Source organism: Toxorhynchites rutilus, chromosome 2, assembly GCF_029784135.1.
Source record: "Toxorhynchites rutilus septentrionalis strain SRP chromosome 2, ASM2978413v1, whole genome shotgun sequence".
In the NCBI taxonomy this organism is placed as follows: Eukaryota; Metazoa; Arthropoda; class Insecta; order Diptera; family Culicidae; genus Toxorhynchites; species Toxorhynchites rutilus.
The window spans coordinates 181,959,857-182,104,035 of NC_073745.1; the positions used below are offsets into that span (position 1 = coordinate 181,959,857).

At 40.0% G+C, this 144,179-nt stretch overlaps 9 protein-coding genes and 2 long non-coding RNA genes across 18 annotated transcripts; 5 read left to right on the forward strand and 6 right to left on the reverse strand.

Annotated features, from left to right (window-relative positions):
- Window positions 1-1,178: 1,178 nt before the first annotated feature.
- On the reverse strand, window positions 1,179-71,831 carry LOC129764290 (uncharacterized). 4 transcript variants are annotated; one of them, XM_055763225.1, is made up of 5 exons: window positions 71,695-71,831; window positions 10,115-10,407; window positions 2,432-2,782; window positions 2,106-2,376; window positions 1,179-1,898 (listed from the first exon to the last, which is right to left on the reverse strand). In XM_055763225.1, the coding sequence occupies exons 2-5, from the start codon at window positions 10,331-10,333 to the stop codon at window positions 1,570-1,572; spliced, it is 1,170 nt and encodes a 389-aa protein (XP_055619200.1). In that variant the 5' UTR covers window positions 10,334-10,407; window positions 71,695-71,831; the 3' UTR covers window positions 1,179-1,569. The 4 variants fall into 4 exon arrangements, with proteins under 4 accessions (XP_055619200.1, XP_055619199.1, XP_055619202.1 ...); XM_055763224.1 differs by lacking the exon at window positions 71,695-71,831 and adding an exon at window positions 25,270-25,785; XM_055763227.1 differs by lacking the exon at window positions 71,695-71,831 and adding an exon at window positions 25,120-25,226.
- Window positions 10,414-17,888, reverse strand: LOC129764294 (uncharacterized). Its single transcript, XR_008741102.1, has 3 exons — window positions 16,236-17,888; window positions 16,060-16,172; window positions 10,414-15,992 (listed from the first exon to the last, which is right to left on the reverse strand). It is a non-coding gene; the product is annotated as an uncharacterized LOC129764294 (long non-coding RNA).
- LOC129764291 (solute carrier family 25 member 35-like) lies at window positions 70,552-88,596 on the forward strand. Of its 4 annotated transcripts, none has more exons than XM_055763228.1 (4): window positions 70,552-70,570; window positions 87,319-87,397; window positions 87,451-87,626; window positions 87,682-88,596. In XM_055763228.1, the coding sequence occupies exons 2-4, from the start codon at window positions 87,326-87,328 to the stop codon at window positions 88,361-88,363; spliced, it is 930 nt and encodes a 309-aa protein (XP_055619203.1). In that variant the 5' UTR covers window positions 70,552-70,570; window positions 87,319-87,325; the 3' UTR covers window positions 88,364-88,596. The 4 variants fall into 4 exon arrangements, with proteins under 4 accessions (XP_055619203.1, XP_055619204.1, XP_055619205.1 ...); XM_055763229.1 differs by lacking the exon at window positions 70,552-70,570 and adding an exon at window positions 86,601-87,040; XM_055763230.1 differs by lacking the exon at window positions 70,552-70,570 and adding an exon at window positions 87,051-87,244.
- Window positions 70,715-72,345, reverse strand: LOC129764292 (uncharacterized). The gene is made up of 2 exons (XM_055763233.1): window positions 72,134-72,345; window positions 70,715-72,053 (listed from the first exon to the last, which is right to left on the reverse strand). The coding sequence occupies exons 1-2, from the start codon at window positions 72,213-72,215 to the stop codon at window positions 71,167-71,169; spliced, it is 969 nt and encodes a 322-aa protein (XP_055619208.1). The 5' UTR covers window positions 72,216-72,345; the 3' UTR covers window positions 70,715-71,166.
- Window positions 81,682-83,264, forward strand: LOC129766472 (jerky protein homolog-like). The gene is made up of 2 exons (XM_055767004.1): window positions 81,682-82,778; window positions 82,928-83,264. Exons 1-2 carry the CDS (start codon window positions 81,682-81,684, stop codon window positions 83,262-83,264), a joined length of 1,434 nt encoding a protein of 477 aa, XP_055622979.1.
- Window positions 88,597-88,784: 188 nt separating the features above from the next.
- Window positions 88,785-91,869, forward strand: LOC129766473 (uncharacterized). The gene is made up of 3 exons (XM_055767006.1): window positions 88,785-89,044; window positions 89,127-89,196; window positions 89,254-91,869. Exon 3 carries the CDS (start codon window positions 89,377-89,379, stop codon window positions 91,867-91,869), a length of 2,493 nt encoding a protein of 830 aa, XP_055622981.1. The 5' UTR covers window positions 88,785-89,044; window positions 89,127-89,196; window positions 89,254-89,376.
- Window positions 91,870-93,326: 1,457 nt separating this feature from the next.
- On the forward strand, window positions 93,327-94,319 carry LOC129766474 (uncharacterized). Its single transcript, XM_055767007.1, has one exon. The coding sequence runs from the start codon at window positions 93,327-93,329 to the stop codon at window positions 94,317-94,319; it is 993 nt and encodes a 330-aa protein (XP_055622982.1).
- An 87-nt stretch (window positions 94,320-94,406) lies between these two features.
- On the forward strand, window positions 94,407-96,669 carry LOC129764293 (uncharacterized). Its single transcript, XM_055763234.1, has 2 exons — window positions 94,407-95,282; window positions 95,356-96,669. Exon 2 carries the CDS (start codon window positions 95,412-95,414, stop codon window positions 95,973-95,975), a length of 564 nt encoding a protein of 187 aa, XP_055619209.1. The 5' UTR covers window positions 94,407-95,282; window positions 95,356-95,411; the 3' UTR covers window positions 95,976-96,669.
- Window positions 96,670-109,164: 12,495 nt separating this feature from the next.
- Window positions 109,165-122,081, reverse strand: LOC129770771 (solute carrier family 2, facilitated glucose transporter member 3-like). Of its 2 annotated transcripts, XM_055773829.1 has the most exons (7): window positions 122,067-122,081; window positions 111,382-111,404; window positions 111,055-111,320; window positions 110,388-110,994; window positions 110,119-110,331; window positions 109,955-110,057; window positions 109,165-109,899 (listed from the first exon to the last, which is right to left on the reverse strand). In XM_055773829.1, the coding sequence occupies exons 2-7, from the start codon at window positions 111,397-111,399 to the stop codon at window positions 109,646-109,648; spliced, it is 1,461 nt and encodes a 486-aa protein (XP_055629804.1). In that variant the 5' UTR covers window positions 111,400-111,404; window positions 122,067-122,081; the 3' UTR covers window positions 109,165-109,645. The 2 variants fall into 2 exon arrangements, with proteins under 2 accessions (XP_055629804.1, XP_055629803.1); XM_055773828.1 differs by lacking the exon at window positions 122,067-122,081 and having other exon boundaries at window positions 111,382-112,062.
- On the reverse strand, window positions 117,905-120,844 carry LOC129766475 (uncharacterized). The gene is made up of 3 exons (XM_055767008.1): window positions 120,671-120,844; window positions 118,189-118,716; window positions 117,905-118,081 (listed from the first exon to the last, which is right to left on the reverse strand). Exons 1-3 carry the CDS (start codon window positions 120,842-120,844, stop codon window positions 117,905-117,907), a joined length of 879 nt encoding a protein of 292 aa, XP_055622983.1.
- A 1,003-nt stretch (window positions 122,082-123,084) lies between the features above and the next one.
- On the reverse strand, window positions 123,085-124,038 carry LOC129770775 (uncharacterized). The gene is made up of 3 exons (XR_008742192.1): window positions 123,694-124,038; window positions 123,367-123,628; window positions 123,085-123,302 (listed from the first exon to the last, which is right to left on the reverse strand). It is a non-coding gene; the product is annotated as an uncharacterized LOC129770775 (long non-coding RNA).
- Between the last annotated feature and the right edge of the window lie 20,141 nt (window positions 124,039-144,179).

Here is a 144,179-nt window from a genome sequence, read left to right on the forward strand (position 1 = left end):
ACAAATGAAACACAAATTTCTGTATAACTCGGGAATTAATCAAACAAATGGAACGAAATTTGACATTTGAAAGTTTTAGGGTGTAATAAATGTTTCTATGTCATTATGTCATTAGACTCGCCACCCCCCTCTCTAAGGGGGGGCTGCCATACAAACGAAACACAAACTTCTGCATAACTCGAGAACTATTCAAGCACAATTTGAGATGTGAGGGTTTTTGGGTATGAGAAATGTTTCTATAATGGTATGACACCCCTCCCTCCTCTGGAATGGAGAGGGAGTCCCATAAAAATAACTGTGAAGGAGAAAGCGAAAATTCGGAAAATTAAATTCCCATATGTTCTACAATAACATAGTGACATGTGCTATTAGTCCATTTGATGTTTGCGCCAGCGAAATTGATCTTTGTTCGAAACTGGAAAAAGATTTTAATGTGATGAAACGCACTCCTATATCTTCTTTTATCTATACCAATAAAAGAGTATCGCCGAATGTGTTGATAAGAGCAGAACTCGAGCAAGGAATTGTCCGATTAAGGGCTGTCTTAATTCTATCATATTTTCTGTATAAAAAAAGTATTCCATGTAACGGATAACCATGTTATTTGCAAGTGGTCTTGAACGAGAATTGTGTCTGAAAATAATCTGATTATAATGATGAGTTTTGTTAGAAATACTAGGAATTTTATAGTAAAAGGTAAATTCAACGGGGTCGAATAGAAGTTCAATCAATGAACAGTTCTGAGATTGAACCCATGAACTTGCTTATAGTAAGAAAACGTGAATGTTTGAAGGTATTGATAACAAAAAACAAATTTTGGGCGGGACGAATTTTGCCGGGTCAGCTAGTAAATAAATAAATACATACAATAAATAAGACATGCTTTTAGTGAGTCAAAACGTTGTCACTTCACGCTGGAATGGGCCATTATTATCTTCATGTATATGATTCTCTCAGACTACGATAACCATGGAATTCGCAAAAAAAAATCGATGAAGTTTAAGTCTAAACGGGGCGAACGAACGTGATGAATTATAGAGGTTTTAAACTTTTCAGTTCATTCGCCTCTAACAAACGGGGCGAAAAGTTAGCAACTCAGCATCTCAACAAACGGGGATATCACGCATTAAACTCACTATACAAGTTTCTTTTTCTTTGATTTATAGAAAACAATGAAGTAATGTCTTAAGAAAAGTTTATTGACTATGACTATGTTTCTCATCTGTCGGAAGTTAAAAATAATTAATATCACATGACAGTTAGTTCTATAGAAAATGCTTAGGTCTGGAATCTCGACACTATTCTCCAATTGCGTTAGCTCTTCAAACCAGCGGTCATTCACACTTCAAACAAATAAACAATCAATACCTTTCCATGTTAGTTCCAGGAATGTTTGTTCTTCCCAGAATGAGTATTATTAGACTTCACGAAACGTTTATTTTGTGAATTTTCATACTTTCATTCTCAACAATTCATAAAACTACTTCCCTACAATTATGCATTAACTACTCAATAAATAGTAAAATCAGCCTTATTTAGTGTCTCAAAACTATAGATATTTAAAGTGCGTTATTGTGCATTTTGTGTTTGTGTGTGAACATGAGAACCACTTTCGTTAGTCTCACTACTGCTGGTTTGAACATGATCTATACTCCCAAAACTGAACGATGATCTCTCAGAATCTTGCGATAATGTAGTCTGGACCTCAGCCGGCTTTTGATTTGGAAAAAGAACAGAATACGCTGGTGGGGGATCCAGATCTTCATACGTGGGCAACGTTTGAGTACCATTTGTCGTGTTTGCGTTGGAACCGTTCACGCCGGATTCCACGGACGCGGCCGAATGTTCCTGTTCGTCTAAATCCGATGATTCTTGTTTCTGTGACCGACAGCAGCATTCTGGAAAAAAATTACAAGAATGTAATTGATTGGCTCTAAACATTCAACTTCTTAATTGACTACAATAAACTCAAACAATAATAATAATAATTCGGCAAAAATAATAAAATTAATCCGGCAATAATGTTTTGAAACAATAAATTGAACACTATTCATGAGCAGTATAGTTTTGCAAATAAAACGCCAATTTAACTTGAAAGCACTCACCCCACAGTCCACAAACTAACAGCGCTCCACCACACAAGAGCATTCCCAAGAACAAGTAGCCCCAAGGACCATACTTAGACAGCCCTGTAAGTGTGCTTTTATGAGGCTTAGATGATACTTTAGACAGTGCTTCATTCACATCTAATTGTTTCACTTCAGCTGGCAAGGTTGATGTATCTTTGATAGGCGGCACTTCGGTGGCGTCGTTGTTGAAAAATGATTTAAACGTAGTTTGTATGTACTTTCTGAACACCATTTGAACGGGATTCTCCTAAAAGTAGGTGTGAAGATAATAATGAAAACGAAATGAAAAACGGAATACTCACTGCAAACTGCTGCTCTCTCAGCTTAGCACACATCTCGCTGTCTTCATCACTGAATGCATTGACTGGGGATGGACAATGACGAATGCCGTCACAAACAAGTTCCTTGGAAATGCAAAGAAGCGGAACATCATCTACCTCAAGACACGAGTGTTTGCCTTTCTCCAGACAAGGAAATCCATTTCCAATCACCGTCATCACGAGCCGGTAGCCGGGCTGATTTCCGAAATGATTCCACACAATGTTCAGTCGCCCTTGGAGAAGACGCATTGGTTCTTCTTTGGAACTGATGACCTCCAATTCGCAAGGATCGAGCCGCCAAGGCGGAAGCACTTCGCCGTGTAATGAGTGAGACTAGAACGAAAGTATGGTCAGAATCGTTTTGGATCGCAAGTGAAAAGACGTTGAATAGATGTAGTTGAACAAACAAGCGCCAAATACTAGTTTGGGGAAAAAGAAATCCATTATTTTCACGTAAACTTCAAGACTTTATTTAGCATAGTTAAATTAATTCGATTTTGGTAAATTGGTCATCGTTCGCGCCGGCTCAACGCTTTTTGACAACGAGTGTTCTCGCTTGACGATGTGGTTTTTATTACCCACTCTCCATCACCAGCCAACATCCATTTCATGAATAGGTCAATTATGTTGCCATCCAGCAGCGTTTCACAAATCAAAAATTGTGCCAGAGCTTTCGGCAATTATCTAAAACAATTGCGTTTCATTAGGATTGTTTTAGATAGCTGCCCAGGTTATATACGAGAAGAACGGAAATGTCACAGTTGTAGTTTGTACTAGCGTAGCACAAAACATTCTCATGTCGTTTACGTTATTCATCAACTCAAATATTGATTTCATGATCAAAAAAACCTTTCCATTGCTATTGCCTTTTTACGTGTTTTAAGTAAACTCCAAAAATTTAAAAAAATAACGTGCGAAACTGAACCAAATTCAATCTAATTGAGGCTATGTTTTCTGGTCTGAAGAATGTAGATTCCATATTTCTTATTCATAATTTATTGATCTTTTTTTTTGCAGACTTATCTTATTTCTTAACTTGGCTGACCTAGCCAGAATATTCATCTACCCCCGAGTTTCTGTATGCCAAAGGGGGACTAGGCTATGCGGAATGCACGTATCTGCACGTTCGTGCTGTTTAGTCCTGACCGAGGAATTGTCAGACAATCGCGCAAGTGCTAAGGATGACCGACTTTTGGTCAATTTGGTGTTTTCGGAACAATTGCCTTGAGATCGTCCATATAAAAGGTATGGGTCACTTCTTCGTGGTTTCGTGGCGTCCTACTAAGGAGGTTCAGTGCCAGACAAACCCAAAGCGGAATTAAATAGTCACCTTGGAATATCCCCCTCTTTATCAGCAGCGTTCTAGACTGCAACACATTTTACCCATCACTGAGGTGCAGAGACGCGCTCCACTGCCTCATCGCATGCTGCAAGAACCTAACAACGGTCGGATGAATTTCATAGATCTTCAATACCCGGACGAGAAACGAGCCATAAGCCTTCCGGTTGCCGATGTAGGTCATACTGAGGTTCCGCTGATTATATACCGCTTGCTCGACTATGGCTGCAATCTTTGGATGTACGACGGTCAGCTTCTTGTGCCAGAACACCATCGGAGCCCGGTGCTACCCAGTTCCTCAGATAACGCGAGGCTTCACGAACAACGTTTTCTCCGACGATGAAAGCTAACATCTCTCCAATTTCACCACAATTCTCCTCCCATCTTAACCACATCTGTCCTTCGCGATGTTGTACTGGGGTCTCCAAAAACCAGTCCAGAAGTTTGTCACAACGCTAATATCTGGCAAAACTTCGCTGTAGTCGGACTTCTCGTCGCTAATGTGGTACCAGTACGCCTTTTCGCTATCCCAAACTTGTAGCGGTCACCACAGCAGCACTGTGAACTGACAGTTACAACTCCTCCACGTTCGCAGCATCAACCAAGTGCAGTGGAAGAAAGTACTCCTTCATGAGCTGCACCTGTCAGCTTGCGAGAATACTGCAACTTCGGGATCCTGGGGCGCAACAAAGGGTCTGTGTCGCGAAACTGTGAGATAGCCTCGTCGTTATGGAAGACTAGATCGCGTAGTAGTTGTTGATCTAGCAGTGGGTCTACCAGCTCAGGGAATTGTTGTACTGTGGCCTCCACTGGTGCTAATGATTCGCGTGCCCCACTCGCGTATGAATTGCTCAATCGTACTGAACTTCGTCTCGACACATCGCTTGCTCTGTTTGATCTGGAGCTTAGTTCCCTCTGCACCAGCTGCTTGATCTCTTCGATTTGCGTTTGGGAGAGCATATTGTATCGTACAATCGCTTTACGTCTCACGTTCATCGCGTTTTAGTCAAACCTCCCGAAGAGCTCTGGATACGCTTCCTCGAGCATTGTTAGTATTCAAGGGTGACCGCTCATGGATGTCTCCAAAGCAGTGCAGATGTAATTGGCGCGGATCACGAATTTGTTCATTTCATGTGTCCACATGATCCGTCACCTAGTGGTACCCACAAGCGTGGACAACTGTCGTCGTTTCTTGGGTGATGTCGATGGCTTCTGCTGTTTCCATGTGGCAGTTACTCTTCGGTTTGAACCCAGCCGCTGGTCGCTCGTTCTTACACCCGTTCCAGGACCAGCTCCAGTTCGGGAACCCTCCTCGGGCGAACGCATTCTAGTTATTTGTCTTGACCTTAGCTCAATTTTAACGGGTGTCTCTCCTTTGCCTGTGAGACAGCGGGGTGGCAAGGTATATTAGAGTTCCACCTAGCCAGAGGGGCGCCGCCCCTAACATGGAGAACAGACGCACCCCTAAGCTACCAGTGACCCGGGAGGCCTTCTCCGGGAGATATATAGAGCTCTGACTCGCTCGCACCCCCTCACTTAGCCACTTCCTACACCCGTTCTCAGAGCCAGGACCAGGTGTGTTACTATTTCACGCCCGATTGAAAAATTCCTTTGTGGAGGCGTGAGATAGGAACATTTGAGACTAACTGCCAGGCTCCTACCCTGATGTTGATTCCCATTTGAGAAGTTGATGATTTTATTTAATTTTTTTCCGCATCACAGAATACTCCAGGGACATACAATGTATCATATCACTTTGTTGTGCTTTGGTTCGTCCAATCCTTGATTATGCTTGGGTGCATAAGTTGTTTGTTTCGCTCTACATAATTTATCTTGGAACGATCCTTCAAGTCATTCAAAATATTCAAGCTTCTCCGACTACAAACTCATCGGTCTCAGCATGGACAGAACAACCCATTAGATATATGTTGCAGTTTATTCAACGAAGTTGATGACCAATTTTACTTTAACATGTCCAAAAATGTGTTTAGATTAAGAATTAGTTCATAAGTGTCTGTGCGGTGTTTTTAATCGAAGACTAAATAAATAAATAAATGAAGAACGTTGTAGTTTGATTTGCCTCGATTTGCTGCGTTTACCAAGTGACGTCGCTAAGAATATAGACTGTTCAGATCTTCTTGGATCCATCAATTTCATTATAAGGTCACGAAATTTGCACACTCGTATATTTATCTGTATATTTACCATCCTCACGTACTAATTACGGGTATAATGAGCCCTATAACGCACCGTGGATCATCCGCTCGTGAATAATCGGAGTTCTACTATATGAACTTTTTATTTCCTGTTCAAAATCAATACAACACTCATCTAGAATTGGAAGATAAATTGAAAACAAGGCTTTTGATTTTTCAAAGATCGATTCTCTGGTACAAATTTAATCAGAGAATCGATCCCTTCGCCGTTTAGAAAATCTATTCGTCATGATCGATTTTAATAGGAAGATCGCCCAATCCTAATCGATGCTTTTGTCAGAACAAAGCTTGAGATGTGTTTCGATCACATGATCGAAATGGGTCTATCCTATCCAGATCGCATACAAGCAACTCTTTAACCCTCTACAGCCCAAACCCGCCTTTAGACGGGCTTCGCGGATTCCCTTTTCAAATTATTCAGACATTATTTTCAATGTTCACCCCCACTAGAACGTCTTTAGAATATTTTCATCTATCACACATACACATTGTTTTCATGCTGGCAGCTTTCTACTAGGAGTATTTTATGTTGAAACTCGGAAATTCGAGATAAAAGTGGAGCAGGCTTTTTAGATAAATAAAAGACTTGGGCTGTAGAGGGTTAATTGTGCGGCTTCGATTTGATCTGATGATTTAATTCCCCCTTTCGATATATCTTGTAACGAAAGGTAGGTGATTTTCTGTTTCTCTGGGTTCCGAACGGTACTGTTATAGTTGTAACTCACGATATTGTTGTTGAAGGTCAACACATACCCTCTAGTTTTAGGGTGAATCAGTACCTTCGTGTTGGTTAAGTGAACCGTTAGAAGTCATCAATTTGAAACAAGGTAATGAAGGTTCATGATCAATTTTTGATTCCTATTGACACTTGTGTAGTTACAATCACTGTACGTGATAGTTCTCTTTGAGTCTTTGAGTCTCCTTCTTTGTGCGTCGCATATGTTCCTGACCTGTCTGATCAGCGAGCCCAAATGAAACCTTATTCTTATCAGACCTTTTCGGTTTGAGATTGTTCGGTTTGTACTCTATGCTGACAATGGACAAACGCATCCACGCATCATGGGTCGGCCGCTCTCTCCTCTTCCTCATTTGAACGTTTATTTTCGAAACATCAGCAATACTTTCTATCATATGTTTGGCAGGATTTTTCGACTTGACGTGCGATTTATTCGCTTCAAGTACCGCAACTAAATCACCATTCCACTTCGCAACTGTGGCTGAACTCGATATGTTGCTACAATTTCCTCAATTCGTCTTCGAACTCTTCTCAATTTATCTTCCTCCAAAGAAGCCCGCTCCAACAAATCGTAATTCGCCTTCATAAACTCATTCTCCATTTAGATTTCCATTTGACCAACAAGTCACCCATACATCAGAAGAAAGGTACTTCTTAGGAAAAAGTTTTTCTAGCAACAATTTTTTCCATATTTCCTTCGAAAAATTACTACTATATTTTTACTCGTAACATTTTTGTATCTAAATTGACATGTTCTTGATATGTTATTCGATATCTTTACAAATCAACCCAAAATTCAGTTCAATAATTATTCTTTTGTCGTAAAATGCAGAAAAAAAAATCCCACTTATCCGTCATGCCTGATTTCTGATGACCTGATCTCACTTACTTATGTCTGTCTCAGATCCCTGCATCATCAACCCCGGATTTACAGAGTTCATGTTACAAACTGAATGAGGAGAATCGGTTAGAAACAAATGTGAGATCGCACTATGTGTTTTTAGTTGAAGATTATTTTAACGGAGGAGAAAAGAACTACGAATTCTGTTTCATCGAATTTGACTTTCGTTTTCACAGACAAAATTGGTATAATTTGATGTTTTTTTTATCCAAAATGGCTAATATAATAATAAGGCTCATATGGCGTCAGCCTAATGGGGCCGGGAGTTCAATATTTTGACAATGTTTGCTTACAACTATGTTAGTAATATGTAACCGATTACTCGCGGTTGACTCGAGGTTAGTATTACAAGTGTTCTCATAATTGGTATGTCGCAGTCTTCGATGCTCTGTACGTGTGCCCGACACGGGATACTTCCTATTGGGATGCAGCTGACCATTAATCAGCAACGCCCCCCTAGTCTGTACCCCATATCTAGCGTGGTGCGTCTTTCTCGACTCGAGGAATCCAGGATAGAATGGTCACTAGCCGGCGCAATCATCAGCTCGTGTAGAGTTGTCATGAGCGGTACAACCTTTGGCTCTTGTTGAATGATCAGTGGACTGCACAACCTTCGGCCTGCATCTGTAAAGAGTGTGTGTATGTATTGCCGCGACTAAGTAAAAGTTTATCGATCGGATAGGAGGGATATGAAACGGGGACACAACGAAGGAAACATCATTAAACGTTGCATCGGCGTTTCTGAGGAACAGGTATAGATGAAGCAGAAGATCAGGATCCCGGCTACCTAAGATATCCCGGACGGGGATATCCGATTGTCTGCCTTGTGCTCTCAGTGCTCTAGAGAGCTGAGAGCGAGCAGTATGGAACCGGATACACAACCAGACAACATGCTCGATGTCGTGGTAGCCATCGCCACAATCACAAAGATTGTTTGCTGCGAGCCCAATGCGATAGAGATGCGCGTTTAGGTTGTAGTGATTGGACATAAGCCGAGATATCACGCGAATGAAATCACGACCTACATTCAATCCCTTGAACCATGCACTCGTCGAGACCTTAGGGATAATCGTGTGTAACCAACGACCGAACTCATCACCACTCCACATGCGTTGCCAACTTACGAGCGTATACTGACGAGGAATGTGGAAAAATTCATTATAAGCAATTTGCCTTTCAAAAAGTGTGCCTTCTAAAGCGCCCACCTTAGCTAGCGAGTCCGCTTTCTCATTCCCCGGAATCGAGCAATGAGAGGGAACCCATGCTAAGGTAATCTTGAATAATTTTTCGACCAAAACACTCAATAGTTGTCTTATTCTTGTTAGGAAATAAGATGAGCGTTTATCAACTTTCATTGAGCGGATTGCCTCTATTGAGCTGAGACTGTCTGAAAAAATAAAATAGTGGTCGATGGGCAATGTTTCAATGATCCCTAATGCGTAATATATCGCACCCAGTTCAGCGACATACACGGAACAAGGATCTTTGAGTTTGAAAGAGGCACTGGAATTTTCATTGAAGATGCCGAAGCCAGTGGACCCGTTTATGAATGAACCGTCAGTAAAGAACATTTTATCAGATCTAACTTTCCCATATTCTGCCGAAAATATCGGCGGAATAGAATCGGAGCGTAGGTGATCTGGGATTCCATGGATTTTTTGTCGCATGGACAGATCAAAAATGACAGAGGAATTGCAGAAGTATGGGAAGCAAACTTGGTTGGAGATGCCTGGTGAAAGGTGCACGTCGTGGGTAAGGTACTCATGGTATAAAGACATAAAACTTGACTGAGGAGTCAGTTGGAGTAGATTTTCGAAGTTATCAATCACCAATGGATTCATGATCTTGCAACGGATGAGAAATCTGTAGGATAATTCTGTGAACCGAAGAGTAAGCGGGGGTACTCCTGCCAAAACTTCGAGACTCATCGTATGTGTCGAATGCAAACACCCCATGGCTATACGCAAGCAACGATATTGTATTCTCTCCAGCTTGAGAATATGAATCCTGGCAGCTGATCGGAAGCAAAAACTGCCATATTCTAACACTGATAATATCGTTGTTTTGTACAACTGAATGAGGTCTCCTGGATGGGCACCCCACCATGTTCCGGTAATTGTTTGGAGAAAATTGATTCTTTGCTGGCATTTCTGTTTCAAATACGCAATGTGTCTTCCCCAGGTACACTTAGAAATTAATTTGATGTTAGTAACGATATCTTTCTTCCTTCCTTATAGAACTTTTTTTCAGGGACCTGATACGGTGATTTTCATTCTAATCACGAATATGAAATTGTGTGTTAAGTGGTTTCTGCCCGATATCTCTTCTATCTTCGGATAAGCTTCACTCATACTCAACGCTGTCTCTCTGTTTAAATGTCTCGTTAGCAGAATAATCAAACGAAACGTCACTGCAAAGATCTAATTATCATGCGACTCGACTCGAAGAGTGAATTAATATATTGACTACTTACTATGCTCAGCGAACAAGAATCGGTGATGTTATTAGCTTTTTTGTTTCCATACTTCTTAGCGTGACCATTCTGCTGCAAATTTTTAAGGCCGGCATTTGATGTGGGAGGAATTCTCTGCAGTCGAACGTAAAAACTGTGAGACTCTGGCGCGTAGAACTGACGCTTGCAAAACGGTTTATTTTTATCTGGGACTAGATTCAATATCAGACTGGACTCCATCCCCCTTTCATGAATGTACTGCACACCATCGTCATCACAGATTGATCTGTATTCGATCGAATTCACATCGGAGTCTGAAATGAAATTTAAATGATTGTTTATTCCAATGTTCTGTGATGCGTGATTGATTTGTATTATCCTCAGACAGACGAATTGTTAATAACACTCCTTTGAATTTATTGCCGAGCCCAGCCGAGAGACTTGTTTATTATTATTTGCAGCATTTTCTCGTAAAATTCACTATTTGATTATTTTATAAGCATTTATTCACAAGATGGTAAAGTGATCTCAAGTGAGGAACAGTTTAAAACACCAACGTTGGTTTCATCGTAACAAGCCTCGCCAAATATTTGTATACATATCATCGTGCATGAGCTCTAAATGAAAGGCCATACAAATTAACCTAAGTCAACTCGGTAATGTTCTCATCTAATGGTGTGTATAGATTGCTCCACCTATAACTGAATAATAGTGAGATGTAGAAAATTTCTCCGGTATGGTGTTGATGTTTGATCATTCCTCCCCCTTGGAGAGGAAATAGGTGTATTCATTGAAATATCCCCAGAATGATCGCGTTAATCATCGCTTACACAATAGCTTGACCGATCTAATCCGTTAACGTGATTTCATTCATTTGACAATGATGTTTCATAGGTCGATATTGGGAATTTCCCGGCATTGATCTTAGATGCATATTTTGTTTCTTTCACACTACGACTTCAACACTATTTCTATTATACGAGTAAATCGACTGTCTTTTTTCGCCGGCTCAGTTACTCTCGAGGAACCAAACCCAATTTTCTTTAAATTTTTGTTTTAATAAGATGGCTAAGTGCTAAAATGCCAAAATCTCGAGGCTCATTGTATGCGTTGAGAGCATACATCGCAAAGTAATGCGGAGACAAAAATATCGAGTTCAATGATAATTGAACAATGAGGTGTATTTAAAAAAACAAACATTTATTTTTACAGACTCAGTTACGTAAGTTTCACGGAGTCTCTAAACTCTATATTTATAAAACGATTAAACATTATCATTATCTCTTATTACTATGGTGAATATAATGTGAAACCGATTCCTCATGGTCGACTCGAGTTAAGTGGGATGACATATTTTCTTCAGAAAGTTTATTTCTTATTCCATAATGTTATATGATAAGACAAAAAAGATATGAAAATGGTGCTACTGAAATCATGCCGGGTAATGTTGGCCACCACTAGGGGTGAGAAGACCACATGAAACAACTCGTGATTTTAGCCGTATAGAGGATAGTTGTTTCCGGCTAAATTGTACTACAGATCAAGGCTGTTGTACTCTAGATCAAGGGTGAAAAGAGTGGGAGGTGTTATTTTCCCTGATTTACCTATAACGTGCTTAATGCACAACCCTAATCATACTAAAAAATATTATATGGTGCCATGTTTATTGATTCATTGGTGATAGAAATCGTGATTGGCAAGTGATCACTACCGTTGGGGTCCTGGATTACATTCCACTTGCAATCTGACGGTAGTGAATTCGAGCAAAGCGATATGTCAAGAGCACTTGGTTTAGCAGGATCATATTGTTCAAAACGATCATATTGAAGCTGTTACAAAGGTCATATATCAAGGATGAACGGTTGTTGTCGTATTGTTCCCCGCAGGTGGTTCCGTGAGAGTTGAAGTCTCCCAAGATCAACCGAGGTCGAGAAAGGAGATAGCACATGTCAGAAAGCTGCTTGCGACCAACCACCACTCCCGGAGGCCAATACAAGCTGTCATCTCTCTATTTAAATTAGAAAAACGAGAGAGATAATCATTGTGAATATTACGGTGACAGTGGTTATGATGGAGTCTAAAACATTAAAGAACGTAAAGATTTTCTCCACACTGTCAGAAAACTTTATAAATCATGACTGGGAAGTTGAAAATGACGGCAATCTAGGGACAGCTGGGATTTTTGATGTCACCTAAACTAAAGTGACCAGATGGTCAAAGGTCTAACGCGGGACACAAAAAAAAACGTTATGTATATACGTTATGTGAAAATAAACCATAGTTTAGCGAGTCTCATTTATTCGTGAAACACTTAACATGTGTTCTTGCAATCAAACCTGATCTGTATTATTTCTTTCTAAGTATCGTTTTTCAGTTGTGTTTTTTCGGTGGTTTAGATTTTGTTTACGCCTGAAAATCACTCGCTCAGTTAGAGCATTAAAACGTGGCAAGCACGATTCAAATTCAACAATTTTCTTCAAATTACCGAATGGAATGCTCGAAAATTTCAATCAATTTTTCATTCAATTTAGTGTTTACGTATGCATCAAAAATTGAATATTTTCGGATGACGATGAAAAAAAACTACAAAAAATAATTTAATGGAACAATTTTTTCTTAAATATTACGTTTATTAAGCCTACAACAAAAATTATTCAAGGCTGTTGATAAGCAGCAGCACTGTCAAGCAACTTCATGATTTTTTCATACTATCAGCTTCACTCCACAGCAAAGGAGTTGGACATCCTGAGACACATTGTGTCCGCCAGACATAGCCGATCTGGTATTTACAACATCCTTTCCCTGTCGCTCCTTAAGCCGGGAGATCGAAACAACCGTCCAAACGGTGAAGGAGAATCTGGCCAAAATGGACATCATTGAAAAAAAAAAAAGAGAATTCAACGAATGGCCGGGGACCGGGTACTTTACGTTCCCCAGGTAAGCGATGACGTCGAATATATATATCATTTTCCCTGATTTCGCTTTTCCACTGTACTCGGTTTTGTAGGAAAGTTAACAGGAGGTATCACCGAAGAGACTTGCCCTCGAACTATGGGATTGGTTACATGTTTGCGCCGGGAATTTGTAACCAAACGTTGGGTTACAATGATAAATTTGGTAGAAAGGCACACCATCGGTTTGGACCTTACCAAAATTGTAAAATTGTCATTTGAGAAATTTACAGTCCATATCTACATCTTGTGTTTGACTTGATTTCTGTCATTTCTAATATAACAATAAAAAAACGTAGTATTGGGAGTCTGTGATTAACTGTCGTAGAAAAGATGATGTATGAGTCCAATTTTTGTAAAGAACCAACTGAACAGTTAATCGCAGACCCCCAGGTTGGTGTTTCAGAAAGAGTTATTTTTTTCGTAGTTTAGTTTTGTTGTTTTTATTTATTTAGTAGTAGAAAAGAACTATATTTATTTACATATTTATTTATTTATTTATTTATTTATTTATTCATTCACTTATTCATTTATTTATTTATTTATTTATACATTCAAAGTTTATTTACACTTGCTTGTTTTGTTTATCGTTCATTTATCTATTTATGCGGAAAAAAGTGTTAAGTTTATTTTCCAAGGTAGCATGTTATACCTTACATGTTTTGTTATTAGTCCTGGCACCAACCGAAACAAGAGGGATGGCTGTGGCGAATTGGAAATGACCCTTAATGCAAAAATACCAGGGAACCTGAACAGGATCGAGAAATTCAATTGTTGGACGGAATTTGAAAAGGATGAAAAGGCGTTGAGAGGAGAAAACTAAGGATAATCGAGGAGTCTTTGCGAAGGTTTGATCACGGACGGACGCCGTTGCGATTACTGTGATTATTTTTGTAATATATCCCGAAAGAAAAAAAAGGTTTTGTCCTCCGAATGTGAACTAGCCACGTAAAAAGGCTAGTTCACAGGAAAATTCAAGAGTTTTCGGTTACCGGCTTCACGGTATTCACCGTGTGTGTGCACAAGTTTGTGAGTGTACAAAACGCTATCTCGACCCTCTGGTCTATCAGAGACGCCGGCCGTCGTGACATCCGGCCGTGCCATGTGAAAAGTTTGGTTCCTCGTCGTGTAATAGTCCCTGTGTCCTGCCGAAGCCGTCCCATGCCCGTCATCGCCTGTTCCAGCCATCGAAGGGGTACCAGAAGTGCACCAACGCAGCGAACGGCTGCAACCTAAACCGGTGAGCTCGAGCCAGTTTGAAAATCATAAATAAAAATTTATATATGTACAGAAAAGATTTATTTATTAAGCGTAAATTGAGTGGCCATCCAAACCGCGATATTTTTTTGTTCTTAGTTTTGTTAGATTTTTCTGTAGTATAAAACTTGTTTCCCGCCAACGATAAAAAGTGTTTTAATTGTGCCTTCCCACCATTTCGTGTCCACCATTTTGTTTTGTGTTCCGCATCGTGAGAGTGTGTTTAAAATTTTCCCCGAGATCCCTCAGCGACCCAAGCTGCGTCGAAAGAACCAGCTAAACAAATAATCACTATCAAATTCACTTTGAAAACAAACGGTATAACCACGCTAACTGAGCCCGCGACCATTCCGTCAACTTGCAGCGAAGCGAAGGCATTGTTTATGCTCGATGGATGTTGTTGAATTAGTGACGAAGCACATTCCAAAATTTCCACAAAAGTGCCTTTAGAGCACTCCCTTAAAGAGCGCTCCTGTTTATTCCAACGCCTTTTGTATGTTTCACATGCCAAGAGCTCGTGTGTAGTTCCCCCAAATTATGGCCATTTTTTCCAGTCGGATTGCAGGGTTTGCCCATATTGCCCATATTGCACATATTGCTTATAGCGAATTCGTTTTTGTTCAGTTTCAACCCCAGTGCCGCACTAAGGGCGATTACACATTATCCGGTTTCTGCCGGACCGGTTTCAAAAAGCGCCGCTGGGTTTGGACGGAAAACCGGACAACAATGTGAAAGAGACCTCGCGCTACACAAAACCGTACATCTCTCACAAACACATATATGCATTTATTTATATGTGGATTTGACAGGTAAACATTGCTTCAAATATTCCGGTTACATGCAGCTGAGTGCAGACGGAAAACCTTAAACCCACAGCTGCTGCGGCAACCACGAGCGTTCTCATATGTATGTTCCTTGGAAATCACATAAGGCCGAATGTTGGAGTGTAGCACACCATGAGCATGATCAAAGTTAGAAAAGGCCTCACGGACATTACACACATCCTGCATCATAACGGCGTTCTTACCGTACCTATCGTGAATACTTCCGCCCCACTTCAGAATACGTTTAAAAAACTAACTTTAGTCCAGCTGCGGTTTATTCATTCATACGCATAATTATTTCGTTTCCAAGCATACACGAATAGTATGATTTATTTCACACGCTCTGTTGCCACATAATTTTTCAACAGTCTCATGAACCAATAATAGTAACATTCCGTTACAAGCCAGAGGCACTATTTATTTATATGTATAATGTGTTCACTTTCTGTGATTATTTTGGAATTTACCTACAAGAGAATGTATACACATCCATTCATTCTAGAGTTTTTTTTTTTATTTCATTAATACAGTAAACAAATTACGAATAAAATAACATAATTCGTTCAAACACTATTCCATTGCTACTTCCGCTGATCCTCGTCGAAGAACGAGCTCAACATATGACGCAATTCCTCGAGCACGTAATCCTGGGGCATGGGCAGCTTCTCGAGCCCAATTCGCATCACAGCTATCAATACGCGGATCCGGGGCAAAGAATGACCGAATCAGATAAGCTGGAATTTCGTTCTGACAGACCCGATGCTTTGGCGTCGGGCATTGGAACATTTAGACCACAGAGCACATATCTGACAGTTTTGGCTGGAGTGCCTTGGTCTCTTCGTCGATCGCGTCGCCGGTCAGGTCAAACTGGAATACCCAAAGAATATCAGACGAGAGAATTATTTTTAGTGTGTTCAAATTAACAAAAACTAACCTTCTCATTCAGCTCGATAAAGCCGCTCGAAATCCGCCCCTCCATGAACCGATTGAAGATTTGTTTGACATCCCCGAACTCGTTCAATAATTATTTCAGATAAGGGATGTTGCCTGTGAACAAAAAATAGAAGTCAATTAAATAACTCGATCTGCTTGTCAAAAGACACCACTCACCGTTAATAACACAGTCCGTGGCAATATGCTAAATGATGACATCGTGCACCTGTGACCATTGCTTCTCTTTGAGAAGAAACTTGCATCACAGAATTAGTTCCACAACACTGGTAGTTGTTGAAGAAGTGAAATAAAAATTTCAGCATCCATATCACTTGCAAATTATCAACTGGTTTCAAAATCAACAAACAAACGTCAATAGTGCACACATACTATTACATTAGACGAAAAATTGCCTGAATTGTACTAATACTAACAGACATGACAAACAACTGTCAATTCGCTTTCATGGCATGGAGCTTCGTGCTCCGCTTTTGGGAAATGATAGTGATAATGGATTTTCAGGTGCATTAAACACATATCTTAAAATAAAAACTATGAATGAAAATTAACTTCTTCTCATGAAATGTGTTCTGTAATAAAGTAATACGTTCTTTTGCAAGTTGGGAAACCTCCTGAACAATAATTGTGTCTGATAATGATTGTATATTACAATGATGAGTTTTAGTTAAAATATCAAGAAAACTATACAAAAATGGTTAAGGAAGAATCAATACCACAGGTTCTGAGCAATCAAATAATATGAAGTAAAAGTTTTCATTAAAAATTTAAACAACTTAAAACTGTCTTGAGGTGTGATAATCTTATAGAGAATGATTTGCTTTCCCAAACCGATGTCTCCACCAGACGTCGACACTATTCTACGGTCATCGCGTATAATGCTTGTCCGGTCACCGGACATTGCAGTCGCTGTAGACGGCTGCATCACGGCGCCGTAAAAAGGTTGGTCCGATCGAAATTTGCCATTTGGGTTTCAAACCGGTCCGGCAGAAACCGGATAATGTGTAATCGGCCTAACTGCTGTCAAAACGGTTTTTTATTCACTCAGTTTCGCACTCAGTGTCGCACTAGTTCGCCCCGAAAACTGTTAGTTTCGCACTGAGATGTTTCACGGGTTGGCACTCGGGTTCACCAATACAACTATACTGAACTGTCAAGTTCCGAATATTATTTTGGAAAATCTAAAAATAAAGACTATGAAAATGGAAAACCTGCTGCTTTTGCTTTTGTATTATTGGAAGCGTAATCCAATTCGGATTCTGATTTTGAAGAGTATATTCGAGTAGACGGCATTAAGCTACGTGTGCTTTCATTGGGAGGTGAAAATAATGATGGATATTCAGTTGGAATAAATTTCAAAATCAAAATTATGAATGAAAATTTACTTTAACGTATTGAATATTTATTTTATGTGATTAAATAAGAGGTTTTTTCCAATATCGCAGAAACATATTGAACGAAAACTGTGTCTAATGATTTTATATTATAATAGTAATTATTTGTGGAACAAACAGGAAATGCATCGACAAATGGTTAAGTGAGTGTCAGAACTACATGTGTTAGGTAATCGAACAATATGAAGTACAAATTTTCATTCAAACTTTTATATGTTTACACTGCACTTGGCCCTTCTGATCTGATGGATAACAATTTACCTCCCAAGCACTAATATCACCACCAGACGTCGACACTGTACATTTGCCGTCGTAAATATAAACAAATCAGACTATATAACGTACACCAACAAACCAACGCATTCGTGAAACTGAAAACGTTTTTTTATTACAGAGTCAGTTTGGCACTGACTCAGTTTTTAAAACGAATTCGCTATTAAAAATTTACCTTCAGGTCAGCTCGATCGAAGATTGTCGCTTCCTTCAACGAGAGATGGATGCTTTTGCCGATTGGTGTATTTTTAATCGCATGGAAGTAAACCCCGCTAAATGTTCCGTCATCTCGTTTTCGCGCACGAGACAGACCGTATTACACAACTATGTCCTGTTCGGCACGGAAATTGAGCGTGTCAGCGAAGTCAAGGACCTGGGTGTCATTTTAGACATGCAACTCTCTTTCAAACGCACATCACATTCATGGTCAATAAAGCATCCAGAACTCTGGGGTTCATCTTCAGGATTGCTAAAAATTTTACCGACATCTACTGTCTTAAGTCTCTCTACTGCTCCCTCACTCGCTCCATCTTAGAGTATGGTGCAGCTGTTTGGACTCCACATTACAACAACGGTGTCGAAAGGATCGAATCAGTTCAACGAAGGTTTATAAGATATGCTCTGCGCAGGTTGCCGTGGACTGACTCCCTCCGATTACCGAGTTACCAGAGTCGTTGTCAGTTTATCAGGTTGGAACATTCGTCGGTTCGTAGAGACACAGCCAGAGCTTTGATGATAGCCGATACCTTACAAGGACGCATCGATTGTCCCGTTCTCCTGGAAAAAATAAATTTCAACGTCCGACCTCGCGCTCTACGAAATAGCTGGATGTTACGATTGCCCGCACAACGTACAAACTACGGCATGTTCGGTGGATTAAGTGGTCTGCAAAGACTTTTCAACAGGGTAGCCAGGCTGTTCGATTACCATCTACCCCGAACGCTTCTTCGTCGGAGATTTAGCTCTTTCTTCACAGAACAAACTGCCACGTGATTATTATTTTTATGTGTACTTTCAATATGTGATGACTGTAATTTGATGTAATTAATTGTAATTGTAAATAAATTGTAATTGATGTTCAGATTTAAACTTAGATTTAGATTTTTATATACTTTTAAGTACATCATTGGGGCCCTTAAAGCCCGTTGATGAATTGACAAATAAACAATTAAATAAACAACGGAAATATCCACTTCTGATTGATCGAAATTGACGACACATGCGGCGGGTCCCTAACAGAGACTACAAAACTAAGCTGCCTGGGGGAAATCGACATTGCAAATACATAAAAGTAGGGGGAGCTTTTTTCCCACCGAAATGTATTTTTTAAACAGAGATTTTAAATCAAGGTGCCTGGGGAAATCGACATTTAGGGCATTTTTATATTACACGTAAGGTGAGTGATACGATAAATTCTAGCAAATAAAATTTTAATTTTTAACTTGAATGTTGGTTGCTTCGTAAAATTTCATATCAATGATCGATCGTTCATTGTGAAAAATTTAGCACAAGTGTGAGTATAAAATTGTATATGTTAGCAGTTGTGTTGAAAATAACTTGATATATAAAACGATCTATTTCAATTTCCATAAATAAAAACCAAGATTTGTTCCCGCTCGAGAACGGGTCGTTATGTTTAAGCTTGTTGTGTTCATTTTCACCCAAGGAAAGTTAATATGGCAGAAAAATTGGAAAAGTGAAGAAATATTAGAAAAAGATTTCTCATATGCTCTACATATAGTAGTAGGTGTTGTTGGCCAATTGAAATTCGCGTTGGGTTCAATAAACACTAAGAAAGTAAAAAATATAAAATAAAATTACCTTTTCCATTTCAAATAAGTTTTCTCTATATTAAAGAAAAATTTATAATTGTGTTCGGTATTGGTAATTATCTTATATTACATTGGCGAGTTTTTTTTTATTTATTTCATCCAGTCATAACACATGAGCCATCTCGTCTAGGATCACAGAGGGCAGTTCTCATCATACCTCGTTTCACTTCGGTATCTTTTATCTGATACGCACCATCCAACGACTGTTTACCATCCTTCTGTCATCACCACTCGGTAAGCACTGGCGGAGTTAACAACCAATACCCAACAACCAAAAAAAAAGTCCCTTTTCAGGGCCACCAAATCATTATCGAAGAGTTTTACGATGTAATTCAAGCATACCCAAAATCAACAGATAGCGTAACGGAATCCTACGTCAACTATACGGTCGTGTCACAGACATGACTCTCCTGTGACTTTTTAACTACCCAGTTCCTTCAGTCATGATATGACACGTCAAACCCGCTTCGGATATCACCCTCGCAATTTTTACGTCATGGGAAGGTACTTAGACACGATACTCTAACGTAAAGTGCTTGTTGTCAACAATCTGGTTTGCGTACTTCCAGTCAGACACGCCAACTCGCAGTTTGTTTGGTGTTACTTTCGATATATTAAATTCGAAAATATATCTGTTCAAACCTTCCATAATCTGAGTCACATTAAACTTAATGATTAAGGCCTTTTCCATTTGATTTTGACTGGGAAAAACAAGCCACGGCTTAGTCTCAGGTGCATTTCCTGGAGAAACCATGACACAGGGAGCGGACCACACAGAGGTGGAAGGCGAGGACGAGCGTCGGTTTGAAACAGGAGATCGAATGCTAAACCAATAATCGTATTGGATTAACGGTAACTGAAACACGAACTATACGTCAGGCGGCTTCGATCTAAGGAAGAAGAATGAGGTGTGTTTAAATAAATGAATTTAAACAAACCACACATTACTGTTGGTAACAGTAATGTGTGGTTTTCGCTCACTCTCTGTATCTGTGTTAATCACAATTAGTCAAGCTTGACAATACCTCTAAAGGGTGTGTCACATCAAATTGCATCACGGAAAAAACGCTGTAGAAATTCGCCCAGTAGACCGATCCTTTTGAAAATTTTAGACAGTAAAATAAAAACTATTAAACAACTTTTGGCATTTTCTTTTTATTCATACTTCGAGCCCAAGCCCGTATGCTCGCACCTTCCTTTTTACCCCGTCCATAAGGTTCTGTACAACGTCAGGTTGTAGTTTTTTTTTTGAACAGAAATCCATTTTCTCTTGAAGTCCGCCTCCGATTTGACAACTTTTGGGTTCTTCCGGAGGGTCTGCTTCATAATCGCCCAATATTTCTCTATTGGGCGAAGCTCCGGCGCGTTGGGTGGGTTCATTTCTTTTGGCACGAAGGTGACCCCGTTGGCTTCGTACCACTCCAACACGTCCTTTGAATAGTGGCACGAAGCGAGATCCGGCCAGAAGATGGTCGGGCCCTCGTGCTGCTTCAATAGTGGTAGTAAGCGCTTCTGTAGGCACTCCTTAAGGTAAACCTGCCCGTTTACCGTGCCAGTCATCACGAAGGGGGCGCTCCGCTTTCCGCCAGAGCAGATCGCTTGGAACACCATGTACTTTTTGGCAAACTTGGATAGTTTCTGCTTACGAATCTCCTCCGGAACGCTGAATTTATCCTCTGCGGAGAAGAACAACAGGCCCGGCAGCTGACGAAAGTCCGCTTTGACGTAGGTTTCGTCGTCCATTACCAGGCAATGCGGCTTCGTCATCATTTCAGTGTACAGCTCTCGGGCTCGCGTCTTTCCCACCATGTTTTGCCTTTCGTCGCGGTTAGGAGCCTTCTGAACCTTGTATGTACGCAGGCCCTCCCGCTGCTTGGTCCGCTGGACGAATGAACTTGACAAATTCAGCTTATTGGCGACATCCCGGACCGAACTTCTCGGATCACGTCTAAGCTGCTTAACTACGCGCTTGTGATCTTTTTCACTGACGGAGCATCCATTTTTGCCGTTCTTCACCTTCCGGTCGATGGTTAGGTTCTCGAAGTATCGTTTTAGAACTCTGCTGACCGTGGATTGGACGATTCCCAGCATCTTACCGATGTCCCGATGTGACAACTCCGGATTCTCGAAATGAGTGCACAGGATTAATTCACGACGCTCTTTTTCGTTCGACGACATTTTTCCAAATTTACGAAAAATTGACAGTAAAGCATGGCCAACGTGATCTATACACTCTTATCTGATTATAAGCGAAAGCTGAAGATATAATTCCTAAAAATTGAATTTCTACAGCATTTTTTCCGTGATGCAATTTGATGTGACACACCCTTTATTCAACACGAACATTGTGGGCTCATGAGCTGATTTAACGAATGGGCATATTCCATTCATACAGATCTCTCCCCTCTGTATCCTTCTAATTTTAAACTATCAATTCAAGAAGTGACCAAGACTCAATTGACACCCGATGATTTGTCGAGATATTTTGACTTTTTTTTCAAAGAGAAACAGTTAAAACAGCAGGTATAAAAGTTTTTAACATTATACAGTATTTCCTAGTAAGATTTTTAAAACGGTGTATTTAAAATGTTCAATAATTTCCCAACAACTTTGCCGTACATCATATTTTAATCGGACGTCTGCCTTTTCCTTTACGATTTTCTCGATACAATCATCTCATAATTGAAATTGGTCATATAACAGTGAAAATTACGATTTTGGGGTAGTTGCCACCGTATGTAGAAGGTTTCAAAAATCGGAGAGAGTCGCGCCAAAATCTGCATGGATCTACTCCGTACATAAAAACACATAAGTATTCTAGGAAGTTTTGATCAGATTTGCCAAGCTGCAACTATATTAAAAACGCACTTTACTGGTACCGTGACGAAAGGATCACAACGACTTCGTCGAAGATCAAAATTACGAAATCATACCAACTGAATCGGAATTTGTTTTTGACATTTTGTTCTGAAACTGCTATAAAAATATTATACAATAAGAGATATCGTTCAACAGACCTAAGAACGAAAGAGATATCGTTGCCAAGTAATATGTACAGGAGAGGACCCAGATGAGTGCCTTGGGGGATCGATTTTACTCCATCCATCCATTATATCCTTTCTCGCTCCAACCAATCCTCACTCTACCCCAGGAGCAATTCTGCCAACACAATCACGTATGCCTTTGCTAATTGAATGAAACCCAACCTCTGATCAAGTCCATGGTCTTTTGTTGACTTTTCGCAAGACCTGACAAGACTGATCCAACAACAAACTGAATTTGCTTTCCTTTTAAACTCCCAGAGCCACATTTGAAATACACGATTCGGATTTGTTTTTTCTCTTTTCGGAAGCAACTTGAAAGGTGCAGTTTCCAATTGCAACCCCGTATTGACAGCTGCACTTAGGCGTGATGAAGACGATCTGTTTGTATTTCCAGGTAAAACTATATCGATTCTACAGATGATGCCGATACGGTTTTCATAAGCATCTGCATCGGGACATATGATTGCTTTGGATTCAGTGGCATAGCGTTCAATTGAAATCGCAATGGAAAATGTATATCAGCTTAGAAAAGCATGTGTGTGGTGGAACTGTGGCAAAAACGCACAGTGTGAATAAGTTGGACATGTGATTGACTTGAATAGTTAGCTATTCAAATTTATTTTAATGTTGTCAAGTACCCTTCGGACATGTTAATCAATGGTATTTGAACTACCGAATAATATTGAAAACTTTTGAACAATGTGGACAGATACATTTAATTCCAACATTTGTTTCACTAGCCATTATATTTCCGTGAAGATGTAACCACCAATAAAACCGAATCTAGGTAAATAATGTACCAAATAGGTAAATGTTTTTGTAAGTGAAAAAAACATAGGTACAAATCGCACTCTCTTTCTCTCTCTCTGGAAATAGATTGAATTGCCTTTGATTGGACATCTAACTTATTGGACAGACGTGTAATACGACACGGATAATTTGCTATTTGTTCCTCTAATTGGACATGTTTGTAAACATCCTTTGTGCAAGTTTTTTTTAATGTTCCTACAACACGATATGGAGATTTAGCAGTGTTTTCAGCCGGTTTCCAACCATATTACTGGATTATACATATATTGTACATTTTTCTCATGGTTATTTGTTAGATTTTCAATGGTTCTCCTGTTTTAACTTGTTTTTCACATTGTGTTGTGTTTGCTAATATGTCCAATTACAGGTCACTATCGCCTCTAATGAGACACTGAATTCTGCCTCGGTATGTCCAATTAGAAGCAAATCACTGTAGTATTATTCCTCTCGCGAGCAATGAACTTCTGCGCTTCGCATAATACATTACCAGTCCGTCTTACCCCACGTCCGCTTCACCTGCACCACAAAAAATGTTCAGTTTTTATTTTCATCTTTTTGATGTTATGGAAAACATAAGCTTACAAAGACGCGATCAGAATTCTTCTTAACTTATCTTACCCCCAATTCCACTTTATTTTAATTATTGCATCAATATTGTAGCCATACTTTTTCGAGGATTTTGGTTTTTGCTGATGCACCAAAGTCAAAATGAGTTGTAACAATTGAAGCACTGAAGTGTACGGAATGCTTTCGGTTTTTCCGTCGACTTCGATGTTCGTGTGAATTTATAAACTGATCATTCAGCATAGAGTCATTGAAAGTTGCACACTAATTAATTTTGTCCGGTCGTTTCCAACCGCTGTTGAAAAGATTGATAACCCAAAAGAGATTGCGAAGCAATAAAAATGAATATGTCACTAAATTTAACATTAAGGGTATTGTGATCGTGGTGAAAAGTGTCCGACACGAGTGGGATAATGGTTTTCCTTCACATGATCTTTCGTTTCAAATATATATAGAGTAAAGCAGCTGTCAATATCTGTTCTTCTCTACATTATTCTTGAGCATAACTTATTCATGAACACCGTATGGCAGATCTAATATACTCTGTGCGTTTTGAAACTTTATCCAATTTTCTTTTCGCACTCATCTTGTGAAATTTGAAATTAATTTCAATGTAGCCATACAATACCCAACAACACGTCATAGATATGTGTTCACTATTCGTGCCGATCCCACAGGAGAATTGAATGTGAACTCAATTTTTACAATTCCATGTTTCCGATAACCAGATTTTCAGCCATCAAAACTCTCGCAGTGACGAACACTTTGCTTGATTCATGCAAATGATGTCTTATTCACCATATGTTCCTGCAATACATGTCTGCATTGCACAAATTTGAGAATGAATGGAAATAACAAAAAAAAAACTTGAATCACTCAAGAAACACGATCCTTATTTCGTTTCACTTTTCGGTTTTTTCTCATTGGCATGGTCACGGTAATCGAAATGTTCTTGGAAAAGAGTAAACCTAATGTAACAGTTTCATTTCGCGTTTTATTATGAAAAACTCTACTAGAAATTCTACGACTAGTTTTCGACACCAAATACCGTTAGTATCATATAACCACATGTAGGGCATCATTTACACTACAATATTCACTCGTGATATTTTCTCAGCTAAATCACCTGTCAATTCACATCAGTTTTCAAAAACGTTTGCTTGTCCCACTTTTCATAAGACACTCCAAAATGTAGCGAACAACAGTTGTGGGGCAATAAATTTTTTGGGATATGTCCTCCGAGAGATACACAAAATAAGTCATCGATGTAACTTACTCGCAAGCCCAGATGCACACAATATAAACTCGGTGAAAAGCGTAAAAATAGACCAATTCACAATCACTAATTTGTAGAGCACCATTTTACTTTCTTCCTATTAACTTTTATTCCAACAAATTGGAATAAATAAACTATCAATGCACCGGTTTTGAACAATCATCCGTTATTGTTTACACAACTGCAGGTCACATTACACTCAATTTTATACACACGTGAACTACTTATCAATCAACTGCTTGAGTTTTCTTCGAAATAAAAACACATGAACGCAATGTGAGCACACCTCGCCGCGAACTAACAGCAGACAGATTTCGTTTGAAACTGTAACCCCGTTCAAAAGAATAGATGTGATGTGCAATGATTCAACCAACAACAGCCAAATATCCAGTTATCCATATAGACACTACACTACTCACGAAGACGAACAAGCGATACGCGAAAACAAATACCACTGAACCTGGACCCGTATACCAACACAACATTTCCAAGTGATTTGAACTACACGTGAGAAGCGGAACACGCAAGATCAAAGGACAACACGAAGGGAAGCTGGACAGATGCTGCATAAAAAAAACTGCATTTTGCCATTGATGTTCTTTGCCACATGTGTTTTGATAAAGCGATCAAATTCTGATATAAAATATATTTGGTTTATAATTAGTTCATGGGTAGTTTATTCTATAATCAAAACATGCACATGAAATATGCATGTTATTTCAGACAACATTCGAATTGTTATAAAATCAAACTGCAAATGCTAAATCATGGCAAACAAAATAAAACCGTAGTTTACGTATTGCTCAATTGAAATTTGTGAACTGGCGATAATGGTTCATTTCAACGTAGACGCAGCGATAGCCGTTATAACCGGTAACTCGCCCCATATCTGTATCACGGCCTTTACTACTATACGGGATGACCGTGATTATTATAAGCAGCTGTCTCAACGTTGATATGAAATAAATCCCGTTACAATATTTCCCAAGGTGATCACAGTGATTTTTTACTTTTTCGAACACGGACGTTGAGCTACATATCGGTAATACACGCCCCAATGTGGTTCTAATGTCAGTTCAGACTCGATCCTCTTGCTTGAGTACTCAACTGTTGAACACAGATGGGATTATTTAAGAAAAATTGCAGATATTCCCTTTCGTTTACGAATAATTGGCTTCGATGAGAGTAATTCCAAATGAAATCGACAAATGACAAAACATGAGTATTTTTGATTCGAATGATGTATTCCGTTTGGGTTAGAGGAAATATGAGTGCTCCACAGCAATTTTTTTTTCTACATGACTTCTATTTTATATGAAAAAAATATAAAAAATATATATTTTTTGATATCACAAATTAAAATTTTATTTTGTAAATAAAAAAAAGGTACTAATTTTTCTTCTCAGTGTATATTTTTTTCAAATTAAGCCAACAATACTCTATAACTCTTTCTAACACACTATTTCGGCACGACTCATATTTTTTGAGATATAAATTATCAAAGATTTCTCTTACTCAAATCGATACGCCCTTTTCAAAAGTTACGCTTGAGTCAAAAAATGAACCATGTTGATGTATTTGGAAGAGTTGTTGGAAATTATAAGCAAATTCATAAAATTTCATGAACATGACGGTATAACACGACAAACATATTAAAAGGGATTATTTACTATGAAAAAGACAATAAATTAGAAATATTTTTTTAAATATTTCGAGAATTTTAGAAGGAGATTGGTAATTACTTTTTTTTGTTTTAAATCACATCAGGATTCATAATTTGTGGCTAAAAATGATTGTTAGCATACAAAAATTCGAAGTTTCGAAAATTCCTAAAAATTCGATGTTCCACAGAGTTCGTCAAAAATAGTTTTACCATCATGCGCCCATTTTATAAATTTTCTGCATGACTTCTATTTTGCATGAAAAAATTTGAAAAAAATTAAAAAATATGTATTTTGGATATTGCAAATTGAATTTTTATTTTGTAAATAAAAAAAGAGTATTATTTTTTTTCTCAGTGTACATTTTTTTCATATTCAACCATCAATACTCTATAACTCTTCCTAAGACACTATTTCGGTACGACTCATAGTTTTTGAGATATAAATTATCAAAGATTTCTCTTACTAAAATCGATACACCCTTTTCAAAAGTTACGCTTGAGTCAAAAAATTCCCAATTGCTGTGGAAAACTCATATTTCCTCCAACCCAAACGGAATACACACTTTCATTGGAATCAAAAATACAAGTTTTTAAAATCTGCATTTTAAGGACGATTTCATTTGGAATTGCTGATGGATGTTTGCTCAACGCCAGACGCTCCTTCATCTTTATCTATACATTTAGTTGAAGTTTTAGCTTAGTTTGATGATCAATTCTTTAAAACGGTTCACTAATCGAGATAATAGTCCAACTTTTTTAAGTGAAAATCTGTTGTAGTACCACAAGGTTTCAGACTCTACAATTTCCACTCCGTGCACACCAATTGTCTTCTTCTGGTTCTTTGGATCATTAGTTGATCACTTTTTTGGCAAATCGTACAAAAATTTTATATCTGCTAGTTCTCTTCCAACCTAGCTACGTAACTCAATGGATCCACAGCGTAAATCCTGCAAAATTATCCAAGCACTGAATGAAGGGAGAGCTAATAATAATGTAAAGAAGAAACGTTTTTAACAATATTATAGAGTTCAGTCGCGATTAACATATTGAAAACTATCGTGGAACACCGATTCTCCGCGGCATCCGCAAAATCTTCGAAAAATTAATCCATAATATCGAAGTATCAGCATAGATTATTCCAGCACTTACCTGAAGCTCTAATTCCATAGAACCCAGAGTCACTGTTGATTTAAGAATAAGGCACCTAGTGTTCGGTTCTGTTCTTTTGTGAGGAATATCGACTCGATGGAAATGAGAAACGAATTAAGATCTATATACTACATGGGCTGAAAAATCCCGCTTAATGAAAACAATCGTTTTTTTAGCAAAGCTGGGCAAAGCGAGTTTCCAACATTTCGATTCCCTTTCTATAGTGCGAAACGTCTAAGTCTTCGAAATATGCCTCAGTTTCTGCATATCCTATTCTCATTCATATCCTCATTCGATATGAATTTCTTTCCCTGAAGCCACCGCTTGAGGTTTTGGAACATATGGTCGGGGTTCTGCCAAAACAAACCGAGCGCCATTTTTTGTTTCAAAATTGAATTACTTGCACCATTAGATGCGGAAAATAATAATCTATCGACTGTAAAATGACCATGTCATTCGGACAATTGACAACAGCTCCAAAAGAAAAATTCGGTGTAGCAGACTTTAAAACAAAGGAAATTGCGTTCAATCAATGCGAACCATAAACCCGCAATAAGGCATCGGACGATCGTTTTCTCCAAGAAGGCAGATCCGAGTCTTTAACAGATTTTTCTGTTTCGAACAGCTCCTGGAATCAGATGTCTTCCGGAACTGGTAGGTAAGAAAGTCTAAGGGCTGCCATGAAGTGCAGAGGCGCTGATCTGCATTTTTCAAAATCGTTTTCAACCACACCGAACCAAGCGAAATGCATTCCTCAATCAATTTATTTTCATTTATCAAGATATCATTCTGTCAAAAACAACAAAAGTGAGTCAATATATACACCATTCATGAAATTAGTCAAGAGCCGTTACAAAATACTAATGTGTTGTTTAATGATATTATGTTAATAACTAGCATGTACTTAGTTCACTCTGGCTGCAAAGAGAACGAAGTTTTGCGTGTCAAGCAACAACATAATTTTGTTTTTCTCATATTTCTAAAGGTTCTGAATCAGAAATTGACGACGATGTGTGCTTCCAGCATGAAAGAGAGTATTATGTTTGACATCCTGTTTGTAACACGTGAACGGTAAAATGATAGATTTGATCCGACACAGTCAAACACAGAGCCCAAATTTCAAATGGATATATCTCAAAATAATGTTTTTGGCGCTTGGTTTGTTTTGGCAAAACCCCGACCATGTAGTATTCGCTGGGGACTAAGTCTGGAGAATATGGTGGATGAGCAATCAATTGGTATCATAATTGGTCCAATTTGCCCTCCGCTTATAATGATGTATGCGACGGTGCGTTTTCGTGATGGTACAGAACTTTTTTATTCGCCATATGGGACCGTTTTTGACGTAGAACTACGTCTTTCAGAAAGGGTGCCTAATCAGGAGAAAGGTCACGTTTTATGAAATAAAATTAACGTAATAACTAGTTTCACTACGAACGAACTCTGATGATTTGCATATCAATCCAATCGGAAATTCTCTAAGATTTGTTTGATATGCTATACATTACAATTTTCTAATCCCTCAACGGTGTAAATCAATTCCGTAGTTCTACGTCGAAAATGCGGTCATGTTCTGGGCACAACAATTTTTCTTTATTTCGTCGTTCAGTGGTCCAACAACGCTGCATAATACTCTCTGGTAATTGTTTTTCCCTTCTGCTCGTAATCGATGAAGATTATGCCATGCGCATTCCAAAAAACGGAGACTAAAATCTTCCTGGCCGACCGTTGGCATTTTGGCCGGCTTTCGTGGCTAGTCAGCCACTCTGCAGACTGCCTATTGGACTCAGGAGTATAGTAATGGATCCACGTTTCACCCATTGTCAAAAAACGTCGATAAAAATTCACTCGATAGCGCTTCAATAACGCCAAACTGGCTGTTGAATCATCAACGCGCCGCTGTTTTTGGTCGACGGCACGCAAACGTGATACCAATCGCGCCGATAGCTTTTTCATGTCCAAAATGTCGTGCAAAATATATACCACTCGTTCTTTTGAAATGCCTACGGCCTCAGCTAACAAGCGTAATTTCACTTTACGATCGTTCAAAACGATTCGATGCACTTGTTTTACAATTTCAGGATTCGTAGCCTCTTTTGGCCTTCCAGAGCGAGGTGCATCTGCGGTGCTTTGTACGGCTCATTTTAAATTCATTAAACCACCAATAAACTGTTGTTCTCGAAGTATCAGAAGCGGAATAGCATTTCGTCTACCACTGCATTGATTGTTCAGGAGTTTAGGAAGGAAACCGTCGCTGAAATGGTCCAAATACAAATACGTCGTATTTGAAAATACGATCGGCAAGATATTGAGAACAATCGGTCCAAATCCAGGGCTTCCGAATATTGATGTCGCCAAAAACTACAATTTCAACCAAACCACATCCGTTAGTAAGTAGATTATCGTTCCTTTCTTATTCGTAAACAATCAAATCGGGTATGAAGAAGATTCTGGTGGACAAAACACGTGCTGTTAAGTTGTAAAACTGTTGGAACAGTTTAGAGGTTGAATCTCACTAACGTTCTTCGCTGCCCGGAAGAAGGACGTGGTATGGTGTACTGTACAACACCGACCGGCTAGCAACAGCCGGAAGATGTTGTACTTGAAGTCAAGGACGACATATCGGTGTTTATGCAGGTGATAACGATGAAGTCCGGACCATGTCACTTGCGTTCGAAGTTAGAGCTATTCAAGCGCGAGTCATTATTAAATCTGCACGCACTGTGTTTGTCACTGCAGTGCTCCTAGTGGTCGGATTTAGAATGTTTTGACAGCTTGTTAAAATATATTTCCCGCGTAACTTTTGAAAAGGTCCTAAGTAACAAATGTAAACAAATCGAGTTAATGGATGCATACTATTAGTGCTCAATCATTGAATGCAATGCGAAAACAACCGTTCAAGTATCTATCCTTTTCACCTTTTTATTACCGATACAAAAAATGTCCAATGTACAGATTCGAATTTTAAGCACTCGACTATTATTTCGGACGCCTCTTTCCTCTGACGCTCGATACGTCCGAAGTAACAAAGCAATCAAAACAACACGAAGTCGCACTTCGGACATTTTGAGTTTTTGTTATTTTCGGGTGTTGATATCGTTTTTAGTGCAATTCAACGAGTTATAACAATAATTATCTGCTTTTAGCACGAAATGCAAGTATTTGAAGCGTTGTTCAGTAGTTATTTGCAAATTGCCATCGTACAACGTAATTTGTCCAATATACGAAGCGGTCAGTCAAAACGTCCAATGTAACATTTTTCGCTCGGAGGTTTCAATATCAAACTAAAATCACATAACAACAGATACGATTGGTTTCGCGGAGTTATTATTGACTGCTAGTGGTAAAAGTAGTGATAAAGATCGATTCCTTTTGAAACAATTCGCGGAACAATGTTCCGATCTTCAGCTTCGTTTTTCTCGAGTTGATGTGAATGTTACATAGGACCTTTTCAAAAAGACGGGTGGGTAATTTCGGGGACATAACCGGAGTGACGTAGGACTATACAAAGGGGACAGCTTTTGCTAAATATATATTTTAAATATATTGTTTTATTTTCCTCTCCTACGTGAATACCTACCTATCTACCTGCAAAAATGGATTACTTTACTGTTTACTCTTTATGAACACATTGGGGGTTCTGAAAAGAACCTTTGGTGTTGTGTTTTTGCGTTTTTTTTACAAAATTGATTCATGATTTTTTTCTGAAGGCTTTGTACTTATTAAATGTTCAACGCCGAGCATCTTTCGGGGTATGCACATATCGTACAATCAAAATGATGGCTGTGATAGGGAATGCATAGGTGGTCATCAGCTCATTCACTATCATATATTTCACTATTGAGCACATTACCGTACCTTAAACTGTGGTTTCGGAGACGAATGAATTGTAAGATTTATAGTCTCCGCAAACAATGTAAATAAAAATGAAAAAGAACTGAGGTTTTGGAGACGAACTCTACGATCTGTCGAGAAATAAACGAGCTATAAGCGTTCTGAAAAACCAACAGTAAATACAGGGACGGATGACCTTCGGACTAAAGTCCTTTAAAATAAGAACAGAGCAGCAGGAAATACATAGCTCATCATGTTGCTCCTTAGTTATTTTTTTATACAATGCAGATGTAACGTCAGTCAATTTTCAACATCAGTTATCAACCAAAGAAAGCAGTTCTTGCTACCGGGAAAATTCGTTAATGCCATCCTGCATACAATGTGAAGCCACTTTTAATTCGGAAACCATGCATGGGTTTGTGAACACTGAATGATCAATTTAAAAGACCCCAACCACCAATAAGTTCAAGAACAAGCATAACCAAAATAAATCAGTTTATATTATATGTCATATTATGTCACTTTAGAATGCATTGGTATTGTGAAAAACTTTTAATAACTCTTCTTTGAAAGGTTTAATGGCCCTGAAAAGCGCCGTGTTTTACGGTGGCTGGTTTTGCCAATTTTTTTCTGTATAAACAAACTTTTTCCTTCTTCTACCTGCTGCCGTTTTGCGATTGCGTTTGCCACTCGCTGAAACTAGTTGTTGCCACCGAACCGAATGTGCTCTGTTCTGTAGGCGGGTTTTCTTATTGTCGTGAGCAGCTTCGCAAGCCACCTCGAGTACTCCGGCGGCCGAAATTCTATAACCGCTATTAGGTATACTGGTGCTCCGGCATCAATCCGTTGATGCGATGTGATGTGAAACGATGCCATACAACCACACTGATTTACGGCTTGAAAGAAAATGAGATATTTTTTTGGGGTCCGCGCGTTTTGTACTCTAGCGGTACACACTCACAGGATAAAGACCAATCGGCAGACTCAGCCAAAGGGGCGAGTCCAACGAGACGAACGAAAGAGCGTTAAAAGGCAGCGATGGCAAAAAAATACATTCATTACGATTTGTTCGCTCGTTGGATTCACATGCAGGCTAAAAAGGGTCCTTTTCAGGATCACAAAATTATCTTCAATGTAAAGAGTTTATTGTTTTGTTATCACTCGATATCCCCATCTTGTTCGGCTAAACCTTCCTGTTTACCGATTGCGTTTGCCATTCGCCATAGCTTTCACAGTTGGAAAATTTCTTCACATCCAGCTTGTGGCATATTGTACAGTAAATTACATTCAATGGCACGTCGCATTACCACCACTCAGTGTCGGATTGGAGGTAATTTTAACCTGTAATTGAACATTTGCGATGACAGTGGTACAGTGTCGACTTTCAATGTGGGGTCATAATTTGGACCCTGCACTCTATGTTTACAAAAATGTCCAACTAAATATGTCGCATTGCATGTCCGTCCAATTAGCTAAATGTCGAACCAAATGTAAATTACTGTACTTTCAATCTGGAAGCAATTTAAGAATTGGTGAAAATTGAATAATCGGGAAAATCCCCAACCATCAATAAGCTCAGAACAACTGCCAAATTCACATACTCTTCAGATCCTGGCAAACAAATTCTGAAAAAATCAATTTGTGTTTTATTATTATTTGGGATATTGTTTTAGAAAGCAAACTGTATTTCGTAAACTCTTTTTGGGAAGGTTTAATGGCCCTGAAAAGCGCCTTGTTTTATGGAATGGTTACAATTAAGAAAACTTAGTACTCGTGGTTTTGAAAAAAAACCATTTCGAACGCCCTCGATGCTGCCTTGTTCTGGAATTGCCACCAAAGCAGATTGTATAAAGAACAAACTTTTTTCTTCTGCTACCAGCTGCCGTTTTGCGATTGCGTTTGCCACTCGCCACTCGCTGCAACTGCCTGTTGTCTTGATGTCCACCGAACCGAATGTGTTCTGTTCAGTATGCGGGTTTTCTTATCGTCGCGAGCAACTTTGTCAGCTAACTCGATCACTTCGCCGGCCGAAACTATATAACGCCGGCTAGGTGGATTGGTGCACTGGTACTAACGCGCTCGGCCTAGCTACCCTTGCGGGGAACTCCAGATCAACACGGTTCGAGCGGGATTTTGCCTTTCCCTTCACTTTTCCTCCTTTACCATGTCCAGACATGGCTACTTGGGTTGGTTTGTTGATGTGTTGTGATGCGAACCGCTGTGGTGTACGGTTTGAATGAGAATGATCGTTACGGCAGCGGAGCGGGGAGCTGACTGGCTGGCTCGAGAATTACGGATGTGTGAGACTGCGACCAATGTTTCGTTCATTTTTTTTCCTTTCCAATCGTGCTTCATTGTATTTCGCTGCTGCTTTGGTTGCCCGTTTTGGTCGGTACGATTTGAGGAGCACAAAATGGACCAATCAAAAATGGACACAAAGTGCATTTGGACAATGCGTGATATTTCACAATTATTCAATTATTTATCTCAAGAAAAATGAAATGTTATTCGTTATGATAGATGCGTAGATATATTTCCTATCTATTGATGCAAAAACCTTTGCGATCTATTGAGAAATGCTCGAGTTATAGGCGTTCCAAATCTTGCATTTTTCCTACTTGTTCAGTGCCTAGATTTTAATTTCACCCCCTATATCTTCCGGTTAGACGTAGTCCTACGTCAAAATTACGCGAGATTTCCTCTTTTCGCGTACAAACACGAGTGGTATACTATCGACCGGCGGGATCATAGCAAGCGTCGTAATGAAACTAAGGATGTGTTGAAAACGAATAGGACAAACCCAAGGCTGTCGGATTATGACATCGCCAAGAAATTCAATGCCAGCCAAAGTACGGTTAGAAGAATTTGTCTACGAGAAGGGTTTCGATCTTTTCGGGGCAGTAGTAGCTAAAAGACGTATCCGGAAGTTATACAATGATGTTCTTAAGAAGTTCACATGATGCATCCTCATGGACGACGAAACGTTCGTGAAGATGGGCAGCTTTCTTGACAAAAGTTTTATGAAGTCACTGATCGAAGTCCCTAGCGTGTTCAAATTCGTTTTTACCAATTAATTCGCAAGAAAGCTTATGATCTGCCAAAGTTTTCGCAGCTGCGGACAAAACCCCAGGTTCCAAAATATATATATATATATTTATCATGGCTCGTCGTTAGCCTGACGCGGCCGGGAGTTCAATATTTTGACAATTTTTCTTATCATCTATGTCAGTAATATGTAACCGATTAGTCGCGGTTGGCTCGAGGTTAGTATTACACAATATTTTCATAATTGGGATGTTGAAGTCTCCAATACTCTGTACGTGTGCCCGACACGGGATACTATCGGAATGCACAAAACCCAGATTATCGCGATAAATTGGACTATGGACTCCAAAATGTACAAGCTGGAGTGACTGAAAAAGGTATTCTTCTATACATTGAAACTGACAATGAACCAGTGAAGTTTTTCCCTGATTTAGCAAGCAGTCTTTACAGCGGGAAAGAACTACACTGTTATTGAGACAACGGTGTGAATTTCTTCGGAATGGACATAAATCCACCCTACTGCCCTCAATTCCAGAGATATTGGGAAATTGTCAAACAGAAGTTGAAGAAGAGTAAAAAGGTGTCTTGTGATGCGACAGAGATTAAGAGATAGTGGAACAAAATGGCCGCTAAGGTTAGGCCAAGGTGGGTATATATGAATTAAAGTTGTAACCGTGTCGTCAATAAGTGCGCAAGGGGAAACGGTATAAATATACAGAGGACTGTGGAAAGGGATTTGTCTGCAAAACACGGGAAATTATTTCCATCACCAACCGACACCGAGAATCGATTTGTTCTCTTGAGCTGAAACATAAAATAAGATAGAGTATATTACAAACCTAGCTTTAACCGTAAAAGACTTACCTTTCAACTTTTCAATGCTCTTATTGCCACCAAAACAATTCCACACACAAAAAGCAAAAAAAATATATTGCACAATATTGCTGATTATTTACACACACTGTGGCTGATGGCTAAAAGGCCTTTCTCATAAGTCGCGGTACCGTATTGTATTTATCGTGAGTTAGCCAACATTGTCCAAAATATAATATATAGTATTCGAAGAAAAGTTTGAGATTTCATCAAAAAATCGGAATATTTTTTTCACTATTTTCTCTTCGAAGTGCAATAAGTGAACTTCATTCATTTTGAGCATCTAAAATTGTTATTACATAGATATTAAATGACCCTAGTTTTATTTGGTATGTTATTTTTCTTCTAGAGAGTTCATTACCTTCCCAACAAGTGTGGCGAATACCAATTACGATTTTTTTTGCAAAATATGTTAATGATTGTAGATATGCCCTTATAAGTTAGTCATATGATAATGGAAGTTGTAAATAATAAAAAGTATGCTCTATCCTTGTAATATTTTTTTTATTAACTTTATTTGTCCTATTACCTATGGCCATGTTTTTTTCGTACACAAAGTAAGACAAAAATTTTAGCTTTCGATTAATAACAGTTATATCCGTGAATGATCGCAAATGAGACGCATGAAGGCATATCACTATTTTATTTTTATTTCTTACATTTGTTCAATTCTGATATGCTGAAACCTGATAATCAGTATTGAATTCACCACTGTACTTCAAATTTTTCGCATGTGCTTTATATGAATACGATCGTATAATAAATACGACATACACAGATTGTTGCATATACCTATACAACTATTCGATATGATGAAATGAATGGTGAATTGAAAGACTGTTCCGGAACATATGTAACCAGCATAAGTAAGTGATCATCAACGACCTCCTACAATCAACTGCACGTACTAAAGAAAAGTTGCCTGTTGACCTAATGTAATTTGTAATAGTATTTTTAGTCAGTTTCATTCTGTACATCACAGTTTCGAATTAATGCTGCTTTCTCACATAGATGAGAATATCATCGATCGATGATTTCTAAGAGCATGAGGGTCAATGTTGCCTCAGGGGCACTAATATGCCCAACTGTGCACGTATTGCGTGCAGCTGATCACGTAGCTCGCTCATCTGTTAAATAAAGCGTAATGTGATCTACAAGATAAAAGTTGTTACTTTCATGTAGGTTATCTCGTTGCGTGTTGTTCTTCATTCTGCATTTTTGAAATTCAGCTGACATTTTGATATTAACGTTATTTTGAAATTACCCGTTGTGTTATTACGGTACGATATGAATGTATGGAGATAAGTTTAACATTTTATCAACAAAACAAATTTCCACAAAGAATGCAATGTAAGGCTTAAGCAAAGTAAACATAAAATGAATGAATGTCTTCTCATATGAAGAAAATCTTTTTCCCTCCTCTAGGAGACACCATGGATAACCCAAAAACTCCTACCAGAAATACCAGCATTTTAGATAAGAGCGTATTGACGTGGGACTACGTCTAACCGGAGTATATGGGGGGTAAAATGAAAACCTGAACACAGAACATGCAGGAAAAATGAAAGATTCCGAATGCTTATAACTCTAACATTTCTTACTGGATCGGAAAGATCTTTGCATCAATTGTTAGGGAATATTTCTACGCTTCTATCGCAATTAATAAAATGTTATTTTTCATTAGATAAACAATTGAATAACTGTAAAATGTTAAGCGTTATCTAAACACCCTAACTGTCTCGTTTTTTGATTGGCCCGATTTACGGTTTCCCCAACACAGCCATCAAAACCAAGCAGCCTTGGGGAAATCGGCATTGCAAATACATGCAAGTCGTGGGCATTTTTGTTCCGACTGAAATGTGTTTGGCTAACACAGACTTCAAAACCAAGATGTCTGGAGAAATCGGCTTTGCAAATAAATGCAAACTGCGAGTACTTTTTACTCGCTTGTCTTTGTGAACTTTCAAGTTTCAATCCTCTATAGTATAAAAAGTAGAAGTTCAAGTTGTTGATTCATGCAAGCCGAGGGTACTTCTGCACCCGCATGTTTTTGACATAGAACTACGTCTTTCAGGAAGGGTGCCAAATCAGAAAACAGGTCACGTTTTTATGAAATAAAGTTAACTTAAATAACTATTTTCACTGAGAACGAATTCTCATGATTTGCATACCAATCGAATCGGCAAATTCTCTGCGATTTGTTTGATATGCTATACATTACAATTCGCTTATTTTCCAAACCGTTTAATTTCATGAAAACTGGAAGAACTTCCTTTTTCTCCATACATTTGTACTGCCGATTTGTGTGCTAACCCTACCCGTATTTCGAATGCTTATAACTCGAACATTTCTTAACAGATCGGAAAGATGTTTGCATCAATTGATAGGAAATATTTCTACGCGTCTATCACAAATCATAAAATGTTATTTTTTTATGAGATGAACTGTAAAATGTCAAGCGTTATTTAAACACCCTAATTGCCAAGTATTGATTGGCCCGATTTACGGTTTCCCCAACACAGACCTTATAAATAGATGTACCGCTTTGCAAATATACATGCAAGTTGGGGGTATTTTTTTCCCACTGAGCTGAGTTTCCCTAACACGGACTTCAAAATTAATGTACCTGGGGGAATCCGCTTTGCAAATACATGCAAGTCGGCGTATTTTTTGGTGTTGAGTACTTTTGTTCTCGCTTGTCGTTGTGCAGACAGGAATATGTTTCCGTAAAACGTACTTTTAAACTGAGAAGCCTAGCGAAGATACTAGAGGTGAATGAATTCGCGATTCGAGAACAATGTCAACATAAGATAACTTCAGAGGAACATGTAAAATATAATGATCGTTCGACAATTCTTCCGTTCACATATTTTGGTAGTCCTAGGCATCATATCAAACGTAAAAGGGCGTCAAATTTATTTTAAACGTAGAACATAATCTATTACAAAAATTTCGATGCATTCTAAAGTAATATTCGAAGTGGTAAACAAGTGGATTCTATAATATAATTGCGTAGTTCTACGTCGAAAATATGCGGTTGTGTCGTAGATACAACCCCTTACAATTTTTTTCTCCACTCCGAAATGTGTTTTCTTAACACAGATTACAAAAGCGGGTACGAACACAACGCTTTGGCTCGGTTATTCAAAATTCCATTGAAGGATATGCCTTTATATTTTCTGCTCACTGAATTTTTACGCATACCATTTGATGATTAGGTAAAATGTTGATAACCATTTGCGTACATGTAAAAATCGAAACTGTCTGCCTGAAGTTCATAAAATCAAGCAAATTCGCGGTTCGAGAAGTACGTACACTTGAAAGATGCAAACTTCAGATGGAAATGCAAAATAAAATAATCGTTTGATAATTCTTCCGTTCACATATTTTGCCCTAGGCATCATACCAAACGTAAAAGAACAGTCATTAAATTTACTTGTAACGAAGAACATAATATATCACAATGCATGAAATGACCTTATATGGCATTTCTTCAATCTTTTTACTCTCAATGCAAATATATTGTATTCAATTGAATTTGGAAATTGTTTCATTCAATCAAAAATTTAATTAATACAAACAAATGATTGCTAAGCTAAGGTACCACGTCAACTTTGCGGTTATATCATAGATATAACCACCCTTTTTGATCTTGGGTGCTGACAGAATAGGAGATTTGTACAAATCGCTACTATGATATTGTGAGCAAATTACACAGCCCAGAAATACAGATTTAAGACTTCTTCCATCCCTAACGTAACGCAAGCTAAAACATTACAAATAACACAACCTAGAACCGTGACTTTATTTTTTGAACATCATCATATCTTTATTCATTTAACATCGTCATATCTTGTTCAAGATGTTCAAAATTAAATTACAACAAATATCGTAACGTAATCCTACGTCAACTATGCGGTCACAATTCGGACAGAATCCTTCAACTTTCTCGCTTATAAAAAAACATTAAATAGAAAATAGAAAAAACTTCAAATGAGATTCAAACGCAATTCAATTATTTTCTTGATTTTTTTAAAAATAGAAATGTCCACGGTTGTCCACGAAGAGGGAGGGGGTGTCTGAAATCATGCTTTTTCTGTGGTATGTGGGCAGCACCCCAGGCGAGAGATAAAAGCTTCATTCAGATGTTAAAGATGATGATGGTCCCACCCCCTTTGCCTACAGAGGTTTGAGCAAGACGTGTTATCTAAAAGATTTTTTTTGTTTTCTCAGCATTGAAATCAGTTTGGCAAATAAAAGAACTGATTTTATTTACAGATATAAGTTCAAAAAATTGCAATGTCAAAAGACAAGACAACACTCAGTCTTGTCTGCCACAGAGCCGATACGGTCCCGACAAGGACCTTGCAGCCAAATGGTTCACCAAGACACAAGTCCAACGGCCAGCCTTGTTTTGGATTGACTTTGAATATCCCCATCCAGAGAAATCGAGAAATTTTTCTTTACGAACAATTTCTAGACCGGCTCTTACAAAACTTTTGAATTCTTATCCTTTATATATGTACAACGAGCGCGACGCTCAAACTTTTGTAGACTACTTTTATTTATTTTTTCAACTACTACAATATAAAAACAACAAAATAAAAATAAATAATCCATCATCACCAAGATCATGACAGACATAATAGAGACGAATACGAATTGAAAAACAAAAAATATAACATAGAAGAAAAAAATTTCAAAATTGTCTAAACATCCGTTAAAAAAACTTCGTCAGGTCATACATTGAGAATAATAAAAACAAAAAAAAAATCAAAAAAAACTGTTGACATTAAGATATCCGTTCGTATAAAACTTCGTCAGTCAAAATCGTCAGTAAAAAAAAATGTTTTGGCTGTTAGGAAAATACAGCTTTAACATGTGAAATACAGTTTCTCTTATATTCTACTAGTGTTGTGGCACGTTTAATATGTATTGGCATCGAGTTGAAAACATTTACTCCTTTAAAATATAGCGAATTTTGTGAAGCACATGGTAAGAAATGTGGTGTTCTTATTTCATCCGCGTTTCTAGTATTATATCTATGAAAGTCACTTCTCCTTTCAACTCACACAAATCACAAATCACACAAATATCGAGACAGCAAACCATTAACTACCTTAAAAATGAACACCATAGTTAACCCCTTGCCGTACGAATTAATTTCCAAAAACAGGGCCCAAACACGAGCACAGTGAGTCGTTTCGATACTCTGCTGAGTGTGTGTATCTTACTTATAGCGGATTCGTTTTTAAAACTGAGTCAGCCAAACTGACTCTGTAATAAAAAAACGTTTTCAGTTTCACAAATGCGGTGGTTTGCTGGTGTGCGTTATATAGTCTGATTTGTTTATATTTGCGACGACAAATGTACAGTGTCGACGTCTGGTGGCAAGATTAGTGATTGGGAGTTAAATTCTCGCGTAACTTTTGAAAAGGTCCTATGTAACAAATGTAAACAAATCGAGTTAATGGATGCACGCTATTAGTTTTCAATCATTGAATGTATTACAAAAACAATCGTTCACGTATCTATCTTCTTCATCTTATCGCCGATACAAAAAATATCCAATGTACAGATTCGGATTTTAAGCGCCCGGTTGTTACTTCGGACGCTTCTTTCCTCCGACGCCCGAAACACCCGAAGTAACAAATCAGTCAAAACAATACGAAGTCGTACTTCGGTCGTTTCGAGTTTTTGTTTCTTACAGGTGTTGTTACGGGTTTCAGTGCAATTCGACGAGTGATAACAATAATAATCTGCCTTTAGAATGAAATGCTGTTATTTGGATTGTTGTTTAGTAGTTAGTTTCAAATTCTTATCGTGCAACGTAATATGTCCAATGTGCAAATGCGGGTAGTCAAAACGTCCAATGTAACATTTTTCGCTCCTAGTCTTCAACTTTAATCTCAAATCACGGATCAACAGTTACGATTGGTTTTTCAAAGTTATTCTTGACTGCTAGTGGTGAAAGTAGCGATAAAGATCGAAAGCTTTTAAGACAATTCGCGGAATAATGTTTGGCTCTTCAACTTCGTTTTTCTCGAGTTGACGAAAATGTTACATTGGACCTTTTCAAAAGTTACGCGAGAGTTATTCTCTATCAGATCAGAAGGGCCAAGTGCAGTGTAGAAATATAAAAGTTTGAATGAAAATTTTTACTTCATATTGTATAATTACCTAACACATGTAGTTCTGACACTCACTTAATAATTTGTCGATGCATTTGCTGCTTGTTCTACAAATAATTAGTATTATAATATAAAATCATCATTAGATACAGTTTTCGTTCAATATGTTTCTGCGATATCGGAAAAAAACTTTTATTTCATTTAAAGTAAATTTTCATTCATAATTTTGATTTTGAAAGCATGTTTATTCCACCTGCATATCCATCATTATTTTCGCCTCCCAATGAAAGCAAACGTTGCTTAATGCCGTCTACTCGAATATACTCTTCAATATCTGAATTCGAATTTGATTACGATTCCAATAATACAAAAGAAAAAGCAGCAGGTTTTCCATTTTCATAGTCTTTATTTTTAGATTTTCCAAAACAATACTCGGAACTTGACAGTTCAGTAGAGTAGTATTGGTGAACCCGAGTGCCAACCCGTGAAACATCTCAGTGCGAAACTAACAGCTTTCGGGGGGAACTAGTACGACACTGGGTGCGAAACTGAACAAAAACGAATTCGCTATTACGATCGTAGCAGTCCCGCATCATCACAGGCCTGAAGCATGTATCCATTTCACATCGATAGACGACAAGTGAGGTTCGATGTTGTACGTTCTGGCACAGTCTAATACCAGGGACAGACATACAGCTGTACTAGCGTTGTACGTGTACAGCGTTGTACAGGTACCATCGTAGCATGACAGACATACTTTGGTTGTACATTGCACCGCATGTCAAACTGACAATAAAAAAATCGACCAATTTTCACCTCATGTTCCAATGAAAAAGTTTTTTATTTAGCGTCTGAACTATCAAACACAACAAACAAGTTTCCAATCTGAGTTATTAACTGAAGAGAAAGACAATGAAAAGAATATTTACCAAGTGTTTTGATTCAGTTTGTCCATGCTACCCACCACTAACCGTTTGTGGCGCTGCGCACAGTACAACTGTAGCCAAGTACAGCGGTAAAATAGGTGGGTACAGGTACAACGATTGTACCGAGTTGCTTGCATGGTTCTAGCTAGAGGTGTGCAAATCAGCTCATCATGATGAACAGCTCTGATCATATCAGCTCATCAAAATGAGCTGTTCTTTATGAACAGCTCTTCAGCTCAGTTGTCAGTGCCGACTTTCAATTTGGGTCCCAAACTCGATAGCCACCAAGCCAGTTTGAAAATGTTAAAATTCAAATGAAATTTTTCACACCATATTATTAATTACTTGAAACACGTATTCCAGACTATTATTTACAACAGACTCGGCGAGTACAACATTTCCGACATTTTTTACATTACAATAGAAATTACAATACAATACATTACAATAGAAAGTTTTCTTCAAAAAAAAAAAATCTTATGAGATTTTTGCACCGCCTGCAAACAAAGTGTTTTTCATTGAAATAGAATACTCATTTGATACACAGAAGTTAATTTTCATTAATAATTTGAATTTTAAAAACGTGTTCATTCTGCCTGAGAGCCAATTATTATTTTTGGCGCCCCCTAAACTGGTAAACAAAGCTCAATGCCGTCAACGCGAATATAACAGTTGAAAAGACGAGGGACAAATGAAACTAAACTGATGTCTTAACACGAAGAGCGAGAGACGGTCAGTTCATTTCAATCTTACAGCTCACACACTCTCTTCAATTCTACAGCTCTTTTCTCTCCTTCATCATCATCAAAGTGAGCTGAAGAGCTGTTTGATTTTTTTTGCGAGCTGTTCCGCGTCAACTCACTTCAAAGAGTCGATTCTTCGGAACAGCTCATGAGCGGATGGCACATCTCTAGTTCTAGCGCTGTACATGGTGACAGCCATACAAGCCATGATCTCATCATCAATCATAATAGAAACGTTTTCATTTATTCGATTTCGCGAGATTACCATATATTTAGTCTTATCAATGTTCAATTCCAATTGCTTATACTTCAACGATCTACTTAAAGAAAGCAAATCTCCATTCAAGTGTAAAACGACCTCATATACATTCTTAGCTGCAATGAATAACACAGTATCATCAGCAAAAAGATTAATATCGCATTATCGTAAAACTCGTCGCATGTCATTGATGTACATAATAAATAAAATGGGCCCTAATACACTTCCCTGAGGTACTCCAAAATTATTCCCTACGGGACTGGAAATGAAATCGTTGAAAGCAGTCCGTTGAGTTCTATCATACAAATAGCTTTCAAACCATTTATATGCAGTACTCGTAATTCCGAAGCGCTTAATCGTGTTCAACAATAAGAGCCTAGAAATTGTCTTCGAAAGCGCTTTTTAGATCCATGAAAACAGCAACAATCGTGTTTTGCATTCCATTTTGCTAACACCAAGTTCAATGCGGTTTCACAGGAATGACCTTCCCGATATCCCGATTGTTCTGGTATTAGTAAAGAGTTACGATTCATATAGTCTAACAGCTGGCCTTTAACAACAAGTTCCAAATTTTTTTCTAACGTGTGCAACGGGACGAAACTTGGCCTTTAACAACAAGTTCCAACATTTTTTCTATCGTGTGCAACGGGACGAAACTCTTCGGCTCAGCAATATTTTGAATAGTAACAACTAAAGATTCTTTTCACACTCGAGGCAAATGCCCAGTCAACAATGAATTATTAATAACGTCCAGCAAGATGTGGCAAATCACATGAAAGCAATCTCGAACAACTCTAGCATTAACATTATTTACACAAGCCGTTTTTTCTAATGAGAAGCAAATATTTCTATGTTAATTTAATATGATTGGCATAATAATCGCTGAATTTGGATGCTATTACTTCCTTAGATTGTTCTAATGTGCCCTTATGGACCGCGGTTTGCAACTATTGGGTCTTAACAATGATTTTAAAATTCTCCATAACTCTTTGCTGTTGTGTTGATGCTGATCAATCTTCCTCTGAAGATATTCACAACGAGTTTTCTATATCGTTTGTGAATATATATTGCGCGCAATCGTGTACATGTTCCAATGATGATTCCTATTTGTTCTACTGAACCTTTTGTACCATTTGTCCCTTTTTCGTTTTAGACGTAAAAGATCCAAATTGTACCTGCTGTTTGAGTTTTTTATAGATACATACTTTTGATCAACTAGTTGATTTGTACACATTTTCAGAACATTAGTCAGAACAGCTGTAGATTCATCTAAGTTACCCGAATGGAACGGAAAATCCAAATTTCTCACGACAAAGCTCGAACCAGTATGTTTCGAATACTTCCTCCAGCACTTCAATTTTACAAAAGCTTCGTTGTTGTTTAAATTATCCAAAACGGTAATAATGATAACCTCATGATCGGTTATTTTTAAATTAATATCAGTTGATGAACAAATACTATCGAAATTAGAATACACATGGTAAATTAAATAAATTGTGCTCCCGTGGCCGAGTGGTTAGCGTCATAACTAACATGCCGGGTGTTCGGGTTCGATTCCCGTTCTGGTCGGGGGAATTTTTCGTCAAAGAAATTTCCTCCGACTTGCACTGTGATCACGCGTATTCTAGAGCTTGCCACTAAGAATGCATTCAAGACGTGTTATTTGGCATAGAAATCTCAACTAAGTACTAATAAAAATGACGCAAGTAATACTACGTTGAGACGGCGAAGTTCCTCTATGAACGTTAGTGCCATTGAAAAAGAAGAAGATGGTCAATTAAAGTTTTACTGTGCCGGGAAATGCGCGTAAATTCATTCACCGTTTGTTTTTAATTGAAGAAATCAGTCAAATGCTTCAAATCATTCGAATTATAGCTGCCACACCAATTTTTATTAAAATCACCAGTCAGTATATTTAATTTGCTATGATCAATGAACATTTCTAGCCTATTCTCTAAATTTTCAACAAAACGCTGGACACTGAAGCTGGGAGAGTGATATAAAACACCATAATTATCCATCTTCATGCCATGTTCAACTGTAATGCTTAAGAACCAGTTGCCATCAATTACTCCGTTTAGACGAACATTGAATTGAACTGATCCTCTGACATAAATAGCAACACCACCAGTATGTCTAGAATGTGATAAACAAGCAGCAACATTATATCCTGGAATACTATATTGATCAAATGATTCAATTTCAACAATGTATGTCACAGCTAATAAAACTAAAAGTGAACGCTTTTTCTCAACAATCCGACGTAATGCTATGTAGTTTGTTAATAATCCCGTAATATTTAGATACATAATACGAAATTTATTTACAATTCTTCTGGAACATGGTTGTAAACTGAGCATTCAGAACTAAATGCGGCATGGTTGACGTCCAAATTCATTTTCCGTTCTTTATTCATTTTCAAACAATTAACACATTTCAATACAGTTGAATTGCAATCAGATGTTTTGTGTTTCTGACTACACTTAGAGCACGTTTCACAATTATTGCAAACTTTGCTCTTATGTCCAAATTCTCTACATTTGAAGCATCTTAAAACGTTAATCGCGGGAACCACTGAGCACCGATCGAACCCCACATTTACAATGAAGACATCGGAAGAATACTCATCGCTCATGCCCACTACGTTCAATCTCGGCACCGACGTGGGAACAACAGCACTATAGGGCCTGATTCTCAAATACACTTCGAATACACTTCACGGTGGAAACGGAATGAAACGTATCTGCGATAACAACGATACGGTGTCGACATCTGGATACGAGATTAGTTTCCTACTAAACTCATCATTATAATATCAAATCATCTTCAGATGAAATTTTTATATGAAATTATGATATCACATGAAGAAAACAAAGTTTTCCACTCACATTGAATACCAGTTTGATACGAAGAAGTTATTTTTCATTAATGATTTTTCATTTGAAAAGTGCTCATTTTTCCTGAAAACTCATTACTATCTTCGACACTTCACTAACTCGTAAAACGTAGTTCAATGGCGTACCGTTCATTTCGATTCCACCGTGAAGTGTATTCGAGAATCAGGCCCATATTCTTCACCCAGATTGCTTTCGATGTTATTTCTCATATCATTCACATTGGCTCCAGTTGCACACTCAACAATAATGGAGCCATCTCAACCATTTCTAAAATTACTGATTTTGTGTGTTCTTGGATCCAATTTTGTTTTTAAAATTTTACCAGTATCCTCGCAAGCTTGTTTGGACTCTTTAGGTTTTATTACAATAATCGAAAGAGCCTTACGATTACTTTGCTTGATACTTTTACCCGATACGATACTATCATCAACTATATTCGAACCTTTAACTACATCCGCGAAACTTATTTTATCTTGAAATACACCATCATTTCCACTATTTACAAATTTACGTTTCTCTCGTTTATTTTGGTGCGATTCTGTAGGAATCGTGCCAGCTTCATTCAGCGAATTATACATTGCAGCTAGAATTTTTTGCGCATTAAAAGAAAAAAGATACCGAATCCATTTTCTCATCATTTAATTTTTCAAGAGACCCACTTACATTTTGTCTCAATTCTTCCATCCCAATCTTTAACGCGTTGTCTATCTGTGCTGCCATGTGATCTCGCATGTCTGTGATCGAGTCAGAGAGTGAAGATAACTTCTGCACCTCTTGCTCTATCTTTTTCACATCCAAGATAACATCGTTCTGCTCACCACAACCCTGGTCTGATAAACAATCATTATACTTGAATAAAATATTCACATTCGCCGTGCATCGCAGAGTTGCAAGAATAGGAGATTGCAGCGGGACAATCGGTATCAGTGGTTCGTATGGTTTGACGAGATTGGACATCGATAGAGTATCTTTACGGCCCTGAGGTACTCCAAAATTATTCCCTACGGGACTGGAAATGAAATCGTTGAAAGCAGTCCATTGAGTTCTATCATACAAATAGCTTTCAAACCATTTATATGCAGTACTCGTAATTCCGAAGCGCTTAATCGTGTTCAACAATAAGAGCCTAGAAATTGTCTTCGAAAGCGCTTTTTAGATCCATGAAAACAGCAACAATCGTGTTTTGCATTCCAATTACGGCGAACCAGAATCAGAAGGGTCAGGACGATAGTGGATCTGAAATCGTCAGCTTGTGTATGAACAACAATTTCTTCCGCAGGCTTGCTGTACCATAGACGCTTTCGACAAAATTTGTTCGGTTTCAGCGCTGCCCATCATGTTCAGATTACTAACACCCATGGCGTTTATATCAATGTATAACAGGTGAAGCAACATCATCACTTCAATAAGAAGGGGATTACGGTTTGTAGAGCGAGGGTTGTTTGTTTTGTTGTTGCTAGGATACGCCAGTTTTGCATTTCCACATGTGAGAGTAGTGGAAATGAGAATGAAATTCTACAAAATCATCCCGTCTTTCTCACATAAATTCTCAAAATCCGAACATAGTAGGCATCGTTCGAATAAGAATCGTAGCAGTTTGTAGAGAGCCGCCGGCAGCGTTCGGATGCTGTTTGTAAACAATACCGACAGCAATTCCAATATGGCTGAAAGTACATTTCATATGATTGTTTCACCTGGTATATATAGAAGCGCCTTGCTAACACCTAAGACAAGACGTGACAACTGGCTTCTTAGGGTAAGGTGACATTGGCTCGGAGTACGCACGAAAATTTGATTGTACGAATAGAAACAAACAATTTTGTTCGATAGAAGCTGACGAATTCGAACGAAGCAAGGGGGAACTAATGTAACCACACCAATACAACTCAATGTGGTTGTTTACTTTCACTATTGCATACAATTCGTACGACCACTTTTCGGCATCCAGTGTCACCGCCGCCTTAGGGTGGGTTTAGACTAGGGATATATTCATGTGAAGAAATATGATGAGATTTATTGAAATCGCATCAACCGTTTACACTAGCGTGAACTTCTATAATGAATATATTCATATCTTCGGTGAAGTTATTCACCAGAAGTAGAACTGCATCCAACTTTAGTGATTTCTCACCAGTGAGAAATTCACAAGCGTTTACATATGCTCAATTTATTCAAGTTATATATACCTCGAATAAGTGTATCATATTTATTCTCACCCGTTTACACCTATTTTCACGTGAATAAATCCATCTATAGCTATAGATCTCCCTAATGTAAACCCGCCATTACTCTTCTTTCTGCATTTTCGTCAACCAAGTGCTAGATAACAGGGAGCCGAGCCACGCGAGATGTGAAGGTTGCCAAATGTTATATAATTTCGGAAGATTATTTTCCCATAAGAGAAACATGTGTTCTTCGTATCATGTATTATTTGAGCTGTACAATTTTTCATCTTTATTATAAAATCGGGTGTCATATTTTAAACAGTTAGTATTTTCCTGTTATTTTGGTATCCAAAACAAATTTAAATGCAGAGAAAGCAAAAAGAAATAGAAAACGTAGATTTGATAACAGGAGTATGATATGTTGAAATACATGAATTGAATGAAAATTAACTTCTCCGTATCGAATTAATGTTCAATGTGAATGGAAAACTTTGTTTTCTTCATATGGTAAAATAATCTCTTACAAAAATGGTATCTGAAGATAATTTTATATTATAATAAATTTTAATGAGAATATCGGAAAGTGTATAGAAAATGGGTTAAGTTATGGTAAGAAAGACGTGCTTCAAGTAAATAAACAACGCCAAGTAAAAATTTTCATTCAGATTTTGACAAATTTAAAACTGCCTTCGGGCCGGCTAATCTGATGTGGTGAGAGTAGTAAGCCTTGTTAAAAACTAATTTTGTTTCCAGGTGTCAACATTGTATAGTTGTCATCGCGGATACACTTCATTTCGTTTTCACCGTAAAGTGTATACGGAAATAAGGCCTTATAATTCAACTCTGACATCGTTCAAAAACTAACAGTACTATACAATGTTTCCCTCTCTTCGGGAACTGAACACAGGACGTAACAGAAACGAAAATATACAAAGAATCCATAATAGACATTTTCGCTAAATCGAAATATGAATGCAACTATTAGTCAATTTTGAATATATTTGGCAACACTGTGAAAAAGTTGGAAATCCCTTTTCAGTATATTTATCTTTGTCAACTGTTTTCCTCTAGGGGGTCTTCGTAGCCACTTGGTTACGCGTTCGCTTATCAAGCGATCGATCGTGAGTTCAAACTCAGGGCCCTCAATTGACCATCTTTGTGTTGTTATAGAATAACTACGTCCACGCAACCAGCATCAGCGATGGAAATCGATCCACGGTGGAACAAAGATCGATTCATCCATACAACTGCTCTGCTCTGCAAGAAACATCGGGCTGCTGTTCTATAAATAACACAACAATGATCAATACCAACTGTCTCCGCTGTCCGGTCTGCTGAACAATGGAAGAACAGATAGAATACCCTTACGCCTAAATGGCTACTACTGTGTGATTTACCATAATTTTTTTTTTTTTATAATTCGTTTATTTGTACAGGCTCAGTTACATAGATTTAAAGAAGCCAAACTCTCAACTATACTTTTACTATTAACATGTTTTCTTAATTCTACGGTTAATGAAATAGGAAACCGATTACTCGCGGTCGACTCGAGTTTAGAAGGGTGACACATTTTCTTTAGGAAAAGGATGGGATGTAAGGAGATTGTAACCATGTTCACACTCACACTCACACTCACTTTCACATTCATACTCACATAGCCGTGGAGCTGCCGGCCTAGAATAGCACTTGGTCCCTGTCCCTGTCGTAAAAGGCGACTAATCGGGTGACATCGTAAAGCCTATGGAGACAGCACGGGGGAAATACCGTGTACAGGAGCAACGAAGGAAGTGCCCGGCACATCAGGATCGACGCCAGTGCGATCCTGATTACGACATACTGGTACGACACGGAAAACGGACATGATCAGGAAATGATTTACATTCGACGCAAAATGCTGACAGTCGTACTATCCTGTTCCCTGAGTAAGGAAGGGTGACACTTTCCTGAAACGGCGTTTGGGCTAATAGTGCGATTGCCCCCGTCCCGGTAATAACTTGGCAAGTCTTCGGGTACGTTCGATGCTCGTCTAGGCTCAGGCACTAGGTACTAGGCATCAGATGTCACATTCCTGATTTGCGCTGATCTGGCTCTGAACACGGTCCCCATGAAGGATCGTGTCAACCCCTGCATAGCCTCACTGCTTGCATAGACAACCATGGGATCACTGATAGCGACTATGTACAACGAGCGGAGATAGCGGCCCGAAGTTGGGACCCAATAAAAATATGAATTTTCAAAAAAATCCCACAGAAATCGAGAGCAAAATTGAAGAGGTGAGCATCTTTGGAAGAAGGGGTCAAGTAATGAGATCCCCTCCGGTGTTGAACCAATCTCCAGCACCAAACCCGAGTAGCCACAAACCCAATGATAAGCAGCCACAATATGGAAAATCAAAACTGAGTGAAGCCAAGAGAGCATGCGATGAACTTTACGAGTACATCAAGCCCCGCAGTAACGTTCATGCTGTGATAAGAAGTCTCACGATAAAAATCAAATCTGCAATTGCAGCTGCTGATCGTGAACAGCAAACCTGGAGAGCAAGAGCAGAAAAGGCGGAGAACACGCTGAAAGAGGCTGTACAGAGTAGACCAAAGGAAGTAGTTTCCACCCCCTTGGGAGATTCCAATCCATTAACCGGAAAAAGGAGAAGACAAACTCCTGAAGAAAAAAGACTAGCAAAGAAACAGAAAGATGCCAACGAAGGTACTAGAGGTGAAAGTAGCGAAAACAACAAAGATCCTAACGGGTGGCAAAAAGTTGAGAAAAAAACAAAAGGGGATAAAACGAAAGAGAGACCGAAAGTCCGGATATGAGACAGAAACCAGACGCACTAATTGTCACAACAGCGGGCACCACAACGTATGCCGATATCCTGCGAAAAGTGAAAGACGACCCGACTTTGAAAAATCTCGGAGAGAACGTGGCCAGGGTGAGGCGCACTCAGAACGGTGGAATGCTCTTCGAGTTAAAAAGAGACCCGACGGTTAAGAGCTCAGCATATAAAGAGCTGATAGAGAAATCATTAGGGGAAACGGCTAAGGTGATAGCACTATCACAAGAAATCGTAGTCGAATGCAAGAATCTGGACGAGATCACGACGGAAGACGAGCTGAGAGAAGCCCTGAAGGATCAGTTCGAGCTGGAAGATAAATCCTATACAAGATGCTTGAGGAAAGCCCTTAGAGGTACACAAATAGCTACGATAAAACTGCCGAGAAACAAAGCAAACAAGGTGTTAGAGGTTGGTAAGATTAAAGTAGGTTGGACAATATGCCCCTTTAGAGTTACTCAACAAATCGTAAGATGCTTTAAGTGCATGTGTTTCGGGCACTATGCGGCAAAATGCAAAGGCCCCGACAGATCGAAGCTCTGCCTAAGATGCGGTGAAAAGGAACACGTCGCTAAAGACTGTACCAAACCACCCAGATGTCTGCTCTGCAAAACTGAAGAAGGGAATGAGCACAGTACGGGAGGCCCAAGATGTCCGGTCTTCAAAGAGGCACTGATTGCAAAAACAAAATGAAAATAATCCAAATCAATCTGAATCACTGTGACACGGCACAACAATTGCTCTGGCAAGCCGTAGTAGAAACGAAGTGCGACCTAGCAATCATTGCCGAGCCGTATAGAGTGCCCCCCAATAACAGAAATTGGTTGACTGATAAGGCGGGACTGTCCGCGATAATGACGGCGGGAAAATATCCCATCCAGGAAACGGTGTCCAGTGCACACGAGGGGTTCGTGATTGCCAAAATAAACGGGGTATTTGTATGCAGCTGCTATGCACCGCCGAGGTGGACAATAGAACAGTTCGACCTGATGCTCGATAAGTTAACCGAAGAGCTCATTGGTCGGAAGCCCCTCGTCATCGGCGGAGACTTAAACGCCTGGGCAGTAGAGTGGGGAAGTAGACTCACTAATGCGAGAGGATTCAATCTAATCGATGCTCTTGCAAAACTAGAAGTGAAACTAGCCAATGAAGGTACCACCAGCACATTCCGCAGAAACGGTCGAGAATCTATTGTCGACGTCACCTTCTGTAGCCCGACGCTTGCAGTGAACATGAACTGGAGGGTGTGCGACGACTACACCCACAGTGATCATCAAGCTATTCGATACACCCTTGGCAACAAAATGCCATCATCAATTCGAGGGCCAAGCCCAAATGAACGGAGATGGAAAATTAAGACATTCGACAAAGATCTTTTCATCGAAGCACTCCGAACACGAACTCCACCGGAAATGAATGCAAGTGAACTGACAGACGTTGTAACGAGAGCATGTGATACTGCGATGTTACGGAAAATACAACCAAAAAACGTACGCCGATCAGTTTATTGGTGGAGCGAAGAGATAAACTTTCTACGCGCCAGCTGTCTTCGGGCTAGACCGTGTATGCAGAGGGCTAGGACTGCCATTGTTAGGGAAGAACGCATGGAATTGTTTAGAGCAGCTAAGCAATCACTGAAACGCGCAATCAGGCTCAGCAAAAGACGATGCTTTAGAGAGCTCTGTCGAGACGTTGATGCGAACCCATGGGGAAGCGCGTATAGAGTGGTGATGGCAAAAATCAGAGGCCCATGGACCCCCCCACAACAGTGCCCGGAAAGGCTGAAATACATTATAGAGGGGCTCTTCCCGCGGCACGAACCGACGATCTGGCCAAGTGCACCATACGGTCAAGAGAGAGAGGAAGTCGAGAGAGTAACCACTGAAGAATTATTAGCTGCAGCAAGGAGACTGAAGGGAAATAAAACACCAGGACCTGACGGTATCCCTAACGTTGCATTAAAAGCTTCTATACAAGAGAACCCGAATATGTTCAGAGAAACTCTACAAAAGTATTTGGATGAAGGACATTTTCCTGATATATGGAAGAGACAAAAGCTCATTCTTCTGCCAAAGCCAGGAAAAGCAACAGGAGAACCGTCATCATACAGACCAATTTGTCTGCTGGACACACTTGGTAAACTTCTGGAGAGAATAATACTCAACAGACTGATAAAGTGTACAGAGAGTGAATATGGACTCTCAAAGCTGCAGTTTGGGTTCCGGAAGGGGAGATCCACAGTGGATGCTATCCTAGTAAACTTCCACCTGACGCAATTTCTGTCAGGACACGGTTGCTTTCGAGAATACCTGCACAGATTTGGACATGCTAGCTCTCCCCATTGCCCAGAGTGCACTAACATAGTGGAAACACCTGACCATGTAGTGTTCGAATGCCCTCGATTCTACGAAGAACGCTGTGAAATGCTCGCATCCGGTGTAGATATCAACGAGAGAAATGTAATACAAAAAATTTGCAACGACGAGAGCACTTGGAACGGTGTAGCAAGGGCGGTAACAATAATATTGTCAAAGCTTCAACGTAAGTGGAGAGATGACCAGAGAATGGCCCAGTGAATAAGTGCATGAGCACAGCCTCCCCCTGAAGTAATACCGAACGGTGGTCCCGGGGGGGAAAAAGGCACGACGCAAAGGAGGTGGTTTTTGGTAAGTAGGAATCTCACACTACCCAGTCAACAGGGCGATAGGGTGTCTATGCAAGATTTCCACCTTCTTCAACAAAAAAAAAAAAAAAATTGACTTGTAGCGTTCTACGACCACATTAGCGACGAGAAGCCCGACTACCGCGAAGGTTTGCCAGATATTAGCGATGTGACGAACTTCTGGGCTGGTATTTGGGAAACCCCAGTACAACATCGCGAAGGGCAAATGTGGTTAAGACGGGAGGAGGAGAGTTGTGGTGAAATTGGAGAGATGCCAGCTATCATCGTCGGAGAGAACGATGTCCGCGAAGCCTCGCGGTACCTGAGGAACTGGGCAGCACCGGGCCCCGATGGTGTCCAGAACTTTTGGCACAAGAAGCTGACCGTCGCACATCCAAAGATAGCTGAGTGCTTCAACAAGGTGCTACGTGACCCACACAACCTTCCTGAATTCGCCACCCGTGGCGTCACCTTCCTCCTCCCGAAAGACAGCAACACATTGAACCCATCAAAGTACAGACCGATAACGTGCCTATCGAGTCTGTACAAAATACTGAGCAGCATAATTACCGCCAAAGTTTCTGCTCACTGCGAACAGCATCACATCATCGCAGAAGAGCAGAAAGGATGCAGGAAAAATACGCATGGCTGCAAAGACCAGGCCATCATCGACGCAGCCATAGTCGGCCAGGCGGTATATAACCAGCGGAACCTAAGTATGGCCTACATCGATTACAGGAAGGCTTATGACTCCATACCACACTCGTTTCTCGTCCGGGTATTGGAGCTCTACAAAATTGATCCCGTCGTCGTTAGGTTCCTGCAGCATGCGATGAGGCAGTGGAGTACGTCTCTGCACCTCAGGGATGGGGAAAATGTGTTGCAGTCTAGAACGCTGCAGATAAAGAGGGGGATATTCCAAGACGACTCTTTCAGCCCGCTTTGGTTTTGTCTGGCACTGAACCCCCTCAGTAGGACGCTCAATAGAAACGGTCATGGCTATAAAATAAGGTATGGCGACGGCGCCCACGAAGAAGTGACCCATACCTTCTACATGGATGATCTCAAGGTCTACGCTGATTCACGTCAGCGTCTAGGTGTAGCTATCCGGGTTGTCGAAGACATAAGCAGGGACATCTGCATGGAGTTCGGCCTCGACAAGTGCCGCTGTGTCCATCTGCTGAAAGGGCAGCTTACCGAATCCGGAGGTTACGAGGTCTATGACGGCGAGTTCATAAGAGACATGGTTCGTGGTGAATCCTATAAATATCTTGGATTCCGACAGCTCACCGGGATTCGCCACTCCGACATCAAGACGGAGCTGCGAGACAAGTTCTTGAGTCGAGTGAACTGTGTCCTGAGGACTTTCCTCAACGCGGGGAACAAGGTACGCGCGATCAACACATTCGCGGTTCCCCTGCTGACCTTCAGTTTTGGTGTAGTCAAATGGAGCAAAACTGACCTAGAGGACCTTGAGAGGAGGATGAGGAAAGCATTCAAAGAAGCCGGAATGCACCATCCTCAATCGGCACTGGAGAGAGTTTCACTGCCACGCAAAGAAGGGGGACTTGGAATAGTCGACATATCTGCACTGTGTGTTGCCCAGGTACGACAACTGCGCGAGTACTTCGCAGAACGCGCAAACCAAAACGCGCTATACCGGGCTGTCTGCGCCGCCGACAGAGGATACAGCGCTCTGCACTTGGCGCAAGCGGAGTACCAACTCAACTGCAATCTGCAGACAGTGGAGGAGAAGATTGCAGCTTGGAAGCAGAAGACAGTGCATGGTGCCCACCCCCATCAACTGGACCGGCCACACGTCGACAAGGCCGCATCTAATCTGTGGCTAACGCGTGGTGAACTCTCTTCAGTAGTAGAAGCCGACATGATAGCCATCCAGGACAGGATAATGCCGACGAGAAACTACAGGCGGTACGTCTGGCATCAAGACGTTGATGACATTTGCCGGATGTGCCATCAACCAGGTGAAAACATAGAGCACATTATGGGAGGCTGTCCCGTTTTGACCAACGCAGCCTACACCGAGCGCCACAACAACGTGGCCCGTATTGTTCATCGACAACTGGCGCTCCAATGTGCTCTACTGGAAGACAACGTACCAAACTACCGGTACCTGCCTGCACCTGTCCTGGAAAATGACCGTTTCAAGCTGTACTGGGATCGCACTGTTCTGACCGACCTCTCGATCCACCACAACCGGCCAGATATAATGGTTTACGACAAGAGCGACCGCAAAGTCACCATCATCGATGTCGCTATTCCACTGAACCAGAATCTGGAGGAGACCCACGGTCGCAAAATCTGCAAGTACCGACCATTGGCCGTGGAGCTCAAGGAACTGTGGGGGCTAAGGGAGGTCCCAAGAATTGTTCCAGTCGTTCTCTCTGGAACTGGAATTGTCCCGAAGACACTTCTGGAAGCGCTAAAGGTGTTGAACATGGAGAAGGAATTGGCCGGCATCCAAAAGTCGGTCATCCTTAGCACCTGCGCGATTGTCCGACAATTTCTCGGTCAGGACTGAAACAGCACGAGCATGCAGATACGTGCATTCCGCAGAGCCTAGTCCCCCTTTGGCATTCAGAAGCCCGGGGGCAGGTGAAAATTCTGGCTAGGTTCGCCTAGTTAAGAAGTGAGATAAGTCTGCCAAAAACATTGGTTCTCAAATGGGGATCAACACTAGGGTAGGAGCCTACCTGTTGGTCTCAAATGTTCCTATCTCACGCCTCCACGAAGATTATATGACGACATTTTTAGATCGGGCGTGAACTGGAAACACACACCTGGTCTTGGCTCCGAGAACGGGTGTCGAAAGTGGCTAAGTGAGGGGGTGCGAGCGAGTCAGAGCGCTATATCTCTCCCGGGGAAGGCCTCCCGGGTCATGGAGGCCTTGCCAACCCGCTGTCTCCCGGGCAAAGGAGATACACCCAGACAATGGAGCTAAGGTCAAGACGAATACTACGAATGCGATCACCCGAGGAGGGTCCCCGAACTGGAGCTGGTCCTGGAACGGGCGTAAGAGCGAGCGGCCAGCGGCTGGAGGGCGATGTGCAAGAGCGGGCCACCAGCCGGGTTCAACCCGAAGAGCTACCGCCACACGGAAACAGCAGCCATCGACATTACCAACGAAACGCTGCGCCTACGAGGCGTGTTGCGACTGTCAGACGACAGTCGTCCACACTTGTGGGTACTACTAGGCGACGGATCATGTGGACACACGAAATGAACGAATTCGTGATCCGCGCCTATTACATCTGCACTGCTTTGGAGACGGACATGAGCGGTCGCTCTCGAATACTCGCAATGTTCGAGGAAGCGTATCCAGAGTTCGTCGGGAGGCTTGACCAAAACGCGATGAACGCGAGGCGTAGAGCGATTGTACGCAACAATATGCTCTCCCAAACGCAAGTCGACGAGATCAAGCAGCAGGTGCAGAGAGAACTAAGCTCCAGAACAAGCAGAGCAAGCGATGTGTCGAGACGAAGTTCAGTACGGCTGAGCAATTCATTCGCGAGTGGGGCACGCGAATCAGCACCAGTGGAGGCCACAGTACAACAACCCTCTGAGCCGGAAGATCCACAGCCAGATCAACAACTACTACGCGATCTGGTCTTCCATTACGACGAGGCGATCTCACAGTTCCGCGACACGGACCCTATGTCGCGCCCCAGGATCCCGAAGTTGCAGCATTCCCGCAGGCTGACAAGTGCAGTAAAGCTCATGAACGAGCACGTTCTTCCGCTGCACTTGGTTGATGCTGAGAACATGGAGGAGCTGCAACTGAAAGTTTACTGTGCTGCTGTGGCGACCGCCAAAAGTTTAGGATACCGTATTAGGCCAAGAGGCGGACTGCTCCAACATCTCCGTGAAAGGCGTGAGCCTCCATGGCGAAGAAGATTGGAGCAACGGATCCTAAACAAGCGCGCCGCAATTGGAAGACTGATGGCGTACAAAAGAGGCAGCAGATCGGTGAAATTATGTCGCCAAGTTGCTGTGATCGTGCGGCCTACTGAACTTCGCCAGCTGGGAGCTCACCAGCTGACGGAAAAACTCGACACACTGGTACAGAAATTGAGCGTCCTTACAAAACGGCTGAAACGTTACTCTGACTCTGCAAAGCGCCAGGAACAAAATCGGATATTCAGAGATAACGAGAAAGCGTTCTACGACCACATTAGCGACGAGAAGCCCGACTACCGCGAAGGTTTGCCAGATATTAGCGATGTGACGAACTTCTGGGCTGGTATTTGGGAGACCCCAGTAGAACATCGCGACGGGCAAATGTGGTTAAGACGGGAGGAGGAGAGTTGTGGTGAAATTGGAGAAATGCCAGCTATCATCGTCGGAGAGAACGATGTCCGCGTAGCCTCGCGGTACCTGAGGAACTGGGCAGCACCGGGCCCCGATGGTGTCCAGAACTTTTGGCACAAGAAGCTGACCGTCGCACATCCAAAGATAGCTGAGTGCTTCAACAAGGTGCTACGTGACCCACACAACCTTCCTGAATTCGCCACCCGTGGCGTCACCTTCCTCCTCCCGAAAGACAGCAACACATTGAACCCATCAAAGTACAGACCGATAACGTGCCTATCGAGTCTGTACAAAATACTGAGCAGCATAATTACCGCCAAAGTTTCTGCTCACTGCGAACAGCATCACATCATCGCAGAAGAGCAGAAAGGATGCAGGAAAAATACGCATGGCTGCAAAGACCAGGCCATCATCGACGCAGCCATAGTCGGCCAGGCGGTATATAACCAGCGGAACCTAAGTATGGCCTACATCGATTACAGGAAGGCTTATGACTCCATACCTCACTCGTTTCTCGTCCGGGTATTGGAGCTCTACAAAATTGATCCCGTCGTCGTTAGGTTCCTTCAGCATGCGATGAGGCAGTGGAGTACGTCTCTGCACCTCAGGGATGGGGAAAATGTGTTGCAGTCTAGAACGCTGCAGATAAAGAGGGGGATATTCCAAGGCGACTCTTTCAGCCCGCTTTGGTTTTGTCTGGCACTGAACCCCCTCAGTAGGACGCTCAATAGAAACGGTCATGGCTATAAAATAAGGTATGGCGACGGCGCCCACGAAGAAGTGACCCATACCTTCTACATGGATGATCTCAAGGTCTACGCTGATTCACGTCAGCGTCTAGGTGTAGCTATCCGGGTTGTCGAAGACATAAGCAGGGACATCTGCATGGAGTTCGGCCTTGACAAGTGCCGCTGTGTCCATCTGCTGAAAGGGCAGCTTACCGAATCCGGAGGTTACGAGGTCTATGACGGCGAGTTCATAAGAGACATGGTTCGTGGCGAATCCTATAAATATCTTGGATTCCGACAGCTCACCGGGATTCGCCACTCCGACATCAAGACGGAGCTGCGAGACAAGTTCTTGAGTCGAGTGAACTGTGTCCTGAGGACTTTCCTCAACGCGGGGAACAAGGTACGCGCGATCAACACATTCGCGGTTCCCCTGCTGACCTTCAGTTTTGGTGTAGTCAAATGGAGCAAAACTGACCTAGAGGACCTTGAGGGGAGGATGAGGAAAGCATTTAAAGAGGCCGGAATGCACCATCCTCAATCGGCACTGGAGAGAGTTTCACTGCCACGCAAAGAAGGGGGACTTGGAATAGTCGACATATCTGCACTGTGTGTTGCCCAGGTACGACAACTGCGCGAGTACTTCGCAGAACGCGCCAACCAAAACACGCTATACCGGGCTGTCTGCGCCGCCGACAGAGGATACAGCGCTCTGCACTTGGCGCAAGCGGAGTACCAACTCAACTGCAATCTGCAGACAGTGGAGGAGAAGATTGCAGCTTGGAAGCAGAAGGCAGTGCATGGTGCCCACCCCCATCAACTGGATCGGCCACACGTCGACAAGGCCGCATCTAATCTGTGGCTAACGCGTGGTGAACTCTCTTCAGTAGTAGAAGCCGACATGATAGCCATCCAGGACAGGATAATGCCGACGAGAAACTGCAGGCGGTACGTCTGGCATCAAGACGTTGATGACATTTGCCGGATGTGCCATCAACCAGGTGAAAACATAGAGCACATTATGGGAGGCTGTCCCGTTTTGACCAACGCAGCCTACACCGAGCGCCACAACAACGTGGCCCGTATTATTCATCGACAACTGGCGCTCCAATGTGCTCTACTGGAAGACAACGTACCAAACTACCGGTACCTGCCTGCACCTGTCCTGGAAAATGACCGTTTCAAGCTGTACTGGGATCGCACTGTTCTGACCGACCTCTCGATCCACCACAACCGGCCAGATATAATGGTTTACGACAAGAGCGACCGCAAAGTCACCATCATCGATGTCGCTATTCCACTGAACCAGAATCTGGAGGAGACCCACGGTCGCAAAATCTGCAAGTACCGACCATTGGCCGTGGAGCTCAAGGAACTGTGGGGGCTAAGGGAGGTCCCAAGAATTGTTCCAGTCGTTCTCTCTGGAACTGGAATTGTCCCGAAGACACTTCTGGAAGCGCTAAAGGTGTTGAATATGGAGAAGGAATTGGCCGGCATCCAAAAGTCGGTCATCCTTAGCACCTGCGCGATTGTCCGACAATTTCTCGGTCAGGACTGAAACAGCACGAGCATGCACATACGTGCATTCCGCAGAGCCTAGTCCCCCTTTGGCAATAGAAACGGTCATGGCTATAAAATAAGGTATGGCGACGGCGCTCACGAAGAAGTGACCCATACCTCCTACATGGATGATCTCAAGGTCTACGCTGATTCACGTCAGCGTCTAGGTGTAGCTATCCGGGTTGTCGAAGACATAAGCAGGGACATCTGCATGGAGTTCGGCCTTGACAAGTGCCGCTGTGTCCATCTGCTGAAAGGGCAGCTTACCGAATCCGGAGGTTACGAGGTCTATGACGGCGAGTTCATAAGAGACATGGTTCGTGGCGAATCCTATAAATATCTTGGATTCCGACAGCTCACCGGGATTCGCCACTCCGACATCAAGACGGAGCTGCGAGACAAGTTCTTGAGTCGAGTGAACTGTGTCCTGAGGACTTCCCTCAACGCGGGGAACAAGGTACGCGCGATCAACACATTCGCGGTTCCCCTGCTGACCTTCAGTTTTGGTGTAGTCAAATGGAGCAAAACTGACCTAGAGGACCTTGAGAGGAGGATGAGGAAAGCATTTAAAGAGGCCGGAATGCACCATCCTCAATCGGCACTGGAGAGAGTTTCACTGCCACGCAAAGAAGGGGGACTTGGAATAGTCGACATATCTGCACTGTGTGTTGCCCAGGTACGACAACTGCGCGGGTACTTCGCAGAACGCGCCAACCAAAACGCGCTATACCGGGCTGTCTGCGCCGCCGACAGAGGATACAGCGCTCTGCACTTGGCGCAAGCGGAGTACCAACTCAACTGCAATCTGCAGACAGTGGAGGAGAAGATTGCAGCTTGGAAGCAGAAGGCAGTGCATGGTGCCCACCCCCATCAACTGGATCGGCCACACGTCGACAAGGCCGCATCTAATCTGTGGCTAACGCGTGGTGAACTCTCTTCAGTAGTAGAAGCCGACATGATAGCCATCCACGACAGGATAATGCCGACGAGAAACTGCAGGCGGTACGTCTGGCATCAAGACGTTGATGACATTTGCCGGATGTGCCATCAACCAGGTGAAAACATAGAGCACATTATGGGAGGCTGTCCCGTTTTGGCCAACGCAGCCTACACCGAGCGCCACAACAACGTGGCCCGTATTGTTCATCGACAACTGGCGCTCCAATGTGCTCTACTGGAAGACAACGTACCAAACTACCGGTACCTGCCTGCACCTGTCCTGGAAAATGACCGTTTCAAGCTGTACTGGGATCGCACTGTTCTGACCGACCTCTCGATCCACCACAACCGGCCAGATATAATGGTTTACGACAAGAGCGACCGCAAAGTCACCATCATCGATGTCGCTATTCCACTGAACCAGAATCTGGAGGAGACCCACGGTCGCAAAATCTGCAAGTACTGACCATTGGCCGTGGAGCTCAAGGAACTGTGGGGGCTAAGGGAGGTCCCAAGAATTGTTCCAGTCGTTCTCTCTGGAACTGGAATTATCCCGAAGACACTTCTGGAAGCGCTAAAGGTGTTGAACATCGAGAAGGAATTGGCCGGCATCCAAAAGTCGGTCATCCTTAGCACCTGCGCGATTGTCCGACAATTCCTCGGTCAGGACTAAAACAGCACGAGCATGCAGATACGTGCATTCCGCAGAGCCTAGTCCCCCTTTGGCATTCAGAAGCCCGGGGGCAGGTGAAAATTCTGGCTAGGTTCGCCTAGTTAAGAAGTGAGATAAGTCTGCCAGTAATTGTACGGAGAAAGTTTATTCTTTGTTGACATTTTTTACTCAGATACCTAATATGGGCCCCCCAAGTACATTTGGAGTCGAACCAGACCCCAAGATACTTGAATGACATAGCATGAGTGATCGGTTTACCCAAAAGTTGAAGCTTTGGTTTTGCTGGTATATGCTTCCTAGAAAAAAACCACCATCTCTGTTTTCTCCATGGAGAATTCGATCCCTAGCCCAATGGCCCAGGTTGAAAAATTGTTCAAAGTATCTTGTAAGGGTTCTTGCAGGTCGGATTCATTTGATCCTACGACAGACACCACTCCATCATCTGCAAGTTGTCTTAGGCTGCAATTTTGTGTAAGGCAATTGTCGATGTCGCTTACATAGAAGTTGTACAAAAGGGGGCTTAAACATGAGCCCTGAGGGAGGCCCATGTAAGAGATCCGACTCACTGCCGAATCTCCATGAGAAAAATTCAAATGTTTCTCACAAAGCAAGTTATACAACATATTATTCAATAGAGGCGGCAGACCCCGAGAGTGTAATTTGTCTGACAGGACCTCTATTGAAACTGAATCAAACGACCCCTTTATGTCCAAGAATACTGAAGCCATTTGTTTTTTTTCGGCGTAAGCCATTTGAATTTCTGAAGAAAGCAACGCAAGACAATCATTCGTCCCCTTGCCCCTGCGGAACCCATATTGTGTATCTGAGAGTAAGCCATTCGTTTCAACCCATCGATCAAGGCGAAACAAGATCATTTTCTCCAACAATTTCCGTATACAAGACAGCATTGCTATTGGGCGGTACGAATTGAAGTCGGACGCGGGCTTTCCAGGTTTTTGAATAGCTATAACTCGTACTTGTCTCCAATCATCTGGAACAATATTATGTTCCAGAAACCGATTGAATAAATTCAACAAGCGATGTTTCGCCACACCAGGGAGGTTTTTCAACAAGTTGAACTTAATTCTATCCGATCCTGGAGCCGAATTGTTACAAGAAAGGAGAGCAAGAGAGAATTCTACCATCGAAAACTCGGAATCAAGATCGCACCTATCTTGTGGTATGTCTCGAACAATTTTTTGCACAGGAGCGGAATCAGGACAAACCTTCCGTGCAAAATTAAAAATCCATCGATGTGAATATTCTTCGCTTTCATTCGTTGATGAGCGATTTCGCATGTTTCGAGCCACTTTCCATAATTTTTTCATTGACGTTTCTCGTGACAAACCTCCCACGAAATTTCGCCAATAAGCACGTTTTTTCCCTTTGATCAAATTTTTGAAATGATTCTCAAGGGCTAAATACATTTGAAAATTTTCAGGGGTTCCACGTTTCCGAAAAGCTTTAAATGCATTCGATTTTTCTACATAAAGCTTGGAACATTGGCTATCCCACCATGGATTGGGAGGCCTTCGGCGAATGGTGGAACCTGGGATGGATTTCGTTTGAGCGCGAACCGCGCTGTCATATATCAAACGAGAAAGGAAGTTATACTCTTCCAATGGAGGTAAACCATCTCTGGAATTGATGGCTAGAGCAATCGCGTCCGCATATTTTTTCCAGTCAATGTGTCTTGTGAGGTCATATGCCATGTTTATAAATTCAGAAGAATTCGACCCAATGGTGATGGAAATTTTGATTGGCAAGTGATCACTACCGTTGGGGTTCTGGATTACATTCCACTTGCAATCTAACGATAGTGAATTCGAGCAAAGCGAGAGGTCAAGAGCACTTGGGTTAGCAGGAGGTTTAGGTACACGTGTTGTTTCCCCAGTGTTCAAAATGGTCATATTGAAGCTGTTACAAAGGTCATATATCAACAATGAACGATTGTCGTCGTACTGTTCCCCCCAGGCAGTTCCGTGAGAGTTGAAGTCTCCCAAGATCAATCGTGGCTCAGGAAGGAGTGAGCACATGTCATCAAGTTGTTTGCGGCTAACCGCAGCTCTCGGAGGCCAATACAAGCTGACAATACAGAGGTCTTTGCCTCTGATGTTTGCATGACAAGCAACACCTTCGATCCCTCCAATAGTTGGAAGGTCAATTCTAAAAAATGAGTGGCACTTATTGATCCCCAAAAGCACCCCTCCGTATCTATCATCACGGTCCAAGCGTATAATATTAAAATCGTGGAAAGAGATCTCATCTCGCGAAGAAAGCCAGGTTTCGGACAGAGCAAAAACATCACAATTGAAGTTATGAATTAAAAATTTGAATGTATCCAATTTAGGGATAAGACTACGACAATTCCACTGTAAAACAGTGATATCTCCGACCTCTCTATTTGAATTAGACATCAAGAGAGATAATCATTGCAAGGAGGGGCCATGTTTGCATCAATTGTTGCAAAATTGTCTTTAATACTGGAAGCATTGAGATGACAATGGTTCTGATGGAGTCGGAAACATTAAAACACTTGAAGATTTGATCCAAAAGGTCAGACAACTTTATAAATCCCGATTGGGAAGTTGAACTGGACGAAAAAATAGGGACAGTTGGGGTTTTTGATGTCCCCTCGAGTGCTGGGTCGTTCGAAGATGAAATATTCCCACGGAAGCCAGAGGATATAACCGTGGGGACTTGTTCTTGAACTTTGGGAGTGGTCACATTTTTGCGCCGGGGATTCCCTTTGAAAATAAACGGTGTGCCCTCGCTAGCTGTGTCCGCTTCCATTTCATCAACTGGCAACGCGGAAAAGGTATTGTGTGTTGAGATTGGTTGTTGTTGTTGAGCCAGTGGAGAAGCGCCCTTTAAAATTTCCGCAAAAGTACGTTTCGAGCGTTCCTTTAAAGAGCGCTTCTGCTTCTCCCAGCGACTCTTGTAAGTTTCACAAGCTGAGAGCACGTGTGGGGATCCTCCGCAATATGGACACTTATGCTCAGTCGCACTGCAGGATTTCCCCACATGTTGCTCTCCGCAAGTGGCACAGCGCTCCTTGTTGGCACAATAATCTGCTGTGTGACCAACTGACTTGCATTTGTTGCAAGTCATGGGCTTTGGCACGAAGAGTCGCAGTGGTAGCCTCAATTTGTCTACCATAACGTAGTCAGGGAGGGCGGAACCAGCAAAAGTTACTCGAAACGAGTCGGACGGCGTGAATTTTGTTTTTCCCTCTTCCTGGGACACTTTTCCTAACTGTTGGCAGTCCAAAATTTTAACTATCGACAGAGGAAGCTTTTTAAATCTGCCATCTCCCTTTTTTATAAATTCGCTCGTCAGACCCGTTTCTGTAATCACCCCCGAAATTTCTACGTTATGGCAGGGCACATAGGCGCGATATTCTAGGATGAATCTATTGTCGACAACAATCTCGTTAGCTTGCTTCCGATCAGCCACGACAACACGCAGTTTGTTCGGTCTAACCTTTCTCATTTCGACCATGGAGGAATAATTTTTTGTCAGATCTTTCATAATCTGAATGACGTTCAGCGATTTCCCGTTGGGTTTGGGCCGGAAGAAAACAACATTTCCATGGACCAGTTCCAGGTGCATCCTCTGGATAAACCTTGACACGGGGAGAGGACAAAACAGAAGAAGAAGACGAGGACGAGGTTTGGGCGGGAACGGGGACGGTAGAGAGGGGAGATGAGGTGGATGGTTGAGAGGGATCAGGAGCAACAGATGAGGAATGCGAGGTCGATGGTTGAGTTAAAACGGGGGGGTTCGGGGGATGAGTGGCGAGGTTTGTGGATTTCTTAGAGGGGGGCTTTTTAATCGACGACTCTTCTGTATCACACGGAACGCGCTTAAGCGACTTTCCGGCACCTTTTTGTGCAACGGAAAGGGAGTCATCGAAGGAGATCTCCATATTAAAAGACCCCCCACCTTCATCCATCATTTATGTGGCTGATAATTGCAATAGTTTGAATGATTCCTATAACCTAATAAAAAAACAAAAAATAATAAAACTACTTGCTAACGCACACCAGTGCGATGATTGCGGTAACGGCTGCTGCTCGATCGGATGATTGCAGACGCCGCTGCGATTGTGCACTTTTCAGTCCGGTGCTCGTTCTCACGTTCTCACTCACAGCGATTCACACGAGATGCACCAGTACAATTGAACTTAGCGATCGGCTGATCGCGTGTTGGGCGCTCGGCACAAATGAAATGGTGTATCACACCACTAAGCGCGTTCTTCCACACTGATATTGTGTGCGTGCGACTGACCACCGTGTCCGACTCCAATTTGCGATGGCGATGAATTGGCGAGAAATGAAAGCCAGCCACTTTGGCAGGCCATGTTGCGGCTTCTCCACTCGCTGATTGCGAGGTTGAACACAATGTCCACAAGACCACGGTAAACGCGTGATAATAAAAAGACGGGTGGGTAATGTCGGGGACATAACCGGAGTGACGTAGGACTATACAAAACGGACAGCTTTTGTTAAATATATATTTTAAATATATTGTTTTATTTTCTTCTCCTACGTGAATACCTACCTATCTACCTTTAAAATGGATTAGTTTACTGTTTACTCTTCATGAATATGTTGATGTTTCTGAAAAGAACCTTTGGTGTTGAGTTTTTGTTATCACTCGATATTCCCATCTTGTTCGGTTAAACCTTCCTGTTTAGCTATTGCGTTTGCCACTCGCCACAGCTTTCACAGTTGGAAAATTTCTTCCCATCCAGCTTGTGACATGTTGTTCAGTAAATTACATTTGATGCGACGTGCCGGAGAAACACTTTGCCACTCACTGAAACTAATTGTTGCCTTGATGAGCGCCGAACCGAAGCTGCTCTGTTCTTGATGCGGGTTTTCTGATTGTCGTGAGCAGCTTTGCAAGCCAACTCGAGCACTCCGACGGCCGAAACTCTATAATCGCTGTTAGGTATACTGGTGCTCCGGCACCAATCCGTTCGGCCTAGTTACCTAGTTACCCTTGCAGTGAATGCGACCAACAGGGAACTGGAGACTTGCACGGTTCGAGTGAGACTTTGCCTTTCCCTTAACTTGTCCTCCTTTGTTACGTCCACGATGCCGATGCCGTACAACCACACGGGTTTACGGTTTGAAAGAAAATAAGATATTTTTTTGGGGTCCGCGTGTTTTATACTCTAGCGGTACACACTGACAGGATAGAGACAAATCGGCAGACTCAGCCAGAGGGGCGAGTCCAACGAGACGAACGAATGAGCGTTAAAAGGGAGCGATGGCAAAAAAATACATTCATTACGATTTGTTCGCTCGTTGGATTCACATGCAGGCTAAAAAGGGTCCTTTTCAGGATCACAAAATTATCTTCAATCAAAAGAGTTTATTGTTTTGTTATCACTCGATATCCCCATCTTGTTCGGCTAAACCTTCCTGTTTAGCGATTTGTTGCCACTCGCCACAGCTTTCACAGTTGGAAAATTCCAACAACATGTCCCATCCAGCTTTGTGACATGTTGTACAGTAAATTACATTCAATGCGACGTGCCGAAGCGCCACTCAGTGTCGCATTGGAGGCGATTTGAACCTGTAATTGAACATTTGCGACTTTCAACTTTCAATCTGGAAACAATTTAAGAATTGGTGAAAATTGAATAATCAGGAAAGTCCCCAACTATCAATAAGCTCAGAACAACTGCCAAATTCACATACTCATCAGATCCTGGCAAACAAATTATGAAAAAATCAATTTGTGTTTTATTATTATTTTGGATAATGTTTTAGAAAGCATTGAACTGTATTTCCTAAACTCTTTTTTGGAAGGTTTAATGGCCCTGAAAAGCGCCTTGTTTTATGGAATGGTTCCAATTTAGAAAACTTAGTACTCGTGGTTTTGAAAAAAACCATTTCGAACGCCCTCGATGCCGCCTTGTTCTGGATATTCCACCAAAGCAGTTTGTATAAAGAACAAACTTTTTTCTACTGCTACCTGATGCCGTTTTGCGATTGCGTTTGCCACTCGCCACTCGCTGCAACTGCCTGTTGTCTTGATGTCCACCGAACCGAATGTGTTCTGTTCTGAATGCGGGTTTTCTTATCGTCGCGAGCAGCTTTACCAGCCAACTCGATCACTTCGGCGGCCGAAACTATATAACGCCGGCTAGGTGGACTGATGCACTGGTACTAACGCGCTCGGCCTAGCTACCCTTGCGGAGAACTCCAGATCAACACGGTTCGAGCGGGATTTTGCCTTTCCCTTCACTTTTCCTCCTTTACCATGTCCAGACATGGCTGTGCTTGGGTTGGTTTGTTGATGTGTTATGATGCGAACCGATGTGGTGTACGGTTTGAATGAGAATGATCGTTACGGCAGCGGAGCGGGGATTTTTAAGCTGACTGGTTGGCTCGAGAACTACGCATGTGTGAGACTGCGACCAATATTTCGTTCATTTTTTTCTTTTTCCTTTCCAATCGTGCTTCATTCTATTTCGCTGCTGCTCTGGTTGCCCGTTTTGATCGGTACGATTTGAGGAGCACAAAAAGGACCAGTCAAAAATGGGCACATAGATCATTTTGACAATGCTTGATATTTCACAATTATTCAATTATTTATCTCAAGAAAAATGAAATGTTATTCGTTATGATAGATGCGTAGATATATTTCCTATCAATTTATGCCAAAACCATTGCGATCTATTGAGAAATGCTCGAGTTATAAGCGTTCCAAATCTTGCATTTTTTCCTACTTGTTCAGTGCCTAGATTTCCATTTCACCCCCTATATCTTCCGGTTAGACGTAGTCCTACGTCAAAAACACCAGGGCGAGTAAGGTTAATAACAGCTTACGGCACTCGATCACGATTGATTTACCATAATGTAATGGAACAGAAAACTTAACGCCTAAATAGCTACTACTAACTACTGTGTAATTTACAATTTATAGAAACATAAACATATGTACATGTACACACTTCAAACCCGGCTCTGTTACAGCTAAAATGCTAATGAGCCTAATAAATAAATAAATGGGATAAAAAAAACTGTTTTCCTCATCAACCAATCAGGAGTCGAGTTGCAAGTGGTCCAAGTTTGACAGAAAAAATGGTCCGGAATCGGCCCCCTATTGTCATGTCTCGTCTCAGACTAACACGATGTCGTAGACCTCAACGCCTCCGGTGTCGATTTTCTGACCCTTCAGCAAGTGAACTGCACTTGTCAATGACCATGTCGCTGCTTACATCATCAGCTATCAATGTTTATGACAAGTGGGAGTAGTTGGGACTAGGAGTAAGTCAATGGAGAACAGAACATGATGTCCAACACCTCTTATGTATTACAATATCTCAACTTTTTAACTAAGAATAGCGGTACTCGAAGTCAGGTTGAAGAACATAAACAACACAATTGGAGGAATTCGAGGATATCATGCGCATAGATAAACCCAATCTACCTTCACATTCCAAAAATTCCGTCGAATTTCGAACCAAAATCATTATTTTACTCGCTGTGCCATCTGGTTGTAAATCTAATTAAAATAATGAAAAAATTGACAAATTTTACCAATTTTTCATGTGTTCACCTCAACACGTGATGAGACCACTTGTGCATCATTAATCATAGTAACCTATGAGTTATCAAAAAAAGTTTGACAGCGCTATCAGTTGAACTGCGGAAGTTATTGCGAAAACAGTAAAGCAACTGCGCTCCATGGTTTGTACTGGGTGCTCCGCCCCGTTGCGGTGACTAATTCGTTCCGGAAACGTAAGTCAAGATGCGGAAACGTAAGTCAAGACCAATCGTGTCGGAACAACAAGCTGTATCCCAGAAACAAAGGCTGAAAGTGATGGAGAATGAAAGTTTTCTGGCGAAGGGAAAACGAAATATTTGTGTAACACGGTCAGTAAGATTATGTTTTGTGGGATATTTGCGCCATTAAATTATCTTTTGTAGTATTTTTTATCGCAATTTGAAAATTATCCATTTTTATTGCAAGTGGCCAAAATATTTCAAATCATTTAGGTAATTATTCAAATAGTCTCATTCATTAATTTCATCTATATTACATTTCTATCAATTATTTACAAAATCGAATACATTTTAATTATAACAATAACTGTCGTCCTCAGACAGAAACGGCATTTTTCCTACATTTTAGATTTTTATAACTAAACGCGTTTAAGCGGTCAATATACATATAAAAACTTTTGGTTTAGCATAGTATTACGAATAATAATTATAAAAAAACTACATCATTAGCTCATATGCATTCTCTTTTGAAGGGTCATCTAATACTTGTGTAGTCAATTTATTTGTTGCGTGCGCCTAAGAAGAGCTTAAAAATGCTCAAAAAAATTATTATCAATTCGACTTATTGCGGAATATTTTAAATATTAATTTAATTCAGCTCAGATCACTAAACAAAAATGAGATACATCACATCGCTCCACTAACATATCCGTTCGATGTAAGTGGATATCTTATTATTCTCTCAATTATCTACTAATACTACCGATCGGAAAAAGCGATTCATAACTAGGGGGAAGATCTTTATTTTCCTCTGGTGGAGCTGAAGGGGTCGCTTCATTGGAAGGAATCACTGGTGGATGTAAATCCACATGCAGCTGATCGACAGCAACCATCGAATCACGATTGCTACGACCAGTTCCACTGCTATTGCTGTTGCAATTGTCGATACATCGACGGTGCTTACACAGACACCAAAGACATCCTCCGCAAACTATTGCTGTGGCAAAAAGGGAAACCAATGCACTGAGAAAAATATTTGAAGGATTCACGACAGGTGTCTGAACCGAATCGATCAAACATCCATTTTCATCTGCGCACTCAGGACAATTTATGATGCCATCCCCAAAAAAGTTTTTGCTGATGCAAGAATCATCTTCATCATCCTCACATGGAACATATCCTTCTAAATTGCATCTACCCTTAACTGTAACTATAAGCTGCACCTCAAGAGTATCTTCCAATGTGGGTAGCGGCAACGTCGAGTCTAAATTTACCGTAATCCTCATTCGTCCCAAATCGTCAGAGAAAACTCTAGGTTCATCATCCTCCTTATCGTCGCAGAATTCATATTTCTTTTCGTTGCTTTTCTTCACCACGATGCTATCAATACAGTTTCCACGAGTATTCTTTCGCAATTGAACGTTGGCCACGGTTACATATAATCCCATTCGCGGAGGTGCTTGAATGTAGAACTTACAGTCGGAATATCTTTTGAAACTTGAGGAGTTCCAGCTCTGTCGAAATATCGCTCCTCTTTCGGGATTTGCCAGCAATATAGAATCCGTCTGAGACAGAAAACTATCTAATAATGGAAACCGTCGCATCTTGCAAATATCTTGCTGTACCATATCGTCTGTAATATAATAATTATATTGATATTCAGAAATATACACTCAATGAATCATTCAGGGCAGTTCTATTTTTGGTACTCACAGATCTGGTAAGGAGAGTTTAACGCCTGAATTACATACAGCAATTGCGCTATTACAAATCCTCTGACACACAATACTATCATTTTCGACAAATTAATAATAGAAAATAACTTTAATTGGGGAATAGTGTAATTGTTAATGTATATTTTGAATTTTCATGATAAAAATAGGATTTATTTCCATATTTCACTAAAATCGGTAAATGACAGCACAATAATGATGGTTTTATGTGGTTTAAGGTTGTCATCATTGATCTGTTTTTGAAGAGTTTTAGTCGGATTTTGTTACAGTTCTTTTTTCTCATTTGGATACGCAGTGAAATTCCTTATATCGTTATTTTATTATTTTATATTCTTTCTTTAATCAATATTTTTCATTGAAACGAAATCAAAGCTCTACTCGGAACGATAGTAACTATTCAAATATCAAATACATACCATAGAGATGTATTATTGGTGTACGAGCTGTTCCATCAAAACGCTTTAAAAGAGAAAGCAGCTCACTAGTTTATATTATTGTATAAATTTGATAGAAAAAAAAACAATTCTATTAGTGGTATATCGTTATTTGTATTCTGATGTATAGTAATGCATTAAAATCCGGACACTTAATCGCTCGCGAATAATAACTTCAACTACTAAAAAATATTGACATATCGTAGCATGAAAAATTAGCGTTCCTATAGAATTAGAAGGCTTTCATCTAAGTTATCAATGACAGAATTCAACATCGTGTCGTGATTTTAAACCCGGACACTTTTTTTAATCATGCTTTTAAATTATTTTTTTTTTTAATTTTAAACTTTTACTTTTAAATCCGGACACGTGTTTTCTTTGCATTTCTTTGAGAGAAATTATTTATTAATAGTTGTAGAACTTATTAACGGGTGCGTCATAAGTGGGATTAAATTAAAAGACGTTTGGCACAAATGTTTCTTATTAATTCAATTATTTATTGTATTTTCACAAGATGACCACTACAAGAGATATATATATATATATATATATATATATATATATATATATATATATATATATATATATATATATATATATATATTTCCTCTAACATTTTCGATCTACCCCTGGATAACCAACATCATATCGAGGAAGCAGTTAACCAGCTCAGTGTACTTGTGAAGAATGCTGCGAAGATGAACCCCACCTATGAAGACCCAGAAACACAAAAAACTAATTACTGCCTCCCACATAAAAGCAGCAGTTGCAGAAAAGCGACGACTGGAACGTATCTGGCAAAACAAACGATCGCCAGAATCTAAACATAGGTTACAGGTGCCGCCGTTTAAAATTCCCTCTGGTAAATGGGCCAGGAGTGACGATGAAAAAGCGGTAACTTTTGCAAACCATCTTCAGAAAGTTTTCACCCCGAATCAATCGGGATCAAATCAAGAAACGCTCGAATTTTCTGGTGCTACAAACCGAAACAAAATGGAATTCAAACATCGGCTGGTGAGACATGTTATCAAAAATCATATCAATGTGAAAAAGTCACCCGGTATCGACCACATCAACGGAAATATGATCAAGGAACTACCTGATATAGCAATTAAACATCTCACGAGAATTTTCAACGCAATGACCTATATAGGATATTTCCCACAAGCATAGAAAATTTCGACCATCATTATGATTCCTAAGCCAGGTAAAGACGCACAGAAAGTGGAATCTTATAAACCTATCAGCATCCTTCCAATCTTCTCAAAAGTGTTCGAAAAAATTATCCTAATAAAATCAGCGCCCGAGATTGAAAGATTAATCCTGAATCACCAATTCGGATTCCGAGCAAAACATGGCACTATTAAACAAGTGCACCGATTGATAGAATAAATTCGTAAAGTATATGAAGGCCGCGGATATTGCTCAGCGCTTTCTCTTGATGTAGCTCAAGCATTAGATAAAGTCTGACACGAAGGACTGCTCTATAAAATTAAAAATATGCTACCACAAGTATATGAAATAATGCGTTCTTACCTACTGGGAAGAAAGTTTCATGTTCGGCATAACCAAACACTATCGCCAGAGCGAGAAATTTATGCTGGCGTTCCTCAGGGCAGTGTTCTTGGATCAATTCGCTATCTGATCTACACAGCTGATCTCCCGACCGCGCGGAACTTAATGATTACAACATTCGCAGATGACACTGCTATTCTCAGCAGTCACAAAAACAGAACAATTCTCGCGTAATTTTTGAAAAGGTCCTATGTAACATTCACATCAACTCGAGAAAAACGAAGTTGAAGATCGGAACATTGTTCCGCGAATTGTTTCAAAAGGAATCGATCTTTATCACTACTTTTACCACTAGCAGTCAATAATAACTCCGCGAAACCAATCGTATCTGTTGTTATGTGATTTTAGTTTGATATTGAAACCTCCGAGCGAAAAATGTTATATTGGACGTTTTGACTGACCGCTTCGTACATTGGACAAATTACGTTGTACGATGACAATTTGCAAATAACTACTGAACAACGCTTCAAATACTTGCATTTCGTGCTAAAAGCAGATCATTATTGTTATAACTCGTTGAATTGCACTAAAAACAATATCAACACCCGAAAATAACAAAAACTCAAAATGTCCGAAGTGCGACTTCGTGTTGTTTTGATTGCTTTGTTACTTCGGACGTATCGAGCGTCAGAGGAAAGAGGCGTCCGAAATAATAGTCGAGTGCTTAAAATTCGAATCTGTACATTGGACATTTTTTGTATCGGTAATAAACGCGAGAATTGCGTCACGGGATCTCCAGGAATATAACGGTCGTGGAAAAGTGGCTTCAAAAATGGAGAATTAAAGTAAATGAAACAAGATGTGTCCACGTTACGTTCACGCTTAATCAGAACACATGCCCACAAATCAAGTTCAATGGATCTGCAGTGCCTAAATCGAATGAAATTAAATATCTCGGTGTACACCTAGACCGCCGTCTAACTTGGAAGAAACACATAGAAGCAAAGAAAATGCAATTGAAATTGCGAGCAAATCAAATACATTGGCTAATCGGGAGGAAATCGAAATTGAAACTAGAGTTCAAACTACTTCTATACAAATCCATGCTGAAGCCTTTTTGGCATTATGGCTGTCAACTTTGGCAAACAGCTTCTGCAAGTAATATCGAAATCATCGAAAGAGTACAAAATAAACTGCTAAGACAAATTACTGGCGCCCCTTGGTACATCAGCAATAGTGTCATACATCGAGACTTAGGGATGGCGACGGTTAAAGAAGAACTTCATAAAACGAGGAGGAAATATGCGAAAAAGGTGAAAAAAATGGGTGGGTTATATCTATGATATAACCGCAAGGTTGACGTGGAACTACCTTAGCTTAGCAATCATTCGTTTGTATTGACTAAATTCACAACAGTTTCCAAATTCAATTGAGTTCAATATATTTGCTCTGTGAGTGAAAAAAATGAACAAATGTCATGTAAAGTCAATTCATTTATTGTGATTGATTGTTCTTCGTTACAAGTAAATTTAATGACGGACCTTTTACGTTTGGTATGATGACTAGAACAAAATATATGTACGGAAGAATTATCAAACGTTTGACCAGCCTAAGGCTGAAAATCTTTCCAATAAAGACAAAAAAAAATTATCAAACGATTATTTTATTTTACATTTCCCTCTGAAGTTTACATCCCAAAAGTGTACATACTTCTCGAATCTCGAATTTGCTTGAAACTGGGAAGTTCATTCGCTTCTAGTGTCTGCACGATTTTCCCAGGTTCCTAAGTTTAGAAGATCATGTTAGGACAGACATATTCCACTCTGCACAAAGGCAAGCGAGGACAAAAGTACTCGCAGTTTGCATTTATTTGCAGAGCCGATTTCCTCGGTTTTGAAGTCTGTGTTAGGGAAACACATTTCAATCGGAACAAAAATACCCCCGATTTGTATGAATTCGCAATGCCGATTTCCCCACGCTCCATGGATTTGAAGTCATGACATTCCAGTCGGAACAAAAATACCCCCGACTTGCATGAATTTGAAATACCGACTTCTTCAAGCACCTTGGTTTAGAAATCTCTATTAGGGGACACATTTCGGTGGGAACAAAAGCTCCCCCTACTTTCGTGTGTTTGCAATGCCAAATTCGCTGCTTGGTTTTAAAGTCTGTGTTAGGGAACATTTTTCGATGAGAACAAAAGTCCCCCTACTTTCTTGTATTTGCAATGCCGATTTCCCCAAGGCTGCTTGGTTTTGATGGCTGTGTTAGGGAAACCGTTAATCGGGCCAATCAAAACGATGCAGTTAGGGCGTTTAGATAACGCCTAATATTTTACAGTTATTCAATTGTTTATCTAATGAAAAACAAAATTTAGTTAGTTGCGATAGATGCGTAGAAATATTCCCTATCAATTGATGCAAACATCTCTCCTATCCAGTACGAAATGTTCGAGCTATAAGCATTCGAAATCTTTCATTTTTTCCTGCATGTTCTGTGTTTAGGTTTTCATTTTACCCTCCATATATTTCGGTTAGACGTAGTCCCACGTCAAAATACATTCATGTGAAAGAGTTTATTTCGATGTTTTCTATCCATATAACACTGTGACCAAATATTTTTCAATCAAGTGCTATTAACAGATGGTTATCGAGTTAGCATTAGCCACTGGTAGGCTTCCAGTATCGAGGAAAATGTGAAAATATCTTTTTAGTTTATTTTAATGTTTTCTATCCATGTAACACTGTGACCAAATACATTTGGTTTTGTGATTTTTCAATCAATCGCAATTAACAGGATAGCTTCTGAAGATTATTCTTCTCCATCAGTAGGATATTTCCGTATCCAATATTGTATGCGCCCGCAATCGATTATTGCTCTGTCGCCGAAAGTTCCGAGCTCAGAGAGTTCATTCCCCTCTAGTTTGCCTTCCAAATTGCCATCGTAAACCACGCCCTCTCTCAATTCAATAACGCAAAAAAAGCATACTTAAGCAATATTCTGATGGTGAGACGCATTCATTTTTCGTGAGGTCATCGACAAGACAACATCGTTGATGAGGGTGCTGGACGGCGAAGGATCGAGATCTGCCCTGAAACGCAAGCAGTTTGTTTGAAACTGTGAGGGAGCACAGAGAAGCCGATCCTTCAGGAGAAGAGAAGGTGACCATCGAAGCAGCCGCTACACATACACATACACGCACGGAATTCTTTCCGTTTGGATGCCGTTCAGCATCGAGAAAGATCCGGAAAATAATCTGCCAGTTCCTCTAGGAATTTAAAAATACATTCATGTGAAAGAGTTTATTTGAATGTTTTCTATCCATGTAACACTGTGACCAAATATGTTTCAATCAAGTGCTATTAACAGATGGTTATCGAGTTAGCATTAACCACTGGTGGACTTCCAGTATCGAGGAAAATGTGGAAATATCTAATCGTTACTGAAAATAATCTGCCAGTTCCTCAGGGAATTTAAAATTACATTCATGTGAAAGAGTTCATTTTAATGTTTTCTATCCATGTAACACTGTGACCAAATACATTTGGTTTTGTGATTTTTCAATCAATCGCAATTAACAGGATAGCTTCTGAAGATTATTCTTCCCCATCAGTAGAATATTTCCGTATCCAATATTGGATGCATAAAAACTTGTGCCTCCAACGTAACGCTCTCGTTTTCGACGTTCTCCAAATATTCATTCATTCAGAATGAATTCTGATTCAACTTCAAACAAATGATCTCTAAATCAACGATAGTCGTACGTCACCCTTGCGGTTATACCATAGATATAACCCACTTCCTGTTTTTTCCTTTGTTCACGGAGACTTTAAATCCTACGAATTCCCCTCCGTTGGTCGTCGATAAGTTGCTCGTCATTGAGAGCTCTGTTCGGAAAAGCACTCAAATGCACAGAACAAATGTATGGGAAAAGTACACTTAAAGTTTTCATGAATTTTAACCATTGACTAATCAGGGGATTCTATTGTATGGCATATTAAACAAATCTTACGGAATTTCCGATTCGTTTAGTATGTAAATCGCCAAAATCCGTTCGCTGCAAAAATAGTTATTAACGTTAACTTTATTTCATAAAAACGTGACCTGTTTTCTGATTTGACACCCTTAATGAAAGACGTAGTTCTACGTCAAAAACTTGGGCGGTAGAGGGTTAATCGTTTGTGTTCTTACCGATGTGTTCACACCAGGCTGACATGTCGTGAGCGAGGTTTTGGCGTGTTGCTGGCGTGCAAGCGAAAACACTTCACGCCGGCGATATTTGTACCTCTCCACTCCTTTCTTACATATGTTTGTATGTAGTAGTGACAAAATTTAAAAGTGCGCGCATGTGAGAGGAGGGTTGTGAAAAGTAAATACATGCCTTAATTTTGATTTTTTTTTATTTCCATTTTATTCACTACGAAGATATTTAATTTTGTGAAGACATTTCAAAAGAAACAGCTAAGAAAAAAAAGCGGTATCATGAAAGTTAATGCAAACTATATGCAGGAATGTGGCAACTTACCTAAGCCGCAGTTTTTTGAATCAAAGTCTTCATATTACGGAAGGATATTAGAAATAAAAAAGAGAAAATTCGAAAATAACAGAAACGCATATGTATGTTTCGGTGTGAAAATCATCATTTAGATCAATTTTACAGATCTGAATGATAAAATATAAACACTCTTGATATATATTCGTTAGTTTTACTAATCAAAATATTATCTAGAAATGAATGATATGGCAGAACAATGTTTGCCGTGTCAGCTAGTTATATATTAGGCTGTCAAAAAAGTCCTGCGGTATTTCCGCGAGGTGTCGTTGTAAGCGCGTAGTTCTAGTTGTATTCATTGTATCGAGTCATACTATAGCTTGTTGGAAAGGTTTAGTGTATAGATCACGTTGGCCATGCTTCACTGTCAATTTTTCGTAAATATGGAAAAATGTCGTCGAACGAAAAAGAGCGTCGTGAATTAATCCTGTGCACTCATTTCGAGAATCCAGAGTTGTCACATCGGGACATCGGTAAGATGCTGGGAATCGTCCAATCCACGGTCAGCAGAATACTAAAACGGCAAAAATGGATGCTCCGTCAGTGAAAAAGATCACAAGCGCGTAGTTAAGCAGTTTAGACGTGATCCGAGAAGTTCGGTCCGGGATGTCGCCAATAAGCTAAATTTGTTAAGTTCATTCGTCCAGCGGACCAAGCAGCGGGAGGGCCTGCGTACATACAAGGTTCAGAAGGCTCCTAACCGCGACGAAAGGCAAAACATGGTGGGGAAAACGCGAGTCCGGAAGCTGTACACCGAAATGCTGACGAAGCCGCATTGCCTGGTAATGGACGACGAAACCTACCTCAAAGCGGACTTTCGTCAGCTGCCGGGCCTGTTGTTCTTCTTCGCAGAGGACAAATTCAGCGTTCCGGAGGAGATTCGCAAGCAGAAACTATCCAAGTTTGCCAAAAAGTACATGGTGTGGCAAGCGATCTGCTCTTGCGGAAAGCGGAGCGCCCCCTTCGTGATGACCGGCACGGTAAACGGGCAGGTTTACCTTAAGGAGTGCCTACAGAAGCGCTTACTACCACTATTGAAGCAGCACGAGGGCCCGACCATCTTCTGCATCGTTTTAAGCAGCGGTTTGGATTGCGCGTGAAAGCCGTAACAGGCGGAGCGCCCCCTTCGTGATGACCGGCACGGTAAACGGGCAGGTTTACCTTAAGGAGTGCCTACAGAAGCGCTTACTACCACTATTGAAGCAGCACGAGGGCCCGACCATCTTCTGGCCGGATCTCGCTTCGTGCCACTATTCAAAGGACGTGTTGGAGTGGTACGAAGCAAACGGGGTCACCTTCGTGCCAAAGGAAATGAACCCGCCCAACGCGCCGGAGCTTCGCCCAATAGAGAAATATTGGGCGATTATGAAGCAGGCCCTCCGGAAGAACCCAAAAGTTGTCAAATCAGAGGCGGACTTCAAGAGAAAATGGATTTCTGTTCAAAAAAAAACTACAACCTGACGTTGTACAGAACCTTATGGACGGGGTAAAGAGGAAGGTGCGAGCATACGGGCTTGGGCTCGAAGTATGAATAAAAAGAAAATGCCAAAAGTTGTTTAATAGTTTTTATTTTACTGTCTAAAATTTTCAACAGGATCGGTCTACTGGGCGAATTTCTACAGCGTTTTTTCCGTGATGGCAAAGGCAAAAATGCATCTCAAGCTGCCAATAATATTTGTGCAGTTTATGGACCCGATACAGTTTCCATTTCCACCGCACAACGAAGGTTTCAACGTTTTCGTTCTGGTGTAGAGATCGTCGAAGATGCGCCACGCTCCGGAAGGCCTGTCGTCGAAAATTGCGACAAAATCGCTGAATTAGCCGAGAAAGACCGGCATAGTAGCAGCCGTAGCATCGGCCAAGAGCTGGGGATAAGTCATCAAACCGTTATTAACCATTTGAAGAAACTTGGATTCACAAAGAAGCTCGATGTATGGGTGCCACACACGTTGACGCAAAAAACATCTTTGACCGTATCGACGCATGTGAATCGCTGCTGAATCGCAACAAAATCGACCCGTTTCTGAAGCGGATGGTGACTGGCGATGAAAAGTGGGTCACTTACGACAAAGTGAAGCGCAAACGGTCGTGGTCGAAGCCCGCTGAAGCGGCTCAGACGGTGGCCAAGCCCTCATTAACGGCCAGGAAGGTTCTGCTGTGTGTTTGGTGGGATTGTCAAGGAATAATCTATTATGAGCTGCTTCCCTATGGCCAAACGCTCAATTCGGACCTGTACTGCCAACAACTGGACCGCTTGAAGGTAGCACTCATGAAGAAGAGGCCATCTTTGATAAACAGAGGCCGCATTGTCTTCCATCAGGACAACGCCAGGCCACACACTTCTTTGGTGACGCGCCAGAAGCTCCAGAAGCTCGGATGGGAGGTTCTTTTGCATCCGCCGTATAGTCCGGACCTTGCACCAAGTGACTACCACCTGTTTTTGTCCATGGCGAACGAGCTAGGTAGTCAGAAGTTAGCCACAACAGAGGCCTGTGAAAATTGGCTATCCGAGTTTTTTGCCAATAAGGAAGCGAGCTTCTATAACAGGGGTATTATGAAGTTGGCATCTCGTTGGGAACAAGTCATCGAACAAAACGGCGCATATTTGACTTAAAACAGATGATTGTAACTAGTTTTATGAACAAATGAAAATTCAAAAAAACATACCGCAGGACTTTTTTGACAGCCTAATATATATATATATATATATATATATATATATATATATATATATATATATATATATATATATATATATCGAATTTCACTCGTTGCACTAAGCTCTTAGCCCAATTTGTGAAAGACTTTCACTCGTTGGGCTGAACTGTCAAAGTCGAAAATCGATCGAGGGTCACACCGATTGTTTGTTGTTATGGGAAACGCAGAAAAGTTTTCACACCACTGACATTTATTTCATTCGTGGTTGAGTTTCGTTCTAGGTTGGATTAATTGGTAAGTTCTTAATGAAGTTTGATATTAAAATTAGCGTAGATTTAATATACGTTCATTTCGATCGCCAGGCTCAAAATGGATGGTTTGCAAGGATCCAGTACGAACGTTAACCGGAAACGGAGGAGCAATTTCCTGACGCTGGTGGAGAAGGTTCGCATAATTGAAGATTTTGAAGCAGGAGGTGGTACGCATGACTTTCTTGGGAAGAAGTACAGCGTAGGATCTTCTACGGTCACGAGAATAATCCAAAAGAAAGAAGCAATTCGTGAGGCGGTGGACAAGTTCAAGGAATATGGCGTAAATAATCGAAAAACATTGAAAGAGCAGACGTTCCCTTTGCTGGAAGAAGCTCTTTACATCTGGATTTTACAGCAGCGGCAGTCCAACATTTTGTTGACAGTGGATATTCTTAAAGCAAAGGCGGAGCTGCTGTTTAAGATGTTCCAGGACCGGGGGCTCTATGCGGTGCACGGTTTTTCTGCTTCGGATGGCTGGATGCATCGTTTTAAGCAGCGGTTTGGATTGCGCGTGAAAGCCGTAACAGGAGAAAAGGCATCGGTAAACGTTGAAGCGTACCTAAATTTCAAGAAGGTTCTACAGAAGAAGATTCAGGAAATGCAGCTATCACTATCCCACGTCTTTAATGCAGATGAATCTGCCTTGTTCATCAAGCTCCTAGCCACACGCTCTGTCGTTACCTGTGATGAGACCGTGGCAAGCGGACGGAAGCAGAACAAGACAAGGTATACGTTTATGCCTTGCTCCAACATAGATGGTTCCCTAAAGCTTCCGTTGTATTTCATTTGCACTGCTGCAAAACCACGAGGAATCAACATCGAAGAACTTCCCGTTTCATATAATCATTCCAAAAAGGCTTGGATGACCAGACTGTTGTTCCGTCAATGGTTCCACGAAGAGTTTGTCCCCGCTGTTCGAAAATTTTCGGCCGAGAGAGGATTGGAGCCAAAGGCATTGCTGGTTCTTGATAATTGCACCAGTCATTATGACGTTGACGAATCTCTACAGAGTGACGATGGACTGATTCAAGTGATCTACCTCCCACCAAATGTAACTGCTGAATGCCAGCCGATGGACCAAGCGGTCATCAATGCAATCAAGCGAAAGTATAAAAGAAAACTGCTCGCATTAATTCTGGAAAACGAACACTTAAGGTAAATTTCCAAATATTAAACATTAAATTTTTGTAATTAATTCCAAATATAAACACATAACTATGCGCACGATAGTTTTTCGTCTGTGCTTTTTCAAAATTTAAATTCAAATTCTAATTGAGGTTTTATTTATGTACTTTCCTCTTTAGTTTCGAAGAACGATTGAAGAAGATTAATCTTCAACAGTGTATTTCGTGGTTGGCAACCTCTTGGGAGGAGATATCTGACAAAACTATACGTAATTCGTGGAAGAAATTGATCGATGGTTTGCCGGAGGTTAATGTAGACTCGAAAGCGGCCGATGATGACTTAAAAGCGCTTGTGTCCAGGATTGACAGTTTGGCAGGAACAAAAACATCTGAGCAAGATATTGATCTGTGGATCAAAGATCAGGTGTATGATGCTGATCATAATCCAGATTGGGTAACCAGTGAAGTGTTCTCTGATGACGAGATTTTGTCATCAGTTCTCAAGGAATCAACCTGAAATGCAAGAAGAATGGTTGGTAGACACAGAAGATGGAAGTAATTCGTTTGATACTTCCATTACTAGTACCGGAGATCCTGATTTTGGCGATGCAATCAAGTCAATTGATTGCCTAGTTCGCTATATGAAGCATGATGTTGCAGAAGTATGCCGTTTGAACGCGCTACGTTCGAAAATCACTGAAGTTGAATGGCTAAAACGAGCATGTTGAAGAACTCTACCATTTTGTTGAAAATGAATTTACGTGGTTTGTTTAATTTTGTTTGAAACGTTTAAAATAAATATTGTTTTTGTTGAATAATATTCGATTTTATTTATTTCAATGATTCATTTAAAATTTATTTTAAACCTAAAAACACCATCCACGAGCCCCTCGAACAAAATTTTACGTTGTCAGAATTGACGTTTGTCTTCGATTTAGTTGGGCTATAGCCCAACGAACGGGAGCCCAACTAAAGATAGCCCAACGAGTGAAATTCAACTGTATATATATATATATATATATATATATATATATATATATATATATATATATATATATATATATATATATATATATATATATATATATATATTTTCGTACCATGTTAAAACATCTGAAAAAATCACCTGGCATCCATGATTGAAACTCAACGAACGCTGAAATCGAAATATCAACAGCAATTGAACGAAAAGGTTGCCGACACAAATCGCGCGCGACTCGACCTAAGACAAGACGTGACAACTGGCTTCTCACTCTTCTTTCTGCATTTTCGTCAACCAAGTGCTAGATAACAGGGAGCTGAGCCACGCGAGATGTGAAGGTTGCCAAATGTTATAAAATTTCGGAAGAGAAACATGTGTTCTTCGTATCATGTATTATTTGAGCTGTACAATTTTTCATATTAATTATAAAATCGGGTGTCATATTTTAAACAGTTAGTATTTTCCTGTTATTTTGGTATCCAAAACAAATTTAAATACAGAGAAAGCAAAAAGAAATAGAAAACGTAGATTTGATAACAGGAGTATGATATGTTGAAATACATGAATTGAATGAAAATTAACTTCTCCGTATCGAATTAATGTTCAATGTGAATGGAAAACTTTGTTTTCTTCATATGATAAAATAATCCCTTACAAAAATGGTATCTGAAGATAATTTTATATTATAATAAATTTTAATAAGAATATCGGAAAGTGTATAGAAAATGGGTTAAGTTATGGTAAGAAAGACGTGCTTCAAGTAAATAAACAACGTCAAGTAAAAATTTTCATTCAGATTTTGACAAATTTAAAACTACCTTCGGGCCGGCTAATCTGATGTGGTGAGAGTAGTAAGCCTTGTTAAAAACTAATTTTGTTTCCAGGTGTCAACATTGTATAGTTGTCATCGCGGATACACTTCATTTCGTTTTCACCGTGCAGTGTATACGGAAATAAGGCCTTATAATTGAACTCCGACATCATTCAAAAACTAACAGTACTGTACAATGTTTCCCTCTCTTCGGGAACTGAACACAGGACGTAACAGAAACGAAAATATACAAAGAATCCATAATAGAAATTTTCGCTAAATTTAAATATGAATGCAACTATTAGTCAATTTTGAATATATTTGGCAATACTGTGAAAATGTTGGAAATCCCATTTTAGTATATTTCTCGCGTAACTTCTGAAAAGGTACTATGTAACATTCACATCGACTCGAGAAAAACGAAGTTAAAGACCGGAACATTGTTCCGCGAATTGTTTCAAAAGGAATCGATTTTTATCACTACTTTTACCACTAGCAGCCAATAATAACTTTGAAAAACCAATCGTGACTGTTGTAATGTGATTTTAGTTTGAAATTGAAGCCTCCGAGCGAAAAATGTTACATTGGACGTTTTGACTGACGGCTTTGTATATTGGACGAATTACGTTGCACAATGAAAATTTGAAAATAACTACTGAACAACGATCATAACACTAGCACTTCGTGCTAAAAGCAGATCTTTATTGTTATCACTCGTAGAACAGCACTACAAACGATATCTACACCCGAAAATAACACAAACTCAAAATGTCCAAAGTGCGACTTCGTGTTGTTTTGATTGCTTTGTTACTTCGGACGTATCGAGCGTCAGAGGAGAGTGGCGTCCGAAGTAACAGTTGAGTGCTTAAAATTAGAATCTGTACATTGGACATATTTTGTATCGGTAATAAAAAGGTGAAAAGGATAGATACTTGAACGGTTGTTTTCGCAATGCGTTCAATGATTGAGAGCTAATGGTGTGCATCCATAAACTCGATTTGTTTACATTTGTTACTTAGGACCTTTTCAAAAGTTACGCGAGATTTATCTTTGTCAACTGTTTTCCTCATCAACCAATCAGGAGTCGAGTTGCAAGTGGTCCGAGTTTGACAGAAAAAGTGATCCGGAATCGGCCCCCTATTGTCATGTCTCGTCTATATCTATCTATCTATCTATCGTTGAATCGAAAAAGTTGGTCCGACCTAAGTTGCCAGTTGCCTAGTGTGTATGTTCCCATTTGATTACACATGCTCTCAACTTTTTTGACATATTCGTTAAGTTGCTTTCCAACTTAGGTTGCCTAGTGTGTAGATGACCTTAGTGTTGAGTTGGAGATCCGATTGGCATCGGCAACATAGATCGGGTTGCCTAATATGTAGATGGCCTTACTGTAATACTATTAGGCTGATGTCATATTAGGCGGATTCCGCGAGTAAACCGCAGTGGAGGATCTACAGTGTATTGTGAATGAGCCATGTCACACAGAGCGGGGCGGTTTTGAAAGCAAATTTATACCGAGAAAAAAACCGTCGCGATATACGCGGCGGCGAATCCGCCTAATGTGACATCAGCCTTAGAGCCCCCGCATACTGCAGACTTTCTGTCAACCAACAGTTTGGTCGGGTCGGCCCTCTGGTACAAAAACCAACCCAACTGAATCGGCGTAATGCGCTCACATGCATACCTCTCCGTACTGATTAAGAAGCCAACCAAACTATCGACCGACAAATCAGTCTGCAGTCTACGGGGGCTCTTACTCCTATATCGGTAAAACTCATTACTAATTTGTCTGAGTGTATAACTTCTGATTTCTCGCGTAACTTTTGAAAAGGTCCTAAGTAACAAATGTAAACAAATCGAGTTAATGGATGCATACTATTAGTGCTCAATCATTGAATGCAATGCGAAAACAACCGTTCAAGTATCTATCCTTTTCACCTTTTTATTACCGATACAAAAAATGTCCAATGTACAGATTCGAATTTTAAGCACTCCACTATTATTTCGGACGCCTCTTTCCTCTGACGCTCGATACGTCCGAAGTAACAAAGCAATCAAAACAACACGAAGTCGCACTTCGGACATTTTGAGTTTTTGTTATTTTCGGGTGTTGATATCGTTTTTAGGGCAATTCAACGAGTTATAACAATAATGATCTGCTTTTAGCACGAAATGCAAGTATTTGAAGCGTTGTTCAGTAGTTATTTGCAAATTGTCATCGTACAACGTAATTTGTCCAATGTACGAAGCGGACAGTAAAAACGTCCAATGTAACATTTTTCGCTCGGAGGTTTCAATATCAAACTAAAATCACATAACAACAGATACGATTGGTTTCGCAGAGTTATTATTGACTGCTAGTGGTAAAAGTAGTGATAAAGATAGATTCCTTTTGAAACAATTCGCGGAACAATGTTCCGATCTTCAACTTCGTTTTTCTCGAGTTGATGTGAATGTTACATAGGACCTTTTCAAAAATTACGCGAGATTTCACCAAAAGGTAGGTTGGAAAACGGTACGAGTGAAGAAAATGTAAATAAACAGAACTCGAATCAGCTGATTTGTTCATAATGGTAAAATGTCTCAATGTGAAATATGATTTCGACATTTGATAGCCGATACGGGATGTGAGACGTTATTGCATAATGTTTTATAAGTGTTGCTACCGCACAAAAAAAAAGTATTGTATCGTCTTCAACAAATAGTATGAAATAAGCTAAAAATTTGAAGTGAGTTTGTAATGTTTTTTTTCCTTACCGCGTCTTTTATTTATCGAAGACAAGTGATGGACGGTACGGACTTCCTGCTGGGAGGAATTGCCTCTATGGGTGCTACTGTATTTACAAATCCATTGGAGGTATGTACTTTCATTTTAAAACATGAATATACATTACTAATAGCTAATTAAAGGTGGTCAAAACGCGTATGCAGCTACAAGGAGAACTTGCTTCTAAAGGGACCTATGTGAGACCTTACCGAAGTGTTAGCGATGCATTCGTCACCATCGTTAAGAACGATGGTTTCTTGGCTCTGCAGAAAGGTCTAACACCGTCTCTATGTTTTCAATTTATAATAAATGCGGTAAGGTATGCATTCAGTACACATAACGAGTGAAAAATGCTGTCCTTTTTTCGTTTGTAGACTAGGTGTTTACAACACAGCGCTTGAGAATGGTCTCACAAGAGATGCTGATGGAAAACAATCAATATGGAAAAGTGCCTTTTGGGGAGGAACCGGTGGTTTTGTGGGATCTGCGTTGGCAAGTCCATTCTTCATGCTTCGAACACACTTGCAATCGAAAGCAACCGCACAGATTGCTGTTGGTTTCCAACACAAACACACTGGTTTGCTGAGTGCCTTACGAGAGATATTTCAGAAATACGGGGTCAAAGGGCTGTATCGAGGAGTAGCGGTCACAATGCCACGTGCTATGTTGGGTAGTGGAGGGCAACTGGCCGGTTTTGGCTACACAAAAGACATGCTAACAAGAAATCCTCTCTATCCGGGCCAATCCGAACGTATAGTATCTGTCCTTTCCGGGATAGCAGCTGGGACAGTTATGGCTGTTACGATGACACCACCGGACGTGGTTGCTACTCGTTTGTACAATCAGGGTATAGACGGTAGTGGCAAAGGTATCTACTACAGTGGCGTTATAGATTGTTTCGTCAAAATACTTCGAACCGAGGGCGTTGCTGGTTTATACAAAGGCTTTTGGCCACATTATGTCCGTATAGGTCCTCATTCGATGCTTGTATTGATGTTTTATGATGAACTGAAGTCCGTGAGAAGAAATTATTATTCCAGGCAAGCTAAACTGTGATATTTAAACTTGAATGCACAATAAATTATAGGAGAACGATAGTGGAATGTATCAATTAGTTTGTTTATTTGTTACGTTTAAGTTTGAAAGAGGCTTTCTTAAATATATCATATTGTTGAAATTATAACCCATAACTTGTATAGTTTGGAATTAGTATGTAATACTTAAAGATTCTCTGCTGTACTGTACTTAATTTCTCTTCCTAATAAAACCTGTTACAACACGGACGTACATTACTTTTACTGAGCGTTTTCTACTGCATTAATTGGTTATGGCCCCATACGCGGAATTTTTTTCGTCGTTTAAAAAGTGATTCTTGGGTACGCGGATGATAAAATTATTGGAGGCGAATACGAAAACAATGCTGGTGTCACGACCCCTTGGTCGGCGCGTCTCACCTTGAGATATGAACCACCTTGCCTTCAGCGGGAGCAGCGAGAAACGTCAACGTACGGGCTCTCGGACGTAAACTTGTCATTTTTTGTTGTTGTTGTTTTCTCGATTCTTCCTCGGGCGCCATTCTGAAAAAGAAACAAAAAATTATAGTGGATTAGAGAGCTGAAATTAAAAAGAAGTTGATTATTAAATATACTTACCTTACCTGCTAAATACTTACCTAGTGCGAACTTTATAGTTATTTAGTGCTAAAAGTACATTTGCGAAGTGCTATATGTATACAAGGTGACTATAATATTTACATGAGATACAGGAAAATTATCTCATTAACTTACCGACATAAACTTACACATAATTATTCTCAAAGATAACCTCAAGATAACGGAAAGACTTGAAAGGACATTGAAAGGACAAAAGAGGAAATTGGAATATTAAACGTAAGTTCCTTCATTTTGAATTCCAAAAGCAGTTAACAATTGTGAATGTATTTATAGGAATTTTTTAATCGTGTTTATAAATAAACAGATTGTTTACCCGGAAACTTTCCTTTTTCCTTACCGTCTCGTTGGCCTGTAGCCAACAATTTAAAAAATTCGTTTATCCCTGTCCGGATAACGATGCCCCGGTCGAAGCATAATTCGGATGGAAGCAGCAGCAGTACTGGTGGAGTAATACCGAATGCCTGTAGAGCATGCCGCGAACAGGATGACTCCAGGATGGTCCAGTGCGATTCGTGTGATGATTGGTATCACTTTGAATGCGTGGGAGTAAACCAGGACGTCGAGTACCACGATTGGATCTGCCCAGCCTGCCAAGCTAAGCAGCAAGACACGAACAAGCAATCGACGAGCAATATTACCACGACGGTACCGTCCGTAAGTACATGTATCGCCCCGACCACTAGCCAGTGGTGCACTACTCCAGTGTTACCGGTGAGTACTTCCGTCGAGCTAGTGACGAGTGACGTCACCTCATCAATTATGTATCCGTCAAATACAATATGCAATACATTTAGTCAAAATATGACAATGCCACCTCATTCGTTCATCCCTCCCCACTCGCTCATGCCTCCCCACTCGTTCATGCCACCCTACTCGTTCATGTCGCCCTATTATATGATGCCACCCTATCAGCCACTGCAAGGTAATTGTCCGATGCCACCGATATCGTCGTCTCGCATGTCAAATCCGCAAGTTTCGTTATCGGGAGTGAATTGTTATGATACGTGCTACACAGTGCCATCAAGTACCGCTCAGCCTATTCCGTTTGTACCCAGTACTGTTCCATCCATTCCGCCGAAGTCCGTTCCGTTTGTGCCAACTGCTGCCCGACCAGGAGGACCACAAAAACAGCCGTCGGAGTCGCTGCATCCAAACCATCTTCCAAGAAACATGCAACAAGTTTTGGAAGATAACCTGAACCAGCATTCCGGAGCAAATTCCAAGAGGTCCGCTAAGCAGAGACAGTTAAAGTTGGAGTTGAAGATCTTGGATGAAGAACGGAAACTTAAGGAAGCAGAAGAAGCAACCCAACGCGAATACTTACGTAGAAGACACGAGTTGCTGAAGGAAATAGTCAACGATAATTCGAAGGCGAATGTAGAGGAGGATCGATCGGATTTAAGAATGTTCGACTGGTTGAACGAAGCTGCCGAAACGAATCTGCATGGTGCTCCGGTGCATAGTACACCTGAGTTTCATCGCCAGCCAAACCCATCTAGAAATCGAGTTCCGGATTCACTAGCAGCAGCATGCCAATCAACTTTTAATCCACACATGATGTCAGAAAATACGCCATCGCATTTTAACCAGCACCGAGGCAATCCAGGGCCTGGTTTCCATCCGGAGCAGCGTTTCACCCCAAGACAGGTTCCAGGTGAAGACGATGATGAACACAACTTGACACGCAGCCAGGTAGCCGCACGCCAGGCGGTTTCAAGGGAACTTCCGTTTTTCAATGGTACTCCGGAAGAATGGCCGTTGTTCTACTCAACGTTTATGACAACGACCAACCTGTGTGGTTACACACCGGAGGAAAACCTTATTCGGTTACAAAAATGTCTGAAAGGAAAGGCATACGATGCAGTTAAATGCAGACTAATGCATCCAGCGAACGTTTCGGGTATTCTTTCCACCTTGAAGATGTTATTTGGGAACCCTGAAGTTATCGTCCAGAATCTGATAAGCAAGATCCACTCGACGCCTGCTCCGAAAGTTGACCAGCTGAATACGATCATCGAATTCTCTCTTGCCGTGCAGAACCTGTGTGCGACGATCGAAGCCTGCCAGCTGGAAGAATATTCATATAACGTGGCCCTCCTGCACGAACTGGTGGATAAACTACCTTCGTCGTTCAAGATAGAATGGGCGACATACCGTCGTAATCTACCACGTGTACACCTCGCAGCGTTTTCGAAATGCTTATACGAGTTGGCAGAAATAGTCTGTCCGATTGCAAGCCTGCAATTGGGGGAAACCAAACCGGCCCGAAGCAGCAGAAAAAATACTGCTTTCCTCAATGCGCACAACCAGGAAACATCCGATGATCCTGTGGGCAAGCCGCGTCAACAGGTCACCACTGAGCGACCTGCCAAGACATGTGTTGTTTGCAAAGGAAGTTGTTCCCATCTGGAGAAATGCAAGCGATTCGAGGAGCTGGGATATAACGCCAAATGGGCAGTAGTGAAGGAGTTCAGCCTGTGTAGGAAGTGCCTCCGCAAACACAACGGAACGTGCAAATCCAAACAGGTTTGCGGGAAGAATGGGTGCACCTTCAAACACCATCAACTTCTTCACAATATCCAGCGCGATGGGACCGCCACAAGTAGTTCCAACGCTCCGGGAACGACTGCTGCTAAAGTTGCTCAAAACACTTCGGTTCGCGAGTGCAACGCTCATCACAAGTCCGCTAACAAGGGGCTATTTCGAGTCGCTCCAGTCGTCATCCATGGTCCGAGTAAGTCCATTAAGACGTTCGCCTTCCTCGACGATGGATCATCGCTCACCCTAGTGGATTCATCGCTGGTGCAAGAGTTGAAGTTGCAAGGAGAAACCATACCCTTGTGCCTTAAGTGGACAGGCAACAGCGGCGGATGGAGAACGACTCTATGAAGCTGGACCTCGAGATTTCCGGGACAGGAGAAGTTCAGAAGAAATATCGAATTACAGGAGCTCATACCGTCGCCAGCCTTGATCTATTCCATCAGACGGTAGATATGCAAAAGCTTAGCGATCAGTACCCGTATCTGCAGGGCATCCCGATCGAATCCTACAAAAACGTACAGCCTCGACTGTTGATTGGGATCGACAACGCAAATCTCACTTTTCCACTCAAAGGAAGGGAGGGGAAAATGCATGAACCAATAGCAACGAAGACACGTCTCGGTTGGATTATTCACGGAGGAAGTGAAACGATAGACGCTCTAGTAGGGTATCATCGCCATAGTGTACAGCCGTGCCCATGTAGCGAACAATCCGATGAAATGTTGCAGCAAGCCGTCCGTGATTACTTTTCATTGGATAGCCTAGGAGTATACAAATCGGAGAAGCGTTTAGTCTCTAGCGAAGAGCAGCGTGCGCAAGAAATCCTGCAGTCAGCTGTCCAGACAAATAGCGGCCGATACGAGGTTAGTTTGTTATGGAAATTCGACAAGGTTCGCCTACCAAACAGCAAACCAACGGCGCTGCGACGTTTCCACTGCTTGGAGGCGAGAATGAAGAAACAGCCGGAGTTATCCAACGTTTTGCGGACCTAAATTGAGGATTATCTGCGAAAGGGATACATTAGAAAGCTTTCCCAGGAGGAACTGCGCACTTCCCATGAAAGGGTGTGGTATCTTCCGTTATTTCCTGTATTCAACCCGAACAAACCCGGGAAGGTAAGAATCGTGTGGGATGCAGCAGCCAAAACAAATGGCGTTTCTCTGAACTCAATGCTCATGACAGGACCGGACTTGCTTACGCCTCTGGACTATGTACTCTATCGGTTCCGTGAATTCCGGGTGGGGCTCAGCGGCGACGTGAAGGAGATGTACTTGCAGGTACTGATGTCCGAGAAAGATCAACACTGCCTCAGAGTGCTATGGTCCGACGACTCTTCCGGTGAACCAGACGTCTACGTGACTCAAGTGATGCCGTTTGGTACCTGCTGCTCACCTAGTTGCGCGCAATTTGTAAAGAATCTCAATGCGCGCAGGTTCGAAACGGAATTCCCTGCAGCCACACAAGCGATTATCAAGCAGCATTATGTGGACGACATGCTGGTAAGCGTCGAAACGGAACAGGAAGCTATCCAACTCGCCAGGGACGTGAAATTCGTGCACGCACAAGCTGGATTCGACATGCGAAATTGGATTTCCAATTCGCCGGCAGTTGTAGAGGCGATGAAGGAAGACAAAACAGCCGAGAAGAGCTTGAATCTCGCAGTGGAGTTGGGGACAGAGAAGGTTCTGGGAATGTGGTGGTGCACATCTACCGATACGTTCATCTACAAGCTCTCGTCAAAGCACGACCGATAGCTTCTCGAAGGTCAACGAAAACCGACGAAACGCGAAGTTCTACGGACGTTAATGGCTATATTCGACCCGCTTGGCCTGATATCGAACGTGCTAATCTATTTGAAGATCCTGTTCCAAGAGATTTGGCGCGCAGGCATCGGTTGGGATGACCTAATACCTGAAAGCCTCAACGAAAAGTGGGAGAAATGGTTGGATATCCTACCGAAGGTTCAGAATGTCAGTATACCCCGTGGTTATCGCTCCCTGACGCAGCTCGGTCCGCAAACCAATATTCAACTGCATACCTTCGTCGACGCTAGTCTGTCGGGCTTCGCAGCTGTCACCTATCTACGCTTTGAGCAAGGTAGCACAGTGGAATGTGCTATAGTTGGGGCTAAAACTCGAGTGGCTCCCCTCAAATTCTTGTCCATTCCGAGGTTGGAGTTACAGGCTGCCGTTATTGGAGTAAGGTTGGCGGATAGGATCATGAAGTCGCTATCGTTCAAGGTTCATAAGCGATTCTTCTGGACGGATTTCCGTGACGTTTTGTGCTGGATTCAATCAGATCATCGACGGTATTCGCAATTCGTTGCATTCCGCATCAGCGAAATCCTGGAAACAACAGAAGCAGCAGACTGGGGGTACAAGCGGTCGAAAGAGAACGTCGCGGACGATGCAACGAAGTGGCAGGGAGTGCCAGACCTCACCGAGAACAGTAGATGGTTCAAAGGCCCTAGCTTTTTATGGGAATTTCGCAGCAACTGGCCATCCAATCCGTACCGAGAGGATACTACCGACGAAGAACTTCGAGCAAACATCTTCTACCACCAGGCAAAACCTGCGCCAGTGATAAACGTTGAGGATTACTCGTCGTGGAAGCGCTTGTTGCGCGCAACCACCACAGCACTGAGAGCCGCTCACAACATTCGCCAGAATTCGGAGAACGGGAAACGGATCACTGGCCCATTGTCTGCTGAGGAGCTTCAACAAGCCACTATCTACCTGTATCGACTAGCTAGTGGATGCTTTCCCGGACGAGATAGGAATTCTCAGCGCAGGATCTGAGGAAAAGACGTTGTCGAAATCAAGCTCAATCCACAAATTCAATCCGTTCTTGGATGAGCAGAAGGTACTGCGAATGGATGGAAGAATCAGCGCGTGTGAATATGCTTCGATGGATGCTAGGAATCCGATTATCCTCCCAAGAGATCATCACGTCACATGGCTGATAGTCCAGGATTTTCACGAACGTTACCATCATCAAAATCACTCGACTGTCATAAATGAGTTGCGGCAGACTTTCCGGATTCCGAGAATCAGACGACTTTTCCAGGGAGTCAGAACGAAATGCCAGGAGTGCAAAATTCAAAGGGCTACTCCACGTCCGCCTCCGATGGCTGATCTTCCTGCGGCAAGGCTGGCGGTATTCACCAGACCGTTCTCGTTCATCGGAATTGATTATTTCGGTCCTATGTTAGTGGTGGTAGGGCGTCGACCTGAAAAGCGATGGGGTGTGCTTATAACGTGCTTGACTATACGGGCGGTACACATTGAAATCGCACATTCGCTCAGTGCGAATTCGTGCATTCTGGCATTGAGGAACTTCATGGCACGGCGAGGCGTACCAATACAAATACAGTAATCGTTCGCTAACTGGTCGTGGTTTAATTGGTCTGCTGTTTAACTGGGCGAACGTTAACTGGTTTTTGGACCAGTTAAAAAGCAGAATTTCGTAAACAATCGACGCCATATTCAAATGGAAGATTTGCTGTGAGGGGCATTCGAATGTAATTTTAAATGTTATGAAAATTGACATTATTTTCGCACGACAAAAACATCGATTAAACTACAGAAAAATAATTTTCTCAAATCATATGTCATACCTGTTGTTGCACTCAATGCGAAACTTCCATTGGAATCCTTTTGTTTATCCAATTACAGGAACAATGCGAATCAAGCAATTCATTGAAGTTTCCCTCGATTTTATTTGACGTTTAACATGCCGGACCAGTTAAAACGCGAATGTCGGTAAGTGGTCTTCCCTTTTCGCCCAGTTAGTGAATGTTTACTGTATTATCCGATCGTGGTACAAATTTTACAGCGGCGAGCAAAGAAATAAAAGCAACATATAACGAGCTTGAGGTGGCACTCAAGAAGATGGATCAAGCGGAGGTTATTAGAGAAATCACCAGTCCAGAGACGGAATGGAAGTTCCTACCTCCAGCGTCTCCTCATATGGGAGGATCCTGGGAAAGACTGATTCAGTCAGTGAAGAGGAATCTAACGGCGATGAAACCAGGGCGGAATCCAACGGATGAAACTCTTCGAAACATGCTGACAGAGGTAGAAAATGTCATCAACTCCCGTCCGTTAACCTACGTGCCGATAGAAGATCCTGAAGCCCCAGTTCTCACACCCAACCACTTCTTGTTGGGTTCTTCAAGTGGTCTCAAGCCGGCCACGACCTTCGACGACAGTGCAGTGGTTCTTCGACGATCCTGGTGCATATCACAGGTCGAAACGAACATCTTCTGGAAACGATGGGTGCGTGACTACCTGCCGGACCTCACGAAGAGGACGAAGTGGTTTGACGAGGTCAAGCCAATTGAGGTGAACGACATAGTGGTGGTGGTCGATCCAGGACTGCCAAGAAATTGTTGGCCCAAAGGACGGGTAATTTCAGTAAACAAGAGCAAAGAGACAAGAGCTTGCGATTCTTGAGGTACGACGCGATGAGGAGGTAAGCCAGGGGTCTGGCATACCTGGGGGGGACTGTCACGACCCCTTGGTCGGCGCGTCTCACCTTGAGATATGAACCACCTTGCCTTCAGCGGGAGCAGCGAGAAACGTCAACGTACGGGCTCTCGGACGTAAACTTGTCATTTTTTGTTGTTGTTGTTTTCTCGATTCTTCCTCGGGCGCCATTCTGAAAAAGAAACAAAAAATTGTAGTGGATTAGAGAGCTGAAATTAAAAAGAAGCTGATTATTAAATATACTTACCTTACCTGCTAAATACTTACCTAGTGCGAACTTTATAGTTATTTAGTGCTAAAAGTACATTTGCGAAGTGCTATATGTATACAAGGTGACTATAATATTTACATGAGATACAGGAAAATTATCTCATTAACTTACCGACATAAACTTACACATAATTATTCTCAAAGATAACTTCAAGATAACGGAAAGACTTGAAAGGACATTGAAAGGACAAAAGAGGAAATTGGAATATTAAACGTAAGTTCCTTCATTTTGAATTCCAAAAGCAGTTAACAATTGTGAATGTATTTATAGGAATTTTTTAATCGTGTTTATAAATAAACAGATTGTTTACCCGGAAACTTTCCTTTTTCCTCACCGTCTCGTTGGCCTGTAGCCAACAGCTGGAATATCGGTTTGAGGTAGCACCAGCTAGAGAAGCTGGCAATCACAATTTTTCGAGTCTTCCGGGAATCGAGCGGCTTATTGGCCGTGGTAACTGGCCCACATGGAAGTTTGCGGTGCAAACACATTTGGAGCTAGAGGATCTTTGGAGCGCTGTCAATCTGAAGAAAAACGAGGACGCAACCGAAAATGTAGTTAACAGGACGAGAAGAATCGCTTGTTCGTCGATTGACGACTACGTTAACCGGATTGTTGCGACCGCACACCAGCTGAACGGAATAAATTGCCCGATTTCCGACGAGTGGTTAGGAACATTACTACTGGCCGGTCTCTCCGATGAATATCGCCCTTGAGAATTCGGATACACAGGTGATGCAATTAAGACGAAGCTGTTGAAAGAGGTGAAATTTTTAGCGGAGGACGCTGCATTGCCTGCAAACAGTGATAAGCAGCGGAACTGGAAATTTTGAATCGAAGAGCGAAGCGAAAAATAATAACAAATTTGGACACATTGCTCGAGACAGCAAAAACGTGAAAAAATATGCTTTCTGTGCGGTGTTGTCAACATTTTAGTCGATGAAAGTATCTAATTGGTTCATTGATTCTGGTTCAAGCGTGCACATGACGAACAAAGCGGAATTCCTGGGGAATTTGTAGCCAACAGGCAGATCTGTTATTGCTGCTAACGGAAGCGGGGTGAAGGTTACGGCAACTGGCTCGGCCAGCTTGAAACCGGGATGTTAGTAGAGTTGCATTCCTGTTCATGATGTTCAACTGATCTCGGAGCTTTCGGTGAACTTACTTTCCGCAAATCAAATAGTAAAAATGGATATAGTATTGTGTTCACTGATGCTGGATGTAAAATTAAGAACAGCGATGGCACGGACGTTTGCGGCCCCATGGAGGTGAAATCACTTGGCGAAAGCAGGTATATTGTATTCGTGGATGACAAACCTGGGAAGATGTGGACGTATTTCCTCAAAACAAAATCGGAAGCCGAAGTATTCAGGACATTCCAGGAGTTCCATGTGATGGTCGAAAGATAATCTGGGTGGGAGATTAAGGTACTACGTAACGGGTCCGAAAAGAAACCTAACGTGTCCCACCTTAGAATCTTCGGCACCGAGACGATGGTGCAAGTACCCAAGCAAAGGCGACAAAAGTGAGATTCCAAGTCCCGTGTTGTGTTCGGGGCAGCATAATAAATAAAACCACTCGATGAAGTATGATTTTCTGTCACACTCAAAGTTGTAATTTTAGCATTTCAAATAAAAATATATCGATAATCATATCTGTAGAGTACAGAATAGAGTAAAGAAATAATAATAACAATAACAATAAAGAAACATGAGAAGCAAGCCATGAGAACTATAGACCAATCATATGTAAGAAAAAGATGAGCCAGGCTATAAAAGCGCGAGCGCCTCCGCGCAGCAGGCATTCTTACAACGGACGTGATACGAGCAACATCAGGAAGAAATACCAGCATCAGTGGCAGCAGTGAACAACGGAGCTAACCCGAGCAGCCGATAATCGAGCTAGGTGTCGCATCGGTCTGCTTCAATAGCAGCAGGAGCAGTAGGAGCAGCAGGAGCAGTAGGAGCAGCAGTAGCAGCGGACATCGAAGTTTATCCGGACAACCAACAATCGAGCTTTGCCTCGCATCGGTCTACTTCGGTAGCAGCAGCAGTAACATCACGAGCTGAACATTGGACATGGCACTCTCTCTCCGCTGATAGCTTGAGAACGCGCTTCCATTGAGCCGGGAGAGTGTCGCAGTGTGGAAGAGAATCAACACCGCATTACGTGATTGGCACCCACGTATTAGCTAGCTGCAGAAAGGGTTTTAAAGAGTTTTCCCCGCTGTAGCTAGCAAAGAAACGTCTGGACTGAGGCTTCATATTTGAAGCCTATCCATTGATCACAATGGATAATATTGGCGGTCGCGACAATATCTAAATGCTTCTACTTCGCTACTCACAAATTTGGTTTGCCTTTTCCAAAATGTCTACCCAGTCTTCCATATACTCTCGATGCTCAAACAGGCGAGCGAGCTACAACAAAAACTACCAGTGTCTAATTCTAATAATTCAATTATAACAAGCACAGCTTACCTTGAACTATTCAACTTCTTTCTAAATTCAACCTCTTTAACCTCAACGCGATACTTGATTTGATCCTACTAAAAATCACACCCGAATGCAAATAATTCAACTACCAATATGACATGATATAACACGTTAACCTCATCTCACACTGACTCGGTGTACATTTTTGCGGGCTGCGTTCACGCATCACGTCACATTCGGGCAGCGTTCACGCACTACATCAAATGGGGCTGCGTGCACACGCACATCTCATCAGATCGAGCGTAATACCAGGGACAGACATGCAGACATACAGCATACAGCTGTACTAGCGTTGTACGTGTTTTTTTTTTTTTTTTTTTTTTTTTTTTTTTTTTATAGAGGTGAGGAACGCTCTTCCAGCCTTATCTGGGAAGGGATAACCCAGACGTCGAGTGGGGATCGCACCCACAAAAACCAAGCCCTCTACTCGTAGCCTCATTCCCCCCGGGACCACATCTAGGCGACTACTTCAGGGGGCGGCTGTGCTCATGCACTTCACGAGTTTTCAACGCTAACTAGCGTTGATCCTTCCCTTTTTCTCTATACATCTCATTTACGTTTCCGTTGTACTCCGCCACGCACATCCGCAGCACAGGCTTCCTTTTACCCGTCGAGACGTGTACCGATTAGGAATTGCCCTCCAACTTGACGCGCAACCCGTCACAGTCACCCTCGCGGGGTTTCTCACCTGTCGAGACGTGAACCGATTAGGAAGCGCCCTCCATCTTGACGCGCGCCCCGTCACAGCCACCCTCGCAGGATTTCTCTTCCCAACGGAGCGCCGATTAGGCAGTGCCCTCCAACATAACGCGCACTCCGTCACAGCAACTCTCGTGGGGGTACCCACCGATTTGATGATGCTCTCCTAGGCTCTCGCTCCGCCGAAACGACCCTCGCAATGTTCCTCTCTCAATCCACCAACAGGCATTGCCAGCATTTTCTTGACCCTGCTCTCCAGATTCCGCTTATCCGTCGAGACGTGTACCGATTAGGAATTGCCCTCCAGCTTGACGCGCAACCCGTCACAGTCACCCTCGCGGGGTTTCTCACCTGTCGAGACGTGAACCGATTAGGAAGCGCCCTCCAACTTGACGCGCGCCCCGTCACAGCCACCCTCGCAGGATTTCTCTTCCCAACGGAGCGCCGATTAGGCAGTGCCCTCCAACATAACGCGCACTCCGTCACAACGACTCTCGTGGGGTACTACACTTTGCAACAGCCCTCGCATTTGTTCCTCTTCTATGGTCAGGGGTTATTACTACGCTGGTCGGCCCTCCACTTCCGCTGTAGCTCGGACATGATGTGTATGATTACACTGTTCACAGCGTTCCAGGTGCCCTCGTCGCGACACATTTTCTCTACTATGTTCCCGGCATGAAGGGCAGGCAGCCCCTCGCGTCTTGCGGTGAACCTGGGACACACAAATACCACGTGTTCTGGTGTTTCCTCCACATCTTCACACTCCGGACAGAGTGGCGACGTTGCGTGCCCGAACCGGTGCAAATATTGCCTGAAGCAGCCATGTCCAGACAGGAACTGTGTCAGATGAAAATTCACCTCCCCGTGCTTCCTGTTCAGCCAGGTCGATAGTACCGGTATGAGCCCATACGTCCACCTGCCTTTCAGCGTTGTACAGGTACCATCGTAGCATGACAGACATACTTTGGTTGTACATTGCACCGCATGCCAAACTGACAATCAAAAATTCGAACAATTTTCACCACATGTTTCAATGAAAAAGTTTTTTATTTAGCGTCTGAACCATCAAACACAATAAACAAATTTCCAATCTGAATTATTAACTCAAGAGAAAGTCAATGAAAATAATGTTTACCAAGTGTTTTGATTCAGTTTGTTCATGCTACCCACCACTAACCCACCACTGGCGCTGCGCACAGTACAACTGTAGCCATGTACAGCGGTAAAATAGGTCGGTACAGGTACAGCGATTGTACCGAGTTGCTTGCATGGTTCTAGCGCTGTACATGGTGACAGATATACAATTTTTGAAGTACAACGCTAGTACAGCTGTATGTCTGTCATAAGCAGGGATGGTAAAAAATCACATTCAACGATCAATGAATAAGTATATCCCTCTAGTCGGATGTTTTTAAATCACCCCCAGCAGGCGAGTCTCTTTTATTCTTCATATGTGCACAGAGAGAATACTTGGAACGGTGAGCTACCAAGATCTCAAAAAAGCAATATGAGAGCGGAATCCCCACTGCTTGTACTCTCGAGGCATTACTTCTACTACTCAAGTTTTATCGTGAGTGCAAGCCATAAACGATTAATCCCATTCCATAGAGCGGATGATGAGTTCTTGATCGGAAAGTGTAACAAGAGACGATCAACTGAAATCTTACGACACTCATCGAAGGATTTTTAATTCTCTATTGCACAGACCGCAGTGAGTGGCTGACTCAGTCTCGTGTCGATTTCATTTTGCTGTCGTCTCCCGCCCGATAAACAGCAGACGGGTAATGGATGCAATTGATTAATTTTATTACCAGCATATTTGGGCGAATCTCATCCCGCCCGAAATCGTTTTTAGATTCCAATAATTCTGAACATTCATATTTCTCTCCAAATAATTTTTCCAATAGTAATTGAATTAGTGACTTCACGAAACACCTTTCGAATTCGATTGAATTTCAGTCCCTTTTTTATTTTGTAGATAAAACGGATCACATATTTGATTAATTCAATTCTGTGTGGTTACGTTCTTCGTTGCGAATAAATGTAATGAAATAGTATGGACGTATGATATTCATGTATCGTGGATTTCCGACATATGTGGCAGTAGATTTATCGAACGACTAATGTTTTTTTATATCCCTTCAAACTTGTTGCATCTCTCAAGTGTACATACTGCTTTGACCGCAGATTTGCATGGTTGAATCTGGTTAATTTCAGGTATTCAGTCTTCATATTGTCGAATGAATACTGTTGGAACAATAGGTATCGCAGCAAATGATTATCAATATCCTACCTTATCATCAAACGGTATGCGAATAATTTCAGTGAACTGACGGCATTGGAATATATGATTTGTGAGGACCACACAATTATTATCAGAGCGAATAAACGTCCGACTGGAAGTCATGAACATCAATTCAATGTGCCCAAGATAAATTTATCCTTTGAAGGTCATTAACCTTTCTAAAGATGATCAGATGAAATATATTCCATTGTCGTTTGGAATAACCTGTCCAACACCTTATGATCGTAATTTTGTTTTTGCTATTACTCTGATGTTTCATAACACGGCACTCTATTGATTATTCGCCGAAAATGAATAAAAAATATCCTTGAAGTTAGCCTACGGTTTTAGTAGCAGTGCAATATGGTGAACCAGTCTCAGGAGAAGAAAACATTTAAAAATAAAGCTTTTTTTTTTGAATGAATCAATAGTAAAACAAAATCTCAAAAAAAATTTCAGCTTTGTGATAGCAGATAATCATTATCCATTTGAGTTGTATGAGTATTCCATCCCCCCACAAACTGTGGATAGTCTATCTGCATACAAATTATGTAGAGTGCCACAATCCAAAAAAAATATGAGCAAATATTTACGTGCTTAAACAAAAAAACACATGTGGACATATTTGCGCTAATTTATGTTTTTTGATTAATTCAAGGTAATCAAGGTCTTTTCTAGACACCAGTTTACTCGGTCCCGAAAAAAGTGGTCTGTATTTGGGCAGGCGGAAAAATATATCTCGCAAGACCACGTGTTCGATGTCGTAATAGCCTTGGCCAATAACGCATTTACATTAACTCATAAAATTAGTGATTTGAGGGGGATTATTGTTTGTAGTCTCTCGATTAATTTAAACACCATCTGAGAAATCCTCTGTGAAACATGAAACATTAAAGTCGTCCTATCTGCTGTAGCGCATTTTTTTTATTTTACCCAGTTTCATCGAAGTAAACGCGCTCGGAAAGGAAAATGGAACGCCCGGACGAGAGAGCGAGAATCGTACGTCATAGAGACACTCATTCCCATGGAGCAAATTCTTGTTAGGAGTTGAAAACAAAACGAGGAAGGAGAGTAACTCAATTATTCGAACTAGTTTCAGTCTAGCAATGCTTTGGTCAACTCAGAGTTACCAAGAGAAAATCATTTGGTTATGATGGGTGAGGATTAATAGTTAGTCGCAGTTTGCACAGATTACGATCTGTGCAGTTTGCGATTAATCGTAAATCACATCATGCTCCCTTGTTTTCCATCCTTGGTCATAAGTATAAAAGACGGGTGGGTAATGTCAGGGACATAACCGGAGTGACGTAGGACTATACAAAGGGGACAGCTTTTTCTAAATATAGATTTTAAATACATTGTTTTTGATGTAGGACTACGTCTTTCATTTCTATACCGGGGTGTAAAATCAAAGTTTCGAAAACGAAAGCGTTACGTCGGAGACCGAGATTTTGAGTGTTAATAGCTCCTAAACAACTGAACGAAATGGTATGATAAACACTTCATTCGAAAGATAAAATGTCTACGCGTTCTATACTTGTTACTTTCTGATCCAAAAACTTGTTTCAATAGTCTTAAATTTGCTTTCAAAATAGGCTATTGAAATCACCAATCGGTATATAAGCGAGCGCCGCTCGGAAATCCACTCAGTTCTAATTGAACAGCGATTGGAGCATGTTGTCGCTGTTGTGGTGAAGCTCTTCATTTATCATGAAAGCGCGGATGAACGGTGTCACCAAGAGCCTGTTTGTGCACCTTAGGCCAGAAGGGAATCCATCAGGAGGAGAGTGATGCTACAAACGGTTCCCCGGGAAGATCTCGAAACAGCCGCTACACACACACACATACACGCACGGAATTCTTTCCGTTTGGATCGAGAAAGATCCGGAAAATAATCTGCCAGTTCCTCTAGGAATTTAAAAATACATTCATGTGAAAGAGTTTATTTGAATGTTTTCTATCCATGTAACACTGTGACCAAATATGTTTCAATCAAGTGCTATTAACAGATGGTTATCGAGTTAGCATTAACCATTGGCGGGATTCCAGTATCGAGGAAAATGTGGAAATATCTAATCGTTACTGAAAATAATCTGCCAGTTCCTCTGGGAATTTAAAATTACATTCATGTGAAAGAGTTTATTTTAATGTTTTCTATCCATGTAACACTGTGACCAAATACATTAGGTTTTGTGATTTTTCAATCAATCGCAATCAACAGGATAGCTTCTGAAGATTATTCTTCCCCATCAGTAGGATATTTCCGTATCCAATATTGGATGCATAAAACCTTGTGCCTCCAACGTAACGCTCTCGTTTTCGAAGTTCTCCAAATATTCATTCATTCAGAGTGAATTCAGATTCAACTTCATACAAATGATCTATAAATCAACGATAGTCCTACGTCACCCTTGCGGTTATACCATAGATATAACCCACTTCCTGTTTTTCTGAAGGCTTTGTCCTTATTCAATGTTCAACGCCGGGCATCTTTTGGCGTATACACATATCGTACAATCAAATGATGGCTGTGATAGGGAATGCATAGGTAGTCATCAGCTCATTCACTATCATATATTTCACTATTGAGCACATTACCGTACCTTAACTGTGGTTTCGGAGACGAATGAATTGTAAGATTTGTAGTCTCCGCAAACAAAGTAAATAAAAATGAAAAAGAACTGAGGTTTTGGAGGCGAACTCTACGATCTGTCGAGAAATAAACGAGCTATAAGCGTTCTGAAAAACCAACAGTAAATACAGGGACGGATGACCTTCGGATTAAAGTCCTTGAAAATAAGAACAGAGCAGCAGGAAATACATAGCTCATCATGTTGCTCCTTAGTTATTTTTCTATACAATGCAGATGTAACGTCAGTCAATTTTCAACATCAGTTATCAACCAAAGAAAGCAGTCCTTGCTATTGAGAAAATTCGTTAATGCCATCCTGCATACAATGGGTTGTAATTTGAACCCATTTTTCATCCGGAAACCATATATGGGTTTGTGAAAGCTGAATGATCAATTTAAAAAACACTAACCACCGATAAGCTCAAAAACAAGCATAAACAAAATAATTCAGCTCTCAGCTCTCTAGAGCACTAAGAGCACAAGGCAGACAATCGGATATCCCCGTCCGGGATATCTTAGGTAGCCGTGATCCTGATCTTCTGCTTCATCTATACCTGTTCCTCAGAAACGCCGATGTCAACGTTTAATGATGTTTCCTTCGTTGTGTCCCCGTTTCATATCCCTCCTACCCGATCGATAAACTTTTACTTAGTCGCGGCAATACATACACACACTCTTTACAGATACACGGGCCAAAGGTTGTGCAGTCCACTGATCATTCAACAAGAGCCAAAGGTTGTACCGCTCATGACAACTCTACACGAACTGATGATTGCGCCGGCTAGTGACCATTCTATCCTGGATTCCTCGAGTCGAGAAAGACGCACCACGCTAGATATGAGGTACAGACTAGGGGGGCGTTGCTGATTAATGGTCAGCTGCATCCCAATAGGAAGTATCCCGTGTCGGGCACACGTACAGAGCATTGGAGACAGCAACATCCCAATTACGAAAACACTTGTAATACTAACCTCGAGCCAACCGCGAGTAATCGGTTACATATTACTAACATAGATAATAAGAAAAATTGTATTGAACTCCCGGCCCCGTGAGGCTAACGCCATATGAGCCTTTATAAAAATATATATTTTGGAAAAAAAAAATATTATATGTCATATTATGTCCCTTTAGAATGCATTGGTATTGTGAATAACTTTTAATAACTCTTCTTTGAAAGGGTCAATGGCCCTGAAAAGCGCCGTGTTTTACGGTGGCTGGTTTTGCCACCAAAGCAGTCTGTATAAACAAACTTTTTCCTTCTTCTACCTGCTGCCGTTTTGCGATTACGTTTGTCACTCGCTGGAACTAGTTGTTGCCACCGAACCGAATGTGGTATGTTCTGTAGGATGGTTTTCTTATTGTCGTGAGCAGCTTTGCAAGCCAACTCAAGCACTCCGGCGGCCGAAACTCTATAACCGCTGTTAGGTATACTGGTGCTCCGGCACCAATCCGTTCGGCCTTGTTACCCTTGCGGAGCAGTCAGTGAATGCGACCAACAGGGAATTGCAAACCTGCACGATTCAAGTGGGACTTTGCCTTTCCCTTAACTTGTCCTCCTTTGTCACGTCCACGTTGCTGCTTGTGTTGCTTTGTTGATGTTATGCGATCCGGGTCCGCGCGTTTTGTACTTTAGCGGTACACGCTCACAGGATAGAGACAAATCAGCAGACTCAGCCAAAGGGGCGAGTCCAACGAGACGAACGAATGAGCGTTAAAAGGCAGCGATGGCAAAAAAATATATTCATTACGATTTGTTCGCTCGTTGGATGCACATGCAGTTGATCAAACACAAAGGCACCGAAGACTAGTGGAATAGTGGAAAAGCCGCCAAAAAGTTCGGTACGGCGCAGAAGAATATCTCGGAAACCGACAAGAAGAAGGAGAAGGGATCATATGCTATCTACATCATAAGGTGCTGAATTAGGATCATTCCGACATCGGTTTCTCATCGAAGGTGATGAGCGTCATGAGCTTCTTCAATGCATCCTTGAGCGTATCGTAGCGGAAGCCTCACGTCTGACCCACTACAATAAGCGGTTAACCATTACGGCGTGGGAAATTCAGATCGCAATCAGTCTGTTGCTGCCCGGTGAACTTGCATGCCGTTTCCGAAGGTACCAAAGCGGTGAAAAAGTATACTAGCACCAAATAAAGATTCGGAGCAAACCCAAAAAAGGGCCCTTTTCAGGACCACAAAATCATCTTTAATCTAAAGAGTTTATTGTTTTGTTATCACTCGATATCCTCATCTTGTTCGGCTAAACGTGTTTAGCGATTTCGTTTGCCACTCGCCACAGGATTCACAGTTGGAAAATTTCTTCCCATCCAGCTTGGGACATGTTGTACTGTAAATTACATTTAATGCGATATGCCGAAGCACCACTCAGTGTCGCATTGGAGGCGATTTTAACCTGTAATTGAACATTTGCGATGACAGTGGTACAGCTTCCACAGTTGCAAAATTTCTTCCCATCCAGCTTGGGACATGTTGGGTCATAATTAGGCCCCCAACTCTATGTTTACAAAAATGTCCAACTAAATATGTCACATTACAGGTCTGTCCAATTAGCCTTCGCCCTCGATGCCGCCTTGTTCTGGATTTGCCACCAGAGCAGTTTGTATAAAGAACAAACTTTTTTCTTCTGCTACCTGCTGCTGTTTTGCGATTGCGTTTGCCACTCGCCACTCGCTGCAACTGCCCGTTGTTGTCTTGATGTCCACCGAACCGAATGTGGTCTGTTCTGAATGCGGGTTTTCTTATCGTCGCGAGCAGCTTTGCCAGCCAACTCGATCACTTCGGCGGCCGAAACTATATAACGGCGGCTAGGTGGACTGGTGCACTGGTACTAACGCGCTCGGCCTAGCTGCCCTTGCGGAGAAATTGGCGGATACACCTACGGGGAACTGGAGACCAACACTGTTCGAGCGGGATTTTGCCTTTCCCTTCACTTTTCCTCCTTTGTCATGTCCAAACATGGCTGCTTGTGTTGGTTTGTTGATGTGTTGTGATGCGAAACGATGTGGTGTACGGTTTGGATGAGAATGATCGTTACGGCAGCGGAGCGGGGATTTTTAAGCTGAATGGCTGTCTCGAGAATTACGCATGTGTGAGACTGCGACCAATGTTTCGTTCATATTTTTTTCTTTTTCCTTTCCAATCGTGCTTCGTTGTATTTCGCTGCTGCTCTGATTGCCCGTTTTGGTCGGTACGATTTGAGGAGCACAAAATGGACCAATCAAAAATGGGCACATAGTGCATTTGGACAATGCTTGATATTTCACAATTATTCAATTGTTTATCTCAAGAAAAATTAAATGTTATTCGTTATGATAGATGCGTAGATATATTACCTATCAATTGATGCAAACACCTTTGCGATCTATTGAGAAATGCTCGAGTAATAAGCGTTCCAAATCTTGCATTTTTTCCTACTTGTTCAGTGCCTAGATTTTCATTTCACTCCCTATATCTTCCGGTTAGACGTAGTCCTACGTCAAAATAGGTCGGTACAGGTACAGCGATTGTACCGAGTTGCTTGCATGGTTCTAGCGCTGTACATGGTGACAGACATACAATTTGCGAAGTACAACGGTAGTACAGCTGTATGTCTGTCATAAGTATAACATCCCGTGTATACATTTTCGTAGGATATGACGAAAACATTAAAGGATATTGGCTCTACGATCCGCGGTCATGTAAAATTTCCATTATGGCGGGTTTACATTAGGGAGATCTATAGCTATAGATGGATTTATTCACGCTTGTGAATTTCTCACTAGTGAGAAATCACTAAAGTTGGATGCAGTTCTACTTTAAGTGAATAAATTCACCGAAAATATGAATATATTCATTATAGAAGTTCACGCTAGTGTAAACGGTTGATGTGATTTCTATAAATCTCATCATATTTCTTCACATGAATATATCCCTAGTCTAAACCCACCCTTAGTCGCGAAGTGTGCTTCATCAAAAGGTACGTCAAGCCTACTTGTTGAGAAGCAATGTCCAGTTCTGATCCCGTTGAAGAGTCCTTCACGGATGGGAACAGGGAAATCGAGGGAGTTTTCAACGGTTACGACGTAACTCCTGTGCTCTCACCGCACAAAACATCAAATTCATCTCAGTTACAGGTGTTAAGGCGTAGCGGCCGGGAGCATAAAATTCCAGGCAAGTATAATGACTATCAAATTACGAACAATGGTTTGAACCAGCCGCCGCGTTTTCAAAGGTCCGACAAGCCAAGACTGGTATGCCGTTTGAATAAAGCTCCAGGAGCCAAGCATTGGTAAGCGGTGAAACACCTGTTTCGATATCTGTGCGGCACGTCGAAGCCTCAACCTGCCTGAGGTAATACCGACTTGATGGGTTACTCTGACGCTAACTGGGCTTCGGATCATGACGATCGTAAGTTAGCCAGCGGATATATTTTTATGCTAAAAGGTGCTGCGGTATCTTGGTGTTGCAAGCGGCAACCCGCCGTCGCTCTATCTACATGCGAGGCTGAGTACATGGCCCTATCTGCCGCTATACAGGAAGCCATGTGGTGGCGTAGTTTTATGAAACAACTAGGTCTGGATCAAACCATTAAACTTTGCTGTGACAATCAGAGGACCATCTGTATTGCCAAAAATGGAGGCTATACGCCAAGGACGAAGCATAAAGACATACGTCATCACTTAGTACGCGATATCCTCGATCATCGTAAGGCTGAGTTACGTAAGCACCGATAAACAGTTTGCGGATGATCAGATTAGGACTCTTAGTGTGTAACACTTAACGATTCTCTGCCGTACTGTACTTTATTTCTCTTCCAAATAAAACCTATTACAAGGTTTCTTTTCGGACCAGACTTTTCAGGAGTTAAATCATGGCCTTGTGTTGAGGGCCGGTTTAGTAAATAAGCGGATGTGTGTACGACCTCAGCTTAGAATGTATTTGTCAGCCCTGCCTGCAACGAGCACCTTTGACAATGGAACGGTTTGCGGTTTTGCTCCGGAGTGTATGCTGTTGTTTTCTGGTGTTGAATCCCGTGTTTTTTTTAAATAGTTTTCGAATCCTTTATTTACGTCCTTCCCGTTACGTAGTACCTTAATCTCCCGCCCAGATTATATTACATTACTTTTACTGTGCGTTATCCCCTGCATTAATAAGTATGAATCAATATTCATGCATTTAACTTTGTTTCTTCAGAGCGTGTTTTATTCCTACTAATATCCGTATAGCACAATATATAGCCAAGATAACCCTACGACTGTTTGGTTCTACAACACCTTCGATTTGAATCCTTTCGATACTAACACGGCAACATCGCTTACGTCTCTCCCTCGTGTCTCGGGAAGATAGTATTTAACGAATGTAGTGAGCAAAGCACACGATAACGAGCAAGGAACGAACACAAATGCTCCCCAGGCGCTCTGCATGACTGGAAAAAATATACCAAGCAAAAAATTACAACCCCATGAAGATAAACTTCCGAGTGCCATAGCCGCTGGCCGAGAACTCTGTTCGAATAGCTCTACAATGATGGAAAATATTAGCGAACTATAGTTCGAAGATACATTTAGACTTACCTGCTCCAATAAAAAAGGGTATTGGGCCTAAGCCAATTTGATAACCTACTATATACAGCAAAATAATAGAAATACAAGCATATTTGAACCAAGATACTGCATCCTGTGAACATTATTCACAATCTGTCATGCTGTTTTTATAAACAAAGTTGAAGAAAACTTACGATATACTGAAGAACCATCGTTAAACTGCATAGATTAACAGCGCATGAGGAGATTGAAAGTAGACTTAAAGTTCGTCTGTTAAATTTCGCCATTAGATATGGTCCAAGGAACGATATAAATAAATTCAAACAGCCGACTCCTAAATTTGCAAATTTGGCAACTGAAGAACTCAAACCAACGGATTCAAAAATTGACACTGAATAGAAAAACACCTACGGATAAAGAACAATATAAGAACGCCGTTGAATTAGAGATAAAACAAACATACAGCGCTGATTCCAGACAATTGTTGACCACCTTGAAGAGCGCATACTAGCATTAATGGCAATAGCAAACTCGGATCTGCCATGACTGACCAGAACGAGCGCTTTGGAGAGGTGCTCTCTATCGATACTTGCTTCGTATGGGGTTCCATTTGAAGTTTAATGTAATCATCATCAATTGAGTCGCGACCGAAAATCTTTCGAATTTCTCGAAGTGCGCCGTCTGAATCATTCTTTATACTGTAAAGATATTTCGGGCTTTCCGGCAACCAATAGTATGGCAGAAAACAGAAAGCATTAAGTAATGTGTAGCTACTGAGTGCGAGATGCCAATTGTCGGCAGTACCCAATATTTGTTCTAAGCTAGCAATCTGTCCGACAACTACACCGGCAGTTAGACCTAGCCCGCAGAGAGTGCTTATAGTGCCACGCAACTTGGTCGGAGATACCTCCGATAAATACATAGGTAAAATGCCAGTTGTAAGGCCCGCAGATATTCCGACGATAATTCGACCTATCAACAATACTGTTATGGACGAAAAAGTTCTACAGCACAGAAAACAGACGCCGCCCAGTGTTTGTAGAACGCCACAAAGAAGGTACGATTTCTTTCTAAATAAACGAATAAATTAAGAAATAAACGATTCATCCTATCTTATGTATGGTAATTACCTGCCGAACCTATCCGCCATGAACGCAGCACCGAGGGAACCCAACACTCCGCCGATCAAGAAAATCGATACGATCGTTGCGAGAACTGTGTTGAGTGCATTAGTTGAAAACGATATCCTGTGCTGTTCATACAATGTTGCATTATTCCATTCCTTTATATACTCGGAAAGGGCGTTAATAACACCTAGGTTGAAACCTACTGGAATGGATACTCCAAGCGTTGATGTAACGCCTAATGTAAACAGACTGGTTGTCCATCCAGAATCCTTTCAATAAAATGAGTGTTAATCAGCGTATTTCATTTGTGATAGATGAAAGTTAACCTACAGGCATTGAAAGATCCATTTCGACTGAAATGTGTACGAAGAACATCAGGTGGGGAAAAGAGATGATTTATCTACGTATTTCTTCAAACAGTTATCATTGTTAGTAAAAGAATTAAGCACGGTATCGTTACAAGTAGCAAGACACGAGAAACTGATCTGTCATAATCCTTCATAAGCTTCTCGTGGCGCTACTTCCTTACAGATAAAACCACATGATTTGAATGAATGTATTTTTTTTTCAAAATGTCTATTCATCAGACTCAATTACTTATCATCTAACGTTTACAGAATTAAATTTCACCTTAAAAAAACAGGAAGTGGGTTATATCTATGGTATAACTGCAAGGGTGACGTAGGACTATCGTTGATTTAGAGATCATTTGTATGAAGTTGAATCTGAATTCATTCTGAATGAATGAATATTTGGAGAACTTCGAAAACGAGAGCGTTACGTTGGAGGCACAAGGTTTTATGTATCCAATATTGGATACGGAAATATTCTACTGATGGGGAAGAATAATCTTCAGAAGCTATCCTGTTGATTGCGATTGATTGAAAAATCACAAAACCTAATGTATTTGGTCACAGTGTTACATGGATAGAAAACATTAAAATAAACTCTTTCATATGAATGTAATTTTAAATTCCCAGAGGAACTGGCAGATTATTTTCAGTAACGATTGGATATTTCCACATTTTCCTCGATACTGGAAGCCCACCAGTGGTTAATGCTAACTCGATAACCATCTGTTAATAGCACTTGATTGAAACATATTTGGTTACAGTGTTACATGGATAGAAAACATTCAAATAAACTCTTTCACATGAATGTATTTTTAAATTCCTAGAGGAACTGGCAGATTATTTTCCGGATCTTTCTCGATCCAAACGGAAAGAATTCCGTGCGTGTATGTGTGTGTGTGTAGCGGCTGTTTCGAGATCTTCCCGGGGAACCGTTTGTAGCATCACTCTCTTCCTGATGGATTCCCTTCTGGCCTAAGGTGCACAAACAGGCTCTTGGTGACACCGTTCATCCACGCTTTCATGATAAATGAAGAGCTTCACCACAACAGCGACAACATGCTCCAATCGCTGTTCAATTAGAACTGAGTGGATTTCCGAGCGGCGCTCGCTTATATACCGATTGGTGATTTCAATAGCCTATTTTGAAAGCAAATTTAAGACTATTGAAACAAGTTTTTGGATCAGAAAGTAACAAGTATAGAACGCGTAGACATTTTATCTTTCGAATGAAGTGTTTATCATACCATTTCGTTCAGTTGTTTAGGAGCTATTAACACTCAAAATCTCGGTCTCCGGCGTAACGCTTTCGTTTTCGAAACTTTGATTTTACACCCCGGTATAGAAATGAAAGACGTAGTCCTACGTCAAAACTTATAGACGATCAGGAATGACGTATTCGATTGTATCGCTTTCGTTTTATATGTACGTGTTTTAACTGCTCTAGAATTATATTTCAAATAGTCGTGCGAGATAGTTGTTGCTTATCATCCAAAAAAAACCGGAGTTTGAATCCCATCGGAACAAATTTTCTCAATCAACACCACCACTCATTTTAAATATTCATACCACCTCCCACAAACCGCCATACAAATGGGTATTGCCAGATCGAAAAGGAGACGTTAGCCTTAATATGGAAGGTCAAACGATTCCAAGTTTATTGGATTGGCAGAACATTCAATCTTTTGACTGATGTAAAGCATTATGTGCGCTACACATACACCGTCCCGTCACCGTGAAGTCAACGTAAAGGAATGAAATGTCATATATTCTCCCATGGAAATCGTATGGTAGTGTGTGGCACCTGAACAGCATTATGATGACCTTGATCATAACGGCTGTTGTGCTTCGCTGAAATGTCCCACCCTTTGTACATACACTTGAGGGGTTACGACATTGGACATTCTTCAGTCAGCCAGTTAAAGTGCAATTTACATACAACATACACGTCACGTTCACGTCCCGTCACGTCACGATACGTCAATGATTCTACCATGAAATTCTCATGAAAACATTCACATACACCAGCAACGTAACGACCCGTCAGCATACGTTCAACGAAAACGACCGGCAGGGTTTGTAGAAAAGAATAATTGAAGGGGACGGACGGCTCGTTTGGTTCTTGTATGGGCCTTGTGTCTCGGCTTTTGTTTTGATTTGGTTATACAGTAATTTACATCTACTTCGACATTAAGCTAATTGAACAGATCTGTGATGCAACACGTTTAATTAGACATTTTTACCTCTAGTTGGACATTTTTGTAAACATTGAGTTCGGGGCCCAAATTATGGCCCCACATTGAAAGTCGCCACCAGTCGCAAATGTCCAATTACTGGTCAAAACCGACTCCAATGCGACACTGAGTGGTACCCCAGCATATCGCTTTATAAGTAACTTACTGTATTTTTTATGCCAACATATCTCTTAGTTCCAAATTTCGGAGTGAAAATCATTCGCGACTAGTTGAAAGAATTATTCTATTTATTATTATTATTGCATAAGGGTCGGACTACGGGGTTTAAGCATTTAAATAATTGAATTTAATGATTCTCATTGAATTTTTCAAAATTTAGAACTGATTCTAGGCATGCAGATTTGAAAGAGGGCATTGCAATTTAAAATTGTTGTAGGTGGCGACACCATGAATAAAATTAAATAAATCATTCGTTTGGCATTTGACGTGACGGTGCTGGTGGAAGCATTGACTGCATGTGTGAATTGGTGGAGACGTTGACGGAACGTAGACGTTCTTCTCCGTAACGTGCTATGTGAATCGCACATAATCCGCGTTGACGGCATTGAGCTTCGTATAAGGGGAGCTTCGGAATAGGGGAGTTGGCATGACAATAAGGGTTTGCAGAAGAAATGAACACACTTTTCAAATCAAAATTATGAATGATTAGTACTAGTACTCTATGTAAATGAAAATCACCTTTGATTGCAAGTAGTGAAAAAATATCATACAAAAATAGTGTTTAAAGATAATTTTATATTATAATGGTAAGTTTTGGTGAGAATATTTGAAAATTCATAGAAAATAGTTTAAATTAGGGTCAGAAAAACGTACTTGTAGTAGGTAAATAACGCCAAAAAAAAAAATTTCATACATATTTTAGCAATTTAAAACTGCCTTAGGGCCGACTAGTCTGATAGAGAATAGTTGGCTTCATACAAACTAATGTCGTATCCAGATGTCGACACCATTCCGCAATCAACGCGAATGGCTTCATTTGGTTTTCTCTGGACGCAGGCCCATCTACGTGCAGCTACGGTCCAATGCAGTCTTCCATGTTTCACAAAAAACACTGCGTCCGGAATAAACATGTCCACGCTGCTGCTCACAATTTTGTGTTTGAGTACAAACATGATTTTTTCGTACCTATGTTAGAAAATGTGACATGTTTGTATTCGTGGTATGTTTGGACATACGATGTTTAATCCCAATGTTTCACATGATGTTCGAACATGGTGTACAGTTTCTCTTGCATTTTCACCCCAAGCACCGGCAGTGCGTAGAGTAGAAGAAGCGAATCGGACACCACACCACCACCACTCAACGCGTGGTGCGTTGGTATGTTGTCATGGAAAAAATGCTTCCTTTCAAGACAATGGGTGCTCCATCAAAAATATTGGGCAAATAAAATAAACCTCTTTTTCTGTTCTGAACAAAATAAACATCGATTGATATGAGAGTTTTTCACATTTGATATCATTATTTAGTGCACGCATCAATTTATATATTAAATTCATGTAACATTCGCTATTATTAGCTATTTGAACAAGTACTAAAATTGAATTATTCAGCAGTGACATGTTAGGCGTGACGCTAACCACTCGACCACGGGAGCAACAATTTTGGCTGGATCTTTGAATACAAATGGCCAATACTGCTTGTTCGCGACGATCGCGACCCGAGCTATAAAACGAGCGGAGAAGAAAGGATGATGCAATCGCATGCACACATAGCATATGTAGTGCAGTGTAAGTGTAGCTTTTAGTTTTTTCCATCATTCAGTTTGTGATAACATCGAGAAATTAATGGTGTGTTTTAGCCGCTGAAATTTCTCTGCTGGTTCTGCTGTGTGCCGCTGAAGGTTGCATCTAAAACTAATTTTTGGGTATTTATTTTTTTGGTCAGCATTTGTACGACGTCGCCCGCTATGCAGTCGGCTCCCCAGACTTTAATTGCCAACATGCACGCAAAAAAAATAGAAAGCTTCTTTCTATTCAGAGAATGTTTTCTTTGAACGAAACCAAGGATTATTTAATCAGACTTGCAAAATGTGCATGAACGATCTATTAACTTTTACTTAGTCGTGGCAATACATACACACACTCTTTACAAATACACGGGCCGAAGGTTGTGCAGTCCACTGATGATTAAACAAGAGCCAAAGGTTGTACCGCTCATGACAACTCTACACGAGCTGATGATTGCGCCGGGTAGTGATCATTCTATCCTGGATTCCTCGAGTCGAAAAAGACGCACCACGCTAGATATGGGGTGCAGACTAGGGGTTCGTTGCTGATTAACGGTCAGCTGCATCCCAATAGGAAGTATCCCATGTCGGGCACACGTACAGAGCACTGAAGACTGCAACATCCCAATTATGAGAACACTTGTAATACTAACCTCGAGCCTACCGCGAGTAATCGGTTACATATTACTAACATAGTTGTAAGCAAACATTGTCAAAATATTGAACTCCCGGCCCCGTTAGGCTGACGCCATATGAGCCTTAATACAAATATATATTTTGGTGCATGAACTTATAGCCTCTTAGTTCGTGCAATTTTTGAAATGCGAACTAAATTTCAAGTTCGTTTCTGTGAAAAAGTATTCTACGAAGAAATGTTTTGGGATGAATAATGTCTTTCCGTGTACGAAAAGAAACGAAACGAAAGCAATGAATACTGCGACATCGGGTGATATGTTTGTACATGATGTTCTTGAATTATAAACATCGTGTTTGTTTTCACATGTCTATGTTTGTTGGGGAGCCTAGCCGTAAAAATCCAAACTCGATAGCTCATTGTAGGTCCCCAACATCGAAGGGAAATCCTTCCCTTTATTAAAATTCACTGCCGCCGGCGAAACAACAAATCACAACCAAATCCTGACGGCAAACAATAGAACAACACCAACCAGCACTAATGGAAACGAATAGTTCCTTCTTTCGAGTGAATATACAAAGTGCACAATTCACAGGTTACATATATTCATCAATAACATTTCACAATATTACAACAAATAAATTTGTAAATATACAAAGGAACGGAACATAAACTTCGCCGCGAGTAATTTTTATGGTCATCCCGTGGTGGACCAATCCAGACTCATGTGTCTCCGCAGTATTCCAACAGCTGCGCTCTATCACTGCATGTATTAGTCTCCATCACGTGCGATGTTTTCTGTCGGTCGAGCTTCGGCAGAATGCTGATTACTATCACCGCTGTGATCGTAGTCGTAGTGGTACAAGACCACAGCGGTGACCGAAAACCCAATAGGAGCGAACGGCAAATCCTTTTTTTTCGCCCCTTTCCATTCTATCGCACGTGTGGAGACGTTGATCCCATTACAATTAATCGGTGTCTCATCAGCTGTTATATCCCGTTAGTTCGTCTGCGTTGATTTTTGGTTGGACTACGACCAAACAGCTGACGGGGGGAATTCCTGGTCAGGGTAGTAGCAAGGAGGCTCATGCTACTCGCAAACATCCTCACCCACCCTGAAATTGCCCAATTTCTGAAACGAGATAGAAACTCCTCTTCGACAGGGATGGGTAGAGGGGAAAGGAAATTGGGTGCATTGTTCTCTTCGTAGCAATCCAGAATGAATTGGCAAAGTAAAATAATCGGCACTCGCCAAATTGGAAAATGCTTAAGACCGTATCCTTCAGTAACGTGAGTCTGGATGAAACAAGTTGGTTGTCTAATCCCGTGAATTCAATTGGAATAGAAAGTTTGAGCCTTCCTTTGGCTCTCACCCACCGTTGAAGACCAAGGCTGCTTCCACCTACAGCCATCCTTGAATTGCCAATTTCGGTTCCATCTATCCGTTAACTCACGTTGCTCAAAATTGATTGCCAGTCTAGGTTCATGTGTTTGAACCTTCCGTAATGCGAAGTCCTCAACCTCGCCCACTACTGGATGCATGTACCCTTTTCTGGTTCCGTGAACAGGGGATTTGATCGATTTTTTCCTTTGATACCGTTGAGTTGACCGATGTTGACCATTGTCGATGTTAGTAGTTGCACCTACTGGGCACTCTTTTCGTGCCGAACCATTTGCCACACACAATGACGTTGAGTTAAACTTCCTATATTTCGGTTTCTGGTTATTGGTAATGAAACTCCTAGGACCCGCTGTTTTTGAGATCTCTGGAGTCGAAATTCTAGATGATTCTCCGCGTGGTGTACGATTGATGTACCTTGAAGATGTGTCGGACCATGGTGGAGTATGTCTTTCTAATCCGTAACACATCATTGAATTGTGTCGACCCTCACACCTTCCGCACGTTTGTTCCGATCGGCAGTTCCTTGCCTGATGACCCCGTTTCAGACAATTTCGACAGAGATAATGACGCCGTAGGAATATCTCCCTGTCCCTCACCGTCATTCGCCGGAATATTTTGCAAGTATGAAGCGAATGATATGCTGCACAGGCTATACAGCGGCTTCTGATAGGTTGCACTGAGTTGCAGCTAACCCTGTGTGTTTTCCACCTTTGTTTTATTGGAAATTTTGGTTGGCTCTCCTTTGCCGGTAACGACTCCAGAACACGTACCCTTCGCTGCAGGAAATCGAGTAAATCCTTTAAGGTGTCCTGATCCTTGGTACACGAGAAATCTTCCCAATCTCGGCGCGTCACTGGATCGAGGCGTGCGGTGGTCAAACTGATCAGCAACAAATCCTTATATTCAGACGGTTTTACTATCTGATCCAACGACTGAATTGTTCTCTCCAAACCATCCAACAGAGCGTGCAACTCCCCAGGTGATTCCGTTGTGAGCGACGGCAAATGGAAAAGCGATTCTACCTGCCGCTTCTTCATTTGTTTGTTGTTGTCGTATCGTTCCATGAGTATATTCCAGGCGATTCGGTAGTTTCCGCTAGTGATCTGGAGAGGGTCGATCAACCTCCTCGGCACCCCTTGTAGGCATCCCTTTAAAAAGTAGAATTTCTCTACTTCCGACAGGTCTCCTCTTGAGTGGATCAGCGAAATATACAAATCCTTGAAGCTCAGCCATTCCTCAAAGCTTCCACCGAAGGTTTGTAACGTTATTTGGGGCAGACGTACTCGGTCCAATGTACTCTGCCCAGATTGCGTCCCAGTCCGAATGGAATTCCTCAATTTATCCACTAGAAATGACTTTTTTTTATCCAAAATATATATTTTTATTAAGGCTCATATGGCGTCAACCTGACGGGGCCGGGAGTTCAATATTTCGACAATGTTTGCCTTATAACTATGTTAGTAATATGTAACCGATTACTCGCGGTTGGCTCGAGGTTAGTATTACAAGTGTTTTCGTAATTGTGATGTTGCTGTCTTCAATGATCTGTACCTTTGCCCGACACGGGATACTTCCTATTGGGATGCAGCTGACCATTAATCAGCTACGCCCCCCTAGTCTGAACCCCATATCTAGCGTGGTGCGTCTTCTCGAGGAATCCAGGATAGAATGGTCACTAGCCGGCGCAATCATCAGCTCGTGTAGAGTTGTCATGAGCGGTACAACCTTTGGCTTTTGTTGAATCATCAGTGGACTGCACAACCTTTGGCCCGTGTATCTGTAAAGAGTGTGTGTATGTATTGCCACGACTAAGTAAAAGTTTATAGATCGGATAGGAGGGATACGAAACAGGGACACAACGAAGGAAAAATCATTAAACGTTGACATCGACGTTCCTGAGGAACAGGTATAGATGAAGCAGAAGATCAGGATCACGGCTACCTAAGATATCCCGGACGGGGATATCCGATTGTCTGCATTTTGCTCTCAGTGCTCTAGAGAGCTGAGAGCGAGCAGTATGGAACCGGATACACGACCAGACAATATGCTCGATGTCGTGGTAGCCATCGCCACAATCACAAAGATTGTTTGCTGCGAGCCCAATGCGATAGAGATGCGCGTTTAGGTTGTAGTGATTGGACATAAGCCGAGATATCACGCGAATGAAATCACGACCGACATTCAATCCCTTAAACCAAGCTTTCGTCGAAACCTTAGGGATAATCGTGTGTAACCAACGACCGAACTCATCTTCACTCCACATGCGCTGCCAACTAACGAGTGTGTCCTGACGAGGAATGTGAAAAAATTCGTTATAAGTAATTTGCCTTTCAAAAAGTGTGCCTTCTGAAGCGCCCACCTTAGCTAGCGAGTCCGCTTTCTCATTCCCCGGAATCGAACAATGAGAGGGAACCCATGCTAAGGTAATCTTGAATAATTTTTCGACCAAAACACTCAATAGATGTCTTATTCTTGTTAGGAAATAAGATGAGCGTTTATCAACTTTCATTGAGCGGATTGCCTCTATTGAGCTGAGACTGTCTGAAAAAATAAAATAATGGTCGATGGGCAATGTTTCAATGATCCCTAATGCGTAATATATCGCACCCAGTTCAGCGACATACACGGAACAAGGATCTTTGAGTTTGAAAGAGGCACTGGAATTTTCATTGAAGATGCCGAAGCCAGTGGACCCGTTTATGCATGAACCGTCAGTAAAGAACATTTTATCAGATCTAACTTTCCCATATTCTGCCGAAAATATCTCCGGAATGTAATCGGAGCGTAGATGATCTGGGATTCCATGGATCTTTTGTCGCATGGACAGATCAAAATTGACAGAGGAATTGCAAAAGTATGGGAAGCAAACTTGGTTGGAGATGCCCGGTGAAGGGTGCACTTCATGGGTAAGGTACTCATGGTATAAAGACATAAAACTTGACTGAGGAGTCAGTTGGAGTAGATTTTCGAAGTTATCAATCACCAATGGATTCATGATCTTGCAACGGATGAGAAATCTGTAGGATAATTCTGTGAACCGAAGAGTAAGCGGGGGTACTCCTGCCAAAACTTCGAGACTCATCGTATGTGTCGAATGCAAACACCCCATTGCTATACGCAAGCAACGATATTGTATTCTCTCCAGCTTGAGAATATGAATCCTGGCAGCTGATCGGAAGCAAAAACTGCCATATTATATATATGACTTCGCCATATATATATGGAAGCAATACTGCCATATATATATATGACTTCGTAGTAGTGATCGCTGAATTCCTGCCGTTCCGTATCCAGACTTTCCGATCCTTCGAAGTCGTTATGAGCCCTGACCTCGACCAGCACCGCTCCAAATTCATCCCACAACTGGTTCAACTTCTCCAAACGAACCTCCAATTCCGAACTACTGACGTCACCGCTGAAGTTCATCGCGAAGCGTCAAATGTCGGTCACAGACGATTGAACATCCCTTAGCTTCACCTTCAGATACTTCAGCGATGGAAAACTCGTGTTGATAAATTCAGCTGCAGGCATGATGCTCTCTGACGAACCAGTCAACTATTCGTTGATGATGTGGGTTGGATACAGAGCTCCAAACTCAGAACATAAATGGTGGAGAGAGGAGAGAATGCCAATGTACTATCCGGAATGCCTAGCTTCGGTGGACAATATACTGTTTATCTCACCTGGAGAAACAAACATCTGAACCAAATGTGCCCAAATACTCCGAGATAATCGATAAAATCAGTGATGAAGTCCTCCAAATGTCCAAAGTTCCGTGTGTACTGCTAAGTAAGCTCCCTTAAGTAACCGATTTTGCTCCTGCTGCCTCAATATTCAGAAATGTCAAGATTGTTATCGAGAGGAAAACGCCCAATTGTCTCGATCCGTTGAATTCCTCCCCAATCGTAATGCTCCACAGGTTAATCGAAGACCACACAATCGCAGCAATTGTACAAAATCAAATGTAGGAGAGAGGAGGTGGGAGTCCGAATGTAGTATACAAATGACCTAGGCCTCGGTGGACCATATACTGTTATGTTTACCTGAACAAACCAACAGTTGAACCAAATTAAATTGTACGCCTAATTCATCCCAACGGAGTTGATTACTAGAGAGCTTAGCTGGTTCTCCGTTAACCCAATTGTCTCGAGAACCATTCAATCACATCGACGTATTTTTCGCCAAATCAGTCAGGAAAGAAGTGAAGAGGAGGAAGACCAGATGTAATATCAAAAGAGAACGGCCCCGGCGGACCATATACTGTTAAGTTTACCTGGACAAACTAACGGCTGCGCTGGATGTTCACCGATTAAACGATTATCACAATTCGCCGTTTCTCAAATTGATTCCAGTTGTGACTCAGCCAAATATCCACCATACGCTGATTCTCAAATGCTCCATCAATTCGTTGGAATACCACTACGAAAATGACCAAATCCCAATGCCAAATGATTGTAGTTGCCGCTGATTATAGTTATTGGGAATGTTGCCAGAATAAACCAAGCCCTCCTTGGTACACCAATTATGCAGTTGCCTCCAAGGCAAACTCAGGAAACATGAAGGCAATGATCGAAGAGGATACGAATTTATTTAATGTGTATATCTCTGTTAGCTTCGGGGACATATACAGTGCAATAATTCCACTCACCGAACAACAGAAACTCACGCCGCACCCTCTTCTTGCCAACCACCAATTATCCAGTATTGCCAATGAAATGCGTCCGAAAGTATCCACTGAGCGCGTTGCCTCTAAACCTTGGAAATGTTGTGTCCAAAAACGGCTAATTCCAGTCCACCAGGCTCGTATCGATATTCCCAATAACCAAATAATGTTGATTCTTTTCCGATAGCATCCAGGCAAGCACGCAATATCGCCCGTATATCCGTTCCAATACACGTTCCAATGCTCGAGTGTCCTACTCAAGCTCCAAAATTACAGCGACGTCGAAGTAAGAATGGCGGGTGATTGTCCGTTGATGAAAATCTTTTCAATCACTCATGCAAGATAAATATATTTCCACAATTTACATGTCCACAAACAAATATTGTACATTGAGTCCACCCCACATATTGATTGGCACATCAAATCCAAAACATTACCAAAAATGTCCAGCACAAATTGTCCGTTTGTCGTTTCGTGATTACACAATTATGGCGAATTTCAATAAAACATAAAAGTTTCAGCGCAAGAATTGTCCCGCGAAACAAAACCGTCTTTATTTACACGGTGCTTTTGATCGCAAGTCCAAATGGCGCCCGGTAAAAGGAAACGCGAGCACAAAAGAGCGCATATTGTTCACAAGATCCGATTCCGCCAGTTAACACTACTTCAAAATCCGGTTCGAGGGACCATAATGTTGGGGAGCCTAGCCGTAAAAATCCAAACTCGATAGCTCATTGTAGGTCCACAACATCGAAGGGAAATCCTTCCCACTCTACATTGTTGTGTCGAATTGGTCCCAACAAACGGTGTCGACAACGATACCGATATCGTGCCATATTGCAACGATTTTGTCGACCTACCCTTCGTATTCGACAACCAATTTCGAGCCAAACCTGTGCCAATCTGGCACCGCGTCGACTGATTGCAGTAATGCTCAACCGTTTTTATGGCTGTGTGTTTTCAAAAAGTTTAATGTTAAGCAAAAAAAACAAAAAATTGCGTTGTTTACAAATATTTATTTATAATAAATTCATACAATTGTGCACTGTTGATGTATACTATTAGCAGCGATTATACCGTCATCAGTAAACTCCCGTCAGCTACAAATTTCTTCATCGGAATCGCAGTCGGCTCAATTATTTTTGTCCTTTTCGTTCCCTTTAGCAGACACACCTAACTTCGTGGGCAATCATGACTGTTGAGATGGATGAGTTTTTTACTCTGAAATGAAATCAAGAGATCAAAATTCATATCATAAGTAAAAATTAAAACCAGTCATACTTACGGGTATTCAAATTGGTTACGCCCGTGTTAAAGTTGTTGTTGGTGATTATGGTGAGATGAGCGCTTTGGTCTGATCCCAAAAACAATACTTTACCGAAGCTGCAAACTCCGTTTTCATTCCATTCAGATCACCGCTATTCTTTCATTTTCATTTATACATTTCTGCTGTTGCTGCTGCTTTCCTTCCTTTGACGCGATACATCAACAATGACTAGCTGCGTTCACCACAAATTTGTCTGTAAGTTGTGTTGTTGATTTTGTTACTGAAATTAATCAAGGAAACATCATTTATATTTTATAATTAAATATCAAAATTAACCTTACTTACAAAATTTAGTACTCGAGTCATTCTCTGTTATGTTTTGAATGACAATTTAGAGAGAAAGAGAAAAAGCAATCTCTACAGTGATGCCGTTTCGCTCAGTACCAAAAAATTGCATACAATTATAGTTCAACTATAGACAGTGCTGCCTGCGGGGGGTAAGGCGGAGGTAGATTTCAGCACTTTTGTAGCATGTTACTTCGTTTCGGTCGACATCGGGCCAATGACTGCTCGATTATGTTTGGAACTGGGTTCCCTTTATTAAAATTCACTGCCGCCGGCGAAACAACAAATCACAACCAAATCCTGACGGCAAACAATAGAACAACACCAACCAGCACTAATGGAAACGAATAGTTTCTTCCTTCGAGTGAATATACAAAGTGCTGGGTTTAAACACGTATAATTCACCAGAATTCACAGGTTACATATATTCATCAATAACATTTCACAATATTACAAAGGAACGGAACATAAACTTCGCCGCGAGTATTTTTTATGGTCATCCCGTGGTGGACCAATCCAGACTCATGTGTCTCCGCAGCATTCCAACAGCTGCGCTCTATCACTGCATGTATTAGTCTCCATCACGTGCGATGTTTTCTGTCGGTCGAGCTTCGGCAGAATGCTGATTACTATCACCGCTGTGATCGTAGTCGTAGTGACTTGTGTGAAGTTAGCGGCCAAAATCCAGCGGCTAAAATCGCATACAAGTCATATGTTGGATGCAACATGCGATAATTTTGTTTTTCGTTATTTATTATTTTAATAATTATAAATTGAACATTCATCAAATAAATAACGTTGGATATATACTCATTCGAAAGAGAAATATGTTATCTATCTTCTAGCATGATTTAACCCATCATCAAAGTATAAGAAGGAAGTTATACATCAAAACGTGCACATGAGTCAATAATTTGAGGAGTACTAATTTCGGAAAAACAAAAAAAGTTGTTCGAAACACCCAAAAACACATTCTTGAAACAATGTTCATTCGATAGAGAAATATTTTACCTATCTTCCAGCCCCTACTTTCATTGATCGGAAAAGGGTCTGAGGAAAGTTATAGGCCAAGTTGTATGGGGGAAATTAATTAATTCAAACAATATTGAAAAAAGTTATTAGAAAGGACCCAATACACATTTTCGGGATAATATTCATTCGATAGAGAACATTTTTATCTGTCTTTAGCCACATTTTCATTGATCGGAAAAGGGTCTGAGAAATGTTATATGCCAAAACGTGTACGAGTTATATGGGAGAAAAAATAATTTGAGAAAATGCGTACAAGTAATATGGGTGAAGGGAATTAATTAAAAGAACATTTTAAATAAGTTACTTAAAATGTCTAATTACACAATTTTGAGATAGTACTAATTCGATAGATAACATTTTTATCTATCTTCAACCATATTTTCATTGATCGAAAAAGGGTCTGAGAAATGTTATATGCCAAAATGTGTACAAGTTGTATGGGGGAAATTAATTAATTCAAACAACATTGAAAAAATTTATTAGAAAGGACCCAATACACATGTTTGAGATAGTACTCATTCGATAGAGAATATTTTTATCTATCTTCAACCATATTTTCATTGATCTGAAAAGGGTCTGAGAAACGTTATATGCCAAAATGTGTACAAGTTGCATGGGGGAAATTAATTAATTCAAACAACATTGAAAAAAGTTACTAGAAAAGACCCAATACACATTTTCGAGATAATATTCATTCGATAGAGAACATTTTTATTCATCTTTAGCCACATTTTCATTGATCGGAAAAGGTTGGACTCGATTATATACTCGACCGAAAAATTAGAGGAACAGAGGGCGAAGTCGGAAATTTTAAGTGATTTTTGACATACCTACTGTAACTTCGTGAAACATCAACGCATATCGATGGGGTGCGCATCATTTTAAAGTTACAACTTCCAGTTATTAGAACATTTTACGTATATATTTTTATCTTGAGATGTGTAGGTGTAGTTGGCAACAATATCAAGAATAAATGAAAAATCGATTTTTGTTTGTTTTTTTTTTGAGAATATTCTGGACTAACACGTTTTTTTGCTAACCAACTCAATAGTAAATCCAATTAACCTTATCAACCAGCTTTCATTCGATTCCAAGAACGTTCCTGTAGGACCTTCCCACACAGAGGTATTTCAGTTTGAGTCTTTGTCTTTGGTGATGAATAATTCAATAAAAAACATCGCATCGTAAATCTAACGGCAGTTTTGAAAACTCCAATAAATTCAGCATGAGAATAATTTGTTACTCTGACGAAAAAAAAAAATTTGAATTGTTTGTATCGATTTCATAGAAGTGCCAAACCAGGATTTTTATAGTGCTTTACAAAAACCACTGTTATTCTGCAAATATAGCAGTAAGTTCTAATGTTTGCAGACAATTTTTGTAGCCTAGTGTATTACCTAAACATTTTTGAACGTTTCATATCGATACGTTCAACCGTTTATTCTAGACGATTTTTCAAAGTTTGGATTAAATTAGAGGAGCATTTAATTGCAAACCGTATCAGAAGTACAAAATTCTACTCGACTCCAAAAATGAAAATATGACTTAGTTCAAGCAAAAATGTAACCTTTCAACGTTAAAGTGAAATTTAAGTGGTTATTGTATGTACAGTGGGGTAAAAATTGTGATTTTTGAAGATTTTGCCTGAATTTTCACAAGGAATTGTTTGTATCGATATTTCAACAAAATTAAGGATGATAGAAGTTTGGTATCAAAGAACAAATTTTAGAACTGTTAGAAGCTTTAATTCAATTGATAGAAACAATCAAGTTTAAAATAAATTTTTAGGATAATATAAATAATAACACATTAAAAATTACTAACTTTTAAGTTTTTCACTTCCAAAACTTAAATGTTCCAGTACTATATCCTATATTATAATTTCTCATTTTTCAAATGGAAGCAACAGAATCGTCTTCCGTACGTAGCGTACTTTTTAATGTAGAATTTGAAGCAACAAAGTCCGAAACAGAAAAAAAGTTCTATAACTCTCTCATTGTTGAAATTCGAACATATGCGTAGATGGATTTTTTCATCCAATATGATTGTTTATCATCCCCTGAGAGATTCCGGATAAATTCATTATTTCCATGTAAGAAAGGTGTTTTCTGACTTCAAAGGGATGAATCAAAAATAAAAATCTTCTTTTATATTCAAGAAACGAAACATATAAGCATAAAAAACGATTTTTTTGTGATATACAGTGAAAAGAAATCCGAGACTGTATTTTTCCCTGTCCACCCTGTCCACCCTGTATTTTTATTCACTTCAGCCCTGTACATTTATCCACTTCACTCCAATGACATTTAGTATTGGAAAATTTCCAATATTTTTGGTTTCATAATTAATTTCGGTGCAGTTGAAAATCATTACCATCATAACAACATCCAAATCTATTAGCAATACGTTGGATGTGATTTCGATGCGCGTCTCAATTTTTGCGAGGATCCATATCTGATGAGACCAGGCATAAAATATGATAGCTGAATAGAAGACATTTTACCGATGAAAAATGATTTGAAATTAATTAATAATCTGACTATATTAAACATACAATACGGTACGAACCGTAAGTGTTGTTGTTCAGATGATCAGTACTATTTTTGGTAGATATGTTTTGGTGTAATTATATTTTATCTGCACAGTACTCGGGCGATATTCTTGAATGTTTTTTTTTTAAATTGGAAATTAACCCTGATTTTTAAAGTACCTCAAAATTCAAACCATTTTTCCTTCATATTTGGTATGATTAAATTTGAACTTTTAAATATTTTGTTTTGTTTAATGCTCAAGACTTTTGTAGAATTTTTCGAAGGGTATGGCTTGATAAGGAGGTAAAAAGTGACCAATCCAAATCACCAGCTCTATGAAAAATATTGTATAGGGTTCCAAATAAAAATTTTTGATTTTTTTTTGAATTCTTATAGGCTGGGTGTTGGAACATTTTGATAATTGATTAGGGTATATTTGACGATGTATTTTTTGTTGTTGCCGATATAATAACTATTATACTGTTGACAGATGGGCACGTGGCGGTATTTAAAAATTTTCAATTGTCATTGAATAAAAAATAGCTGTTTTTTCAACTAAAAATTCAAAATTTTAAATTTAAAAAATCATATAAATTGAATAATTGAGATAACAAAAAACGACTACGTAAAAATTTAGATAATTCATTTTTACATGCTAGAAAAAAAATTCAGCCAAATTGTGAAATAAATGTACCACCAGCTGGAAAAAACATGATTTCAAAAAAAAAAAACGCGTTTAAATGATGCGTACAAAAATGCTACTTCACTTGGCGTAACCTCATAGTCTTTGCAGTAACTTTTCAACGAGATGCAAAATCGAAAAATCCTTTCCACATAACATTTTTTGAGGCTTCCGAAAATGCAAAAATTTCCTCTTTTATTTTTAAAAATCACAAATTTAGAATCACAAGAAATTGTACCGTGCAATGTTCTGAAATTCTGAAAAAAAAAAACCCAAACTAGAAACACATTCATTCAAATAAAAATTATGTTTTTGTTTTCATTTAAATGCACCTGTCTTCTGGATGGCACTTACGTTCTCAGTGGATATTTTGGCTTCTCAACGTAGGTGTTACTTACAGAATAATTATCAAAAAACACATACGAACATATTTTAATATAAATTAGAATAGTACTGGATCTCAAAATTCTAAAAAATCAGAATTTGAAAATAGAAAAAAATTTTTTTTTGTGCTGCGCCAAATTTTGAAAACACTGAGAAAAAATCATACATGTCTAGAAAAGGCGTGAGAACACATTTGAAATCAAATTAGAGGAGTTCGGATTTTAAAATTGATTTTTTTTGCGAAATTTCCAAATTTTTTCTTGGTGTTCAAATTTTTGATGAATTTTTTTTCGATACATCATAGTAAATAGTAAAAACAGTAAATAGTAAAATGAATTTTCAGTATTTTCTTTCTTATTTTTATCTCTAAGTTATTGAGAATGGCGTGAAAAATGAAAAGTGAATTTTTCATCATGAATTATATAGTGAACATCATAGAGATTCAAAAAAATAGTCATTTTTTCATTTAGTACCCTATACAATATTTACCATAGAGCTCGTGATTTGGTTTGGGAGCACTTTTAACTTCCTTAACCAGCCAGCCTCTATCAACTATTCTAAGAACACACGTATTACGATTATGTAATATAATGTAGGAGGAAAATAATGGTTATGGAATTATTAAAAATTTGGTGCAAATTTTCATTTCTTGTTTTCCGAAAAAGTGTGTATTTTTTTAACAAACTCATATTAGTACAACTCGTTTCTAGACTATTTTTGTGTACAGTCAAAGGTTTCCGAACTATAATTTTTTAATAAAGATCTTGCTTGCGTCGTTTTAATAAATTACACGTGATAAAAAAATCATTCCTTTTGTGGAAAAGCTCAGTTTCATAGTCCAAATTTATGTGTAATACTCTATCACAATCAATAAAACTGATAAAAACTTCGCATATTTTCAAGACATTCTGGCAGAAAATGCCCTACACAAAAACATGTTGTAAAAACTGAATTTTTAGAACACATACCGAAAATTAAATTCACTAGGAAGTGTGTCGTTTTACTTAGCGATATTTTCTTTTCAGCTAAAATGGTTAAGTCGAGGAAGCAGACTGTTCTTCAAGAAAATCGAGACAGAGATCATTTCGAATCGAAATACGGTGCTCTATGGATGAATCATTTGAATACGCATGATCCCGAAGCGTACACCGTATTGGAGGTGAAATTTACAGAATCCAATCACTTGAAGATTCTGACCCTGATCAGAAAATTTAAAAAGTCTTCTGTTATTAATGTGGGTGTGGAAAATTATGAGAAACATCATCTTTCTAAATTATGTTCATCACTACATTTGATCCATTGAAAAATGATGACATAACTTTCAAAATTCTGCATGACATGGATGATATTCATCATCCAACTCCATTGGCTCCACAAATTCGGGGAAAACATAGAATTAAATTACAACAAGAAATTTTGAAAACCACCACTCGTGATTTCATTTCAAACCAAATTGACACTCTTCATGATAATCAAACTTTGTTCGATTTGAATAGAAATCTTCGAGGTTGCATTTCGGATGATACAGCCAGAAAGATGGCTTCTGAGGCAAGATATAAGCTCCGAGAAGATAAGAATGTCTTCTCTGCTCTTGAAGAGTTGTCGAGCAAGCCTGAGACTTCAATTATGTTTTTGCAATACAAACCTATTAATATTTTTCTTATGACGAAAGCACAGCTTGATATTTTCAATAACATTTCAATAGAATCTGGTCTAATTGATTTTCATTGACTTCCACTGGTATTCAGTGGTATTCTATATCCGGCAAGAGTATGCTTCTGTATAGTTTAATCGCACGTGTTCAAATTTGTCCTCGTGATAAATTAAAACCATTTCCTATCGCCAATTTTTTTTATTCATGAAAATAATGTAAATACGATCGTCAAGAGATTCAAATTGCGAGTACCAAATACGCGAAATACAAAAATAAAGAATTTTGAACGACCTGATGCAACACCTTTTTTGAATAAAACTTCCCGAAAACGAAAACTGTCAAATTCTGAATCATTCGTTACTCCAGCCTGATGAAGCAAACCCCTCTTAGTAAAATGCGTATTTCAGAATTGTACAGAGAAAAAGAAAAATTAAAGAAAGGCAAGACTAGAAGAAAGCTTCCGTTTTGTGATAAAAAATTAGATTCATTGGAATGTATTTCTAAATGGTGGGGAAAATATAAAATTGATAACGGAAAGCAAAACCTTGTTGAAGAATGGACGCCTTCTTCAACAAGGCTGTGAAGCCTGACAATTTAAATAATGAATTAAATTTGAATTCTGTTAAACAAGATTCGTCTTATTGTAGAATAGATGAATCTGTCTCCGAAGAATTTGGGAAACTCTTGCCGAACGGTTTGCTGAAGGATGTAGATTATTATACTGCTCCAAGAACCGAAAAATGTGATGGCATAAAATTAATCTACAGAGAATCTACCTTACAATAGGGTGATCTCAAGACACTTTTCGAATGTGGATGGAACAGTTATTTAACGAATTTTCTTGTAGATTTTTACATAGAGAACATAATATGTTCCATTTCTCGTAATGCTCATAGAATATTCTGCGACCAAACTCCAATGTTATTTGGGCTTTCTCCAGTCGATCTTAATATTCTAGAGAATATTTGTTTGAATATAAATAATGCTGAAATGTAAGTTTTACCTATGTTATTCAAGGCTCATTTCACTTTAGCCCTTATCAATTTAAAGGAAAAAAACATTTATCTTCATAGATTCTAAACATGTGTATAGGTCGGATCAAATGTTCAACATTATCAAAACTAATCTAAACAAATACACCAGGAATCGTGAAATTTCAAATTTTTTAAATATTTTGAATAAATTCACTCCCATTGATATGAAATGCAATTTTCAACTAGATGGAGTAAACTGTGGAGTTCATGTTCTTTATAATATTGAGATGTATCTCACCAATCAAAATCTTTTAAGTACTTCATTCGATCCAAAATATGAGCGGATGAGAATTTTGAAAAACATTATTTTAAATTCCAATAATGTTGAAAAGATGTGTCCGGGCTGCGGAGTAACCGAGAATGACACATCGTTTTCGGGAACTGTGAATTTGGCAAAGTGTAATAAATGCAACAGGGTGTGGCATGTGAATTGCATCAGGGATAAAATATTACTTAAAAATTCCACACATTTTTCTTGCGTAATGTGTGTTGGAATCAAGTACGATTTCAGGAAGTAAATAAAAATGACCAACAATTTTATATTCAAATGAAATATTTTTTTCTACCATACAAGAAGTGGGACTCAACAATTTTTATATAACTTTTTTATAAGCATCAGTTGGATTCAACTCCGCCAGCCTTTTAATAAAAATTATATGCTGACGGTTCCAAGTCCGTGAGGGAGGAGGAAATTCAACAATACTTCATAAAAGAATTTAATGCTTTGGAATCAAGGAAGTTCAAAATGGAGAAAAGTAAATAAATGAAAGTATTGTTTTAATTTACCAACCTGTCAACACTCATTATTGAATATTTGCAGGAACTATTGTAGCTTCTCTGAAAGCTAACTTTTTTATGATGTTGAAACAAGAAGGTAAATTTCACACTTAAAATTTGAGATTATTGTATTATTATTATTTTAGATGGAACGTATATTCCGTAACTCAATTATAACCCAATTATATATACTATCCGGTTGCATAATGAGTATTGGAAAAAAAACCTTCCATTAAAACAAAATAAATCATAACACAACAACTAAACATCATTCATTACTGTCATGTCAGAAATATTATTAAAATGAATGAAATAAAAGAGTTACAGTATCAAGAGGGTATTCTAGTCTGGAAATTTGAAAAATATAAAAAATATCTTTTATTTTTGAAGTTTAGCTAGTTTTTTTGCAAATCCCGTTATTTATCGAGTAATAGCCATTTTATTGATGATGTATATAATCTAGTAGGGCCTTGACTCCAAACTTGAAGCACGTTTTATTTTTTTAAACAGACGTACACGATATCTCAAGTTCTACAGAATCGATCAATTGCAAATGAATGTGGATGTGTGATGTAAATAATTATTTATACATCCCTCTATCGCATAAACCAAAGAAACATTATTTTTTTTTTTATTTTATTATTTTCGAAAAAAAAAATTGTCGTAAAAACGTTCAAAATGCAAATTATTTTATCAAATGGCCACCATTTGGTCAAAACTGATTTTTTTGATTTGTCCGAGGTTCATACGATAGCGGTATCTTTACTGATTCATAATTATTTCGATTTTTATGTTTAAGATAAGCAGAAAGACTGAAATCGCGTTCGCCATGGCATAACTTATTTTTAAACCCCCTCATAACACCAGCTTGTAACTACTTTAATTTCGAATTTCCCGTTTAGTTCTCGTTGTATTGTCAGAAGATAAATAAAGAATTAATGAAATAATTGATGGTAAAAATATTCTTTGTTTTCTTTGTTCAGAAACTCGAGTCCTAGAATCCTAGATCCTTAATCCTAGAATCCTAGAATCCTTAATTTATTATCAGTACTCAACAATAAACTAGTTGTATATTATAATGAAAGAATAATACATTTTTTTCAACATTAGTAAATATTACTGCAAAGGGCTTAAAGATGAACTAGTTAACTATTGTTTTCCTTTGCCACTTCGTTGAAACAGTCCCAAAACGTGTCGTGAGCTTCGCATGTTACGTATGATTCTTTCTCTTTCCGTTTAACAGGTGTTGAAGACGGCAATGAGCTGTTACTCTTAAAAGATTCGTAGCAAAATATTTCTGTATTATCCATTTAGATTTTTTGTCAGGCTGTCTCCGTTTGGAGATCTTCCATAGAACATCGGATCTAAAAATGTTGCAATAAGGTTATTTAGACCTTCTGTGTTACATCAAATTGCATCACGGAAAAAAACGCTGTAGAAATTCTCCCAGTAGACCGATCCTTTTGAAAATTTTAGACAATAAAATAAAAACTATTAAACAACTTTTGGCATTTTCTTTTTATTCATACTTCGAGCCCAAGCCCGTATGCTCGCACCTTCCTCTTTACCCCGTCCATAAGGTTCTGTACAACGTCAGGTTGTAGTTTTTTTTTGAACAGAAATCCATTTTCTCTTGAAGTCTGCCTCCGATTTGACAACTTTTGGGTTCTTCCGGAGGGCCTGCTTCATAATCGCTCAATATTTCTCTATTGGGCGAAGCTCCGGCGCGTTGGGGATTTCATTTCTAGGCAATGCGGCTTCGTCAGCATTTCGGTGTACAGCTTCCGGGCTCGCGTCTTCCCCACCATGTTTTGCCTTTCGTCGCGGTTAGGAGCCTTCTGAACCTTGAATGTACGCAGGCCCTCCCGCTGCTTGGTCCGCTGGACGAATGAACTTGACAAATTCAGCTTATTGGCGACATCCCGGACCGAACTTCTCGGATCACGTCTAACTTGCTTAACTACGCGCTTGTGATCTTTTTCACTGACGGAGCATCCATTTTTGCCGTTCTTCACCTTCCGGTCGATGGTTAGGTTCTCGAAGTATCGTTTTAGTACTCTGCTGACCGTGGATTGGACGATTCCCAGCATCTTACCGAAGTCCCGATGTGACAACTCCGGATTCTCGAAATGAGTGCGCTGGATTAATTCACGAGGCTCTTTTTCGTTCGACGACATTTTTCCAAATTTACGAAAAATTGACAGTGAAGCATGGCCAACGTGATCTATACACTCTTATCTGATTATAAGCGAAAGCTGAAGATATAATTCCTAAAAATTAAATTTCTACAGCGTTTTTTCCGTGATGCAATTTGATGTGACACAGCCTTTAATTAGTGAGCGTGTCGCTTTAATGTGTAGTGAAGTGTCTCCCTCTCTCGGCTTAGCTTCCTTGAAGTCGGTTATAATGTTTTTTCAATCTTGAATGAAAATAATTAATTTATATTCTTCGTTCACTCAAAATTCCAAATCCAAAATGGAAACACACACATATCCAAACAAATTGCATTATTTTGTTATTTTAAAAAACATTGAGATTCTTTGTAGGAAACTTGGTGCACTATTAAATATTATATCTACTCTAAGCGAAAAAAATAATATACGTTCATGATTTTTATGTGTCTCTGTTTATGATATGTTCTGTAAAATTCAAATCTGTAAAATTTTATTACACTGATTTTATTTACGCGACTGATGCGTGTGCGCAAAAAAAAGGCATAATAACAGAATGCCCCTTCACCGGCGCGCGCTCGTCAGATCACGTATTTTCAAGAAAATCGCGAATTTCGAGAGAATCGCGTAGCTAAAATCACGGAAAAAAATCGCGTATAAAGAATACAGTTTATACTTATTTATAGAGCCATTCCATGCCAAACTGATGAAGTGGGTCTTAGATTTTAGTGAAAAGTGGTAGTTTTGTTCTTTTTCTCAAAACAATAGACCCATATTTTTCATTTTTTTTAATTAAGATAACCATTTCCATTGCAGGGTTGTCCGAAAAATCTATTTTTCCTCTTTTTTCCAAGATTGACTATTTTTAAAAAAATCATAACTTTCTAATCACAGAATCGATTCAAATGATCGACATATCAAATTAAAGCTAATTATCTACTTACACTTGCAAATGTTTTCATAATTATTGATCGTATTCGTTTTTTTATAGTATACATAGTCTCGGGACCAAAAGCTGAGGTTTTTTTTACATAGTATGTCCAAAAAGAGAGGTGAGAAGCGTTTTTTTCGTTATTATATTAGGAAAGTTAACCGATGGTCCGAAAAATCAAATTTTACCCTTTTTTCCAAAATGCCTTTTTTCAAAGATTAATATCTTCTGAACTATTGGACCAATTCCGATGATCGACATTTCAAACAGCAGTTTTGAAATCAGCTAACCTTTTTTGAAAAAAATATTACACTTGCAAGAAAAATGGATTTTTCATGTCTGTCCACTAAGCTATCACTATCAATGCATCTCAACTATGAAAAATCATAACTCAAAACCGAAATACACCACCTTTCTGATTTTTGAATATGTTATATAAAAGCTCAACTTTCAAGAAAAAATATTTAAAAAAATATATATCGTCTGTGGTCCCGAAACAATATCAACTATAAAAAAAAACAAATACAATCAATAATTATGAAAACAAAGTTCCATTTTTTGCAAATGCAATATTTAAATATTATTTCAAAAGTTATGAATTTTTGAAAAAAGTAATTTTTGGAAAAAATGGTTAAAACTGAATTTTTTTGAACCACCCTAAAATGGAAATGGGCACCCTGATGAAAAAATAGGAAAATACGGGTTTCATATTTTATGACAAGGAACAAAACTACAATTTTTCTCGAAAATCTGAGAATCTGATCTACTATATCGATTTGGCATGGAATGGCTATTTTCTTTGATCCTCCTCGGCTTGTAGGATTACGACTACTAACACGGTATCTCCCTTAACTTCTGAATAACTTTTCTGATATTCTTAAATTGATTATTGTACACATTTTGACCTATAACATTTCTCAGACCCTTTTCCTATCAATGAAAATATGGTTGAAGATAGATAAAAATATTCTCTATCGGATGAGTACTATCTCAAAAATGTGTAATTGAGCCTTCAAATAACTTTTTTACATTTTCTTTAAAATAATTCCCTTCACCCATACAACTTGTACGCATTTTCTCAAATTATTTTTTCTCCCATATAACTTGTACACGTTTTGGCATATAACATTTCTCAGACCCTTTTCCGATCAATGAAAATGTGGCTAAAGACAGATAAAAATGTTCTCTATCGAATGAATATTATCCCGAAAATGTGTATTGGGTCCTTTCTAATAACTTTTTTCAATGTTTTTTAAATTAATTAATTTCCCCCATACAACTTGTACACATTTTGGCCTATAACATTTCTCAGACCCTTTTCCTATCAATGAAAATATGGTTGAAGATAGATAAAAATATTCTCTATCGGATGAGTACTATCTCAAAAATGTGTAATTGAGCCTTCAAATAACTTTTTTACATTTTCTTTAAAATAATTCCCTTCACCCATACAACTTGTACGCATTTTCTCAAATTATTTTTCTCCCATATGACTTGTACACGTTTTGGCCTATAACTTTTCTCGAACCCTTTTCCGATCAATGAAAATGTGGCTAAAGATTGATAAAAATGTTATCTATCGAATGAATATTATCCCGAAAATGTGTATTGGGTCCTTTCTAATAACTTTGCTCAATGTTGTTTGAATTAATTAATTTCCCCCATACAACTTGTACACATTTTGGCATATAACATTTCTCAGACCCTTTTTCGATCAATGAAAATATGGTTGAAGATAGATAAAAATGTTATCTATCGAATTAGTACTATCTCAAAATTGTGTAATTAGACATTTTAAGTAACTTATTTAAAATGTTCTTTAAATTGATTCCCTTCACCCATATTACTTGTACGCATTTTCTCAAATTATTTTTTCTCCCATATAACTTGTACACATTTTGGCATATAACATTTCTCAGACCCTTTTTCGATCAATGAAAATATGGTTGAAGATAGATAAAAATGTTCTCTATCGAATTAGTACTATCTCAAAATTGTGTAATTAGACATTTTAAGTAACTTATTTAAAATGTTCTTTAAATTTATTCCCTTCACCCATATTACTTGTACGCATTTTCTCAAATTATATTTTCTCCCATACAACTTGTACACATTTTGGCATATAACATTTCTCAGACCCTTTTCCGATCAATGAAAATATGGTTGAAGATAGATAAAAATATTCTCTATCGAATGAGTACTATCTCAAAGATGAGTAATTGGGCCTTCAAATAACTTTTTTACATTTTCTTTAAAATAATTCCCTTCACCCATACAACTTGTACGCATTTTCTCAAATAATTTTTTCTCCCATATAACTTGTACACGTTTTGGCCTATAACTTTTCTCAGACCCTTTTCCGATCAATGAAAATGTGGCTAAAGACAGATAAAAATGTTCTCTATCGAATGAATATTATCTCGAAAATGTGTATTGGGTCCTTTCTAATAACTTTTTTCAATGTTGTTTGAATTAATTAATTTCCACCATATAACTCGTACACGTTTTGGCATATAACATTTCTCAGACCCTTTTTCGATCAATGAAAATATGGTTGAAGATAGATAAAAATGTTATCTATCGAATTAGTACTATCTCAAAATTGTGTAATTAGACATTTTAAGTAACTTATTTAAAATGTTCTTTAAATTAATTCCCTTCACCCATATTACTTGTACGCATTTTCTCAAATTATTTTTTCTCCCATACAACTCGTACACGTTTTGGCATATAACATTTCTCAGACCCTTTTTCGATCAATGAAAATATGGTTGAAGATAGATAAAAATGTTATCTATCGAATTAGTACTATCTCAATATTGTGTAATTAGACATTTTAAGTAACTTATTTAAAATGTTCTTTAAATTGATTCCCTTCACCCATATTACTTGTACGCATTTTCTCAAATTATTTTTTCTCCCATATAACTTGTACACATTTTGGCATATAACATTTCTCAGACCCTTTTTCGATCAATGAAAATATGGTTGAAGATAGATAAAAATGTTCTCTATCGAATTAGTACTATCTCAAAATTGTGTAATTAGACATTTTAAGTAACTTATTTAAAATGTTCTTTAAATTAATTCCCTTCACCCATATTACTTGTACGCATTTTCTCAAATTATTTTTTCTCCCATACAACTTGTACACATTTTGGCATATAACATTTCTCAGACCCTTTTCCGATCAATGAAAATATGGTTGAAGATAGATAAAAATATTCTCTATCGAATGAGTACTATCTCAAAGATGTGTAATTGGGCCTTCAAATAACTTTTTTACATTTTCTTTAAAATAATTCCCTTCACCCATACAACTTGAACGCATTTTCTCAAATTATTTTTTCTCCCATATAACTTGTACACGTTTTGGCCTATAACTTTTCTCAGACCCTTTTCCGATCAATGAAAATGTGGCTAAAGACAGATAAAAATGTTCTCTATCGAATGAATATTATCTCGAAAATGTGTATTGGGTCCTTTCTAATAACTTTTTTCAATGTTGTTTGAATTAATTAATTTCCCCCATGTAACTCGTACACGTTTTGGCATATAACATTTCTCAGACCCGTTTTCGATCAATGAAAATATGGTTGAAGACAGATAAAAATGTTCTCTATCGAATGAATATTATCTCGAAAATGTGTATTGGGTCCTTCCTAATAACTTTTTTCAATGTTTTTTAAATTAATTAATTTCCCCCATACAACTTGTACACATTTTGGCATATAACATTTCTCAGACCCTTTTCCGATCAATGAAAATGTGGCTAAAGACAGATAAAAATGTGCTCTATCGAATGAATATTATCTCAAAAATGTGTATTGGGTCCTTCCTAATAACTTTTTTTCAATGTTTTTTAAATTAATTAATTTCCCCCATACAACTTGTACACATTTTGGCCTATAACTTTTCTCAGACCCTTTTCCGATCAATGAAAATGTGGCTAAAGACAGATAAAAATGTTTTCTATCGAATGAATATTATCTCGAAAATGTGTATTGGGTCCTTTCTAATAACTTTTTTCAATGTTGTTTGAATTAATTAATTTCCCCCATACAACTTGTACACATTTTGGCATATAACATTTCTCAGACCCTTTTCCGATCAATGAAAATATGGTTGAAGATAGATAAAAATATTCTCTATCGAATGAATACTATCTCAAAGATGTGTAATTGGGCCTTCAAATAACTTTTTTACATTTTCTTTAAAATAATTCCCTTCACCCATACAACTTGTACGCATTTTCTCAAATTATTTTTTCTCCCATATAACTTGTACACGTTTTGGCCTATAACTTTTCTCAGACCCTTTTCCGATCAATGAAAATGTGACTAAAGACAGATAAAAATGTTCTCTATCGAATGAATATTATCTCGAAAATGTGTATTGGGTCCTTTCTAATAACTTTTTTCAATGTTGTTTGAATTAATTAATTTCCCCCATACAACTTGTACACATTTTGGCATATAACATTTCTCAGACCCTTTTCCGATCAATGAAAATGTGACTAAAGATAGATAAAAATGTTCTGTATCGAATTGGTACTATCTCAAAATTGTGTAATTAGACATTTTAAGTAACTTATTTAAAATGTTCTTTAAATTATTTCCCTTCACCCACGCATTTTCTCAAATTATTTTTTCTCCCATATAACTCGTACACGTTTTGGCATATAACATTTCTCAGACCCTTTTCCGATCAATGAAAATGTGGCTAAAGACAAATAAGAATGTTCTCTATCGAATGAATATTATCCCGAAAATGTGTATTGGGTCCTTTCTAATAACTTTTTTCAATGTTTTTTAAATTAATTAATTTCCCCCATACAACTTGTACACATTTTGGCATATAACATTTCTCAGACCCTTTTCCGATCAATGAAAATGTGACTAAAGATAGATAAAAATGTTCTCTATCGAATTAGTACTATCTCAAAATTGTGTAATTAGACATTTAAAGTAACTTATTTAAAATGTTCTTTAAATTAATTCCCTTCACCCATATTACTTGTACGCATTTTCTCAAATTATTTTTTCTCCCATATAACACGTCGTACACGTTTTGGCATATAACGTTTCTCAGACCCTTTTCCGATCAATGAAAATGTGGCTAAAGACAGATAAAAATGTTCTCTATCGAAAGAATATTATCCCGAAAATGTGTATTGGGTCCTTTCTAATAACTTTTTTCAATGTTTTTTAAATTAATTAATTTCCCCCATACAACTTGTACACATTTTGGCATATAACATTTCTCAGACCCTTTTCCGATCAATGAAAATGTGGCTAAAGACAGATAAAAATGTTCTCTATCGAATGAATATTATCTCGAAAATGTGTATTGGGTCCTTTCTAATAACTTTTTTCAATGTTGTTTGAATTAATTAATTTCCCCCATACAACTTGTACACATTTTGGCATATAACATTTCTCAGACCCTTTTCCGATCAATGAAAATGTGACTAAAGATAGATAAAAATGTTCTCTATCGAATTAGTACTATCTCAAAATTGTGTAATTAGACATTTTAAGTAACTTATTTAAAATGTTCTTTAAATTAATTCCCTTCACCCATATTACTTGTACGCATTTTCTCAAATTATTTTTTCTCCCATATAACTCGTACACGTTTTGGCATATAACATTTCTCAGACCCTTTTCCGATCAATGAAAATGTGGCTAAAGACAGATAAAAATGTTCTCTATCGAAAGAATATTATCCCGAAAATGTGTATTGGGTCCTTTCTAATAACTTTTTTCAATGTTTTTTAAATTAATTAATTTCCCCCATACAACTTGTACACATTTTGGCATATAACATTTCTCAGACCCTTTTCCGATCAATGAAAATGTGGCTAAAGACAAATAAGAATGTTCTCTATCGAATGAATATTATCCCGAAAATGTGTATTGGGTCCTTTCTAATAACTTTTTTCAATGTTTTTTAAATTAATTAATTTCCCCCATACAACTTGTACACATTTTGGCATATAACATTTCTCAGACCCTTTTCCGATCAATGAAAATGTGGCTAAAGACAGATAAAAATTCAGTTCTCTATCGAATGAATATTATCTCGAAAATGTGTATTGGGTCCTTTCTAATAACTTTTTTCAATGTTGTTTGAATTAATTAATTTCCCCCATACAACTTGTACACATTTTGGCATATAACATTTCTCAGACCCTTTTCCGATCAATGAAAATGTGACTAAAGATAGATAAAAATGTTCTCTATCGAATTAGTACTATCTCAAAATTGTGTAATTAGACATTTTAAGTAACTTATTTAAAATGTTCTTTAAATTAATTCCCTTCACCCATATTACTTGTACGCATTTTCTCAAATTATTTTTTCTCCCATATAACTCGTACACGTTTTGGCATATAACATTTCTCAGACCCTTTTCCGATCAATGAAAATGTGGCTAAAGACAGATAAAAATGTTCTCTATCGAATGAATATTATCCCGAAAATGTGTATTGGGTCCTTTCTAATAACTTTTTTCAATATTGTTTGAATTAATTAATTTCCCCCATACAACTTGGCCTATAACTTTCCTCAGACCCTTTTCCGATCAATGAAAGTAGAAGATAGGTAAAATATTTCTCTATCGAATGAACATTGTTTCAAGAATGTGTTTTTGGGTGTTTCGAACAACTTTTTTTGATTTTCCAAAATTAGTACTCCTCAAATTATTGACTCATGTGCACGTTTTGATGTATAACTTCCTTCTTATACTTTGATGATGGGTTAAATCATGCTAGAAGATAGATAACATATTTTACTTTCGAATGAGTATATATCCAACGTTATTTATTTGATGAATGTTCAATTTATAATTATTAAAATAATAAATAACGAAAAACAAAATTATCGCATGTTGCATCCAACATATGACTTGTATGCGATTTTAGCCGCTGGATTTTGGCCGCTAACTTCACACAAGTGTCGTAGTGGTACAAGACCACAGCGGTGACCGAAAACCCAATAGGAGCGAACGGCAAATCCTTTGTTTTCGCCCCTTTACATTCTATCGCACGTGTGGAGACGTTGATCCAATTACAGTTAATCGGTGTCTCATCAGCTGTTATATCCCGTTAGTTCGTCTGCGTTGAATTTTGGTTGGACTACGACCAAACAGCTGACGGGGGGAATTCCTGGTCAGGGTAGTAGCAAGGAGGCTCATGCTACTCGCAAACAATGTTTGTGTATCATTGTTCGTGTTGGGGATAGACACTCAACACTAGCGAGAATCATGTTCGAATTCAAACAAAAACATGGAATTTTCACATCGCGTGGACATGTGTAAGTGTTTTTCGGAAGACTGGTCCAATGTGGCAGGGCGCGTCGATTCTTTCCTCGTTTCTGGCCACACATTTTGGCGATCCTGCCAGAAGCGAGAGTTAAGTGAGAACAATGGCGTGAAGATCTATAATTCTGCGAACCGAAAAAAACTCCAAACCAAACCACCAACGTGAGGGTTTGGTGGATGAGTGTAGTGAAATGAGTTTGAAATTCAACCGTGTGAGGAAAGTTTTTTCACTTTCGACCGTTTTCGAAGAGCGGCAATGACCGAGCAAAGCTTGCGGGAAACTGTTTTGTTGACATCGTCAAAATGATCCGTCTCAGCTGGAGGAACATGGCTCTTTTGACGTGACCGAAGCGGAGGACGCAGTGCAAGGGGTGAGTTTGAAAGAGTGAGGTGCTGCGAGTCGAGGCGGAAGATCAGTTGTTTGACTGGCGACGAATTGCCATGAAACCGTGTGTGCCGTGCAAAACTTTACGTCGTGACCCTTCGAATTTTGCTTGGAGTGTTGCTCCTGAATGTTTTTGTATGGTGGTATACTGGTTTTCTGTAGAGTTGATGCTAATTGATCCGTGGGTGGATTCGAGTAATTTGACATCGGCGGGAGGTTCAACATCGCTTGAGTACTTTTGTCTTCGTGTCTGTTAGCGTCGATTTCTTCCAACTGCAGGTTGGTCGTATCCACATTCTGTCAACCCTATCCCAACCAACACAAATTGAGCATAGGCAGCATAAATCTATGACGCATAAATCAGGGCTCGTGCTCAGGTATTGTTTACTATTTGGAGTCAATATTGATACATATATGTTCAACATTTGATAACGCTGGATAGTTTCCTTTAGTAGGCGATGCTTGGATACCCATCCGTTTTTTTTTTGACGATTTGCAGATAAAATCACTGCTGCAGGATCACACGGAGCACTTCATTTCTTTATTTTAGGTTATGATTTCTATGCTCATGATTTTCTATGCTGACTACAAAAAGATGGCCATATAGGACCACATCCCTCCCTACACCCCTTGGGCTCAGCTTTTTGTGGGGAGGGATGTGCATCAATCAGTATTTGACCAACAAGGTTCCGATCCAGTGGAGGAGGGGAAATCAAACGGATTGCAGAATGTTTTGTATTGCCTGTCTTGATATCTCTCAATAGAGGAAAGATAGGATTTGGGATGGAGGTGATCGGTTTGGAATATAAGTAATAGAAACACGTTTTTTTCCAATTTGTTTCATTCCTTTCGGATGTACTTTTTCAGAGTCGTAGTGCACAGCACGATTTGCAGAGTGGTCCTGAGACTGGCATCTGCTTCCCGTGATTGCTGATGCTCGGCATGCTTTCGCTCATTTGATTGCGTTCTCGAATGTGTTACCTGCAAGGATGAACATGAATGTGTAAGGTATGTTTTTCAAACACAATTTTTGAATTGAATTGTGTACTTGTCAACAAGTATGGAAAAGTTCATTCGCTCATTTCTCCACACCTGATTATAAATCACTCTTGTATCTGCTTGGAATAATCATGGCGAAAAAAATGCAGCAAACAATCGTGAGATTGCACGATGAATCATTTTACACTCCCCGACCAACTTCATTCGGGACTGATAGAAAACACAACAAAACAAAGAGTTGAAAACAACATTCAATGAATGAATATTCCTTTGGAAGGATCGCACGAAACAAAATAACAAGTGAGTCAAAATAGATTGAATCTGCGTGTATGTATGATTTTATTTTGCTTTGCACTCTTTTCCTTGTCAGCATTCAAGTGCACATGAAATCCACCTTCCCGCTCATCAATAACTTGCGTTAATATGGTCTTTTGCGTTGGCTTAGATCGTTTCATAATAGAAACAAAAAAATGTTATTGTAATAGTGCCCAGGAAACAACTCGATTCTAACTATCTACCTATATTTTACTGCCGCGATCGAGGCTCAATGTTTGCTATTTGAGTGAAAAAGACGGGTGGGTAA

What these genes read in the sequence shown, in the direction of transcription:
- LOC129764290 (XM_055763224.1), bottom strand. Translation starts at nt 25,354, where the DNA reads ATGGTGCTCTACAAATTAGTGATTGTGAATTGGTCTATTTTTACGCTT. An exon ending in GTGTGCATCTGGGCTTGCGA is followed by an intron (nt 10,408 to 25,269) that starts GTAAGTTACATC and finishes ATTTCATTTCAG; the next exon opens with ACTCCGATGTGAATTCGATC. An exon ending in GTTAGTTTGTGGACTGTGGG is followed by an intron (nt 1,899 to 2,105) that starts GTGAGTGCTTTC and finishes ATTTTTTTCCAG; the next exon opens with AATGCTGCTGTCGGTCACAG.
- LOC129764292 (XM_055763233.1), bottom strand. Translation starts at nt 72,215, where the DNA reads ATGATAGTATTGTGTGTCAGAGGATTTGTAATAGCGCAATTGCTGTAT. An exon ending in AAACTCTCCTTACCAGATCT is followed by an intron (nt 72,054 to 72,133) that starts GTGAGTACCAAA and finishes ATTATATTACAG; the next exon opens with ACGATATGGTACAGCAAGAT.
- LOC129766472 (XM_055767004.1), top strand. Translation starts at nt 81,682, where the DNA reads ATGGATGGTTTGCAAGGATCCAGTACGAACGTTAACCGGAAACGGAGG. An exon ending in CTGGAAAACGAACACTTAAG is followed by an intron (nt 82,779 to 82,927) that starts GTAAATTTCCAA and finishes TTTCCTCTTTAG; the next exon opens with TTTCGAAGAACGATTGAAGA.
- LOC129764291 (XM_055763229.1), top strand. Translation starts at nt 86,994, where the DNA reads ATGTTACATAGGACCTTTTCAAAAATTACGCGAGATTTCACCAAAAG. An exon ending in TATTTACAAATCCATTGGAG is followed by an intron (nt 87,398 to 87,450) that starts GTATGTACTTTC and finishes AGCTAATTAAAG; the next exon opens with GTGGTCAAAACGCGTATGCA. An exon ending in TTTATAATAAATGCGGTAAG is followed by an intron (nt 87,627 to 87,681) that starts GTATGCATTCAG and finishes TTTCGTTTGTAG; the next exon opens with ACTAGGTGTTTACAACACAG.
- LOC129766473 (XM_055767006.1), top strand. Translation starts at nt 89,377, where the DNA reads ATGCCCCGGTCGAAGCATAATTCGGATGGAAGCAGCAGCAGTACTGGT.
- LOC129766474 (XM_055767007.1), top strand. Translation starts at nt 93,327, where the DNA reads ATGGCTATATTCGACCCGCTTGGCCTGATATCGAACGTGCTAATCTAT.
- LOC129764293 (XM_055763234.1), top strand. Translation starts at nt 95,412, where the DNA reads ATGGATCAAGCGGAGGTTATTAGAGAAATCACCAGTCCAGAGACGGAA.
- LOC129770771 (XM_055773828.1), bottom strand. Translation starts at nt 111,426, where the DNA reads ATGTTCTTCGTACACATTTCAGTCGAAATGGATCTTTCAATGCCT. An exon ending in AAATGGATCTTTCAATGCCT is followed by an intron (nt 111,321 to 111,381) that starts GTAGGTTAACTT and finishes TTTTATTGAAAG; the next exon opens with GATTCTGGATGGACAACCAG. An exon ending in CGATGGTTCTTCAGTATATC is followed by an intron (nt 110,058 to 110,118) that starts GTAAGTTTTCTT and finishes TAATGTTCACAG; the next exon opens with GATGCAGTATCTTGGTTCAA.
- LOC129766475 (XM_055767008.1), bottom strand. Translation starts at nt 120,844, where the DNA reads ATGAACTTCAGCGGTGACGTCAGTAGTTCGGAATTGGAGGTTCGTTTG. An exon ending in TCAGCGATCACTACTACGAA is followed by an intron (nt 118,717 to 120,670) that starts GTCATATATATA and finishes CAATCTGGGCAG; the next exon opens with AGTACATTGGACCGAGTACG. An exon ending in TCGATTTCCTGCAGCGAAGG is followed by an intron (nt 118,082 to 118,188) that starts GTACGTGTTCTG and finishes GCAACCTATCAG; the next exon opens with AAGCCGCTGTATAGCCTGTG.